The 121,896-nt window shown below is 40.2% G+C and overlaps 2 protein-coding genes across 7 annotated transcripts; one reads left to right on the top strand and one right to left on the bottom strand.

Moving 5' to 3' along the window:
* Nucleotides 1-2,147: 2,147 nt before the first annotated feature.
* On the bottom strand, nucleotides 2,148-57,142 carry cnih2 (cornichon family AMPA receptor auxiliary protein 2). Of its 6 annotated transcripts, none has more exons than XR_007040165.1 (8): nucleotides 56,823-57,142; nucleotides 56,624-56,750; nucleotides 56,438-56,517; nucleotides 16,835-17,992; nucleotides 14,447-14,515; nucleotides 8,424-8,471; nucleotides 5,930-6,255; nucleotides 2,148-2,461 (listed from the first exon to the last, which is right to left on the bottom strand). XR_007040165.1 is itself a non-coding variant. In XM_047378297.1 (6 exons), exons 2-5 carry the CDS (start codon nucleotides 16,913-16,915, stop codon nucleotides 6,118-6,120), a joined length of 336 nt encoding a protein of 111 aa, XP_047234253.1. In that variant the 5' UTR covers nucleotides 16,916-17,396; nucleotides 17,804-18,268; the 3' UTR covers nucleotides 2,148-2,461; nucleotides 5,930-6,117. The 6 variants fall into 6 exon arrangements, 4 of the variants coding, with proteins under 4 accessions (XP_047234253.1, XP_047234254.1, XP_047234252.1 ...); XR_007040163.1 differs by having other exon boundaries at nucleotides 56,438-56,520; XM_047378297.1 differs by lacking the exons at nucleotides 56,438-56,517; nucleotides 56,624-56,750; nucleotides 56,823-57,142 and having other exon boundaries at nucleotides 16,835-17,396; nucleotides 17,804-18,268.
* An 8,985-nt stretch (nucleotides 57,143-66,127) lies between these two features.
* slc8a4a (solute carrier family 8 member 4a) lies at nucleotides 66,128-120,821 on the top strand. The gene is made up of 9 exons (XM_047379861.1): nucleotides 66,128-67,432; nucleotides 67,756-67,831; nucleotides 70,979-72,380; nucleotides 73,518-74,029; nucleotides 94,787-94,893; nucleotides 97,105-97,223; nucleotides 98,259-98,358; nucleotides 113,739-114,011; nucleotides 117,365-120,821. The coding sequence occupies exons 3-9, from the start codon at nucleotides 71,037-71,039 to the stop codon at nucleotides 117,742-117,744; spliced, it is 2,835 nt and encodes a 944-aa protein (XP_047235817.1). The 5' UTR covers nucleotides 66,128-67,432; nucleotides 67,756-67,831; nucleotides 70,979-71,036; the 3' UTR covers nucleotides 117,745-120,821.
* The last annotated feature ends 1,075 nt before the right edge of the window (nucleotides 120,822-121,896 follow it).

Consider the following 121,896-nt stretch of genomic DNA (forward strand, 5'->3'; position numbering starts at 1 on the left):
ATTATGAGCAGCACTGGGATGTCCAACCATCATATCGTTCAGGAAGGAGACAGGTTCTGTATCTTAGAGATAAAAAATGTTTTGGTGCACAATATGCAAATCAACCTCAGAAGAAAATGTTGACTAAGACAGTTATCCACTGTGGACCAAATTTTCTTTGTCGAAATGGGCTAAAAAGCTCCTTAAAGAGGATGAATCCATTTCTCCATAAAACAACAAAAAGGGTCAGATCACAATGTGAAAATGCCATCAGGGACATATACCTTAGCAAGAGAGGTGTGTCCTGTGGTGTGATAAAAATAAAATTAAAATGTTTTGCCATAATGACCATTGTTACATTAGGGCTGGAAAAACGGGGAAGCTTGCAAACCTGACAACATTATCCCAACTGTGAAGTACGGGGATGGCGGCATCCTTGACTAAAGTATTTTAACTGGAAGTTGAAGTATTTTGTTAATACATTCTGGTATTTTCGAGAGACGTTTGTGTTTATTCTGTATACGTTTGCAGAACTTGCTGTTTGAGAACAAAAGCATGATAATGAATCTACTGTAGGCTTATATTATCCACAGTAAAGGTTATCTAGAATGCATGGATGATGTATTTTGATTGTGGTATTTCTGTGTGCTCCATGGTTATATTATTTTTATCATAGTTTTTCTTTATTTAACAGAAACTGTGGCATCATTTAAACAGCGCGTACTGGTCAGTGACACACAGCTGACTTTTACTCATTGCAGTGTCTTCCATAGGCTGCAGTGTACAAGAATTTCACACCCCGTTCACAGCATCTAAGCTTATTTGTTCCTCACACATTTGCCCAGTCAGACCGCTGCATCTGCTGCAGAAACCCTTTGCTGGTTAACACCAAACATCTGTCGCCTCTATGACTGGAGCTGTACTATTGATGACTTCACTACGTTTTTACCCTTCCTCAATAACTGAAGCTTCCTCATTAAGTCATAAAAGTCTCATCTGGCACTCAAGCCTCACTCATTGGTATTATAAACACAGAATAACACACCTTTGATATGTCTCATGAATCATATTACATTGCTATTTTGCTGTTTTTAATTGCTTTTGTACATAAGATCACTACTCTACCTCGGATCGGAAAAAAGATTTAAAACTGCTCACTAAAATAACTATAGTATAGATGCAGATGAGTGAGAGTAAACTTCACTGGAAAGGGGAATAAGGCGCTCTCTGCACACTATGAGTACAACAGAAATTTTTTTCTATATTTCTTTTCTTCAAAAAAATAAACAAAACCAGGTGCCAGATGCTAAAGGGATATTCTGATATTTGGAAGTAAAGTTTTGTAAAGTTATTCTCAGCTCTAAAGATGTGTTTTCACTTTTTGAACAACTTTTGTCTACTACAGGTGAGGAAACTAGTACTGATAACTTTACAGAGCTTAATTTAGAAAAAAAAATCTAAAGTATTCCTTTAAATGCACTAAATATGATTTATTTAAAAATTTGGCACAAGTTTTTTTTTTTTTAATAAACATGTGGCATTATTACTCAAAAGCATGAACCTATGAAGCAATAAATAGATGTTTTTACAGCTACAGACATACCTCTTTTGAAAGCATGTAGACCCTTAAAGTCAATTTTACGATAAGGAACCCAGTTTCACAGCAAAATGTGTACATAGGCGTGAAAACTAATACACTTCATGCCCACTCAGTTGAAAAAGCTTGTTTGCTGTGTTTTTTGTTCATAACTTACAGATTTGCACTGATGTGCACACACAGAGTTGTTGCTAGTGGCCCTTTCATGTTTTCCTGTGAGACTGGGTTCGATTTGTACCTGGATGTTATTTATCTTGTCATATTCACCTTATTTTTTGTCAGAGCTTGACAAACCTAGTAGGTCTGTGGAGCTCATTGGCATCTGCATTTCTTACAGTGCGTGGGCACCAGCTCTCCAGCACAGTTTTAGCCTTTTCATAAAGCAAAATGCACACAATTAGTGTGATTGTTCAACATAACCGGCGTTTAAAATATAATGACTAATACCAAAATGTTCCTGCTTTTAGATTACAGACATTTTCTTTTCCAGCCCCTAAGTGTTTGGAGATTCACAGTGAGTTGAGCGACTGGATCAGTAAGAGCAGCGCGGGGAAATCCAGCCCTTCAGAAATATTTGTAAATGGTGTATTGGGTCAAAGGCATCTCAAACATCCTCTTTTTGTTTCTTTTCAGTCTTTCAGAGCTGTTTTTCTCCAGGCATCTGACTGTGGTTTCTGGGATGAAGGGTTAAAATAGATCTTAAGTAACACCATCACACTCACATTCAGTCAGATCGGTCTTCTTATTTTGCCCAAAAGATGGCCAAAAAAGTCAGCAAACATGAAAAGAAGAAGAGTTTGCCTCCATCTGTTTTGGATATCATAAAGGTCCTTCAAGTTAGATCTTTACATCACTTGTTAGAAGCTCACCAAGGCGTAGACCATACTGTGGAGGGAAATTAGGCAAAGGTTAACACAATGTAAGTAATACAACAAAGCTGACAGGCATGACTGAACTGGTTGCAAAGTTATGGAAAATACAAGTATATTTATGGTGAGGTCGGGGAAGCTGGGGAATTCTGAAAATGTTCCAAATTGTAAACCTTCCATAGGAATTATGGGAATTTATGGGAATGTATGGGAATTAACTAGAATTCTGGGGTAACTTTCGAAAACTGTAATAATAACAATCATAATAATTAAAGCATCCAAACATAAATCATTTCAGTTAAATTAGTTTACATTTGCTGAACAATCAATTCTTTCATTGAACAAAAAACATAACTATTGAGTCCAATATTATTCATGCCCTGATTCCATTCATTCAAAAACTATGTGAAATTAGACGCTGCTTTAAAATAAAATTCCCCACTTTTAGTCCGAATATAATTTGAAAACAAAGTCCTATGATAGCTTTTGTATTTTTCTAACATATTTGAACATTTGGATATCTAAAATCAATTCTAACTAGATAGAATAATTCTAAAAAAAAACAAAAAACAATAAAATCAAAGAAAAGACCTTTTAAAAAGTTGGTAAAACATAATTAAGAATTAAAACTCCCATTTCTGGTGATAAAATGAACCCCACATTTATTCCCACTTTAAATTGCCAAAATAACCATCGGTGTTTCACATCGAGGTCACAAAGCTAAAACATTGTTACTCAACATTATGAAGGAGGTCTGCTTTGTTTAAACCTCAGACATGTAGTTCCTTGAGATCCTGGCTGTTGAAGTGAGAGTAACACTATAGTAAGATCCAAAGAGATGTTCAGAAAATGGTCTTCAGAAAAAAGAGCTGTTGCAGTTTATGAGTCTGGTAGGAAATTTAAAGGGATCTTAAACGAATTTGTAATAAGCCATTCCAATGTTGGAAAATTGGTTTCCAGTTGCCTTGGACAACATACAAAACAGCTACTAGCATGCCCAGGTCTGGTTGTCAAAGCAAGTTCAATCTGTAAGCGGACCACAAGATGCTAAAAGAAATCTCTGCAAATCCTAAAATTTCATCACAGCACCTATACAGGTCCTTCTCAAAAAATTAGCATATTGTGATAAAGTTCATTATTTTCCATAATGTCATGATGAAAATTTAACATTCATATATTTTAGATTCATTGCACACTAACTGAAATATTTCAGGTCTTTTATTGTCTTAATACGGATGATTTTGGCATACAGCTCATGAAAACCCAAAATTCCTATCTCACAAAATTAGCATATCATTAAAAGGGTCTCTAAACGAGCTATGAACCTAATCATCTGAATCAACGAGTTAACTCTAAACACCTGCAAAAGATTCCTGAGGCCTTTAAAACTCCCAGCCTGGTTCATCACTCAAAACCCCAATCATGGGTAAGACTGCCGACCTGACTGCTGTCCAGAAGGCCACTATTGACACCCTCAAGCAAGAGGGTAAGACACAGAAAGACATTTCTGTACGAATAGGCTGTTCCCAGAGTGCTGTATCAAGGCACCTCAGTGGGAAGTCTGTGGGAAGGAAAAAGAGTGGCAGAAAACGCTGCACAACGAGAAGAGGTGACCGGACCCTGAGGAAGATTATGGAGAAGGGCCGATTCCAGACCTTGGGGGACCTGCGGAAGCAGTGGACTGAGTCTGGAGAAGAAACATCCAGAGCCACCGTGCACAGGCGTGTGCAGGAAATGGGCTACAGGTGCCGCATTCCCCAGACCTGGGCTACAGAGAAGCAGCACTGGACTGTTGCTCAGTGGTCCAAAGTACTTTTTTCGGATGAAAGCAAATTCTGCATGTCATTCGGAAATCAAGGTGCCAGAGTCTGGAGGAAGACTGGGGAGAAGGAATTGCCAAAATGCCAGAAGTCCAGTGTCAAGTACCCACAGTCAGTGATGGTCTGGGGTGCCGTGTCAGCTGCTGGTGTTGGTCCACTGTGTTTTATCAAGGGCAGGGTCAATGCAGCTAGCTATCAGGAGATTTTGGAGCACTTCATGCTTCCATCTGCTGAAAAGCTTTATGGAGATGAAGATTTCATTTTTCAGCACGACCTGGCACCTGCTCACAGTGCCAAAACCACTGGTAAATGGTTTACTGACCATGGTATCACTGTGCTCAATTGGCCTGCCAACTCTCCTGACCTGAACCCCATAGAGAATCTGTGGGATATTGTGAAGAGAACGTTGAGAGACTCAAGACCCAACACTCTGGATGAGCTAAAGGCCGCTATCGAAGCATCCTGGGCCTCCATAAGACCTCAGCAGTGCCACAGGCTGATTGCCTCCATGCCACGCCGCATTGAAGCAGTCATTTCTGCCAAAGGATTCCCGACCAAGTATTGAGTGCATAACTGTACATGATTATTTGAAGGTTGACGTTTTTTGTATTAAAAACACTTTTCTTTTATTGGTCGGATAAAATATGCTAATTTTGTGAGATAGGAATTTTGGGTTTTCATGAGCTGTATGCCAAAATCATCCGTATTAAGACAAGAAAAGACCTGAAATATTTCAGTTAGTGTGCAATGAATCTAAAATATATGAATGTTAAATTTTCATCATGACATTATGGAAAATAATGAACTTTATCACAATATGCTAATTTTTTGAGAAGGACCTGTACATCAGACTGTTGCTACTGCTTATATAAAGGTGCTTGTCTATTCAATCAGAAATTGACTTTAAATGTTTAACTTTAATGGGAAGTATGCAAGTAGGAAAACTTTGCTTTTTAAGGAAAACATGAAGGCCAGAATAATGTTTGACAGAGGGAAATTAGACAAGCACCAGGGCTTCTGGGGATGTTGATGGCTCAGTTGGTGGAACGTGTGCACCATGTGCAGAGACTATAGCCCTCAATGCCGTTGTCCTGAGTTTGATTCCTGGTCTTGGGCCATTTGCTACATGTCATCCCCTTCTCTCTCTCCACCCTCCTTGCTGTCTGATTAATGTACAACAAAGGCCACAAGTACCAAATAAATAAAAACAAAATAGGAATGGAAAGTTCTGAACCAAATCAAAGCCCAGATCTTAATCTCATTGAGATGATGTAGGGTGACGTTAACCAGCTGTAAAAGCTAGAAACTGCTTAAACATCTCACAACTCAAAGTGAGGAAAGGGCCAAACTTTCCTCAAACTGATGTCAGAGACTGATAGATGGTTACAGGAAGCTTCTCACTGAAGTTATTTCAGCCAAAGACTGTAACACTAGCCATTAGGGGGTTAGGGTGTCCTAACTTTTTTCTCAGAACACTGATTTCTGTCACTACGTTTTATTTAATGAGTCAAAATAGGTTAATTCCTGTTTTTTCTTTTCCAGAAATAATAAAAAAAGATTTGACACACATATGTAAACATTTCTTTTTTTTTAAAAAGCTGAATATTTTCTACATATCCTCATTTTTTTTTTACGACTGTAAGTAAAGGAAATGACCTACTCACCTGTACAAGTAATAGAAGAAAGAGAGCAAGTAGAAGCCTAGCTTACACCAGGACTCCTTCTGACAGTAGTTGAGAATGTCAGCATTCATCACACTGACGGGATCATACATCACCTCTGACCCGTCAGCTGGTCGATGCAAAAACCTGAAAGAACAGCGGTTTTGGGTCATCGGTTCAACACACAGTGATCAGACATCTGCTGTGGGACCGTACCTCCACAGATGGTAGAAGAGCAGCGGTATATTGAGGCCAAGTGTGACCCACTCTCCAGCACACATGAACATCAAGCAGAAGAGGCCGTGGATGGAGTACTCTGGTACCACCAACTGGTTAGAACAAAGACAGGGACTCTGTTGTATGACTTTCAGCTGATACACAGCAAAAGCTTTGTGGCAACGCCTGCAGTGTTGAATGATATGATAGAACGACATAGTCTAGGCAAGTAAACTCACACTGCGAAGCAAACACCTTCAGGTTGGAGGTGTTAAAGTTACTCATGACAAACTGCTGCTAAAAGTGCAAATATAGATCCAATGGTATGCAGACAGGATTTAATAGGTTTGTAGAAATCCCACAGTTGGTTTTTACACTGATTTAAAAGCTGCTAGTTTCCCTCCACATCAACATTTGGCTGAGGCTAAGTGATTCAAACAACTGCTGTATAATTCCCCAAATCAGCAGTTTTCTCCCATTGTAAACACATATATAAACATATATGGTGGAGCTCAGCACCCTGCAGAGGATAGTGAGGGGACCTGAAAAGCTCAGTGGAGTCTCTCTACCATTAGTACAGCATCTGTTTGAGAACTGCTGCAGTCTTCAGAGACTCCTCCCACCCTGGACTTTATAAACTTCTAATTTCAAGCAAACTGTACCACAACATTCAAGGCTGAACCACCATAATCCTGCAAAGCGTTCTGCCTCAAGATGCCTATATGCAGAACTTCTGAAATTCTATTTACCCTTTGTTGCACTTATATCTCCTTTTTGTTATCTAGTTCATGCAACCCCAGAGAAACGCTGTCTTGTTTTGCCATGTACAGTTTAGTATGTTACAAACATATATTAAAAATTACAGTTGATTTGAAATAAATGAATCAACCGAAATATTGCACAAAGGTGAATTTGTCAAAAATTGGATAAAAAATGTTCAACGCTCCTAGCCACTGTGTTAAAATGAAAATAATTAACAGGCAGCTTTAAAGGAAAAAATAAATGTGTGAAAACTGTCAACCGCTGGCAACTTGGGCTTGCATGAGAGTACACTTCATCATATGCAGGAGAAAAATGAAGGAAAGCCAATGTTTTGGGATTACCAGGCTCAAATGAAGCTGAAAACGTATGCCGTCATGCATGTCGTCTCCTGCAACAGTCAATGTTAATTGAAATTACATTGTCATGCCAGCAATATAAATAAATGCTTCATCTAATTTAGGGGGAGATGGATTGGTTATATGTTAAGCTGCTGCACTGCAGCATAATATAGAAAACTATTCATGCATAAAGCTATCAGTCAGCGTTATAACTGTTGTTTAGAAGCTTCATGTGCAGCGAATTGAGAAGTGAACTATATATTTGTATTTAGCCCCTCTATTTTGTTGCAGGTACAGCTGCATGTCTTTCAGGGTATTTCTCTACCAGCAGTCACACAAAATATGTCTGTCAATTTATCTTTGATGGAAAGCATCTGTGAAAATTTTTTTAACGCTTGCCATAAATTCCCATTTGAATTTAGGTATGGACTTGGACTAGGCCATTCTAACAGATGAAACTGGTTCGATCTAAACCATTCCATTGTAGCTCTGGCACTATGTTTCAGAGACGTTGCCCTCCTAGAAGGTCAACCTCCATCCCAGTGTTTTGCGACTTCTGACAGGTTTTGTGCCCGAAATGCCCTTCATTTAGCTCCACCCATGTTCGCTTTAACTCTGACCAGCTTCCCTGTCCCTGCTGAAACAAAGCATCCCCACAGCATGATTCCGCCACCACCATGTTTAACAAGAGGGATGGAGTGTTCAAGGGTTGTCCTCATATACAATATACAGTATGAGTCAATTTGCATTAGACTTATCACTTAAACTGTAAAAACCCAAATGCTATGCTTACAATCTTTCTCTTGACTTATAGTTCTCATTGTTCTATATTTGATCATCTCCAGATATTTTTTTTTCTTTAAGCCCCTGAATATCCATGTTATGTATTTTCAATGGAGCATTAGGAACCACATGAGCTTTCAGAGAGACCAAGTTTTTTCCCCCTGAAAGCCTAGAAACAAGATAATAAAAGACTTCACAGAAATAAAACCTTTATGGCATCTCCATGGCCGCCTATCTGCAGCGCTCAAATGGTACATCTTGAGGAGAGGAATATATGTGAATCAGCTCTGCGTCATGATCTTCATAATACTTGGAAAGAGACAAATGGTCATGGTTGTCTGAAGACCCTCTGCCTTAGTCATCCACCCACCCAAAGGTGAAAAACAGCTATTACTCACTCTGCGGAGCAGGTTGCAGATCCGTTCGATGTTCAAGATCCTTTCTCTCTGCAAGGAGGATATAAAGAAAAAACTGGTCAATTGTCAGCAAATTACTGGACTTTACTAAAAATAAAAATGGTCACAAAACAAAAACAGTACCTGCTCTTTGTTTGCATTTTTTACATTTAAGATCTTTTTTTTTTTACATTTTAGCCTCTTTAAAGAAATTTGGGGACTAAAACAAATAGGTCTTCATGGCTGTAAATATTATTATTTATAGTAATTGTTCACTAAAACACCATCATTTTACCTCAAACAAAATAAGGTGCCAGATTTTCTACATGGTATTTTTTAAATGGTTCAGAAAAGCCTAGATTGATTGCATCCATCAACCCAAAACACAGCATCTACATAAAATGGACTGTGATGTTATGGTGCAGATGTTTTGACTGGTCCCACTAACAGCTCTCCCGTGAGTAATAACACGAGGCTCAATTACGAGCTCTGATATGAAAGCCGTCCATCTTTTACAGCATTGATTAGCCATCAGACAGCTCCCTGTCATCATCATGTTTTAATTGAATGTACATTGACAAGCCTGTGTGGGGAAATTATATGTTTTGCTCAAGCTTTTTTACTTTTCATCAAGCTTTTCATCGGCTTACTAGAGCAGTGAAACTAAAATACCATTAGTCCAGTAACAGATGGGTCGTCTGTTTGATTTTTTTTTTTTTGTTGAAACAAAATTCCATCAAATAAGAAACGTTGCCATGTTCATCCAAACAAGTCTAAAATTCACTTTTATTTATAAGTCTCCTTTTTTTTAAAGCTTCTGTCTCTGGTTGAAGCCCCTAGATGTCTGCTCCCTTTAGTTACTTTTTTGAAATTGTGGACATAAATGGAGGACTCCCTGCTGACCTGAGAGTAAATTCTGCCCTGAATCTTCAGCCAGCTCTCAACTATTCTGCTTCGGCGTTGTTAGTATAGTCTCTCTGATTCTCTCTTCTTTTTCAAGCTCCATGCCCCACATCCGTTTACGTGCACCAATTTCCGTTCTCATCCTACCAGATAGGTGAAAGAGTTATACTGTATGTTACTTGGTTTGGTATTGGAGTTGTAAACTGTTGTGCTACTCAGTCTTTATAGTCAGTAGCCTCCCTCAGGTGCCCTTATTTGTGTCAGGTCATCCAGGCTCAATGGGACCAGTTCTAATAATGAAACCAAACGGGGCATTTATCAGAGGCGGCAGAAACATTAAACAAAACAGATTAAAAAGAAAAAAGTGGTGAGGAAAATAGATTAAAAATTTTTATTTTTACCTATTGGTTTTGAATAATAAATTACTTTGACGTACTTTAATTTAAATGAAACTGATCAGAATAATCGTTCTGCGGCCAATTAAAAAAAAACAACATGTTGGTCCACCACTAGCGGGGGGAAAACGCGGCGTTATTTCTCGTTGAAGTTATGTTTGTCTCTCGAAGCACAATCTGGTTGCTGTTGTCATGTGAAGTAATGGTACGTTTTCTTTGCACTCTGAAGTTGGATCTTCCCAGTTCCCAGTAGGAAGTACAACAAGAATTCCAAGTAGGAAATTCGGACGTCATCGAGTTGAGTTTCCAAAAGTTAATTAGCTTTGAATTTTTGAAACAAAACCTTTTTTGGAACATTATTGTAAAAAAATATAACAATCAAACTGAAGTGAGAAAGAAGGTAGTTATTTAATTCCTAAACTAAAGAACTGGCTAATAAAGAATGCTAGTTGTGCTAGTTGACAACAGTCTTGTTTTTAAGGGTCACAAGATTATTAGTGTTAGCTGTATGATTTCTACATTTTGAACATAGATAATATAAAAGGGATATTAGCTGAGGTGTGGTGATTAATGAAAGTTGAAAGAATCCATAAATTAAATTCGTTTTTGGTCCACTCAGGCTTGGACCGGCTTTGATTTTGAGACTCCAACAGTAAATATTAGCTAGAAACACAAATCCAAACTGGAAACATGTGTTTCAACACTCCCATGTTGTCTGTATGTAATTTCTCTCTTGCTCTCAAATGTTTACTGACTTTGCCCTATTTGTACACAATCCCGGCTGAGTGAACATGGGTTTCTCTTGGCTTTACTAGCGCTGTGTATTTTTGCAGGCTGTGTCCACGTAATTCCTCCTTTGTTTATCCAGTTTATTTATTTTGGGAGAAACTGGCAGCACTGCATCCTGGCACATCAAGTTTTAGACACCTGACATGTTCAAGTTGTCACTTTACAGTGTGGGGTAATGCCATTCAGTCATGTACCTTTGATTCTCCCTTCATCGAGCTTTCAGCGTTACAAAACGGCTTCCACTTTGTCAGAGACTGTCGTAGCTTTTACAGGTGGTGCTGCTTTTGTGTCCACTTCCTGTGGCTGGCATGCCTCCACACACCCACTGCCTGCTCTCACAGTTTCCTCTCCCACTCCTCATCACTCCCTCACTTTCAGATGAAGGTTCACATGACTGCTAGAACATTAGCTATCTTGTGAAAAAGACGTTCACAGCTGCTCCTCACTTGCTAAGTGAATGATTGCACTTTCTTCTGACTCATGATAATGCTATTAACTTAAGTAATGGCAAGAAATCACTGACACAGCCTTGGAAAAGTATTCACAGCCCCTTCTTCATTTGGTGACAATACAACCATAAAGTTTAATGTATTTTATTAGGATTTCATGCGATACAGCAACGAAAAGTAGCACAAAATTGTTAAGTGGAAGGAAAAATTTCAACAAATCTAAATCCAAAAAGTGTGGTGTGTATTGTTATTCAACATGTTTGAGTCAAGACTTTTACTTTACCAGCTTTGCACAAGTAGAGACATGACATTTTTGCCTGTTTACAAAATAGTTCAGTCTCAGTCTGATTTGATGGAGAACATCAGTTTGCAAATTGTGCCATAGATTCCTAATTAGGTCTGGGCTTTGACTGAGCCATTTTAATGCATACATATCATTTGATCCAAACCAATCCAATGTGCTGGAAGATGAGGTCTTTAGCAGCCACTAATAGGATTGCCCTGGAATCACCTCCATCTAAGGGCGTGCAACGTTTTGTTTTCAATAACATCGAAATTCTAATTTAACAATAAGACAGCTGGTAATATCATGTATTTCCCACAATTTACTAAAGCAGATAAAATAAAAAGTAGGAGACATACTAGTAAGCATGCTTAACTTAAGGTAAAGGTAGTAAGGGGACATTTAGATGTTGTTGAGCTATGTCTGAAGAAACAGAGACAGGCAACATTGTTAACCTGCTTGTTAGCCTGCAGGCTGCTGGAAGATATTGTTGTTGTCTTCTTTAAAGATTGTGGTGAGAATGAGGTTTAGCCCCAAGATGGACGTCCAACCTGCCAACTATGTTGAAAAGCGATTATTGTGAAAGACCTTGGTACAACAAACTAGTTTCACCTTCTCCAAACCAACCACCAGACTAGCCAACAACAGTTTTATAGTTTGAGGTCATCTTACTATCCAGGCAAGCACACAGGCGAAATTACTGCGCATGAATGATGGGCTGGCTTTACAGCCGCTATGAGAAGACCGTGTGGTTTCCATGACGACAGACAGCCGCACTCTGGATTAAAAGCTGCCTTCCTATCATTGTTGTCTGCAGCTATTGTTTGTGCTTTAATCTTTTGATTGGCGATTACAGTGTTCACTTCTCTCAAAAATGGCCACAGAGTTTCATTCAATGTCCTTTCTTTCATTCCTGTTAGCTACATAGCCGCGACTCATCGTTGAAAGTTTAATTTGACAAAACCATCTTTGATAACCTGAAGACGAGTAGATATGCAATGTTTTGAAAGACCCATAAAGTTTGCTGAACATGAACTGAATCAGCTTATATTTGAGCACTTCATTGAGGTCCTGTTTCATTTAATATTGGAATTAATTTTTATTTAAATTTCTGAGTTCAACTATAATGTTTATTTAAAAACGAATGAAAGAAGAATGTCTTTGATTTAGGAAAATATTTTCTATTTTGCTAAAATTATAATACTCTACAGCAACAGAAGTGACTTTTTTGATTAAACAAAAGGACTGTCACAAACCAGCCAACACTTATTCTAACCATTGACGAAGGTAGGTCATTCATCAAAGATCATTTGTTGAAGATTTATGGCAATATCTAAAAAGGTTTTTGTAAATAAACTGTTTTTGTTATTTGGGGACTTACAACTAAATGTTTTTTAAGGAATTGTTTATGTCTTTAACTCTGACCGACTCTGATGAGCTTCATTGTCCCTGCTAAAGAAAATCATCCCCACAGTATGAGGCTGCCACCACCATGTTTCACAGTGGTTATTTAATGTTTAGATAGGGGTCTTTCTGTGTGGTTTGGTTCAATATCTCCATAAAAACTGTCATGTTTGCTGTGTGTTGAGGAGAATCCAAATAGCAACAGGAGATGAATGAAGGAGATTGTAATTAATGACGAAACTGAAAACTTGCAGAACACGAGGGAAACACACAGGAAACACGGAGAAGGCAACAGGAAAATCCAGCAGTGAGAGAAAGAAACCAAGGAGCTTAAATGCAGTGGAGATGTGATTGTGACAAAATTAACATAAAGCAATGCACAAATATGGAGAAACCCTAATGACAACTCTAAAATGATCTAAATACAAACACAAGTGAGAACAAAAGCACAACCAGCTGTGGATCATGATAGAAACTCCAAAAAGGAAAAAGACCAATACAACAGGAAATAAAATGCACATTTTATTTTTTTTGGTTTTAATCAAATCAACTGATTGCACTTTTGATGTTCAACAACAAAAACAATATTGTTGGATTTTAGATTTATATGCACATAAACTCAAAGTAGATGAAAAACATCAGTTTTATATAAGCAAGGCATTGACAGCAGTTCAGCATTAAAATAGGAAGTCTGGTGGATCTGCTTATTGTAAAGGTTCATTTTTCATTGTTCTAAAATCCTAAAATAGAAATACAAATGTGGTTCTTTAATTCAACTGTAAATACATTTTGTATAGTATCTTTATATTAAGTTAGATATTTTCTTCCAAAGGGTTTTATGGCTCTATAGAAATGTATTTACTAGAAGCGAGGGCAAAAATGTCTCTTTGCATTGAAATGGTTCCTAAACTCTGGTTTACGGGTATGCACAGTGCTAATTTTCCACATGCATGTAGGCAAAAACTTAATTCTAGCATCATCTGGCTGGAACACATTCTTCTGCGTGTTTCCTAGTTGGCTGTACTGAATTTTATGTAGGGGTATCAGAGTAGAGGTGGCTAAATACAAATGCAAATTTTTTATGTGTAAAAAAGTGAAAGCTTTAAAAAAAAACATCAGCAAAAATTTGAAAACCAACACTTTTTTACTTCCCATGCACAATAATGTGCTGCTTTGTGCTGATTTAATATAAAATCCTAATAAAATACAAAATGAGGTAAAATTTAGATGGGTTAGAGGACTTTTATAAGGCATTGTTTATGCAGGAAACTCTGCTAATAAATAACAAATTTTTTGTAATTAATCAATTCTTTCCTATTAGAATGTTTATGAATAGATTTGTTCTTGTAACACTGGGTGGAAACGTTTCATTCTGACAGCAATGACAAAGAGGCCTCATTTGAATGGATCTCTTTAACTGATTAGGCCAAGGAGACAACGTCTTTGAACAACGTTGATTGCTTTAATCTGCATACAAATGACTTCTCAAAGATACACTGTCTGCTTACCACTGTGGGAATTGCTTGCAAGCCAAGATTAACAGTGAACTCATAATAGTACAAATATTTATTGTTAAGAAAATTAATGCATTGCTCTCAACTCAGCTCAATTAAATAACTGAAGGGATCCCAAGCACATTTTTCTCAATTAAATGGTGATGTCTAACTAATGATTATAAAGAAATCTGAAGTCATCATTTCTGAACAGAAAGTAAATAAAAGATGTATTCTAAAAGTAGAGATTGCTCTTTGTGCACATGAAGGTTTAATGTTTTTGCAAGAAGGGAAACAATGGGCTTCTTACCGCTCTGGTGGGATTGCTCTGATCAATGGGGTTTTTGAAGTCTGTGCGGAGTTCATCAAACGCAATGATCTGAAAAAAGTAGCAGAATGGTGTGAGAAAATATTCTTTCGACTTTTAAGTTCGATTCTTCCACACTTGTAAGAATTGCCTTGTCTCAGTCAGCAGGCTGATGCTATCGACGGCAGCGCCTCTTAGCATCCCACACAGCTGCGGCCACATTGTTCACATTGTGAGAACACACATGGTGATTTAGGGGTGGATGTGCATATGCAATTAGAGAAAGCATTGATTTTGCTGCCTTGTGAATTTTAGCCCCTGTTATACACAGACATGTCAATGAGACATTGACTGCACAGAAAAATACTTGGAAATCTTACTTTGAAATCTAACGTTTTAGTAATATACATACAGATACATGTGTCAATAATTAAATGCATTAAGATGATCAATGGATCTTGCGCATTTTCAAGCTTAGACTGCAATTTGCATGCATTTACCGTCTATTTGGAGAGATTGTTTGCATTGAAAGACTTTGGTTATTTGTTGCATGCTAAAATCGAATAGAATCATTCAGTCTAGCTAACTGTAAGCACCCATGATGACACTGAATTTGTCTGATTTGGTCGATTTTCAAAAGTAATTCTTAGAGGGAAACGGTCTAATGTGCAGATCGTCAAGTAAGTATGGAAATGACTCGTCAAAATGCAAGAAGAGACAGAAATAATCACTAGAGAAGTGAACATCAACAGTGAGTGATTGCATGAAGAGAAACCACTTGTATGTATAATAGAAAATGTCCTGGTAATTTCCCCGTCTCAGTCCATATGGCACCCCCTCATCTTTCGCACTTAGCTCTCTTGTAAACAGATGCCGTTTCCATGGTGAGTCCCTCGCTGGGCACCATGGTTACTCTTTAAGAGAAACAAAAGTGATTGGTTGTGAGCCCTACATAGTTGGGGTGCTGCACCCGTGGTTGGAGGCAGACAGGGGCGTGGAAGTGGAGTGAGGAGGGATCATATTTCTGGTTTGACAGGGATTTTTAAATCACCACCAGGCCAAGCCGGACGCACACCTCTTGCCACCTATATCACATGCAGACACACAGAGTGACTCACATGTAGTCTCTCCCACTTAGTCAATTGGTACGTTAGTCATTTTGAGTCCTATAGTCCTAATGAGGCATTTCATACTTCACATCACGCCTGCCTCCATGCAGCAAATGTAAAAATAGGTGAGACATCAAAGCTGAGGTGTTTGCAGTGTGTACTTGTGTATCCGCCAAACAAAGTGCTCGGGTCTCCAGAGATGTCTGTATAAATTCCACCCAAAGAAGGGAGGCAGATGCCCAACAATCTGGTGGGTGAGATTCATGATCAGTGTATTTTGGAAAAGGCCTGAGCACTTTGTTTGAGAAGGTGCCTTTTGTCAGGTCTCAGAAATGGCTGACTGAATACAAAATGAAAATGCATGCATCCTCTTCAAAATGTTGTCTTATCCACTGCTAAAAAGCATTAAAATCCAACTGATAACATTCGTGTTCGACAGAAACTGACACATACATAAATAAATTAAATTTAACTTATATATTAGCCTTACCATCCTACTTGTAGGTCTCAATGTCATACACACGTCAGCCTTACACAATAGTTAAAATAAAGACCCAAGTTTGTGTTACTCAATTAAAAAACTGCAACTCAGTCTAAAAGCAAAAACTGTTTTACAACACAAACATTTACTGTTAAAGAATTTTCAAGAACAGCATAGTCACAGTAATGCTCAGAATGTAAGGCAAAATATAACCAATGATGCATGGCATAAACAATAAAAGCAGTCCATCATATCATCAATTATATTAGTCCCTGGTTGTTAGTAAATGTGACAAATATTCATTTTTTACCCACAAGGGGGTTTAAAGAAATCATCAGTGAACTTACTCTGAGGACAGGAAGTAGCACAGAGTGACGCAAAGGAGTCCAATTAGGTGGCTCATTTGCAAACATTTTATAGATAAATAGAATATAGCGAGTGATGCATGAAGCCCATCCAGGAGGGTTATGTTTTGTGATGGTCATAGTTAGTGACTGTCTGGTCATGGTGGTGGGCTGCAGCCCAACTTCTCTGGCACCACCTGCTCCTACAATGAAGTAATCACAATTCAGGACTAACAGGCACATTTATCCATTACATTAACCCTAAATGGCCCGTAGCAAAGTGTGCATATGCAGAAGAAAAGAGAAAAAAACAAGAAGTGTTGTACAACTGTGTGTAGGTGGATGTGTTTGTCTGCCTGTGTGGGATGATATAAGAGTTTACATCCACAGGCCCATCATGTGAATATTTCATTTTCACAACCCATGCAGTGGTTTCAGTGTGCACAGTGCCACTCACCTGCCATATGACAAAGAAGATGAGCCCAGCACACAGTACCAAGGTGAGCATGTAGCAGAAGGCCGCGAAGGTGAACGCCATGGGTGCACCAGCCAGCTTGATGACCAGAGGGAAGGAAGAAAAACTTCCTGCCTGCTCTCTTTGAATCACTTTCAGGCTACTGGTATCTTTCCCTCCCTCTTCTACCTGAGTGGGGCTTACTGTCTGTTTCCACTTCAGGTGCAAGCAGAGTCTATATAGTCCTGGTAGGTCGAGCAATCACTTAAAGTAACAATCAATAGTGAGCTCAAGCTCCGGCTGTGCTGCGTTCACTATTTGTCTCCTTTTGTGTAGCTGACAGCAAGACGGCGGCCGTCTCGCTAGGGTTTGGGAAGCTCTGAGGAAATTTGCTCTCAGCCACAGTTGTCTGTTGTTGGCCCCCGGTGCTTCTCTTTTTCAGTCTCTGACAGGCAAAATATATGTGTCCTCCTCCCCCAAGGAGTTTCTCCTGAGACAAAACCTACACATTTGTCTCTGAAGGTAAAAGTGTCTGATGGACAGCTGACAGCAGAAGCACAGGATTCTTGTCGATATTAAGAGCAGTAAAAAAAAAAAAACAAGATTACTGTCCAGGATGGTTATGGCTTATGGTATTTAAGTAGTCAGGTTTATGGCTTATAGTCTGGTTATTCCAGATCATGTTTAACGACTTTGTAAAGATCCATAGTTGGTGTATAGCTTATTTCGATTATTAAACTGTTGAAGATTAATATTTCTTACCTACAGTTGAACATATTGCTTTACTCACTACTCAGGCTTATTGTGAAAAAGCAGATTACTTGTTGATCCAGTAATTTACCAAAATAAGATTTAGACAGCACATATAAGTTTGGAATTAACACAAAAATTTTAACACTTAAAGGATCAATAAATACACAATCAAAGCATGGATTAATATTTTAACTGACCTTAACATCGAGTAGAGAATACCTGTGTCTGGTAGGAGTCGTGTCTGCCTCTGAACAGTCCACTCTGTCCTTGTTTCTGTCAGTTTGGGTCGGCACCATGTCAGTATTGTTTTCCCTGTATCTACGTCTCAGATGCATTCCTCAGATTTCTCCCCTCAAAAGAGAGCCTTTAAATCAGATCTTCTCCAACGTGCAGGAAAATTTTTCACTTCTGGCAGGAAAAATGAAAAAGTGGGGAAAGATGGGGAGATATTTAATCAGAACCCTGCAGAGAATCTACATGTTCACAGTACGCAGTCATGCTGATTTTGAAAACACTCCTGTTGATAAGTAAGACACCTCCACAGCCCTCAGAAGTCATAACTTATTGATACCAGCCTCTGATTGCCTCTCATCTCCCTGTTCTTTCTACCAAAATCCCTATTTGTCAGACTCCCTTCCAGAGATTCTGAATGTATTTCCTGAGTCTGCCATCTCTGGCTGTCTCTTTCCTCTATTTCTTAGACTGCGAGAGAAAAATTTCAACCATGGCTGGTGTTAAAAAAGTCGACCAATAGCGTTCCTGCGTCCCCCCCCCTCTCCTGTTTTCTCTCTCCTCCCTCTCTCCTCTTCTCTGTCTGTGTCCCTCTCTCTCTTGCATTTCTATATTTCTATAAACCCCTCTTCTCCAGAGGGGGCAGGGCAAACTGGAGATGTCTGCCTCCCTCTTCCTCCTCACCAAAGCCTTCAATCATCCATCATTCCATGAAATGTAAATCTGACTCTGAGAGGTTGTTGCTCTCTGTTACCTGTCATTTCCTGCCTCCACACCATTAGCATTCAGTAAATCGCTCTATTGTACTTTGTCTGGTTTTCATTTTCCCCCCTCGTCTCAGCCTTGTAACGAACTGATTTCAGAAACCACTGGTGCTGTCTAATGCAAAGAGATACCATGTAGTTTTTGACTTAAATGGCACCTATTAATATTGCTCTCTTCATCTGAGCATACACATTTTTTTGAAATGTCAAAGACATGACAAAAATAGTCCACATAGGAAGTTATGGAGCTGGTTCAATTGCCTTTCTTTTGTTTATTAGAACCATGTAACATGGTGGTTGCAGTTGTAAAGCTGTGTTTCTGCTACATATAGGTGGAACCAGATATGTACTAAGATATTTGGAAGATATTTCTCTGGTCAGATGAGACCAAAACTGAACTTTTTTTCTTAAATTCAAAATACTATGTGCGGTAGAAATCTACCACTGCACTTCATCCTGAACACTATTCCTATGGTGAAACATAATGGTGGGAGTATCATGCTGCGGACATTCCTTACAATAGCAGGATGAGGGGACATGTTCAGGTCAAAATCCAAGTTAGAATCTGTGGCAAGACATGTAAATTCACATGCATGCTGTTCACACCTGCTTTCTAAATCTGAATTAAACTGGGCAAAAAACAATGGACAAAACTGGTTCCAGATGTTAAAAGCTAGTGACGAAAAGTGGTTCTATAAAGTATTGACTTAGGGGAGCAAAATACAAGTGCACACCACACTTTTCATCTGTAAAGAATTCAAAACCATGTATGGTTTTACTCCTACTTAACAGTTATTTGCACTATTTGTATTGTTCAGTTACACAAAATCTCAATAAAATACAGTGAGGTTTATGGTTGTAATATTACAAAATACAATAGTTAAAGATGTTAAAGGTTAAGCATCCATCTCACATTAAATAGCTCATAGTCTTGTATTCGTCTTACATGGCACTTTGCTCACAGACAGGATGTTTGTTTGTGGTTTCTGGAGAATATACTTATCAAAGCTTTTCTCACGTGGAACCAGCCAATAGTTTTGATTAGAAGAGTGGATATTCTGTATAATTTTAAGACTATACTTAAACCTTTCCCCTTGATTAAGTTACTGTTTCAGTTGTGTTTCTTTTTCTTTTGGTGGGTATTTCTTTTCAACAGCCTACCCTGAGCCTATTTGCTCAATAGTTCTTAACAAGTTGGAACTCCTTTCCAGTGTCCAACGTGCTTGCTCAGGATCGAAAACTGCACTAAAGTTAATATTATGTGCAATCAGGTGTCCTTCAAGAGACCACCTTTTATTATCAGGCCTTGTATGTTAAATTGCCCTTAGAAGCAGCGGCGCCGGATTCATTTTAGAGGTAGGGGGCCATGGGGGTGTTGCGTCGCACAGACTCAATTTTGTCAAACTACACTGCTCAAAAAAATAAAGGGAACACTTAAACAACACAATATAACTCCAAGTAAATCAAACTTCTGTGAAATCAAACTGTCCACTTAGGAAGCAACACTGATTGACAATTCATTTCACAGCTGTTGTGCAAATGGAATAGACAACAGGAGGAAATCTTTGGCGATTAGCAAGACACACTCAATAAAGGAGTGGTTCTGCAGGTGGGGACCACAGACCACTTCTCAGTACCTATGCTTTCTGGATGATGTTTTGGTCACTTTTGAATGTTGGTGGTGCTTTCACACTGGTGGTAGCATGAGACGGACTCTACAACCCACACAAGTAGCTCAGGTAGTGCAGCTCATCCAGGATGGCACATCAATGCGAGCTGTGGCAAGAAGGTTTGCTGTGTCTGTCAACGTAGTGTCCAGAGCCTGGAGGCGCTACCAGGAGACAGGCCAGTACACCAGGAGACGTGGAGGAGGACGTAGGAGGGCAACAACCCAGCAGCAGGACCGCTACCTCTGCTTTTGTGCAAGGAGGAACAGGAGGAGCACTGCCAGAGCCCTGCAAAATGACCTCCAGCAGGCCACAAATGTGCATGTGTCTGCACAAATGGTTAGAAACTGACTCCATGAGGATGGTATGAGGGCCCGACGTCCACAAATGGGGGTTGTGCTCACAGCCCAACACCGTGCAGGACGCTTGGCATTTGCCAGAGAACACCAGGATTGGCAAATTCGCCACTGGCGCCCTGAGCTCTTCACAGAGGAAAGCAGGTTCACACTGAGCACATGTGACAGACGTGACACAGTCTGGAGACACGGTGGAGAGAGATCTGCTGCCTGCAACATCCTTCAGCATGAGCGGTCCGCAGTGGATCAGTAATGGTGTGGGGTGGCATTTCTTTGGAGGGCCACACAGCCCTTCATGTGCTCGCCAGAGGTAGCCTGACTGCCATTAGGTACCGAGATGAGATCCTCAGACCCCTTGTGAGACCATATGCTGGTGCGATTGGCCCTGGGTTCCTCCTAATGCAGGACAATGCTAGACCTCATGTGGCTGGAGTGTGTCAGCAGTTCCTGCACGATGAAGACATTGAAGCTATGGACTGGCCCGCCCGTTCCCCAGACCTGAATCCGATTGAGCACATCTGGGACATCATGTCTCGCTCCATCCACCAACGTCACGTTGCACCACAGACTGTCCAGGAGTTGGCGGATGCTTTAGTCCAGGTCTGGTAGGAGACCATCCGCCGTCTCATCAGGAGCATGCCCAGGCGTTGTAGGGAGGTCATAAAGGCACATGGAGGCCACACACAATACTGAGCCTCATTTTGACTTGTTTTAAGGACATTACATCAAAGTTGGATTAGCCTGTAGTGTGTTTTTCCACTTTCATTTTGTGTCTGACTCCAAATCCAGGCCTCCATTGGTTAATAAATTTGATTTCCATTGATGATTTTTGTGTGATTTTGTTGTCAGCACATTCAACTTTGTACAGAACAAAGTATTCATTGAGAATATTTCATTCATTCAGATCTAGGATGTGTTATTTGAGTGTTCCCTTTATTTTTTTGAGCAGTGTATAATGTTGGTGCGTACTTAAGGGGCATTTTTAGGGTCTTGTTACATTTGGGGCTAGAGCCCAGAACCCTCCTTCCTCCTGTTCTCTCTTTAAAAGTTGTCCTTTATAGTCTGTTTATGTATTTTGACCTCTATGTTTATTCCTCCTATTACCTGAGAGAATTTAAGTACACCCTTTCATCAAACTTTTTGACAGGTGGGCGGGACTTCCGGTGAGGGCGGGATTCCGGTTGGCGCCATGTGGGGGCCATGTGGGTGCCATGTGGGCATGAGGTCACGTGGTCAAGCAGGTGGTGTGTCCAAGGGGGCGTAACCGTGGATGCTGATTGCTTGTCGTCATTAGGGGCAATACCTTAAATGAGTCAATTAAAACACAGGGGTGTGTTTAAGGGTGTTACGGGGAAGGCCTTAAATGAGCCAATTAAAACACACAGGGGTGTGTTTAAGGGTGTTATTAATAATCTGTATGTTTTTCAGGCGTTAATACATCTAAAAACAAAAAAGACATGCATCCTTTTATATTTTAAAGGTATAATCAACTTAATGTTGACCTATCACATGAAATCCTCATAAATGAACTGTGTAACCTGACAGAATTGTAAGTTCATTTTGCTTTACAGCAGGACCTATTTGTTGAATATATGAGCCAGTCTAAATCAGTTCAAAATAGAAAAGACCTAAAAAGTAAATTAAAAGATTGTGCTTCACTACATCGATGGAACGAGAAAAACCTTCAGCTTCTGCGTCAACATACTGGAAAAGCAGCTGAAAGAGGTAAGACGAATATGAGATTAACAGAAAAAAAAAAAGAACTTCAGTATACTGTTTCCAAGTTACAAATTGACTCTAGCAATGATGTGTTTGTTTTTGAATCATGAGAGACTCCATTTTAGGAAAAAAGGAATGATAATTTTAGTTACCTGTAGCTTTTCTAAAACATTTACTTTTTCATCTTAGAGTAAAAGGTTATTCGGGGGGGGGGGGGGGGGGGGCGGGGGGGGGGGTTACAGTTATACTATATACAACTGTTAGGGGCGATGTCAGGAAGGGGCAGTTACGTCTGTTCCTTAGATAACCATATCACCTTTGAACTCAAGAAAGGGTTTTGGTCTTAAAAACATAGTCTTTGCAGTTGAGATAACACTGTCATGTTCTGGTATAAATACTGTGTGTAAAATGTTGTTCGGGGGCTGTTTCATTGGCTAACCTCAGTGTCAGGGTCTTCAAATGCTGAATGTCTTTGAACCATAACACTTGTTACATTGAAAATACCAGTACTGACAAGAAAAAATGTCGGTAAATATTTCAGGAAACCCGGAAATTGTGGCTTCTACTTCTGATAATTCACAAAAGCACAATGACATCTTTAAACGTAAGTAAGTAAGTATTCATCTTTAAGAAATCATTAAATGCATGTGAATGTTCTCTAATTTTGTTTATATATATTGTTTATATATATATATATTTGTTTCTTTGTCATAGAACCCACCGCTGATGACCTTGATGATTTCATCTTGACACAATCAGATTATGGTAAGTAAATGTTAAATGCAATAAAATATATAGTCAGTCAGTCATTTTCTACCGCTTATTCCATAGTGGGTCGCGGGGGAGCTGGTGCCTATATCCAGCAGTCTATGGGCAAGAGGCAGGGTACACCCTGGACAGGTTGCCAGTCCATTACAGGGCAGCACACAAACAACCATGCAAACTCTCATTCATACACCTAAGGGCAATTTAGAAAGACCAATTAACCTAACAGGCATGTCTTTGGACTGTGGGAGGAAGCTGGAGTACCCAGTGAGAACCCACGCATGCACGGAGAGAACATGCAAACTCCATGCAGAAAGACCCCTGGCCAGGAATCGAACCCAGGACCTTCTTGCTGCAAGGCAACAGTGCTACCACACTAACTGAAATATTTCAGGTCTTTTATTGTCTTAATACGGATGATTTTGGCATACAGCTCATGAAAACCCAAAATTCCTATCTCACAAAATTAGCATATTTCATCCGACCAATAAAAGAAAAGTGTTTTTAATACAAAAAAACGTCAACCTTCAAATAATCATGTACAGTTATGCACTCAATACTTGGTCGGGAATCCTTTTGCAGAAATGACTGCTTCAATGCGGCGTGGCATGGAGGCAATCAGCCTGTGGCACTGAGGTCTTATGGAGGCCCAGGATGCTTCGATAGCGGCCTTTAGCTCATCCAGAGTGTTGGGTCTTGAGTCTCTCAACGTTCTCTTCACAATATCCCACAGATTCTCTATGGGGTTCAGGTCAGGAGAGTTGGCAGGCCAATTGAGCACAGTGATACCATGGTCAGTAAACCATTTACCAGTGGTTTTGGCACTGTGAGCAGGTGCCAGGTCGTGCTGAAAAATGAAATCTTCATCTCCATAAAGCTTTTCAGCAGATGGAAGCATGAAGTGCTCCAAAATCTCCTGATAGCTAGCTGCATTGACCCTGCCCTTGATAAAACACAGTGGACCAACACCAGCAGCTGACACGGCACCCCAGACCATCACTGACTGTGGGTACTTGACATTGGACTTCTGGCATTTTGGCATTTCCTTCTCCCCAGTCTTCCTCCAGACTCTGGCACCTTGATTTCCGAATGACATGCAGAATTTGCTTTCATCCGAAAAAAGTACTTTGGACCACTGAGCAACAGTCCAGTGCTGCTTCTCTGTAGCCCAGGACTGGGGAATGCGGCACCTGTAGCCCATTTCCTGCACACGCCTGTGCACGGTGGCTCTGGATGTTTCTACTCCAGACTCAGTCCACTGGTTCCGCAGGTCCCCCAAGGTCTGGAATCGGCCCTTCTCCACAATCTTCCTCAGGGTCCGGTCACCTCTTCTCATTGTGCAGCGTTTTCTGCCACACTTTTTCCTTCCCACAGACTTCCCACTGAGGTGCCTTGATACAGCACTCTGGGAACAGCCTATTCGTTCAGAAATTTCTTTCTGTGTCTTACCCTCTTGCTTGAAGGTGTCAATAGTGGCCTTCTGGACAGCAGTCAGGTCGGCAGTCTTACCCATGATTGGGGTTTTGAGTGATGAACCAGGCTGGGAGTTTTAAAGGCCTCAGGAATCTTTTGCAGGTGTTTAGAGTTAACTCGTTGATTCAGATGATTAGGTTCATAGCTCGTTTAGAGAGCCTTTTAATGATATGCTAATTTTGTGAGATAGGAATTTTGGGTTTTCATGAGCTGTATGCCAAAATCATCCGTATTAAGACAAAGAAAGACCTGAAATATTTCAGTTAGTGTGCAATGAATCTAAAATATATGAATGTAAAATTTTCATCATGACATTATGGAAAATAATGAACTTTATCACAATATGCTAATTTTTTGAGAAGGACCTGTATATACTGAATTAATTTGAATTCCTTTGTTTGTTTTTTTTTCAGCTTTAATGTGATTATTTCAATATATATATACACATTTTTTTATTTTTTTATTTATTTTTTTGTTCATTCTCCTTACAGAGGTAACGTTAATGGTAGGACAGATTGGCTACAGAAACGGACAGCGCAGGAAGACAGTCTCTACAGCCTCACGGGATCTTCGTAATAAGGCCTCATCGTTAACGCTTCTGGCAGCATGTCAGATTCTGTTAAAGAAGCATTTTGGTGACATCAAGGTGATTTTAAACTGAACTGATCACTGTGATTTGTTTTTTTTTTTTCTGTAGGTTAGTTTTATTTTATTTTGTTTCTTATGTTCATAGAAATGGATAACCGAATCAGACTTGCCCTGGATGAAATAAGAAATTTAGTTAATGAACTTAACGAAATTCCCGTTAATGCAGAAGTAAATAGCGCACCGTCTCCACACAGCATTGAGCAAAATTATCAGAATCCTTCTACGTCACACGCCGCAGATCGGCACGGGGGTCATTTCAATACGGACGTAGCAGTTAGTTCTGATCAAATAATCAGACTTGCCCTGGATGAAATAAGAAATTTAGTTAATGAACTTAACGAAATCCCCGTTAATGCAGAAGTAGCAGATAACATCGTTTTAAATGCATCTCCTGCTAACAGTGAAAATGTAATAAATGAACATCAGCACGGTGACGTTTTAAACGTAATCAATCAGGCTCTTGAAGATTTAAATAGAGCACCGTCTCCACACAGCAGCATTGAGGAAAATTATCCACCTGACACTCATCAGAATCCTTCTACGTCACACGCCGCAGATCAGCACGGGGGTCATTTCAATACGGACGTAGCAGTTAGTTCTGATCAAATAGGACGAAACCCTCCAGCCGTGGTTGAACGTGAACATTTTAATAACCATGAAATAAGGAGACCTTTTACCATACCGCCGCCCTGTCCAAGTAACGTTCCAGATTTAGCAGCATTCTATACAGACATTATGCGTATTATCACTGAATTAGCCGACGCTGCGAGATCGTTAACCAGACGTAACGACGTTGTGCAGCTGGAATTAGTGGGTGAAAATCTCAATCGTCACATCACATTTACTGTTACAGATGATGGAAATATGATCCTGCCTGCTTTCGAAAACTTCCTCGACGATTTAGTACAATCGAATGCAAATATACCTGTAGATAATAACATGGAATTTGTTCTTCAGGTTGTTAATGACCCAGCAGGAGGTTCTAAGCGTAAAGCTGCAGGAACGTTAGACTGTGAACTGTTTAATAAGAAAATGCGTCATTTGTATATTATAAACAATACCGGTAATCAGTTATGTTTTGCAATCAGCCTCGCACACGTCTCTGATCCTGAGCTTACTGATGACCGTGCTGTAGAACTGGGGAGGAGATGGCAGCATCAGGCAGGCCTTGACGAGCAAACAGCAGTTACTTTTAGTGATATTGGTAAATTTGAAACCATTCTGAAGAGAAAAATTGTAGTGTTTCACAGAACCTCGGGCTCTACTGCTCTGTGTAAATTTGAGACCAGTTTCCCTGATCGTTCAAACCCTCTGTTTTTGCTGTTATTTCAAGGTCATTACTATGGGATAAAAAATCTCAAAGGTTTTATGGGGTGCAGATATATTTGTAATTACTGTTACGCCAGCTATGATAATGCAAATACACACCATTGTGAAGGTTATTGTCCAGTGTGTCGAACATATAAATGTATGCAAGAAATTAGCAATCCTGTAAGCTGTGCAGGCTGTCAAAGAATCTGTCGTAATTCCTCATGTTTCAGCAGACACAGGGAACCGCGCATCAGAAATAGTGCTGACAGGCCTATGAGTGACTGTGAGTTGGTAAAACTGTGTAAAGTATGCAAACGGATATACGTTATTCCAATCAGTAAACCGAATAAACCACACGTGTGTAATGTAAAATGCAGTATTTGCGGTGAAAATGTACCTCCCAGCCTAGACATTACATGCAATGATCATAAGTGTTACATTCTGCCTTGCAGTGCAATTAATCAGCTTGATGATAAACTGATTTTTTATGATTTCGAATGCCTCGTCAATGAGAGCGGCATGCATACCCCCTTTCTGGTCTGTGCTAAAACGTTGAAAGGTGATGAATGGTACGCTTATGGACTGAATTGCACCCAAAAATTTCTCCTGCATTTCAGGAGGCCGAAGTACAGAGGCTTCACCTTAATAGCGCACAATGCGCGGGGGTACGATGGTTACCTGATTCTCACAGCAATGCTGCAGTTAGGGATTAAACCTCATATCGTCATGGTAGGAAGTAAACTTCTCTGTTTAACCGACCCTGATTACAGGTTAAAATACATTGATAGCCTGTCCTTCATGTGCATGAAGCTTAGTGCCATGCCGAAAGCGTTAGGCTTTACCGATCAAAGGAAGGGTTTTTTTCCCCACTTATTTTCCTCTGAACAAAGTCTCCAGTATGTGGGGCCTTTTCCTCCTCCATCCTGCTACGCTGTAGAACGCATGAGTCTTCAAGAACAACAGGTGTTTAGCAGCTGGTACAGAGAAGCGAGCAAAGAGGTCTTTGACTTTAAGAAAGAAGCTATTCGTTATTGTAAAAATGACGTTGAAATTCTTTTTCAAGGATGCTTAAAATTCAGAGACGAGTTCTTTAAGGAGACAAATGTGGATCCGTTTAAAAGTATCACAATAGCATCAGCCTGCATGAAGGTTTTTGTAACCAATTTCCTTCCTCCTCAAACCTTAGCCATTCCATCACCTCTGGACTACAGACGTAGCAGTAAAACGTTCTCCAGCGCGTCCATTCAATGGCTCGGCTGGATTGCAGACAGCAGAGCCATATTTATCGAGCATGCATTAAATAGGGGTGAAAAGAAAATCGGCCCATATTCAGTGGATGGGTATGCAGAGATTAACGGTGTCAAAGTTGCGTTTGAATTTTACGGCTGTTTTTTCCACGGCTGTAAAAAGTGTTACATGCCTCATGACAAGTGTCCGTTGAGAGGGGTCGCATTTGAACAGTTTTACGCAGCCACTGTTGAGAGAAGCAAGGTGTTACAAACTGTGTACGGCCTTCGTCTCAAAGTCATATGGGAGCATGAGTGGATTGAAATGAAAAGATCAGACCCAGGGGTGATCAGCTTTCTTAAGAAAGTTAATGCACCCGAACCGCTATCCCCCCGGGATGCTCTGTATGGTGGACGCACCTGTCCTATGAAGTTGAGGTACACAGCGGAACCGGATGAAACTGTACACTATGTGGATTACACATCTCTGTACCCTTATGTAAACGCCAACTGCGTTTTTCCCCTCGGACACCCCACCATCATTTACAAAGATTTTGATGACCCCAGCCGCTACTTCGGTATAATCAAAGCTGTGGTCTACCCACCACGTAACCTGTTGTTCCCTGTTTTACCTTACAGAACATCCCAAGGTAAACTTGTGTTCACTCTCTGCCGCACATGCGCTGAATTAAATAACCAGTCAGGTCCCTGCATGCATAATGATCAAGAAAGAGCTTTGATGGGAGTTTGGGTGAGTGTAGAACTCTGTAAAGCGTTGGAGTGTAGTTATCGTCTTGCTAAAATCACAGAGGTGTGGCATTTTGAAAAGAGAAGTGATACAATTTTTAAAGGTTACATTCATTGCTTTTTAAAGGGTAAGCAGGAGGCTTCAGGCTATCCGTCTGAAGCAGTGGATCAGGAGAGTAAGTCAAAGTATATAAGCGTCTACAAACTGCATCAGGGCATCCAATTAGACACTGAGAAAATCGAGATGAATCCTGCCAAAAGGCAGGTTGCAAAATTGTGTTTAAACAGTTTTTGGGGGAAATTTGCGCAAAGAAGTGATCTGTCTCAGACCACAGTCATCACTAACCCTGAAGACTTTTTCAGCTTCATGTTCTCGAGTAAATACAGGGTTAACTATTTTCATTTTTTCAACCCTGAAATGTGTGTAGTGCAGTGGAATTTCAGTAAACATGTCATATATCCACCAAGTAAGACAAATAATGTGTTTATAGCAGCATTCACCACCGCTTATGCACGTTTAAAACTTCTCAGCAGCATGGAGAAGTTACAGGACAGATTGATTTATATTGACACGGACAGTTTGATTTATGTGACAAAAAGTGGTGAAACTCCTCTGGAATTGGGGAATTATCTGGGTGATCTTACTGACGAGTTAGATGGTGACAGCATTTCGGAGTTTGCATCGACAGGACCCAAGAGTTATGCATACCAGACCAAAAACCGTAAAAATGTAATGATACGTGCTAAAGGCATCACTCAGACGCATGAATGCAGCCAGAGGGTCAATTTTGACAGCATCAAAGGGCTGGTCGAGGGCTACGTACAGGGGTCAAGTGAGGGTGTCATTGAAATCCCTCAGCACACGATCAGGAGGGATAAAAAGAGATTCCGTTTGACAAACGCGACATTTCTTAAAAAGTTTCGACTGGTGTATGATAAGAGACGTCTTTTTTCTGACGGGACAACTCTGCCTTTCGGTTATTAGAGTTGAAGAAGAAATAAAATAAAAAGTCACATGGATTTACAGGAGATTGATTTTGATCCTAGATTTAGAGCCCCTTTCTCATGTATGATAGTTGGACCCAGCGGCTGCGGGAAATCTTTCTTTGTAAAAAGTATTTTACAAAACTGTAATCATGTCATGGATATTGTTCCAGAAAATATTGTATGGATTTACACATCTTTTCAACCCATGTATGCTGAATTGCAGAAGATGAATAAAAATATTACCTTTGTGGAAGGATTGCCTCATTCTTTTGAAGATGAAAACCTGTTTCCTCCTGATCAGAATCATCTGATCATTCTAGACGATGTTATCGCTCAAGCCTTAGATGATGAAAACGTGATGAAGGTCTTTACCCAGTTTCGTCACCATCGTAATATGAGTGTTATGATGTTGACTCAGAATATTTTTCATCAGGGAAAGTTCAGTCGCACTATTAGTTTGAACTGTAATTATATGGTGTTGTTTAAGAACCCGAGAGATAAACTCCAGCTGAATATACTGGCCCGCCAAATGTTTCCATCTCAAAAGGGTCTCTTCTTGGAGAGTTTTGAAGACGCAACGAGAGATGCTCATGGATATTTAATCATCGATTTTACGCCTACCTGCCCAGAACATTTCAGACTGAGAACGGGGATACTTCCTCAGCAGTGGCCTGCTGTGTACGTACCCAGAACAAAGTAAGTCATCATGTCTGCGCGTATAAAAAGGAATTTACCATTATTCAGAGCTTTGTACCAGGCCTGTCCACAGAAACGTAAAGATATTCTCGCACACTGCTCTCCCGACTTTATTCAGGCTCTGTGCGAGATTGCACTGAATATCCTAAAAGGTAACATTAAACTATCACCCTCTCAACACCGACAATTGAAGAAACAAAGAAATATCATCAGATTGTTGGGTGATAAAAGAACCGGGATAAAAACTAAACAGTTGGCTCTCAAAAAGCAACGAGGTGGTTTTATTCTCCCCATCTTAACGGCTCTTGCACCCTTGATCGGTGATCTAGTGGGTGGAATCATCAGGAGATAATGTCTCTCAGAACATCGCAGAAGATGTTTCTCATTTCACCTCATCAATTCAAGCGTCTGACCCAGTCAGACACGTCCATCAGACAGACGGCGGAGGAGAATTTGGATGCTGAAATGAGAGCGATATTAAACGAGCCGGGTTTGACTTCTTATGAAAAAATCAAGAGATACGATGCTCTTCTCCAGAGGTATCTGACTTTACTTAAGCAAGGTGTCAAAGAAGAAAAACAGCGGGTCAGTTTAACGCTGCAGCGTGACACAGAGGTTCCTGAACATGAGCGGTCCCAAGAAAAACAAGGCCCAGGGCAGGACGAGGCCCCTAAGGATCAGGTTCTTACGGAAGTACTGAAAAGTCTTCCTAAACACAATCGTAAAAATGCCGAGTACATTTTGAAGAAACTATCCGAAAGAAGTGAGAGTTGGGCTTCGCGAGGTGAATTTGTATTTAAGGGAAATGTTATAAAAGGGTCCCACATGCTTCCGTTTAAAAAATCTGGAGCATCACAAACCCGAGGATGGTCTGATTTTCTACACACCTTGTCAGAAGTAAACATCCCTATATCTTCAGTCATTAACCCTTATGCTCGTGAAGAATATAGACGTTTCAAAACAGAGGGTACATCGATTGAAAATGGGGATACACCCCCCAGCGTTAAGCAGAGAAGAAAAAGAAGAAGAAGGCAGATAACTCATTCTCCCTACTGGTCGAGATCTGAGCTGGAAGATCCAAAAAATGCTGATGGGAGATCAAAAAGGTCTCTTCGTAAGACGACACTACCACCCCGATGGATTACATTTTCACCATAAACCGTTATAAGAAAATGAAACATGTAGTCTATTTCTTTTATTCAATAAAATATTTATTGATTATATTTTTCAAGTCTAACTTTGTTCTCTACTTCACACACTAACATATGATATCATTACACAAATATTAAATCATAAGAAAAAAAAAAAAAACAAACAATGAAAAAAAAACCAAATAAGACAATTTAAATTCCATAACAATCCATAAATATCTCCAAAGAGCATGTTCAGTGAGTATAAAATGTACAACTTTGATTAACGACACATTTCTGATATTGTTTCACAAAGTTAGATACCATTAAATCATTCTTAATCACATCTCCGGTGTATTTCGACAACACTTGCTGCAGTGATAATCCGCACGCTCTATGACATAGATAAAAAATGCAATGGTGACCGCACACAGTGGACAGAGTGTTTTGAAGCTGATTATTATGATACAATATTTTTGAGGATCTGTCTTCTAAAAATGTTACGATGCTTGACGGGTAGAACTCGAAATCCGGAGAGAATCCATAAGAGTCAAAAAAGCTGGATTGACCATTCTCATCCAATGTCAGAGCTAGCCAGTGTTCTCCAGGCATGTGTGAAGGATGTGTGTTCACAATAAAGTAGGCCGGCCCTGGGAATTTGTCAGCTAGCAGCGGCAGCTGGTCGCACGGCCATACACCACAAAACAAATCTCCCAGCAGATGACGCATCAGGCTCTCAATTTTATGATTATTCATGCCTGATTAGATTAATAATAATCCACCAGCACACGCCTCTTTGAATCAATCTCTAAAATAGAGTCATAACAAGCATAGATGATCAGCGTGGTGGTATGAGGCATCGGGTTTCTGAAGCGCATTTCCAATCTTAAATTTCCACTGGAAACTGGAGATAGAGCATCTGTGTCCTCGCCCGGGTTAAGATTAAATGTGAATAGAGAGTATCCTTGATTAAATTCCTGACGTGTTATACTCAGTGGAAGATCTTTTAGATGTCGTCCTGTAGCCGTAAACAAGTTGTAATACTCTCTCACTGAATGACCTTGGTTAAAATTGGGCTGGAAGGCTTTAGCAGGAATTTGTCTGCCATCCTTACACAAAGCTAAATATTCCATATCAAAATGATTAAAGTCAAACGGATTGAGATTGCGTGTTCCTGTAAAAGCGTCATGATCCAGTAACGCAATCACCACATACTTGGGAAAGACGCCTAAGAAAAGATTCTCTTGGTTGCATACCCTTGAATTTTCAGGGATGGAATATGTTTTTACATTCACACGTGAAATTGGATACAGAGAATTTGCCTTCATTAAAGCTGAAGCGTGCCCCAGTCGTACAGCTGGAGAGACGGTAACTTTTTTGATAAAAAGAGATGCTCCTAATATCCTGAGTTTGAAAGTAGAGTCTCTTGCGGCCATGAGACAAAAGGCATCGTTGGCTCTTGTAAGTTTAATTTTAAGGTCAACAGAGTTTAAAAGAAGTCTCTCGCAGAAAAATATGTCTGCATGCAGGGGGCCTAGGAGATGTACCTCCCTGGAATTTGCCGTAAAGCCTGCTCTGCTGTTGAGACCTTGGTTAGGGCCGTTAGTTGTAACAATAGAGTTCAGAGCACCTGCAGTGTCTTTATAAAAAAGACCAGAGCTAAACTGGGTTTTTAAAGAATCCTCAGAAAAGTTTAACAATGTCTCAATCATGGCTCTATATGGATGTGTAGCGCTGGATTGTGAAATCATTCGATCTCCGAGAGTGACGTCACACTGACTGAAGATGGTGTTTAACGGGTAGTTGATGAGCCCTACAGGTGCATCATCTGGCAGGTTTGTTCCATTCTCGTTAGTAATTTTCACTCTGAGATGCAACAGCGTATCGTTGAGATCCAGATACTTTTCTCCATCTCCCGGAATGAAAAACTCGATCGGGCCTCCATCAGTGATTGCTGATAAAGGCTGGATCTCGGTGTAAATTTTATCTTCGATCGATAGCTGCGTCATCGGGGCAGAAAATAAGTCCAACTCTGCCAGCGTGCACTCTGATGATTTGTAATGCAAAAGAGCCATTATTTAAATATATCAAAACTTGCGGATGACTTCCTTCCTCTTCGTTTGTCAGCTGCGACTGATCTCCTTTTTCGCGTTTGTCGTTGTTTTTTAACCATCCTTAAACGATCACCAGGGGGTCTTGTTCTGGGTCTTTTGGATAAAACCATAATTCCTGAACCTTCTTGACCGTCGATGTGTGTAGAACCACTCATTTTACTCACGGCTCTACCGATGACATCCGAAGCGATATTTGATGCAGCCGTTTTAAGATGGGGTTTTGCAATTGCAAATCCTTTTTTAACCAGAGGGGATACGAAGCGGAATAATTTTGAAAATAATGATCCAATTCCGCGTCCGTACATGACCGGGGCCCCATAAAACCCTGGCAGATTACCGCCTGATTGACTTACATAGTAATTTACAAAGCGATTTGGATCACGTCTCAGACTTAGCTGTGCCATGTTCTCTCTTGCCTGCTTGATGCAGTGTTGAATGACCAGCGTAATATGAATGATAACCAATCAATCTTAGAGGTTATATACATATCTCTGGAATAGTTTATACAAATAAAATTTATCTCAGGCTACGTTGTGATATCACAGGTCTGAAGTGTAGTCTTATGACAGTCTTTCCATAGACGAAATTTACAGGAACGTTTTGGTCCGATTTAATTTCTATATTGATATTTTCAATATGTCTTCTGGAGACTGGAAGGTAGTGGGTGGGGTTAAACGTCTGAGTAATCATATCACTGAATTTGCCTTGTACTTTGACGGTCCGCAGTAAAGGTGCAAAAGTGTCGCCTACTATTTGAGGGCTGACCACGTCGCTGTAACAGTATAGGTGATAGAAACTAGCCTTTATATCCGCCGGAAAAGGAGCCAGTTTTGGTTCAGAAACATGAATCCATTCCCCAGGTTTCACGCCCATCATATAAGCTAGAGTGCTGAAGAAGCGTATTTCATACGGACTGTTTGCTTGAAATGCAAATCTCTTTTGAACTTTGCTGAATTTAATGCGTAAACCCGATTTCAATTTTTTGAAAAACATTTCCATCTCTGTCTCGAGTTGAATAACGCTGTTATAGTAGCCACTTCTGATCCTTTGCGTATTGATCTCCACATCACCAACCTTCCTCCATTCAAAGTAGGCATCATAATCCGGTAAATTATGCCATGTATGAGGATATGAAATCTCGGCTAATGCAACCATCCATTGGCCTTCTAAATCAATATGTTGAGCTAAATTTACACGGAAACTTGAACTGGTATTATTTTTAAACACTTCCATACTAGCATTAGATGGAAGAGTAGCGTAAAAGCCATCATCCTCTACCTGACGGTTCATGATGCTGTGTCAACTGTGAGGTTTAGTGCAAACCTTTTTTATACGTTTCGAAGTTCATCAAACTTGATCCAACTGTTGAATTTCTCAGGCCAGTTTTTCCAGCTTACAAAAACCTGTTTGACTCCCTTGACCGTACGTCGTTTTAATATTTTTTCCACTTGATACATCTTGTCGTTAAATATTTTTACTTTTTGAAGTTCCTCAGCGTAAAAGGAACCCTCGATAGGTTCTCCATCCAAATCTCTGAGTTTGTATACAGGAGGAGAACGGGGTATCCGGTCATACACTGTAAACACTTCATCCGTAAAACTCTGTTCGTATTTTTTGTCAAACACTCCACGGACCTTGGATATTCTGACAAAATCCCCTTGTTTAAACGTTGTCACTGAGTCCTTGCAATATCTGTTGGACTTGACATCATACAGATTCTGAAACACTTGAAAGGCATTTTCTGGGGTCACTTTCATAGGGCTCATTTTAATGCTGGAGTGGTAGTAATTGTTGTAGCTTCTAGCTAGGTTTTGCAGTACATCGACGTACCGCCGGGTATTGTTAGCTGTAAAATATCTCCACATCCCTGTTTTTAATGTGCGGTTAAATCTCTTGACCACTGAAGCTTTTGCTTCACTCGCTGTGGCAAAATGTTCAATACCGTGTTTCTCCATTAAAACCTTAAATTTCTTGTTAAAAAATTATTTACCGGCATCAGTCTGAAGTTTTTTGGGGATCTGACTTTCTGTAAAAACTGATTCAAATGCCTTTACCACCTCAGCGGCTGTTTTCCTCTTCAAAACTCGTACATACGCCCGTTTTGAAAAGATGTCAATGACTGTTAATAAATAATTATAACCATCATTTTCCATGGCCAGAGCTTGCATGTCACAGAGATCAGCCTGGAACTGCCTCAATGGTCTGGTGACAAAAACTCTGTTTCTCGGGAACTTTATTCTTGCAGGTTTATGTAGAGTATAGGTATCTTCTCCTGATAAAAAATCTTTAACTTTTTCAACCGCAACCTTCTTTCCCGTTTCATCTTGCATAACCCTCCTCAGCCTATCTACACCCCCAAAACTTCCCGGATTTGAAGGGCTATAATATACTTTCTTCATCAGCCGTCTTCCTGCCATCTCTGCCTTATGCTCACTCTGCCGATTACTTGTTAAATAATGAGAAAAAACACACAGGAGGGTAGATTTATCCTTTTTTATTTTTTTATTTTTGTATTTAATATTTAAAAAAAAACAACCAAAAAACAAAATCAGATAAAATGCAGATTAATGCAGATGAATTCAAACACTACTAGCTTTTAAACAACACTTTTGGGAAAGGTTACTATGTTCCTACTTTAATTGTATTTAATAGTAAAAAGAAAAAAGAAGAAAAATCATATAATGCAGATTAACTAAAGTACTGGAATACTAAAAAAAAAAAAAAAAAAAAAATGATACAAGTCATCAAACATGTGAGATCAGTTTGTCAGTCCATAGCACTCTGAAACAGAGTTAAGTTGTTTGAGATGTTTCTCATCGACCATGTGATCATAAACGTGCGCTATTGCACTGTGGATGCCTTGTACCGATTTCAGTTAATTTAAAACCGTCTTGGCAATCGTCTTCACTCTGAAGTCATCCGCTTGTATGCGTCGAAGTACCAGAAGATTCTGAATAGCAGGAACGAGTTTGGGGGTTACGAGTCGTCGTACGATGCGTTGAAAGTTGACTTGGTAATAATCCTCCCCCAATACCTCCAGGCAATGGTGTTGACGCTGGCTCGGGTGGTTCGTTATACATCCATAGCAGGTTTCTCTGAGATAGTTCAAAGAGGTTATGTTGAATAAATGAAGTATCGCTGTTTTCACCGTATTGATGAGGGTGGTTGAGAACCAACCGTCAATTTCGTCCTCCTGGTTACTCTCATCCTCTGCTGAAGGCTGAGGGTCCTCCATCAGTTCCAGGGTTTGTGTAGGGGCTTCGGTAGAGGGTGAGTAGCCGGTGGCTACCTCCTCCTCCACGACCACCTTCATGTCTTCAGGCAGGACATTCGCGTCTACAGACTCAGCCATGAATAGCGGTGATGGTGAGCAGAGGTCTGGAGAAAGCGGTAGATATTTCATGTTGTATCCTGTAGGTGATGCAGGACTGAAGTGGTTCTCTGAGAATGAGGATGTTGAGGTGGATGGTGAGAAGAGGTCAGGGGAGGGCGGATGATATGGTCCAATGTTGAAGCTTTCATCGTGCTCAGGAGAGAAGTGGATCTCTGCTCGGTGGTTGTAGAGATCCCTGTATGGTGTCGGTCCACTCATTCTCATGATACGATTCTCAGTGTCTGTGAGCTTGCAGTTATCCCCCCGTATATATATCATAGGAAGGGGGCGTGTCCTCAGAAGAGGGTTCGTTCTAAACGTAAAACAGGAAACGTCAGCGTTTTTTTCACTGACATGACATCGATCCAACTTCGTGACTTGTGGAAAAGGTCGGAAAGACGATGTCCAATTTCACTCATCTTCTCTGCCCAAGCTTCAAACGGCAGAACCAGCATTGTCTTGAATACGCCGCAGTCCTGATTGAAAGCCTCCAACACAAACAGATCTGAGGGACTCGTCCGGTTGTTCCTGCGTCTGCTTGCCCGAAAAGACCAGCGGCCATTTGCTGTGGTTTTTGACCCCCACACTGCGCTAAAGAGAGGTTCTCTCTCAGCTATTTCAACATCGGATGGTATATGAAACATTCTCGCCCGTTTTACAGGTCGAGGAGACAGTTCATTTTCTTCTTCTTCTTCCTCCCTCTCCTGTCTTGAGACTGTTTCAGGGCTATCATTAAGGTGCGGGATTGCAAGCTTTAACACAGCCCAGTCGCTGTGGGTGAGAGTACACAGAGCCAGTGATCCATTAAATACCTCATCTTGATCCAATTGATACAGGCAAAGCTCTCCTATTTCATACATGAAAATATAACCCCAGCTGCCAACCAGGCCATATGGCTCCAAAGACCATTCTTCCTGCAGAGTGTCGAACGGGGGTCTTTGTACCCTGCAGATGTAGTATGTTGATTTCTTAGGAGCATTCAATTCACGGGATGAATACTGGTCACTGGGGTTTCGCACAGAACTGACATACCTCTTGGCCGACCCAAGGTCTGATTTTCAACCATGGTTGTTGAAGTTGATGTTGGATCCTCATCATCGGTAGAGTATGTCATGACAGGAATTCCGATAGGTATCTCCGTTGAGGAAGTATATGATGCAGTTGCTTGTTCATCATCAACAGGTATCTCCGTTGAGGAAGTATATGATGCAGTTGCTTGTTCATCATCATCATCTTGGCACGCGTTGCGTTTCTCCTCCGCTTGACGATAAACTCTCTTAACTCTAGCCATTGTTGAACGGGTGTTCTTTTTTCCAACAAATGCTGCATGTAAAGTGCAGAGTTTTATCTCTGTATTTAAAGTAAACACTAAAGCACGCCCTATTGTTTTCATTGGGTTATTCAAGGTTTAACGATGCTTACAAACACACCCCCTCTATTTTTAATTGGTGCTGATGCCAAACAGTTTCCGATAATACCATATTTGTCTTGTTCTATTTATAACAAACACACCCGTGTTTTAATTGACTCATTTAAGGTATCGCCCCTAATGATGACAACCCATCAGCATCCACGGTTACGCCCCCTTGGACACACCACCTGCTTGACCACGTGACCTCCTGCCCACATGGCACCCACATGGCCCCCACGTGGCGCCAACCGGAAGTCCCGCCCTCACCGGAAGTCCCGCCCACCTGTCAAAAAGTTTGATGAAAGGGTGTACTTAAATTCTCTCTTACCTGCTACCGCGGTCAAGTGAGCCGACTAATGCTCACCAGTATAGGCATTTGTGTCACTTTCAGGAATGTATTTCTCGACACTCATGAGAGGTGACAACACAATATCTTCAGATTATTCTGGTTATACTATAACCAGAATAAATATTTCATAATTTTACTGTAGAGGTTTGGAGAAATAACGGGTCAAAGTACATCATCCAGTAAATGATCATCCAGTATACAACATCTGACACAGTGGTGGTCAGTGGATGACTGGAGGTCCAGGAGGACTGAACACGCTCTTCTCTAGATGAGCATTAGTAGGTACTTTGACCCGTTATTTCTCCAAAACTCTACATTAAAATGATTAAATATAATTTTTTTTACATAAAACATGCATGTGAAAGTTGTAAAAATGTAATTAATATAAATGTTCTGAAGGTTACGTTTCTGTTTTTCTTTTATTTTCTCAACCGTTGCCAGGATCGGAATCCTTTCTGCTCCATTACCGTAATGCACCTTGTATGCGCGAAGCTAATCTTTAAGAGAGAGCTGGTGTCGGCTGGCGTGACCACGTATTTCTGACTGTCGGCTCACTTAACTGCAGTTACCTGCTAAGAGGGGCACACCCCGGTCTCAGTATAAATGATGAGACCGGACAAGCGGTTCCCAAAGAAGACGTTTTTTCTTCAGCCTTTTTTCTTGTGCCTATTCTCATAGAATAGGGTTATGTAACCCCAGATTTGTAAGAGAGAAGCGTAAAGGCTTCGAGTGCGTAAATACACAGTCAGAGTCGCCCTGCGCATATGAACAGGGAGGATACATCAGGGCGGAGGCTGACATGACAAACCTGCTGCTGTGGACAGTGATGACACAGCTTAACAAACTGTAACGGTCCAGAAAAGCAGGAGCAAAACATAACAGAAGGAAAAACATCAGCAGCTGAATCATAATGACGCAGCGCAACAACCTCCTGCGTGCTTCAAGCGGCCAGAGCAGAGGGCATCTGTTCGTTACACGGGAAAACGCGCAGTGCCAGGCCAGCTGTGGTTCTCACTGAGTCCACAGGAGGATCCACAGTTAGGAGTGGACGACTTCCCGCTCAGTCCATGGCCGAAGACGCTGCTTTGTGGTTTTGCTCCAGTTCGGCTGAACCCGCAGCCTCTGGATCGGGTCACAGTTCCTCCTGCAACCCACGGAGGAGCCGCAGGATCAGCGGAAAATAAAACATAATCTTAGATGATGAAATTTGACCTTATATTAAATATTTAGTTTTTCTTGCTGTCGTATTATTGAACAGTATATAACTAATTAAAGCATAATTAAAAGCTTTTAAAACAACTAAGTTTTAACTGAGTTGAAAACAATTAAATATCAGTTTCTATATAAGGTTCATATATTTGTACATCCGACTCTAAAGGCTTCACCAATCATGGACCTCACCGCACGTCACTGAACTGAGATCTAATATAGCCCGGGGAATACCAAATATGTTCATGTTACAAGCTATTATTATATCACAAATATAATATACAAATAATCCCAACAAATTTATTAAGAACAATCATTAGGCCTACATTAATACACGAACCGGTAGAATAATAATAAACAGGGTGTTTCCATTGTAAATTTGACTTGTCAGATATATTTACTTATTAAAATAAAGAAAATTAAAAAATAAAAATAAAACATTGTCTTCCGTTTTATCGTTATGTTGTTGAACAGTTTTTGTTGAACTTCTGCTGACAAAACAACCGTTTTTTCCTTTTTTCATATTAACCAATTGTCTTTAATAAAAGAAAAATAGAAGTTCTTCATTCATTAAAAACGGTTTCGTGTGTTCTGGTGTCTGGAGAGATTATGTGACGGTCGTTCCTGACTGGCTTGCGTTCAGAAAACGAAACAATGACCCTGACAGGCTGTGAGAGGTTCTGATTATTTTTTATTCTATTATTTCAAAGATGTTCACAGGAACAGAGAAGGTCGTTGCTGTTCTTTTCATCTCCACATAGTGACCTGCCATCGGTGCGCACTGCACAGTGCTGTTGCAAATGGCAGCTGCTTCTGGATCACGCATGGATGACAGACTAATAATGAACGCAGCTATTTGCAGTTTTAGTGAGATACTGTAATGGAAATTCTTGCAGTAAGCATTCCAAAGTGTATGACCTTTGGGTTACCTCACTCCTCTGTGCATCTGTGTTAGGGGAGGAAGCTGTAAAAGCCATTATCAGACGTTTAATGGTTAAAACCCACAGTTAGGATGATGTGTTGGGAAGGACAGATGGGTTCCTAGATAACTTTGTCACCTCTGAACCCGAGAAGGGTCTGGGGTCATAAAACACAGACTCTTTGAAGTTGAGATAACACTGTCATGTTCTGGTATAAATAATGTGTGTAAATGTTGATCAGGGCTCTGTTTCACTGACTAACCTCAGTGACAGGGTCTTCAAACGCTGAATGCCTTTGAATAAAACTTATAAAGACAAAGTCCGGATTTTCTCTTGTTATGAGTCAACTTCTATCCACTTTGATAAGAAAATTCCACAACAAATTTAGTGTCACGAACAGGATCTAAGACACGGCCTGGCCAGCCTGCGACGTTGTCCTCAGTCCACCTCCATTTTACGGAGGGGAGTCCTATAGTGCCCGCCTGCGGCTTCTGGCCGATTGGATCCGAACTATTTGTCTACAAATATATCTGGGTGAGAAGTTGCTCTGTATGATATAATGTATATTATTATTTTCATTACACATTAACCATCATCTCCTAACTAATTAATTATGTTCCAGAGTTGCGAGAGGGAGGACATCAGCCGAGGGCCAGGTCACCCTGTTAAGGAATGACAGGGAGGTTCTTATTGGTAACAATAAGATAAAGCAAAACACAGGGTTTTGCAGGTGGTTTTTAGCAATTTTCTACACCTCATAAAGGAGAAAAGCCAGACGGCAGATGTGCCGCTGAACGGGTAAAAAGGAAAAAAAATGGTTCCGGAACCTTGAGGCATCAGGGGTGCCTCCTTCAGACTCTGATTTATAAAATAATGAAAGGAAAAAGTGGGGATGATTGTGTTAAATGTGCTTTAATTTGGAAGATAAGTTTGGTTTTTCACAGCGTGGAAGTTTGAGTGTAAATAAGTAAAAAAAAAAAAAGGTTAAAACTTTCCTGAAGGAAGTTTTGTTTGTCTTAAATATTGCAATCAGTCGGAAAAGAAGGTAAAAGTGAAAAGGGACATTAGAGATGCAAAAAGAAAGTTGTTTTAGAAAGGAGTATAGTTCATGTTGTGGAAGGAAGTGACAGGCAGGGGGACAACTGACTGACTGACTGATAATATTTCTTTGTGCAAAATCTGAACCTATACTAAACTTTTTCTTCTGCCTCTCTCACACACAAATACACACATATATGGGATTTGAGTTCAACATCTGCGTTTTTGAGTCTGGATTTTAGAAACCTGTCAGAATAAAGTAACATGGGGTTCCAAAAGTTTTAGCACTCATGGGAAAAAGGGTAGCTCAGACCTCCAGTGAGGACTTAGTGACAATGCGAGAGATATGTTGTACTTTGTTTATATAAATGGTGCATAGCTCCCTAAGACCACATTATGAAAACCTCTCTGAAATTATGGTGTTGATTCTTTTGTGAAATTTTATATCTCCACAGATTGGAGACCATTTTTGAAATTCTTTTTGGGTTTTCTGAAACTATGAAATGTGGACCTGTAATCAGACCTTCCTCAAACATCATGTCACATTTTTGATATTCAGAATATTTAGCTGATGGTCACTGCTAGTATACCAGGTGAAGTCAGAAGATCAATTCTTTTGATTTTGTTGGATGTTTTGATGAAGTTCATGTAGTTAAGCACTTAGGTTTGAGAATGGGACTTTGAATTGAAAATTAGCCAAGTGTTGTGAAGGTCCTGTTCTCACTTATATGAGATTGAGACAAAGGACACAGGCAAATCTCAGTCCTTTTGAAGTGCTGTGTGGCAGGTCTCCTAATTTGGACATGGGGATATTGCCAAGATCATTTTCTTCCACATCTTTGTGTGAAGATAGGATGTTGTTTTACTGTCAAAACCTGTCCACTGTGTTTTCTCAATTTTCACAGATGGTGAAGGCTGCATTACCAGAAACAGCCACTTCCACCCTCCAGTCCTTTATTCCTGGCAACTGGATTCTGGTCAGAGAATTTAGGAGAAAACACAGGAAGTCCAGGGCTGGAATGGCCCATTTCAGATCCTACTAGATACCCAGGAAAGCTGCAGGAAAGCTCTAGCTCCTCCAGCTTCATCTGGCTTCCAGGACACAAGTCATCTTCCAACTGGATCATCCACGGCCTGAAAGGTGTGAGGACAGCGGACCACCACAAGACAAAGACCTGTAAGCTGATCACTGGCGAGTGATTGAAGAACACTATTTTTACAAGGGCACAATCCCTTGAGCAGTGCAACGTTATTTCAGAATCTACTTAAGGCCATCGCATTGTCTGAAAGTTAGAAATCATAAGGTCATTTGCCTCACTGCACACACACCACAGTGAGAGACACATAGGAAACATACAGTGAAGACCTCTACACATTTGCACATAACCTTTCTCTGGATGATGGACTGGTGACGTCTGCAACAGAGAGACAGTCAAACATGCGCCATGATGCTTATTCTCCTTAACGTCTTAACATTTGGTGGCTACTAGGGGCTCCTTTGCCTGGACAGCAAGGATCAGCCAAATTCTTTTCTCCCACTTTGACAGCGAGACTGACTCTGAGGAGGAAATCTCGGATGCTTTTATCTAACTTTTATGTTTATTGCTTGTTATCTATCATTATGGTATTATTACAAATTTGAATGTGTTCATTTCCACTGTTGTTTAGTTGGACTATGGAAGCCTAACTTCCAGCAGGTTAGAGTTCCTGTTTCTAAATATATTTCTAAAGGAGCTTCCTACGACCGCCCACCTGTACCAGACTAATAACAGGGCAGCTTGAAGCCACTCAGGAGAGACAGCAGGATTTTTTTGTTTTTTAAGTTTGTTTATAATTTGTTTTCTTTGAAAAAAAACTGTTTGCTTTCAGTACCAGAAGAAAGGACATTCCACTTCAAGGTCACGATGCAGCTATATGGAAGGTGGTTTGTTCTGATGCCAATGATTGGTATTGCAAGTCTTTTTATAACTCTTGTGTTCATTTGGGAAAAGGTACAGCAAAGATAATGTAAGGCTAATCTGAGGAATTATGCTAATAATACTCATCAGCGGATTCAAAGAGAGATTCATCACTTTCCTGACTACTATGATCATGCTGATAATGTCTGGTGGCAACGGATGCATCAAACTGTGAGGAAGATTAGAAATGACACTTGCTATGTTTGTTGTTGGATTCCACGTGTTTTATTAATGATCAACCATTTTTAGTACCTGTTCCTATTGATACTACTTTCTTTCCAGATAGGCAACATAACCAGCTGGTGGAGGTTATTTTTCCTTGAGTGAGGAATTATATTGTTAGGGAAAGCAGAAATGTTAGTAGATTTTCTAGTGAGACTGATTTAACATGTGCTTCTACGGGAACTCTTTATAGAATTCGGGGTAATAGAAATCCGATTACAGGTCCAGATATTTGTATTACACAGGAGGAAAGTACACCTTATTTCCTTGGGAAGACAGTAGGTTGCGAAGCTATTATATCTGTTTTATGTGCTTTAATCAACAGACATAAATTTGAGTCATGTCCTATCAGAACTGATCCTTATACTATTTCAGGATCTTTGGTCCCAGATCCCTTTGTGTTAACTCTTAATCTTACTGCTTTATCTGAGGAAGGTTTCACTGTTCTGACTACGGAACAGCAGGTTATTAGAACGATGGGTTTGCAAATAGAATGGCTCCGTGGACCCCCCTATTCCGGCGCCACTGCTTAGAAGTGAGTGAGTGAGTGTGTACATAGTAGCTTGTTCTGTGTTGCCTTGCGATGGACTGGCAACCCTTCCAGGGTTTACTCCTGGGTGGACGGCTGTACTGAATGGATTTGGATTAGATAGATCTAATTTTTTTCTTGTCTAATAGATTGACATACTTCATGTTGTAAATTGTTCGTATCGTAGTAAAACTGATTTGAACATACTCTTTTTCATGTATGTGTGCCCAATATGGACTAAGGGCTTCTTGTGTGGGACCCATTTGGGTTTAATGTTACTTTAAATTGTCTCTCGTTGGCCAATAACTGGCAAGCAAACAAGCAATTCAAACCTACTTTAAGTCATTCTTCAATTCTTTCGGTAACATGTGAAGTTCCTGTCATTTTAAATATTTTACATTTATATTCAAAGTAAATAAGAGTGTTCCGCGATATCCAAGTTTAACTTCTCTACAAAAAATAGAAAATGAAAAATCAGCAGCAGCAGCTCTTTTGAAATTTAAAATTGAAAAAGCGCTGCATTGTGCAGAAAATAATTTCAGTTAGCCGAGAGCAGGGTGAGTGATGAGTATTTTCAAATGTGTATGAAACATCATTCAGAAAAAAAATAACCTGATTTTTTAAGCAGCTGAAAATTCTAGCTATTGGTATTATAGCAATTACGTTGTTTCCCAAAAGCATAGGATCAACTTGTGTTTTGCATTCCTCATAAAAAACACTAAATGATACATACAGAAATGGGTTCGATATGAAAAATAAATACTTAATGTTGTGTATGTATTCAGGCTCTCGTTGACAGTAAACTTGGTCCAAACAACAGAGCTGTGTTATAAAAGCCTCAAGTAGTAAAAACAGTTCACTGAGAAGGTGATTCAGTATAACAAAAGCTATTAGTTGTTGCCCGTCAACAGTTCTGAAATGCCTCGACAATATGGAAATTCAGCAAAAGAAATAAGAAAAACATTGGTTGATGTTTGTACGATAACTCTTAGAAACTGGTAGAAATGAATTGGATTTATATCCAGTAAAGCTTAAGGCAAAAAATCTATTATAAGCTGGAAAAAGAAATCCAGGTTACAGCAGGATAAATTGGACAAAGTGATCAGACTGCATTTTTAGTGAGGTCCAAAGCCAGTGAAACAAATGATGACAAAGCAAAGACAAGCAAATTTACACTGTCATTTATGGTATGGAGATAAGATCAGAAACTGGAGAAGGAAAAATTAAATTACATCAAACAAAAAGAGCACAAGCTGACGTTTGGATATTTTTCCCATTTCAACAAAAAGGACGTTTGATGATAGAGATAGCTTTTTCAGGATAATTCGATTAAATTCAGTTTTATTTATAAAGCGCCAATTCATGGCCCATCTCACAAAATGTATCCCAAAAATTCTTTATTTTTTTCTTGATGGCTTTATAGAAGTACATAAATCCATTTTTTGTGGAGAATTTAAGGTTGTTACTTTATTTATTGATTATTTTTGTCTGATTTCAATTCAGGGCAGTTTTTGCCCAGTTCCAACTCTCAAGGAATTCATTTTAAGTCTCCAGACTGCAGTGTGCAGAGAGAAATCATCAAAACAGAATTAAACTTTTATCACCCTACAAACATTTTCAGTGACCACCATCATTTTGGATGTCAACGTGATTACAGAAAGTTAAAATGAGTAATACAGACATCATGGATCGGTAAAATTAGAAACATCTTATGCAAAAAAAAAACAAAAAAAAAAACATGGTTTAACCATTCAGTAAATAATAAGGTTGATTGTATCACGAGCTGTATGATGGATGGGGGATGATGCATGTTGAGGAGATTAATCAGAGGAAGCAAAGCAAAGCCAGGATTCAGCGGTTTCCACCATTTGGTAGCCATCACTGATTAAGGTTTAGCCTGCAGTCTGTTCGATATGTGTCAAGATGTAATGTTTACTGTGTAGTTTACTTTCATAGTTGTGTTTCCCCTTAAGCTACTTGAGTTATCAAGCAAGCAACCCTAAATTAAATATCTGATGTGTTGTAATTATACACTCTGCTGTCAGTATTCAGTAAGTAATTTAATGGTGAACAGCTCAAAGAGGGGTGTCCCTTATATTAGTAGCAGTTAAATGCCACTGGTGTTAAAAGCTGCCAAATTGGCCTCAGCCAGAGTTTTGGCAACATCTAGGACCACTGGCCCATAACGCATAAAGAAATATGTTTTTTCTGGGCCACAATCCACAGCAGCTAGTCCAAGATTGCTAGTCTTCTGGCCTTCAGAGAGAATATTTTATTTAAAGAGGTTTATGTTTCGTTGCGCCTACTTTATCTGATCAGCAGTCTGTTGATATCACCTCAATTGTAGGTGTAACTATAATAAATTTTAAATGCAATTCACAAGTGTTTACCGACTTATTTTGAGATGTTTTCACAAATGGCTGACTATAAGGTAATCAGTGCTTTCTGATGTTTATTTACAACATTTAATAAGCAATTTAGTTGCAATATGTTTGGAAATATAACAGGTGGGACCCTATCAAACTCATCTGTAAATGTTTGTGCTTAAAAAATTTGCCATTTAAAAGCCGTTTAATTCATATTTAGAATCATACTCACACCGACAGCATTCTCGTTACTGACGCTAGGCCTCCCCCTAGTGGCTGTAAGAAGACACCACAGCTCCCTTCATATTTTGCCATTTATCACTCTAAGAAGACATCACAAATGCTTGCCTAAAACACAATTTTGTAATCCAGGTATGGCTTTTCTCTTTTGATTTTACACAAAGGATGTGACAGAGGAGAGAGACAAGCAGGGCAACAGCAATACTGTAAATGTATTTGCTTATGGTTCACAAATTTTATAATGATGTGGCTGATTTTCACCCATTTTGTTTGCTAAATAAAACTGTGAAACATCTATGTCGTAATTGTCGGCAAAGCACTACATAAGGCCTGGCAATATAACCATATGCCATATTCTCAATAGGATTTAGACCTTGACTGGGTCGCTCTTATGCATGAAAATGCTCTGATCTAAACTATTCCTCTGCAGCTGTGCTTGTATGTTTAGGGTTGTTGTCCTCCTCGAAGGAGAACCATCTCTTAGCACCCTCTGTGTCCCTGCTGAAGAAAAGCTACCCTAAAGCATGATGCTGCTACCACGTTTCACCATGGGAATGGCGTTTTCAGGGTGATATGCAGTTTTTATTTTCCACCATACATAGCATTTGCATAAAAATCAAAGCTTCCATTTTGGTCTTATCTGAACAGAGCATCTTCTTCCATATGTTTGCAGTGCCCCTTACATGGCTTGTGGTAAACTGCAAACGGGACTTCATATGGTTTTCTTTCTGCCATTCTTCCATAATGGTCAGATTTGTGCTAATGACAAATTATCCTACATGATCTGCAAACCTCTGCAGCTTCAGAGGTATAAACACTTGTCATGAGGTAAAAAAGTAGTTATGTCTGCATTCCTGTAAAAATTATAAATATAAAACTTGTCATTACAATGTAATGTGTACACTGGAAAATTAAAGGAGATTAACAGTTGTAATTATCAAACTTGTTTCATTCACAAGATTAATCAGTCCACCTGTTCAGATTTAAAATTGTCCACAAGATGGCAACATATTAGAGGCAGAGGCAGCAACAGATGGTCAGATTGGCTGTTCTAACAAATGACATGTTAGAATAAATACTCTAACACAATATCTATTTTGAAGATCCAGTATACAGGTGTGTATTTTGTCACTAATATACACGGATAGTAAAAACACCACCAGGTGATGAAGTATCAGTTTCCACAGGATTCAACTAAATACAACACTGAAGCAAACATTGGTATTGAAAGTGATCATCTTCAGAATGGAAAATGACACAAATATGTTTAAATTCCTGTTTGTGTTTGTTCCGTCTGTATGGTTTCAGTGCACATTTCCACTTTACAAAATTCTGTTTAAGTTGTATTCCCCAAAATATTTAATCAGACTTACCTGTGTAGTGGCAGACTACGTTACTTTACTTTGTCATCTGAAAGAGAGCGGTTTTTCAGGTAATGTTTTTTGTTTCTGATTTCATCCCTATGGGGTTGCCTGTATCAATGGTAATCATATAGGCTGTACTGCAGGTGCGTACATGGTGGATCTAACTGGTAATATGGGCTCATTATTGTGTGCCTGCTAGTTGATCGTTTTTAGCAGAAGCTCTGGATGATGCAGCAGTTCTTGAAAGTCCTCTTAATGGAACACATCAACTAGACCAAAAGGTTTTAACAGGAACTTTGCTCCAAATGAACCCTGAAGGTCTTTAGTAATTTGATATGTCCATTGCACTCAGCTCTGATCCTCTTTTTTAATCCCTTCCATGTGTTTTATTGTCATACTGCTCACATGTTTTGCTGCAGCCGTAAAGAATACAAGGAAACACATTTGAATTAGGAATTTGATTAAAAACATGTAAATAAAGAGAAAAAAAATATGAGAAAAGAAAATGAAAAGAAAAAACTTGAGAACTGATCAGTAACTTTAACCTTACTGTATGTGAAGTCAGAGAAATGTCTACTTGGTTGTTTTTGAAAGAGCAAATTTAATAGTGATTAAATAATGATTTACAACAAAAGCAAACAGACAGAAAGACTGACCATGGCATGTTGTTCCTTGTAGCTTTAACAGCTTTAAACATTTAACTGCAGTATGGATGAATTTGGCATCTTATCTATTATTGTCTGAGTCATTTATTCCTGAAACACCAAAGAGCTTTAGGCTATTATCAATAAGTTATTAGAGCATCTGTTTCAATGATGCTGCCAGGAAATAAGCTTTTGTTTAACGGGATGCTGTAAAACTTCACAAGCCCGCCTCTATTACTATAACTGTATTGTAAACTATTGTAAACTAACATTCATGTGAACTTGTGTAAAAGCAATGAATTAACCACCTGATGCTCACAGATGATGCTGCAATGCTTCATTGCTATAAACCCTAAATCAATTTTACCTAATCTTCCCATTTTACTCAGGTCTTATTACAGATGTTATGTGTACAGCTGCCTGAAGTCTTATACAACACATTGGTGACAAAACCACCTTTTTTGGGCTGAACAGCTGAGATCCAATCCCAATGACCATCTTACTGGTATGAGACAACACAAACTATCATACCAGCATGCCACTGCAACAATACCTTTACTGAGAGCTAAAACAAGAGTTATAGATTAATCAAAAATAGTTCAGCATCACAATAGTCATGAGCATGTCTTTGACAACCATGGATACATGGTAGTAGCAACAATTGCCGTGGCAACAAAAACAAACCTTTTTTTAGTTGCTTTTTACATCTCTAACCAGAAATCAGGTGTCTTCCCCATGTTTTTGCTCTCTTTGAATAATTGCTGACCATTCTGGAGATCATCTGTGTTTTCATTGACTATAGGTGCTGTATTAAGTCATTTCTCATATTATTGTTGAAGTAAAACATTTGCTCCTCATTTGTGAATGCGCTCACTGTTCATTTCTAAAAATAAATGTGAAATAAATATGAGCGTAGTGTGAAAGCTGTGAAATATTGCAGGAGAGAGACCGTCCCACACTCGTAGCTACTAGAGAAATCATTTTGAAAGTCAGGGAATTCAGATTACAGCTGCTGGAACGTCTAAAATATCATGGATTTTGAAAATTTGTGAACCATTATCATCCTCCCCTCTAAGGAAACATGCTCCAAGTTTCAACTTCTGATGATTTTAATAAGCAAATTCTAATTCAAGCACTTGGAAAATACTGGTAGTAAGGACACCCAAATTTGCTGTTTTTTATTTTTTATTGTTAAGAAGGAGGGTGAACCATAAGTACAATGTGTACTGAGGTTTGCACTGCTGTACCCTTGAGATGCACAGGCAGAATCACATGATACAAACAAGTTTTAAATAACCTGTTATCAGACAGATCTTTCATCAACAGCTCCGAGGCCTTCAGGCATCAGCCAGGTCACAACACAGTATTCATGCTGGTTGACTTCTGTGACCTGTCCATTGGTATTTGGTCTTCATGATCCAGTTTGTACACTTATTTTTTCTAAAAAGCCTCAGAGACATTCACAGAACAGCTGCATTTATGCTACAATTAAATTAAAGACAGGTGAACTCTATCTTATAAGGGTGAAGGCTAATGATTGCACCAGATTTTATATATGGCTATCAGAGTACAGGAAAAAAACACTGAAAACAATGTTTATGGACAAGAGGTGCAATCTCTGCAGAAAATCTAGCCAAGAAGTAAATGTACTTGGAGATCTTCATTATTCACAATCTTCCAGCTACTCACACTTTTAAGCTTTAAATTTAAACGAAGCAGTCTGATCAGACAAATCTGCCATAATACTAACAATATCGTGTTAGTGTGTCGTTTTTATTTTAAATAACCTAAATGACTGCTACCATTTTAGGTCTTATCTAAGTTTGCGTCATTGCTAAATGTGAGTCACCCATCTCTGGGCACCTATTGCTGGCCATTTCTTATAACACCTCCTCAACATAAAGTAAGAGATGTATTTAGTCTTAACCGTATATCTAACCAGTGGCATTACATCTGATCAACCTGCAGCAAATAGCTTATTGAATGTGTCGTAGGGCGTTCTGTTAAAGTGAAAGTGCCCTTCACTTCATGATATTTTAATTGGCCGATTAAAAGATTATCTGGCAACCATGTGGTAAAAATAACTGCAGGAACTCAGAGACAGAATCACTTTAAACAATTGGTGTTAGACTGCTTTAGATGGTTTAGGATCTGCCATACTTGAGTTAAATGAGTTGAATTTCTTATGTTTACAGCAAACAAAACTGTATGGACACCGATTCATTGAACTGATTGTGAAGACCAAACGCAAAGTGACAATGTACACCTTTACTTATAAAACAAACTGTTCAAGTTAAACCATTAAAACTGGTGAAAGAATTTGCATACATATTAATGGGTAGATTTTAATCCATATTTGAGTGGAAACTATGTGCAGCTAAAAGACACTTGAATACATTGGTTATATTAAACATTTTCTAAAAATCTACTTCCTCAACAAAATTATATAAATTAACTTTTAAGATAATTTGCTTTAAATTAATTAGATAAATCCCTCAAATGAATTAGTATGTTCTGTATTGTTTTATAAAACTTTATATGCTGCAACAATATATTTTGAAGGTACACCATTTTATTAATTAAATGGATGTACTTAAGTTCTGGACAATCACCAAACTATTATATGGTTTGCCTACCAGGATAAAAAGAAATAAAAGACTGTTTGTAATTGAGGCATAAAATGTTACTAAAATAATCAAACTTTTTAAATTTTCTGTTCTAACAAGTTATGTCAACCTTTTTAATGGGAAGAAACTTGTGCCATCAGAAACGGAATTTGAATTGCTCAGACTTAATCTGTATTTGCGCAATTTGAAATTAAATGCATTGGTTTGAAAATTTATTTCACTAAACTGAATTTAATGGTTTGAAACTGAATTCATTTGAATTTAAAATGTATTTCCTTGTATTACCAATTCAGTTTGCCTACTTTCACTTTCAGGTCTGAATTCAGTTTTTTGTGTCACACATCCGGGTCCTTGAGGATATCCACAGATTAATCAAACACAGATTCGTCAATTTACATTTCACAGCAGGTTAAACTTCCTTTACGGCATTTTGAGCTGAAGCACCGCAGCGTACATGGCGGATGTCAATCACCAAGTCAAATGAGCATCTATAAGAAGCGTCATGTAAACAAATGATGGTCAAACAGCAACACTTATGCTACCTGTAGCTATTAGCTAAACATGCCAGATTAGCATAGTGTGCCGCCGGTGTTACATCGGTCTGCGTTTCCCCTGCCCTTACCTCAGCGTAATTTAGGTTGCCTAGCAACCGTGTTAGCGTGACGCACAGAGCTTTGAAGCCGAACAAATTGAGCCTGAAGGTTAATAACGCTGTCTCTACTATAAATAACTACATGGTTTTAATTGACCCTTTTACATATTGCTGATCCCTTATACCATTTTGTTTAAAATGTTCTTGTTTTATGATCTTGTTCATTATTCAGCCGATTAAAATGTTCAAAATAATTTGTGTTCATAGACATAAAAATCTAGTACTGTACATAAAATACATGACATGACAAACACCATTTGTTTAATTTATTTGTAAGGCTTTTAACTACAGAAACACTAACATTAACTTTAGGAACAAAGTTTAAATAAGTTTCTTTGTAGAGCAAATAAAGGAAAATTGTTATACGTTGTATATTATAAATAAACCAAACATTAATGTTGGATATCTGACTGAATTATATCTGTTTAACTTCAACCCATTGGTGAGATCCAGCGGGAATTTGAAGACATTGCTCCCAGAGTCAGCTGGTTTCTCGGGGTTTAGCACACCTCAACCACCCAGTCAGCTGACAAGGCAAGTCAGCTGCTAGAGCAGTGGACATCTCCGAACACGTCGAAGAACTTCTGCAATTAATCGAGCAGATATTTTAGGTTTACACAGCTACGTTCTTGTCTAAAAACCATTGTAAAAGTTCATTTTGTCTCAGAATGCGGAATATATCCGGCCTTTGCTACTTCCGCTTGAACAATCTACTTCGACCTGCAATGAATCATGGGATAGGGTGGGAAATGGAGGATACATCAGACTCCAGCCTTCAAATCTGGGGAAATCGGCTGCATTTGAAGTTGGATAGCCTTCGTTGCCTCACCATGACGTAATTAGCCTACAAATGAGACTTTCAAAGGATGCAGTCCCTGAATTTGGACACAGCAATAGTGAATGACATCCATGAATCAGCAAATCTGTGTTTGATTAATCTGTAGCTTCAAAGACCCGGATGTGTGACAAAAAAAAAAAAAAAAACAATTTTGAAACTGAAAGTGAACATGATCCAGCTGAATTTTCAATACAAAGCAAAGCGATATTCAAAGCAAACAAATTCAGTTTCAAACCATTAAATTCAGTTTCAGTTTAGTGAAATTCATTTTCAAACCAATGCATTTAGTCTGAACAATTCAAATTCAGTTTTTGATGGCACAAGTTTCTTCCCATACCTTTTATTCTACCTTTAAGCAAGCGAGTTTAACTTTAGCATTTGCTCTGTTGCTAAACTAACTAAAGCTGGATACAAATTTAATTTCTTGCTCCAACACAAAGTTTCTCAACCACAAGCCTCGAGATAGATTTTTATTTTTACTAAGTGGATATACAGGTCTTTCTCAAAATATTAGCATATTGTGATAAAGTTCATTATTTTCCATAATGTCATGATGAAAATTTAACATTCATATATTTTAGATTCATTGGACACTAACTGAAATATTTCAGGTCTTTTATTGTCTTAATACGGATGATTTTGGCATACAGCTCATGAAAACCCAAAATTCCTATCTCACAAAATTAGCATATCATTAAAAGGGTCTCTAAACGAGCTATGAACCTAATCATCTGAATCAACGAGTTAACTCTAAACACCTGCAAAAGATTCCTGAGGCCTTTAAAACTCCCAGCCTGGTTCATCACTCAAAACCCCAATCATGGGTAAGACTGCCGACCTGACTGCTGTCCAGAAGGCCACTATTGACACCCTCAAGCAAGAGGGTAAGACACAGAAAGAAATTTCTGAACGAATAGGCTGTTCCCAGAGTGCTGTATCAAGGCACCTCAGTGGGAAGTCTGTGGGAAGGAAAAAGTGTGGCAGAAAATGCTGCACAACGAGAAGAGGTGACCGGACCCTGAGGAAGATTATGGAGAAGGGCCAATTCCAGACCTTGGGGGACCTGCGGAAGCAGTGGACTGAGTCTGGAGTAGAAACATCCAGAGCCACCGTGCACAGGCGTGTGCAGGAAATGGGCTACAGGTGCCGCATTCCCCAGGTCAAGCCACTTTTGAACCAGAAACAGCAGCAGAAGCGCCTGACCTGGGCTACAGAGAAGCAGCACTGGACTGTTGCTCAGTGGTCCAAAGTACTTTTTTCGGATGAAAGCAAATTCTGCATGTCATTCGGAAATCAAGGTGCCAGAGTCTGGAGGAATACTGGGGAGAAGGAAATGCCAAAATACCAGAAGTCCAGTGTCAAGTACCCACAGTCAGTGATGGTCTGGGGTGCCGTGTCAGCTGCTGGTGTTGGTCCACTGTGTTTTATCAAGGGCAGGATCAATGCAGCTAGCTAGCAGGAGATTTTGGAGCACTTCATGCTTCCATCTGCTGAAAAGCTTTATGGAGATGAAGATTTCATTTTTCAGCACGACCTGGCACCTGCTCACAGTGCCAGAACCACTGGTAAATGGTTTACTGACCATGGTATCACTGTGCTCAATTGGCCTGCCAACTCTCCTGACCTGAACCCCATAGAGAATCTGTGGGATATTGTGAAGAGAACGTTGAGAGACTCAAGACCCAACATTCTGGATGAGCTAAAGGCCGCTATCGAAGCATCCTGGGCCTCCATAAGACCTCAGCAGTGCCACAGGCTGATTGCCTCCATGCCACGCCGCATTGAAGCAGTCATTTCTGCAAAATGATTCCCGACCAAGTATTGAGTGCATAACTGTACATGATTATTTGAAGGTTGACGTTTTTTGTATTAAAAACACTTATTTTATTGGTCGGATGAAATATGCTAATTTTGTGAGATAGGAATTTTGGGTTTTCATGAGCTGTATGCCAAAATCATCCGTATTAAGACAATAAAAGACCTGAAATATTTCAGTTAGTGTGCAATGAATCTAAAATATATGAATGTTAAATTTTCATCATGACATTATGGAAAATAATGGAATTTATCACAATATGCTAATATTTTGAGAAGGACCTGCATTCATTCATAATAAAGCCTACAAATGCTGTATTAGGAATGTTCTTCACTCCTCACATCAGAATAATGGGTGACTGAACCAAAATCTTTAGTCAGAGTTAAACTACCTAGTTTAAAAATAAAAAACTTGACATGCCAACTTGTTAGATTACCAAACCATTTAATCATGGTAGGCAAACCTAAACAACAGTTAATGTTCTTAGGATTTTAGTTATAGAAGATTACATTAACCACACTTATTAGCTACTTTAATAGGTACAACTTGTTTGTACCGAGAGGGACCATTTTCTACATTTAGGACTTCAATCTTCAAGGCATAGATTCCACAAGGTGTCAACATTCAGAGTGTGGACACCAGAATTAGAGATTTTGGTCCCTATTGACATGATGGCATCACACAATTGCTGCACATTAATGATACAAATCTGTTCCTGCACATCCCAAAGGTTTTCTGTTGGATTAAAATCTGCAGTTCAGGAAACTAGTTTAGGATGATTAAAGTTTTGTGACATGTCACAACCTGCTGGAGGTGGCGTTCAGAAGATGGATTCACTGACCATAAAGACATGGTCTGAAACAATACTCTGTGCTGTGGAATGGTTAGGGCTGCAACTTTTAGATGACATTGTTATTGTCCAGTTTGGGTGAATTTTAGCCTCTGTTTTCTATTCTTAGCCAACAAGTATGATACCTGGAGTGGTCATTTGCTGCTGTAATCCATCTGCTCTGTTTGAAGTCGGCACTAGTATTCCACCTACAATGCTTGTCATGAACTAAACATCTGCAATGTAAAACCAGCCCACACCTTCTCCTAATGTCAGCCAGGCATTTTGTCCACACATCTGTAGTTCACTAGAAATTGTCTTTTGACTGTTCTTTGTAAACAGAAGAGATGGCTGTGGGTGAAAACCTCAGATCAGTTTTTTCTGATCTATTTAGAAGAATCTGTCAAACATCAGTAACCATTTAAGTTTAAAGTTAGTTAAATCCCTTTAATTGTGAGGATCTAGGTTTGAGTTTGACCTGTGTTCTGGTAAACGCCATGCTCATTAGTGTTCATCACCCTACTCAGTTCTCCTGCATTCCTGGTCACCAGGTTTATTCTCAGGAAGTGACTGCTGGATCAGCCGATGTCAGGCCAAATAGCTGGGTGCAGGATGGTAGTGTGGAATTTCTCACCTTTTTTCCACAGGGTGAGACAGGCAGGAGCAGCCATACAGCTGTTGCTCATCAAGGAGCAATCAAGAAAAGCTCTTAACCTGCTGGAAACCAGTATCAGATTGTTTGCTCACTTAAAGTGGTAAACAGAACAACAAGACCAGCTTAATAGTTGACATGTTTTACCTTAAGTATTCTGATTCTTACCTTGGCGGTGCTGCTCCTTCCTCAAAGTTATTGCTCTAAGGACACTTGCCTGGTTTCTCAGTCTTCGTCCCATCCTTTATCCAGTGGATGTATGTATCACTTGAAGCCTTCTCTCATTTCCCTAGACCTACAAGCACAAGGAAAGGGCTCAGAAACAGCTGCTGCCCAAGGCTCTGCTTGTCCACCCTCCAATACCAACCTCCTGGAAGGAACTCCTTGCAGCTTAATTCAGTCTGCCAAAACTCAGTCTCCGTGGCTTACTTCTCATGGAACATTTTCTACTCCCAAGAAAGCATCATCTCAACCCACCATTCACTTGCCTCCATAACTCACGCTCGCCTTTTCTTCAGTGCTTCAACACGCTGTGGCCCCCAGCTGATCGAGCAGCTGTCACTTCCTGAGGATAAACTTGTTCAAACTTTCATTCTGTCTCCATGCTTGTTGCCTCCACTAGTATCCTAGTCCCACAGAACATGACAGAAGCATGGATTCAGGTAACAAACAGAATGAACCAGTGGCAAACAACAAAAACCAGAAGGTTTTAATACTGAGGGACGTGTAGTATAAACCAATGAACTGAGAGAGGAACTAATCAGGAGGGATATGGGACAGCTGGTGACCAGGGATGCAGGAGAACTGAGGAGTGACTAATTAACACAAATGAGCAGGGAGGTGACCAGAACATGAGTACCCAAAACTCAAAAAACTGACAAAGATCCTAGCATTAATACCCTTTCTTCCTGATTCTGAGGCTGTGAAATAAAACAAGAAACTTTATAGAAATAAAAGCAAAAGTTTAATTTATTAACTTTGAAGGAGAACAGTCCTTTTAATGTGCAGAATAAGCCCTTTCCCACTAGTCTCTATTCAGCATGGTTTGATACGGCTCTACTCGCTTTTTAGGCTTTTTTATTAGTAATGGTTATGTTACTATTTTTAGTACCTGGTTTGATGTGGTTCAAATCGTGCTGATCAGAAGACTGTCACAGCATATTTTAATAACTAATATCTTCATCTGTTGTACATGACCACTATAGGTGGTTAGCATTAGGTACAATTAGCTTATCCTCACACACATTTAAGCTCGTATCCTACAGTTTGATAGCGCTCCATGGCTTCCCTCTTTCTCCTGTACTGATCCAGAGTTCTTTGTCTTGCCACCCGAAGCCTTCGGATTTCACTGAGTATGACAACAGCCACACAAACACAACAGCCATAGACTGAGCAGCAGTCTATGGCTGTTAAGCCGACTCGAGACGGGTCGAGTATATTAGGTACTAATAGAAAAAGTCCATTGCATTCCAGTCAGGGCTTGTTGGGACATTATTCCAAACCCCACCTCATTTTTCAAGGAATTAGCCTCTGCCTGTGCTTCACCTGCTAAAACAGTTCAGCATGCATGGTGTAAAAGATCTATTAACTCTGCTGTGTGTTAGAGCTGAACTTCAGTGATGGATTCTCACATTTTTTAAGGCGCCTGAGGAGATTTTAAACAAGCTAAATAATGTAGTGGGGATGTTTTTTAATGCCTTCTTCCAAAAGGCAATAAAAAAAGATTTGCATCAGTTTACTCTGAGCAACACCTTCTCCTCACCAAAGCTAAAGGCACATACATTATCTGCTCCCACCTACAAGTGGATAAAAAACAGCTACAGTGAAACTGTTAAGTATTTCAAAAGCACATTTAGCTAAGATGATAAGAGAAAGGTAGACCAAGAGGTTTTTAATTTCCCTTTATCATTCTAAGAGTGTGTATATGCAGATATTCAGCTGACTGTTTGCAGTCACCTGCTCTTCTAAACAGTGTGACTATGTTCAGAGACACATCACTACAGGTGACAGTACAAACCTTTCCTTCAGTATCAGCACACGGTTTGAAACTGACTCTTCTCTGCAGGAACACATCTCTCTGCTGAGCTGCTCCTCCTCATTCCTCCGGCACCCTCTGTCCTCCAGCTCTCAGTCTAATCTCTTTTATTTTCCTCCAAGGTTTGACACAATTATCCCTTCAAGCCTGCCCCTCATAATCATAACAGGCAATCATGCACCTATAAAACTAAATGAACACTGTCTAAATGACGGCAATATTGCTTGCACCACTGGCACCGCAGATTTAAAGATGTAGACCTGAATATTTCTGAGTGGGAACAAGTGGGTGGTTAAACATACTTGAATATTCAGGGATATTTATCATAAAACTTTGCCAAAATATGATAACCTTTTTACACCAAAGAGCCATATATAACCAGTTTGACGCATTACTCGTAGACATGTTAACATTCTGACATTAGGAATCAGTATAACATGACTGATGACTGTAATAAATGCAATATATATGCACATAATTTCATTAGGTAAGGCCATTAAGGTTGGATTTTTTGTTTCATGGCTCCAAATTTTAAAGTGTTTTAAAATGTTTGTTGTTGAGCATCTGTATTTATTTTGTCATCCCCTTGCTTAGTTTAGCACCAGCTTTATTTTCACTTAATTTTCTATAAATTCTTTGGCATTCCTAAAAGAAATACCCTATTCTCTTCATTCTTTAGGTGTAGTTTAATCTCATGCATTGTTACTTTTATTTCTTTAAACAAGATATATTACTGCCCTATATCACATATGGACACAATTTCCATATGAAACATTGGTCAAATTATCACCAAATACCATATATTGCCAGATAATGAACTCTTCTCAAGCATTTTCTCATCCTTGTTCTTCCCAGATGGATTTAGAGAGAGGAGTAACTATGCCATGTGCTTACATCTTTGTTTTTTGTAGGGTTTGTCTCTGTTCTGTTAACTAGTATACCTTTGTGCTAGTATGGAAACATCACACTTAATAATTCCTGAAGTACATTTTAGCGTAAGAGGTAAGATGTTTTATCTAATCTAAGGGCACAAAACACATCTGACTAATAAAAACAATACTCTACTGATAGACTTGTGGACAAGGATAGTCACAGATGCTAAATGTTGACAAGCCCGACTTTGCATATTCTTCAAATTCTGAAAAATTACAAATCGGAGCAAATTACTTGCCATTCCCAAAGACCAGCACTGTTCACTATGTAATTCCGGTGAGGAGACAGCTAGAAAGACTGAACCAGAGTAAGGCTACATGTCAGCCATAGAGTCCTGAAGGCCTGTGCAGAGCAGCACTGTGGGATTCTGCAGCACCTCTTCAACCTTAGCCTGGCCCAGAAGAAGGTTCCAGTGTTGTGGAAGACCTCCTGTCTTGTTCCAGTACCAAAGAAAACTCACCCATCAGTCCTCAATGACTATAGACCTGATGCCCTGACATCTCACATCATGAAGGTCCTAGAGAGACTCCTGTTGGAGGACCCCCTTCAGCTGACTTATCTCTGTGGAGTTGGAGTTGAAGATGCCATCATACACCTGCTTCAACAAACCCACAGTCATCTGGAGAAAGCCATCAGCACTGTGAGGTTCGTGTTCTTTGATTTCTCCAGTGCATTTAAAACAATTCAACCTGATTTGCTTTTTCAGAAACTCCAGAAGACTCAGGTGGAGGCCTCAACAATCTCCTGGATCAAAGACTACATGACAAACAGACCACAGTTTGTGAGACTGAAGGGTTGTGTGTCTAACCAGGTAGTCAGCAGCACAGGAGCACCACAGGGGACTGTACTCTCACCATTCCTTTTCACTCTGTACACCTCAGACTTCCAGTACAAGACAGACTCCTGTCATCTGCAGAAATACTCGGAGGATTCTGCAGTCGTGGGGTGGATCAGAGAAGGACAAGAAGCTGAGTACAGGAAGGTGGTGGACCGCTTTGTGGCATGGTGTGGAAACAATCATCTCATTTTGAACGTCACTAAAACAAAGGAGATGATTGTAGATTTTTAGAGAAACAGGAATAAGTCAAAAACTATTTCTATCTTGGGAGAAGAAGTGGAGGTGGTGGAGGAGTATAAATACATTACCGGTCAAAAACGTTCTTATTTAATGGTTTTCTTTATGTTTATGACCATTTACATTGTACGTAGATTCTCAATGAAGGCATCAAAACAGTGAATGAACTCATATGTATGTAGCAAACCAAAAATGATAAAATAACTTTAAATATGTTAAATATGTTATATTTGAGAATCTATATTTTAGAATCCCTTTTCTGTAATGACTGAAATAACAACCTTTGGCCGTCTCTCAATGAATGTCTAGGAAGTTCTTTCAAGATCATTTCAGGTGACCACCTCATGAAGCTCATCGAGAGAATGCCAAGAGATTAAAGCAGTCATCAAAGCAAAGGGTGGCTATTTTGTAAAAATCTAAAATGTAAAAATGTTTAGAGTTATTTCACACTTTTTGTTTACTATATAATTCCATGTGTGTTCATTAACAGGTTTGTTGTCTCTGGTGAGAATCTACAATTTAAATAGTCGTGAAAATAAAGAGACCCATTAAGTGAGAAAGGAGTTATAAAACCTTTGACCGGTAGTGTACCTCGGGGTTAACCTGGACAACAGGCTGGAGTGGAGATGCAACTGTAAAGCTGTCTACAAGAAGGGACAGAGCAGACTGTACTTCTTGAGGAAGCTAGGACCTTTGGTATTTCCAACAAGATGCTGCATATCTTCTATAAGTCTGTTGTGGAGAGTCTGATCTCTTCTGCCATCATCTGCTGGGGAAGCAGCATCAGAGCCAGGGACTTAAAAAACCTCAACAAGCTGATAAAGAAGGCTGGTTCTGTTCTGGGGACTCCTCTAGAAGCTCTGGAGATCATTGTACAAAAAAGGATGCTTCATCAAATGGAGAACATTATAGAGAACCCTGAGCATCCTCTTCATGAGTCTGTCCTACAACAACAGAGTGTCTTCAGTCAGAGGCTTCTTCAGATCTGCTGTAAGACAGACCACTACAGGAGATCCTTCCTGCCCACAGCCATCAGCATCTAGAACGGCTTATTAAAGAAACATGCATAATATGAGCTACAACAACACTTATTCCATTGATGAATAAAGTATTTTTGAATTGAATTGAATTAAATTCAGATTGTGTGGGGGAAAATACCATCTGCTGAAACGAGGTGGTAATTGGAATAATTCCTGTGTTCAATTAAATTGTCTAAATTGTAATTAAAATAATGTGGCTATTTTTTTTTAAACAGAACACAAATCGTATATGAAGCATTCCAACAGATGCTTCATATGCAAATAATAAGCAGAAATCAGAAGAAGATATGTATTTTTATCATAACTGAAAGGCATTAATAGACCTCTATTGTACTGAGCAGCTGTGATTAGGGATTGTGGTCAGATTTGCTGGGAAGGGGGATCATAGGGTGAGGTGGCGGGGTTCCAGAAGAGCCATCAGATGAGCCTCAAATCCATATAAAACCATAATACCTATTTATTCAGTAAGATTAAAAGGATGTAATTGTGTGTCCTTCTTTTAAGTGATCATACATGCACACATAGTGCAGTGTATTTGTATAGACTAAATGTATGCGTTTAGTAATCTGATGCATATTTAGCCTCAATGTTTTGGGTTTTGTTTTTGGTTTTTTCTGAGTAAATCAGTTCAAGGCATATGTCATTACACTATCTATAATAATATGTGCCATTGCTTTAGACACTTCATTGTAACGTGGTCCTCATTACGCCAGGATCCGGGGTTCTCAGTTTAATGAAACATTTGTAAAGTAAAACATTTTCTCTGTTGCTGCAATACCTTCTACACATGCTCTATTTTGTTAGCATCATGTCATAATTACCTAAATCATATTATGACTTAGGCAATTATGACATGAGGCTGATGCTTCTGGAGGCACAATCTCATCAATGGTGAATGGAAAGACCCCTGCACAGACAGGATTGCTGAAACAATATAATAGAAAGCCAGCAGGTCACTGCATGTACTGGGATGTACCAGTTCCATTGTAATTCCTCTGTTACATGAAGCCTCAAAAGACTCAACAGTTCACTGTTGTTTTATTTCTCTGTGTTTGAATTTCACACAAGCTAATGTTTAGGCCCACTGTTTATGTCTACTATTCTCTTTTGATACAGTCATATTCAATTAATTAGAATATGTGTTTCGATGAGGCTCGTTTGTCAGATCAAAACAACCTTTTGAAAATAAAAACAGGTAGTAAACATATCTTTTATCATTTATGTATTAAAAATATTTTTTATTGGTCTAATGTAATATGTGGATACACAAAATTGATTCATTTTAACCATTAGGCCAATAGTTTTTAAAACATTTCCTGAACCAACTTACTGATAAAAAACATGCTTGTTCAGTGTGTACTTTTTATTTCAATTTACTGTTCCTCTTCTTCCACTCATTTATAGTGTGTGCTTGAATATACAATTAGTACCCTATAGGCATCCACTAAGTGTAGGATAAGTCCTCAATCCAACAAACCAAGTTAGTCAATATTCATTGATGGAGCTACCTTAACATGGTGGAGGGGTTTGAGTGCTCAAATGATCCTAGAGGCTATGTTGTCTGGGGCCTAAATGCCCCTGGTAGAGTCTCCCATGGCAAACAGGCTCTAGGTGATGGGTCAGACAAAGAGTGGTTCAAGAATCCCTCATGAGGACCAAAACATCGAGGCACGTGACGTCGCCCGGTACGGCGGAGCCGGGGCCCCACCCTGGAGCCAGGCCTGGGGTCGGGACTCGTTGGAGAGCGCCTGGTGGCCGGGTTGCTCCTCGCGGGACCCGGCCGGGCCAAGCCCGAATGAGAGACGCGAGGCCGTCCCCCAATGGGCCCACCACCTGCAGGGGGAACCGTGAGGGACCGGTGCAAAGAGGATTGGGTGGCAGACGAAGGTGGAGACCTCAGCGGCCCGATCCCCGGATGCTTAGGCTGGCTCTAGGGACGTGGAATGTCACCTCGCTGGGGGGGAAGGAGCCTGAGCTTGTGCGGGAGGTCGAGAGATATCGACTAGAAATAGTCGGGCTCGCCTCCACGCACAGCGTGGGCTCTGGAACCCATCTCCTTGAGAGGGGTTGGACTCTCTTCTACTCTGGAGTGGCCCATGGGGAGAGGCAGCGGGCTGGTGTGGGTTTGCTTGTTGCCCCCCAACTCAGGCGTCTCGTGTTGGGGTTTACCCCAGTGGATGAGAGGGTCGTATCCCTGCGCCTTCGGGTTGGGGAGAGGTCTCTGACTATCATTTCAGCCTACGGGCCGAGTGGTAGTGCAGAGTACCCGGCCTTCTTGGCGTCCCTATCGGTGGTGCTGGACAGTGCCCCTCCCGGGGACTCCATTATTCTGCTGGGGGACTTCAACGCCCACGTGGGGAACGACAGTGACACCTGGAGAGGCGTGATCGGGAGGAATGGCCTCCCCAATCTGAATCCGAGTGGTGTTTTGTTATTGGACTTCTGTGCTAGTCACGGATTGTCCATATCGAACACCATGTTCAAACATAAGGGTGTCCATCAGTGCACTTGGCACCAGGACAACCTAGGCAGGAGGTCGATGATCGACTTTGTTGTCGTATCATCAGACCTTCGGCCGCATGTTTTGGACACTCAGGTGAAGAGAGGGGCTGAGCTGTCCACTGATCACCACCTGGTGGTGAGTTGGATCCGCTGGAGGAGGAGAAAGCCGGACAGACTTGGCAGGCCCAAGCGCATAGTGAGGGTCTGCTGGGAACGCCTGGCGGAGCCCTCGGCCAGGGATGTATTCAACTCCCACCTCCGGGAGAGCTTCGACCAGATCCCGGGGGATGTTGGAGACATAGAGTCCGAGTGGACCATGTTCTCCGCATCTATTGTCGATGCTGCTGCGGCCGTAAGGTCTGCGGTGCCTGTCGCGGCGGCAATCCCAGAACCCGGTGGTGGAAACCGGCAGTAAGGGATGCTGTCAAGCTGAAGAAGGAGTCCTATCGGCTGTGGTTGGCTTGTGAGACTCCTGAGGCGGCTGACGGGTACCAAGAGGCCAAGCGTGCTGCGGCCCGGGCTGTGGCAGAGTCAAAAACTCTGGCCTGGGAGGAGTTCGGTGAGGCCATGGAGAAGGACTACCTGTTGGCCTCGAAGCGATTCTGGCAAACCGTCCGGCGCCTCAGGAGGGGGAAGCAGTGCTTCGCTAACACTGTTTATAGTGGGGGTGGGAGACTGCTGACCTCGACTGAGGACATTATCGGGCGGTGGAAGGAGTACTTCGAGGATCTCCTCAATCCTGCCATCACGCATTCCGTGGTGGAAACAGAGACTGGGGACTCGGGGGTTGGACTCTTTCATCACCCAGGCTGAAGTGACCGAGGTGGTTAAAAAGCTCCGTGGTGGCAAGGCTTCGGGGGTGGATGAGATCCGCCCTGAGTTTGCCCAACCGGTTCACATGTGTTTTGTGGACCTGGAGAAGGTATTCGATTGTGTCCCTCGTGATGCCCTGTGGGGGTGCTCCAGGAGTATGAATCGGGGGCCCTTTATTAGGGGCCATCCGGTCCCTGTACGAGCGGAGCAGGAGTTTGGTCCGCATTGCCGGCACTAAGTCGGACCTGTTCCCGGTGCATGTGGGATTCCGGCAGGGTTGCCCTTTGTCACGGTCCTGTTCATAACTTTTATGGACAGGATTTCTAGACGCAGCCAAGGGCTGGAGGGGGTCTGGTTTGGGGACCAGTGGATTTCGTCTCTTCTTTTTGCAGATGACGTGGTCCTGCTGGCCCCCTTTAGCCAAGACCTACAGCATGCGCTGTGGCGGTTTGCAGCCGAGTGTGAAGCGGCTGGGATTAGGATCAGCTCCTCCAAGTCCGAGGCCATGGTACTCGACCGGAAAAGGGTGGCTTGTCCTCTTCAGGTTGGAGGGGAGTTCCTGCCTCAAGTGGAGGAGTTTAAGTATCTCGAGGTCTTGTTCACGAGTGAGGGAAGAATGGAGCGGGAGATCGACAGACGGATCAGTGTGACTGCCACAGTAATGGGGGCGCTGTGCCGGTCCATTGTGGTGAAGAGAGAGCTGAGCCGAAAAGCAAAGCTCTCAATTTACCGGTCGGTCTACGTTCCTACCCTCACCTATGGCCATGAACTTTGGGTCATGACTGAAAGAACGAGATCCCGGATACAAGCGGCTGAAATGAGCTTCCTCTGTAGGGTGGCCGGGCACTCCCCTAGAGATAGGGTGAGGAGCTCGGCCATCCGGGAGGGGCTTGGAGTAGAGCCGCTGCTCCTCCACATCGAGAGGAGCCAGTTGAGGTGGCTCGGGCATCTATACCGGATGCCTCCTGGACGCCTTCCTCGGGAGGTGTTCCAGGCACGTCCCACCGGGAGGAGGCCCAGGGGATGGCCCAGGACATGCTGGAGGGACTATGTCTCTCGGCTGGCCTGGGAACGCCTCGGGCTCCCCCTGGAGGAGCTGGAGGAGGTGTCTGGAGAGAGGGACGTCTGGGCGTCTCTGCTGAGTCTGCTGCCCCCACGACCCGGTCCCGGATAAGCGGAAGACGACGAGTACAAGTACGAGGAGCTAATGGTGTTTAGGTTCCAGAGAAAACATTAATTTCATAAAAACTGTAAAGTGCTGAATTTAATTTTAATAGTTAGCAGCTGCATGACATTTGCTTGTGTACACCTCCAGATACTTAAATACGTTAGACTGACTTTTCAATAGACGAGCCTGATCAATTTCTAAAACAATAATTTAATTTAAAGCAGCCATTCTGCTACATTTATTTTACACAATCCTCCATCAGGAAACTAAATTTAGTTTCCTTTTTCTTCTACACCTTATTGCATCTGTTTGCACAACTGGTCAGTTTTTGTATTTTCTGTGAAGACATTGAGTTTGATCATTTGGCCACGTGTCTTTCTGAGGATGAGATTGAGACTTTGTGTTTTCTCTGTGCTACATATAACCTTCCAGGCTAAAACACCACAGCAGACACCCAGGCATCAACATCTGGGGGCTCAAAAGAAGAACTGAGCCACTTCCCAGTCTTCCCCACCAGGTTACCTGGTCTACGGCTATGATGAGTGCAATTGTGTGGTTTGTTTAGAGTCAAATGTCCATTCATTCATCCCGGACTCCTGATGCGCAATCAGGACGACCAACCGTGCGTGTAGCGCCGCTTGTGAACGTCTCCTCCCCTGTTTCTGCAGTGTTACTGTTTTCGCTCCTCCGCTCGTCGCTTCTTGTGCCAATCCGGCCCACGCCGCAAGATGAAGACGAGCCTTCGATTTGCATAGCACCAAAACTCCTTCTTTCCTGTCTGCCACCATCCCTCCGCTTGATGTCCATCTTGTCCTGCTCCGTGCTGTTTGCGTCCTCTCGATTCTTCACCATCCATTCACGCCTACTCTCATGTGCGGTCCTTGGTTATTCTTTGCGTTATCCAGCTCAGACAGAGGCGCGAAGGAATTTTTCCCAATCAAATTGTTTCTGGATTTCAACTGAAAAAAAAATCGTATTTTTCCCCTAAACTGACGAATCTCCTGATTTTTTATTTAAGCAGTGCAAATAAGGATAGAGCTAGAAATTTATTTATTATTTTTACGCATCAACAACCGCACGCAGTCTGGAGAGAAGAATCCGGAATTTGTGGATTTAGGTATTGAAATAAAACATTCAGCTTTGGGAACGGTGTTGCAGTGATGATTCAAAAAGCAAATCACTAAGAGGAAGTGATCGGACTGCCTTAAGTTTGCTGATGTAGGGTAACTGTCAGGAGAACATCGAGGAAACTGAGTGGGGAGCGACGCGTCATTTCCAAGATACCAGCGCAACAAGCCAGGACCATTACACCAGCCCGCTGCGTGGATGACACACAGGCTGTCTTCCAGCGCTGGGGTGGTGCAGGGTGGCCACGGTGCGACCAGGATCCAGCTGAGCTTCTGGGCTTTCTGTGAGTATCTGTGCCACAGCTGTGCGCAACGATCGGACCTCTCTGCTTGGCTTCTCATGGGATAATCACTTTATGTCTGCGTCTCTAATCGAGCGGTTTCAGATCTCCTTTGTAACTTGGCATTTCTAATCGACTTTAATGCGCAACTTTGGTTTTTATTCGTGTTTTTCTTTTCCCAGCCGTTCAATCTGCAGGCAGGCATTTATTTATTTATTTAAATAAGCTCATTAAAACTCTGTAACATCGAACGCTCTCCTGGAGAAATGGGTATTGTACAACACTCCCTACAATTGATTAATTACAGATAAATTGTGTTTCCACAGAGCAACATGAGGGAGAAGTTCACCTCCTGAGGCTACAACTTCTACACTGGGCTGACTCACTAACAACTGGTTTCAGGTGAGCAATGTAGTAATAACATGCAATTTAATACAAAAAATAAAGGACATCTTCGCATCCATCCATTGCTTTCACTATCAATGCCTTTAATAAACAATGAATGCATTTGAATGTAAACCCAACCTGCATTTCATTTTTCCCTGGACTTTGTGTGCTGTCCAGGAATTCCTATACAGATGCCAAAAATTGTGTTAGCACCTCTAGCAATAAATTCATCATTTATTCCAATGGTGTAGTGTTATACAGGAGACTTCAGATAAATCCAGCCTTTCATTGAAGGACATTAAATTACTGTGGGAAAAGTCACATGTTAATCCATAACTGTTTGTTATATGTACATATTAAATCCACAGTGGTACAGTTGTTGGTAATCTTACTGTCAATACTTGGTCCAAACACCTTCTGAATTAATGTCCTTCTAAAAGACAGAACAATGACATATTTTCAGTTTTCTGTTACAGTCCACCAGTTTTTTTTTATTATTATTGTATTTAAAACAATCAATGATGCCATGTAGCCAAGATTTTCAAGGTATCTGGAAGAGAAACAAGCCCACAGCATCATAGATCCTCTACTGTACTTAGAAGTGGGTGTGAAGTGCTCTTCCACATATTCTTCAATTGCTTCACTCCAAACCCATGTGGAGTGTCTGTTGCTAAAAAAGCTTTATCTAAGTTTCATCTGACTGAAGCACACAGTTCCAGTTAAAGGCTCAGTAGAGCAAACTCCAACTAAGGGACGCTGGTAGACACAAAACTTTACAGGGACACAAGATCTGAATCCAAAGTTCAGAATCAAATTTTTGCTGAGAATAATTGCCTGGGCTAGTATTCCAAACACATAAAAAACTGAGATAACATGAAAATACAAAAAAAAAACAAGTTACCAGCTATCCTAATGAATTTATGGTCTCAACTACAGGCTTGAAGTATTTTGTACTACAACATGATCTTTTTGTAAACCATATCTTATTTACTGGTGAGATAGACATTTTGGCTTCTGAGTTTGGACATGCACATGTAACATTTTTTCTTCTGCTATGGTGCATTTTTGAAAAATAGGGGGTTTCACAATGCAGTCCCATCTACCCAAACATTACTAGAATAGTATGCTAGAATTTAAAATGATGACTGATACAAAGACGACAACAAGATGCTCTTTGCTGTAGTTCTTTAACAGGGCTTTCCATCAGTTGTAGAATACACTTGGGTCAAAACAAAGAATTTATTTGAAAACTTTTTACATATCTCTGCCAGGGGTGCCAACAAATTTATCCGCACCTGTAGGTGTTTTATCTTATTTGTCACAGCTTCTTTGCTTTCCTCCTTTTTGCTACTTGACTTTCCGTTCCCTGAATAGCAGAGATGACATTTAATAGAGCGCTCAAATCTTACTGTGACTGTATGCACACACGTACACAAACGGACTCAAAACAAGAGCATGCAGGCATCAAAATGACTCATTATGTGCAAGTGTTTATTTGCTGACCTTTGAACCTCTGCTTGGCAGACAGAAAAATGTTAGAGGATTAAATCTTCACTGTTTAACTTGGGTTGTGTTCATTTTTTGTTCGTTTTATTGTTTTAAAAGCTGAAATGAATATTGTTCTTTATGAAATCTCAAAGGTGCATCCCGCTGGGCCCAGCAAACTGATAAATGCTTTTAATCAAGAAGTAAACGATAAAACCCCTCAGTGCAGAGTTCTTTGGTTTCCACTGATAATTGGTATTCTTCCATAGAATCAATGAAATGCAAGGAGGGTTAAATATTTCATTCCTTGAAGTTGGGTTGATTTAAAAAATCCAATGAAACAATAGAAGAACCCTAATTATCAGTTCCCACTGGAGGTTTTGGTGAGGAATCCATTGCAGAACACTGTAGAAACACACAGATTCTCTCTGCTGTAGTCAAAAGAAGTGTTTTATTTGAGCATCACTACCAGTTGGAAAGCTTGCTTTTGCCAAAGAAGCGTCACCCACTCACACATTTGTGCAGGCTTGTGTGCCAAATAAAAGGGATTGCTTTTTATTTTATACATCTGCAGCTGATTTCAGTGAGTGGAGGAATTTTAATGGTTCTACTTGCTTACTGCTGTCCATGGTGCTGAACCCACTGGCGTTTGACTCACTGCAATAGGCATACAGGTGTTGTCACTGTGTTGCACGGAGATGCAGAAATGCAGTCCATTTGTTATTTCCCTTATGACATGCAGGCAAAAAATTACAGCTTCATTTGTGCATCTGTGGTTTTCTGTTCCCCCGTGAAATTAAATCTCAAAGGGGAAATGTGCTCTCCTGTTAGGTTGGTCAGAGTGCAGGATGCAGATGCTCCTCTGCTGCATGCCAATGAGAGCATGTCCTGTATATAAAGCAAAATGAATCTCCACTGCTGTTGATAGGAAACCTATTTTAGGATGGAGATGGTCTTAAATTTTTTATTAGGAGGCACCAGGTTAAATTAATTGACTTTTCTTTGGCTGTTTCTCACTGCTCATGCCACTGGAGATGTTATTTCCCTGGATAGCATTGATGCTGTAGCCTGAATTGTTCACTCAAAACCGTTAAAAGACGGCTGCTAAGAAAGCCACTGTAGGATTATTTTAAGGTCTCCCTATTTATACGTTATGTAAAGCACAAAACTAGAGGTGTTTACTACGCCTTAGCATTTTGCAGTCCTTTCCATACAGTTTTCATGAGCTACGGGGATTGTTTTTCTTTTAAATAATAATGTATAAGAGCTTACCAAGGGACCAAACCTCTTTTCTTATTTTTTCTTAATACCAAGAAGGATTATTTCTGGATCCTCATCAAACTATGGAGTATGCAGTGGACTTAGTCACTTTTCCCCTCGATACTACAGGTGCAGAGCGTAACATTTGCAGTTTCTCTGCACGCAATAGACACATTAAATGTGTAGGAGTGTAACTGGATTGTTCAATACCAATGAGTCAACCATAAGTAGCCGCAAATGTTTCTGGCTCACTGAGCTTGGACTGAACAAACTGTTGGATCCCACATGATTTTCATATAAAAGAGCATGACCGGGACTGCTTTTTTTTTTTTTGGTATGAAAGTAAGTATGAAAGTTTTTATAAGGTCCTGTGTCTGGAACACTCCTTAAAGTCTTTTTTTTTCTGTTCTCTTGCAGGGGTACCTTCTGTGAACCTTCAAATGTGACATAGTTTATTCTTCAGCATTAGAAGATCATGACTTCAGACAAATGTGCCATGAGTTTACCACGACCCATCACCCAGTGGATATTTGTCTCTTTTTTGCTGGTTCTTCTGCCTGGAGTCACTCATTTCTCCCACGGCAGCTCTAGCCATGAAGACACCAGTGACGCCCCGAAAAACTGCTCCAGCGAGGACAACTGTTCAGATGGCGTGGTGCTGCCCATGTGGAACCCCCAGAACCCTGCGGTGGGGGACAAGGTGGCTCGCGCCATTGTTTACTTTGCGGCTCTTATATACATGTTCCTGGGTATGTCCATTATCGCGGATCGTTTCATGTCTTCTATCGAGGTCATCACCTCTCAGGAAAAAGAGATCACCATCAAAAAGCCAAATGGTGAAACGACAACAACCACAGTGCGCATCTGGAATGAAACGGTATCTAACCTGACCTTGATGGCTCTGGGTTCCTCAGCACCAGAGATCCTGCTCTCTGTCATCGAAGTACTTGGCCACAACTTTGAAGCCGGATCTCTGGGGCCCAGCACTATCGTGGGCAGTGCCGCATTCAACATGTTCATTATTATCGCCATCTGTGTCTACGTGGTGCCAGAAAACGAGACTCGTAAGATAAAGCATCTGAGGGTGTTCTTTGTCACTGCCGCCTGGAGCGTGTTCGCCTACATCTGGCTGTACCTCATCCTATCTGTGTTCTCCCCCGGAGAGGTGGAGGTTTGGGAGGCAGTCCTCACCTTCCTGTTCTTCCCTCTCTGCGTGCTACAAGCCTGGATCGCAGACCGCCGCCTGCTCTTCTACAAGTACGTCCACAAGCGTTACCGCACCGACAAGACCCGTGGCATCATCATTGAATCTGAAGGGGATGCCATGTTCACTAAAATGGACCTGGAGATGGACGGACAGGGTGCAAACTCCCACCCTCACAACAAGGAGGCTCTGGATGGGATGCTAGAGGGGGTGGAAGAAGGTGGAGGAATGAGCGCTGAGCAAGACCAAGAGGAGGAGGCCCGTCGGGAGATGGCGCGCACCTTGAAAGACTTAAAACAGAGGCATCCAGACAAAGACATGGAGCAGCTGATTGAGATGGCCAACTACCAAGTGCTGGTCCAGCAGCAGAAGAGCCGGGCTTTCTATCGCATTCAAGCCACACGCATGATGATTGGAGCCGGGAACATACTGAAAAAGCATGCTGCTGACCAGGCCAGGAAGGTGGTGAGCTGTCATGAGGCCAGCGGGCAGGAAGAAGATCCCAACACCATCTACCTGCAGTTCGACCCCTCTCACTACCAGTGCTTTGAAAACTGTGGTTCCCTGAAACTGACGGTGAGCCGCCATGGAGGAGAGTCTGGCTGCACAGTTAAGGTAAGAGCTAAAACCCAGTTATATTGAACGTTGCACATGTTTGTCATTTTACAACCACACATTTTACGTGTTAGACCAACACTGTACACCAACATTTACCATTTAAGTGTATAATGCATTTGTATGCCTGCCTGTAATCTGATACCCATGAATAAAATCCAGTGCAACCAGTTGCAATCAGAAGTCTACTAATTTGTAAATTGAGACCACCAGTGTGCAGTGTAATCTCACTATAAATCCAGCTGTTCTTTGAAGGTAATCAAGGTTTGTTAGAGAACATTACTGAACAATCAGCATCATGAAGACAAATGAACACAGTAGACTGGTCAGAGAGAAAGTTGTGGAAGGCTTAAAGCAGAACTGGGTTACAGAAAAATTTTTAAATCTCACCAAGGTCTGTTCAATTCATCATCTTAAAAATGAAAAGAGCATTACTCTACAAACTGCTACCAAGACATTTCCTTGCACCCAAGCTAATAGGCTGTGAAGAAGAGCTTTAATCAAAGAAGTAGCCAAGAGACCCATGGTTGCTCAAGAGGAGCTGCAGAGATCCACAGCTCAAGATGATAGACGTTGTCCACAGAGCAGCTGTTAGTCATGCATTCCACAAATCTTGCCTTTATAGAAGCTTGGCAAGAAAAAGCCGCTGATAAAATAACACTTACATGATAAAACATGATAAAAAAGGTGATGTCATTATTATGTTGTCAGGTTCCTTTCTTTAGCCAATTGAGAATCTGTGACAAGCCTTGAAAAGTTGCTGCTCACAGAAGTAATATTATTAGAGGTAGTATTGGTAATTAGGGTACTCAGGAAGGCTGGAGACACGGGCAGACCACACTTTTTAGATATTTATTTCTAAAAATAAAACCAGTAATTATTTTCCTTCTGCTTCAAATTTATACACTACTTCATGTTGGGATGTTTAAAATTCTAATGAAAACTTTGTATCATGACAAAAGGGTAAAAGTGTGAATGATGTTGCAAGGCACTGTAAAAATGAAACTTTTCTAAATCCTCAGTGTGAATTACATGGCCATCATAACTGCTTAACCCATTAAATATTAATAATTCAGCATTTTGCTAAAGCTCTGCTCACTAAATATTTAATGAAGTTTCTTCACCCGCGGCATACAGGTGGACTACCGGACTGAGGATGCGACGGCCACTGCAGGCTCAGACTATGAGTTTGCTGAGGGCACGTTGGTGTTTAAGCCTGGCGAGACCACTAAAGACTTTACAGTTGGAGTCATAGATGATGACATCTTTGAAGAGGACGAGCACTTCTACGTTCGCCTCAGTAACCCCCGTATTGTCCACCGGGCCGAGGTCTCCGTCCTGGAGCCCATCACCTCCAGCAACAGCACGGTCGGCATCTCTTCACGCGTTCCTCCAAAGGCAGCTCTGGGGAACACTCCCATCGCCACAGTCACCATATACGACGACGACCACGCTGGCATTTTCACGTTTGAGAACAACTCCTCCAGAGTGAGCGAGAGCGTTGGCAACATGCAGGTAAAGGTGCACAGGACGTCCGGGGCCAGGGGGAAGGTGGCCGTGCCTTACCACACCGTTGAGGGCACCGCCAAGGCTGGGGAGGACTATGATGAGGTTTCCGGCAAGCTGGAGTTTCAAAATGATGAGACCATGTGAGCACAATTCCTCTATTTTTTTATACTGTTGCTCCACATCGATTGATTAAACATCACAGCCCACACATTGGTTATGCTAAACAGCCCTGCCAGATTATTGTACATGGCCTATTCTGGTATCGGATGCAGGGCCTATTTTTATGAGTCACAGATAACTTCGCTTGGAGAAATGTAGATCTTTCAGGGAGGAAGAGGTGGGCGGATAAGAGGATATAATTGTGTCGCAGATAATGACACATTGTAGCAGATGTAAAAGAAGAAGAAGATTTAGAAGCACAGAAACAGCACTCTGGTGAATGAAGAGAGAATTAAAAATGCAGCCTGTTGGGATTTACGCTGAGCGTCTGATGTTTTATTGTGATCCTGTACTGTAGACTCCCCTGCAGAAAACAAAGGAAGAGCATGTGAGCGACAGAGTAGCGAGGATGAAAATCAGCAAAAGTGACTCACACAGGAAGGGAGAAAGGGATAGAGGGCTGAGGAAGCTTCACAAGCAGGTGTGTGAGATGAAGCCTGTGATTTTTCCAACAACAGGATTCAAGGTGGCAGATTAAAAGGATTATAGAGAAGGAGCTGAGAGTGTGATGTTCTCCTGCTTTGTGTGTCTGGGTTGGCCTACTGATACAGTTGTAACCAAAGAGTTTCATACACTATATAAAAACACACATGGTCTGTTTTTCCTCACTGACATTATACCAAACCAAACTTTTGCTGTTGTAGGTCAGTATCATGTATATAACAGTACCATGTATATTTGACAAAGGCCAAAATGAGACCATTTATTTTAGCTTTCTTCAGATTCATAGGTTTACATACATCTCCTTTGTATTTGGTAGATTTGCTTTTGAAACTGTATGAATCTGTTCAAATGTTTTGGGGACCTTCCACAAGATTCCCACTGTAGTCTGCTACAGTGGGAATCTTTTGGCCCATTCCTCCTGATAGAACTGGTGTAACTGAGGCAGGTTTGTTGTTCGCCTTGCTCACACACTTTTTTAGATATGCTCACAAATTTCCCCTTAGAAAATCAGAGCTGTGTAATGGCCACTCCTGAACACAGACTTTGACATCCTTGATTTACTTTAAAATATAAAAAAATGACATTGTATGCTGCGGGAAATTATCCATTTGGAAGACCCATTTGTGCCCAAGCTTTATCTATGTGCCTGTTGTCTTCAGAATGTCTTCAGAAATGAACATTTTTCTCTATGTGCATTTGCAAACTGTAATGTTTTTCTGTTAGTTTTCAACTAATGGCTTCCTCCTTGCTGAGTGGCAGTTAAGGACATGTTACAGGACTCGTTCCATTGTGGATAATAACCAGCTGCAACCAGAGTGTCATAAGATCTTTTGTTCTGGGGTTGATTCACAAACATGCAAACTGTCTCCTTCCTAAGCGATATGATGTTTATTCTGGCATATAATCATTGAATAAATGTGGCACCCTTTTTTCCTTTCCTTTAATATTTTGCTGATGGCACACAAGACATCAAAGTGTTTCAGGTGTTGCCTCAAATTACTCCCACAGTTGTGCCTCCATTTAGCACAGATGTTGGGAATTAACCTATTCTTAGGTTGCAAAGCCATGACATCATCGTCTGAAAATTGTTTCAGGCTTCTTAGCATCTTCATACATGCTACCTTCTGACCCTTCCCTATTTCACCTCTTCATCTTCACTCTATAGATCTCCCATACCTCCCCCAGTTGGACTATGTATTTTAATAACTGGTGGACATTTCTACAAAGTGATAAAATACTGTACATGGCCCTAAGCAAGATGTAAACAAGACTTTTTACACGTCTTTACCAGGGGCGCAAACAAATGGCGTATAGTCATGTACAGGGGTTGGACAATGAAACTGAAACACCTGGTTTTAGACCACAATAATTTATTAGTATGGTAGGGCCTCCTTTAGCGGCCAATACAGCGTCAATTCGTCTTGGGAATGACATATACAAGTCCTGCACAGTGGTCAGAGGGATTTTAAGCCATTCTTCTTGCAGGATAGTGGCCAGGTCACTACGTGATACTGGTGGAAGAAAACGTTTCCTGACTCGCTCCTCCAAAACACCCCAAAGTGGCTCAATAATATTTAGATCTGGTGACTGTGCAGGCCATGGGAGATGTTCAACTTCACTTTCATGTTCATCAAACCAATCTTTCACCAGTCTTGCTGTGTGTATTGGTTCATTGTCATCCCGATACACGGCACCGCCTTCAGGATATAATGTTTGAACCATTGGATGCACATGGTCCTCAAGAATGGTTCGGTAGTCCTTGGCAGTGACGCGCCCATCTAGTACAAGTATTGGACCAAGGGAATGCCATGATATGGCAGCCCAAAACATCACTGATCCATTCCCATGCTTCACTCTGGGCATGCAACAGTCTGGGTGGTACACTTCTTTGGGGCTTCTCCACACCGTAACTCTCCCGGATGTGGGGAAAACAGTAAAGGTGGACTCATCAGAGAACAATACATGTTTCACATTGTCCACAGTCTAAGATTTGCGCTCCTTGCACCATTGAAACTGACGTTTGGCATTGGCATGAGTGACCAAAGGTTTGGCTATAGCAGCCCGGCTGTGTATATTGACCCTGTGGAGCTCCCGACGGACAGTTCTGGTGGAAACAGGAGAGCTGAGGTGCACATTTAATTCTGCCGTGATTTGGGCAGCCGTGGTTTTATGTTTTTTGGATACAATCCGGGTTAGCACCCAAACATCCCTTTCAGACAGCTTCCTCTTGCGTCCACAGTTAATCCTGTTGGATGTGGTTCGTCCTTCTTGGTGGTATGCTGACATTATCCTGGATACCGTGGCTCTTGATACATCACAAAGACTTGCTGTCTTGGTCACAGAGGCGCCAGCAAGACGTGCACCAACAATTTGTCCTCTTTTGAACTCTGGTATGTCACCCATAATGTTGTGTGCATTTCAATATTTTGAGCAAAACTATGCTCATACCCTGCTAATTGAACCTTCACACTCTGCTCTTACTGGTGCAATGTGCAATCAATGAAGACTGGCTACCAGGCTGGTCCAATTTAGCCATGAAAACTCCCACACTAAAATGACAGGAGTTTCAGTTTCATTGTCCAACCCCTGTAGTTTTGTGGGTCCCGGTACAAAATACACACAGCATATTCCTAAATCTTGTTTGAGGTTAATCTTGGTGCATATGAATTTCAGGATTTGAGGAAAGTGAAAAAAATCTTTCATTATTTCTAGATTTAGCACATAGAAATCATTTTGGTAATACAAACTGACCAAAAGCAGAAAATCTAATGTGATTTAATGTCACACAGTGAGGAAAAAAAAAGGTAATATTTTTTTTACATACGGTGTGTGTTAATATCTAGTTTTAAATGTACCTACATGTGTGCAGTGTTTGCTTTATGACTGCAGAAACAAAGGGCTCTCTCTGGTTATTTTTTCAAACATGTCAAGCTCATCATAGAACGAGTTACAGCTTACTGGAGAACAAAACAAAAGAATAGAACGCGTCTGCGCAAGGAGAGTTTCAGGGGCCGTGTGTAGGTGGATTGTGTGGGCCGGCTCGAGTGGGAGGGAAGCCAGGTGAATACATGGTGTCAGAGAGAATGCAAAGCTCACCTAATTCTCTACTTTGCCTCGCAGTGGAGGTGAGATATGAACAGATCGCTCTGTATGTTTGGCTGTATGCTTGTACCTTTTCATTTGCTTGCAATTTACGCTTTGCTCTGGGTTTGCAATCAAGGGCGTACTTGTGTGCTCAAGCCACTTTAAACCTCAAACACCAAGCAAAATACCACTCCAAAGGCAAATTAAAAGGAACTTCTTTAGCATCCAAAGCAATTAGTGAGGCTGACGAGGGGTCGAGAGAGTCCCAAAAGTTCTGAGCACACACTGTATACAGCTACAGAGGCAGCAGATAATGAATCAGGAGTGTATAGCAGTGGAAGATTAGAGCCAGGCAGCTTGTATCTGCAATCAAACAGGAAGCTGAGCTGTGGATAAAATCCTCAGCCGCCGAACCAAAATCGTCAGGCAACAGCGGGCCCACAGAGACACAAGCGTCTGCCTAATTTATTTAGGAGTCATGCTTCTTTCAGCAGTGGGAAAGATGACTGAGAGCGAGATTCAGCAAGGAAGGACACTTGGCTCATGAGAAGAATACAAGTTGCAGATGTAAGGGGAATTACCACAGCTGTGCTCAGCTTTTCTTGCGCACCTTAGATTAAAATGCAAGCGAGGACGTGAAGAGGAGCATAGAGGCGAATGTACTTTGATCATATGAGAAAATCTTTTATTAAGATCCCCAATCTTAAGAGGCAGGTCTAGTAAAGCCCCCAAATTTACACAGAATCAATTTTCAAATCCGATTTCTATGAAAACCTTCATCTCTGTGCGCCACCTGAGGCTGTTTATCACCTATTGATGCTGAACATTAAGGTGCAAGCTTGTGATTAGGTAAGACCTAAAGTCAAAGTCCAGATGGTGTTTGTTATTTACTAGAGTGAAAACTAACAAGGAATTGACAAAGACGCTAAAATAGGGTATAGTGGCAGGATTTAGTAATTTCCTTTTAGGAAGGAAGAATTCACACGCTTTAAACTTTTCAACATTTTGTCACGTTTCAACCACAAATTTCAGATTACTTTATCTGGATTTTATGTGATGGACCAACACAAAGTAGTTCACCGGTCTGAAGTGGAAGGAAAATTATGCATGTTTATTAAAATTCTGCAAAGCAGGTTGTGGTTTTCTTTTTAGCTCCCGTTACTCAGATACCCCTAAATAAAATGTCCTGTGTGTAATATAATCTCAGTATAAATCCAGCTGTTCTGTGAAGGCCTCAGTTGTTTGTTAGAGAACATTAGTGAAGAAACAGCATCATGAAGACCAAGGGACACAGCAGAAATGCCAGGGAGGAAGCTGTGGAGAAGTTTAAAGCCGGGCTAAGTTATAAAACAACGTTGAGCACTGCTCGGTCTAGCAGCATGAAAAAAGTTTATGGCACAACTACAAACCTAACAAGTCTTGACTGTCCACCTAAACGGCTCAATTAGAGAAGCATTCAAGAGGGCCTTGTTAACTCTGGATGAGCTGCAAAAATCCACAGCTCAGATAGGGTAATCTGTTCACTTTTAGTTGAGGAATTCACAAGCCTGGCCTTAGGAGGAAGAGTGGCAAAAAGACAACTATTATTGAAAGAAAATCATATGCAATTTCATTTGTCATTTCTCACAAGCTGTATAGGGAACACAGCTAACATCTATAAAAAAGTCTTCTGGCCAAGTGAGACAAAATTAAACCTTGCATGGCAAAAAACCATCACTCCACATTAACCTAAAAACACCATCCCCTTGGTGAAACATGGTGGTGGCATTGTCATGCTGAGTAGATGATTTTCTTCAGCATGGACAGGGAAAGTGGTTAGAGATAATAGTGTTAGGATTATAAATCTGTAAATATTACTTAATATTTAATATTAATATTTTAATATTTTATCAAATAATATTTTGGTCTGTTAAGGGTTGTCGTGTGAATACCAGCCCAGTAAGGTGATGGTATCAGGACAAAATAGAAAGGTGTGAGACGAACTCTGACAATATTGAACAGCAAAAACTCTGCACAAACGGAATGAATTCACACAATTTCTTAAAATACAAGAATTTATTAACAAAAATAAATCAACTCAAAGTCAAACATGTTTCAATCAACAAACTCTTTAATATGCTAAAACAATCCAACTAAACTACCAAGCAGAATTAAAGAATAACGAAGACTAACTGGTTATGTACAATATAAACAAGTTGATTAAAGATGATTGAAAACCATGACCGAAAGAGTGATGCAACATTACCATGCAATGTTTATGTTTGAGAACCAAGGATTATTTTGAAGAATCTGGAAATGAAGTTAAGTTAGTCTTGGAACCAACTTAGACAACCATTCACAATGAAAGATCAGATAAAATATTATTTTAATAAAATAATGTTTTAAGAATGATCTGCTGAATAAAACCAACCTTCTGTATGACTAATTCTCAACAGTGGCTCATTAGCTGCCTTTATTTATTAACATAATATTTAAAGAAATATTATTAAGGGAATATTTTGGAAAGGGGCCAAATCTTTCTGGAGAAATGGGGCTTAATGGCGTTTACTTAGTTATCAGATTTTGTAAAATGATGTTAGGGATACATTATTTACTGGATTGAAAACTAACTTTTCTGGGTAAATATTATTTGGCAGCAAGCACATGTCCTTAGCTGTTAGCAGTTGAAGCTAACAAAGGAGCCTGATAGCTTAGCACCAGAATCAAACACACACCTTTAAAAATACCATCAATAAGAGGGTTAAAATGCATAAGCGCGGATGGCGCATTATGATCAATCTTCTGTTTAAAATCACCCTTCAAGTAAAGTTTGTCTTAACTTTAAAAACATACAAACAAAGAACACAAAACCAAACTTCATAAAATGGAAAACGTTTAGATCATTTAAATCTAAATCACTTCTATATTATTCTGCCCAAACACTTAACCTCATGAACTGTGGTGAGGAACGTTGTCCAGGGCGGCAAAGTTTGAAGAAACATCCACAGTCTTTAAACGGTTAGCTACAGCTAACCTCCTTAGCTGTGGGGAGTGGCGGCTGTTCTGTTGGCCGGCCAAACTGCACGTTACCGTAACCACGGTGATACGGCTCCTGTTGTCCTTCTCTCAGGCAGGGAAACCTGCTTCACTCGGCTTGTAGAGACAGTGTCTCTACTGGGGACTTCTCTGGGACAGTTTGCTTCTGCAGGCCTCAGAGAGAAAGTAAGCAATGCTTATACCTTAATTTACCCCTTTTTATGAATGAATACCGGATTCTTTCAACAGTAATTCATCAGTACTTAACTTGTGTATATGATCGATGATCGTATGATCCAGTTCAAGAGTTTATGTCTGTTTGCCAGCAAAGAGACATTAGTGTGCTGCCTCTCCGATCCTAGTCCCGCATAGAGGAACAGTGGAAGAGATCGGACCATTGGAAAGGGGGTGCTTTTATGCAGCCAGTGGCATCATGGGAAGTCCGCTGCTACAGTTTGCTTGGCTCTGCCGGAAGTAGGTTAATGCAATTTATTTTGAAAGTTCCAGGAAAGTCTGTACTAGCCTTTCACGTTGTAACCATGGCTGTGAGTCCCAACATCCCCCCTTTTAGTTCCGAAGAATGAGATGAAGTCCACAGTCTTTGGGGCTAACAATCAGTCCTCAGCCATGTGAAAAGAGTCACTTGGGTCCTTTAGGGAGGCAGAGTTCAACAGTTCATTTTTGGTTCAGAGGTTAGTTTTTGGACAGGAGTGAGGCAGGCTTGGGCAGAGACTAACGCTAATTCTTTACAGGGTTGATTCTGGACTGCAACTGCTTGCCATGTCTTTTAGGAACACCATTACCTCAGTTATAACACCTGCAGATCATCTCAAACTCCTCCTTTGTGATGGCATCTTTGGAGTGGCTCCACTCTTTACCACCAACCTTACAGTTCGATGTTGCACTGTGAAAAGGTGTTTGTCTGCTAACTGGCTGCTTGTCTTTTGGCTGACGCCAGTTACCACCCCCCTGGTTCTGTTGCATCACTTGGGGAGTTACTTTGCTCTTCTTCTTAGGTCTGTTCTCTGTTTGAATGTTTAACACTCTACCTTTGCCTTTTCCTGCTCTGTCTGAGCGGACACGCGTTTCCCACACAAGCTGAGCATATCTACGAGTCTCCTGCATGGAGAGATTCTCTGTTCTGCAATGCATGGTCACTTCATACTGCACGCTAACGTGGAGGTTGTCAAGAAACAACGACTTAAAAGTATGGTCTTCTGACCTGGAGCATAACATCCCTGAAAATAAGCTGTCTTTAAATGGTGGAAATATTCTCTGGGAGGTTCATACTGTTTTTGCAAAACTGTCAAAGCATTAATAGTGGCAACGGCTTCATCTCTGTAAACATAGTACTCTTCTCTAAGAGCCTGGCAGAGAGCTGGATAACTGTCACTAATTTCTGGAGGAAGAGTTTTTATGAACACATGAACACTCTTAACTGTTGTTTTCCAAATACGTCCCAGCTTTTCATGATCAGAAGGAAAACGCAAGTCAAAAAGACAACGTTCAACCACAAGCAGGTAAGCATCAATATTTGACTCCTGGCTACCTGGATCAAAAACTTCTATGTCCTTAGCAAGGGATTCAAGCTGCTTAAAACGGACCCCATGCTCCCAAGGTGGACCACGTCCATCTGAGAAGTGACGTTGGTTAGGTTCATGAAATGTTGGAAGAAAACAAGTTTTCTCATGATTTAAATGAGAGCTTTCTAATGAATGGACTCGTGCAAGTGGTGGTGGGTCAGGTTGGATTGAATCACCTGAGAGCCATGTGCGTCCCTCCTGGTCCCTAGGGGTCGACACAGAGTCAGAAGGGAGAGGGGTGCCAATCAGGCCAGAAGGGTGCTCCTCCCACCGAATTGGACCACTTGTGCAGGCTGAGTCCGGCACTTGGTCATCTTGGTGGTTGTTCACTGCAATGGGATTTGGCAGGACACCACTGGAGACCATCTGACTTCCAACGCTTTTGTTAAGGGCTGTGGAAGTAAATTGAACACTTTGACTAAATTTAGGAAGGGGAGACTCTAACATAGGTGCTGAAAGCCTGATGTCTGAGTCTGCCCCCTGCTGTGGCTGCTGTGAGTGAAAATGCAAATCTGGCACCTGAAATGTAGGGGTCTGTTTCTGCTTTTGAGATGAAGTTTTCTTGAGCTCATCTGCCTTCAGGTCCACTAACTTTGCTTCAGCTTTCTCCATCCTCTCCTCAGCTTTTGAGAGTTCAAGCTTTGCAGCATTCTCCCTTTGAAGAGCCATCTGGTGGTCAGTCTGTAACTGAAGAATCTTTTAGCTTCCAGTTGTGATTTCTGCTGATACAACAAAGTAAGCTGACAAAGAACATCTGAAATCAGAGCCTCTCTAGTCGGATACTTAATGAAGTTTACCAACTCCTGAATCCTCTCATCACATGTGGCAAGGTCAAACTGATTTAAAGCATCCCGCTCATCTGGAGGCAAACGGATGAGATCAGCAACAACTTTCTGCATCTCCACGTCTGCTGAATTCATAATGGAGTGTGATTCCATCATTCTGGCAGACACAAAACAACATCAAAGTTATCAGAATATTGCTAAGAGCAACAACATCTAACGGATGTATGTCCAGCTTTATATGTATATTTGACTATACATATATTGGAAACATTTGTATGAGTGTAAAATGGGCACAGAAGTTGATCATTCAAACTGTGACTTATGACAACACTGTGCTTTAAGTGTTACAATGCTACTCCTTTCTCTAAGGACATTTTGTGATTTTAGTGTTTCCTTTCTTGGGAGGAACTAATGATTAGACACTACTCTTAACCTTTAAGGGAATTTTGTTTAAAATGCAAAGGAAAAAGAAAATTGCCACACCTCCTGAGGGTAATAATTGCAATTTGACTTTTGGTTCACCCCCCTTTATGGCAGGGTGGATTATATTAAATTTGTGATTTAATCTGGCAAAAAATCCTGTTCTTTCAAAACATAAAACAAACTATAAAGTTCCTGAATGGATACATGTATCAAAATTAGATGAGATTCTAAAATTAACTGCAAAGTTAATTCAGTTTCAGATTGTGGTCTTACACAAAACACAGCCTCTGGATACAGATGTGCAGCAACTGTCTGGACAGTGAGGTTAACTTAAGTTAAACCAAGTTTCAAGTCGGGCTGCACAGTGGTGCAGTTGATAGCACTGTTGCCTTGCAGCAAGAAGGTCCTAGGTTCAATTCCCATCCAGGGGTCTTTCTGCATGGAGTTTGCATGTTCTCCCCGTGCATGCGTGGGTTCTCACCAGGTACTCTGGCTTCCTCCCACAGTCCAAAGACATGTCTGTTAGGTTAATTGGTCTCTCTAAATTGCCCTTAGGTGTATGAATGAGTGTGTGTACATGGTTGTTTGTGTGTTGCCCTGCAATGGACTGGCGACCTGTCCAGGGTGTACCCTGCCTCTTGCCCATAGACTGCTGGAGATAGGCACCAGCTTCCCCATGACCCACTATGGAATAAGCAGTAGAAAATGACTGACAAGTTTCAAGTCATTGCTTACACAGAAGAAACCAGACCGAGTCCGAACATCTAAAATTTGCCTATGTTGCAGAGTTGATTGTTACTAGCACGGAGATACTGGAGTTATTAATTTTGACGAAAGTCTAAAATTGTGAACTCCTGTAATGTCACGAGTTATACTGTTCTCTTAAATATAATCAGTGACATCTGATGTTAGCACTCTGATGTTTTGAGTCCTATTGTGACCAGTGACAGCTGGTTTTAAGCTAATCACTTGGTACATCAATAATGTGCAGTTGTCATGGTTTATTCATTTGCATTTATGCAAGCTGTTCATGATAATGCCCACCCAGGGACGCCATAATGTTAGGATTATGAATGTAAATATTATCTGTAAATATTATTTAATATTTAATATTAATATTTTAATATTTTGTTAAATAATATTTCGGTCTGTTAAGGGTTGTCCTGTGAATACCAGCCCAGTAAGGCGATGGTATTAGGACAAAATAGAAAGGTGTGAGACGAGCTCTGACATTATTGAACAGCAAAAACTCTGCACACACATGGAATGAATTCACACAATTTCTTAAAATACAAGAATTTATTAACAAACATAAGTCAACTCAAAGTCAAACATATTTCAATCAACAAACTCTTTACCATGCTAAAACAATCCAACTCAACTACCAAGCAGAATTAAAGAATAATGAAGACTAATGGGCTATGTACAATATAAACAAGTTGATTGAAGATGATTGAAAACCATGACCAAACAAGTGATGCAACATTACCATACTTTGTTTATGTTTGAGAAGCAAGGATTATCTTGAAGAATCTGGAAATGAAGTTAAGTTAGTCTTGGAACTAACTTAGGCAATAATCAGCATACCTTTAGACAACCATTCACAATGCAAGATCAGGTAAAATATTATTTTAATAAAATAATGTTTTAAGAATGATCTGCTGAATAAAACCAACCTTCTGTATGACTAATTCTCAACAGTGCCTTTATTTATTAACATAATATTTAAAGAAATATTATTAAGGGAATATATATATAAAACATAATGCATTGTTTTTGTCATTTAAATACATGGTTTGGTCTGTCCTGTTGGAAAAAAGCAGCAGAAATCCTTGTCACTAGAATTTTAGATGCATTTGCATTTAATTTTTCTCCTTAATTGTCTAGTTCTAGGTGTTTCGCTACGGACAGAGAGTTGCACTTTCTCTGCAGTGAATGTGAATCTGTGGTGCTTGCTGCTCTGCGGGCTGCCAAAGTTCATGTTTCAAACAGAGCCAGCTTTTCCTACCCAATATTTCCCTGAGAATTCAGGACAAAGAGCTGACACTCTGCAGCAGGCCTCCATAGCCCTTCCCCTCTATATGTGTGTTAGTTACAGTGTCTCAGGCTTCTGCTTGTTCCTGTCTGTGCACATATCAATGTTTGAGCACACAAAGGAGAAAAACAGGAGGAAGCCAAGTTTTTAGGCTTTTGACCGTGAGCCAGAAGCAATGGCTTAAAATCGCTGCATGCAGTTGAATTAAATTTGCAGTCTAAATATGCCCCTGCAGTAAATAGATTATAGTGTACAGACAGAAACCTCTGAACTGAAATAAACAGGCTGAAATGGAAAACCATTTCGATTCTGTGTTTGTGGATTACGGGAAGATCTGCATAGGATCTTTGATGCTTGCGTGCAGCATAAGCTTGCATCTGGTTTTATTTGCCACCCCAGAATCTGTAGACATACACTCTAGTCAGGGTTGAAGTGGGTACTCGGAGCAATTACATAAGCAAAGATGAAAGAGTTGTGGTGGTTCTACTCCTTTAAAGGGTGAATCTACACCCCGATAGTCTTTCTTGCTCACATCCAATGTAGTAATGATCAATAACCCTGTAAACCTTCTGAAGCACACAGATACGATAGAAGCGGTGCGGTAAAGGTTGACTAACAGGTTCACAGCAGCTGCTTACAGGTCACAACTCATGTTTCTTCCAGTCTCATTAAAGGTGGAGGAAAGCTCTGCTTCATTTAAGCAACACTAATGTGAGGCAACCATTCTTATAGTTTGTGCACATGGCAATCTAATTTTAACTCTCCAGGTGATTACTCTGCACCTTTTAGCTTTGCGACACAGCATTGCACAGAAATGATTCATGATTAATCCATACTGAAATACTGTATGAACTATGATCTATTCAGCACATTTGTGTGTGCTGCTAACATTCATGGTCCTCTGACATCTCTTATCATCACCTGAAGGAGAAACGTTTGTTGTTTTTGTTTTGATGAGGATTATCAGCAATAAAGATGTTCATGATCCAGAAGATCCTCCTTTAAGAGTTTGCAGCTTTTCTTACTGTCAGCACAAGGTTGACAGTGACTGTGAGGGGCAGTACTCTCATTCATCTCTCCCTCAGAATGACCTGTATTCACCACAGTGATAACTTCCTTTCTAATCTTCCTTTAACATCTTGGCAAAAAAAAATTCCAATTAGGTTAGGACCAGAACAATAATTGAAATGTATTTATTTGTCCTTTGTGCCTACATTTAAGATGTAGTCAGTCATTTTCTGTACCGCTTATTCCAAAGTGGGTCGCAGAGTTTAGATGCTGTGTTTGTTCCAATAATTGGTCTACCTTTAAACAACCATTCACAATGCAAGATCAGATATAAACATTATGCATCACCAACCTTCTGGATGACCAATTCTCAACAGTGTTTAATTAGCTGCCTTTATTTATTAAAATAATATTGAAGGAAATATTTTTTTGAATAAGAACCAAACCTTTTTGGAAAAATTGGTCCTAATGGTGTTTAATTAGTTATCACGTTTAGTAAAATAATATTTAGGGAAATATTATTTCCTTGATTGGAAACTAACAAACTTTCTGGATAAATGATCTTCAGCTGACTCATAAAGTTTTTCTTTAAACAGACAAAAACGTAACTGCAAAACTGTCTCTGCACCACTAGTGCCAATACTGGGATCATGTTACTGCACATAGGGAGTTTTACAGAACACCTAGGCTCAAAGTGGGAGTGTTAGGTCAATCCTATGCTGTGTATGTAGTATAATATTAACAACCTTAAGGCCCAGATCTGACAAGTATGCAGCCCTGTACAATGCACAAACCTACAATGTTTAAGACTTGTGTCTCCAATGAGGAGCAAAAACAGCCCTGGACCCAAAGAGCAGAGCCTGTAACAGATAGGACAGAATAATTCACGTGGTTTTAGTCCTACTAAAATGTACATAAAAAAGATACATAGCTTGGACTAGTTCATTAAACATCTAATAATAATAATGTTACAATAAAATAGAAAATATTCTAAGAGCTGGCTTTAGGTAATGTTTTTTGATTAAACTACTATCCTGGGCAACACAACGTCTGGGCATATTTCAAAAAGAAAAAAACAACAAAAGTACTTATAGCATTTTAGTAGATACTCCTCACCTTGCAGCAGAAAATAATGTGCATTCACCTTATTTAATGACTGTTTTTTGACATTCAGCTTATAATGCGATAAAACGTAAAAAAAGATATACTTTTAAAATACTTCCTGATCCAAACTTATGCATTGATGTAAATGTTTCATATTCTTAATTTATTTATTTAAGATGAAAAAATGTATGGGACTGCGCTTTTAAGTAGCTCAACCAGGCCAATGAAGTAGACCTAAGGTACATTCATTCAGAGATTCCTCTAGCAATCACAAAAAAAACCTCCCTACCTTGCCTACAACCAAAACTCAGTTAATATATTTTGTTTACAAATCTTGAAGATAATGCAATATTGTTGATTAAGAACGTCCACAATCACCTGTTCAAAAGACATTTGTTGGAGATTTAAAAAAAAAAGAAAATCAATGATGCCACTGCGGCTAAGTGAGAAGACCGTTTGTCTTGCAATCTGAGGGTTGTGGGTTCAATTCCAGCTTCCTCCTGCCATGTGTCAATGTGCCCCTGGGCAAGGCATTTAACCTCAGATTGCCTACCGATCTGCATATCGTGTATGAATGTGTGCATCTGGGTGAATGAGGCTCTAGTATAAAAAGCTTTGAGTGGTCAGTATGACTGGAAAGGCGCTATATATATATATATATCTATTTACCATTGACTAATGGCATGAGTGTCACAACTCTAAGATGCAATATAGAAGGTAGATATTCATCACTGCTACAGAATTTTAAAAAGTATTATTTATTTAGAGCAGTGACTTGATAATAATACTTATTCTAATGCTACTCAGTGCAGACTCTCTTTATTTACTTACCTGCACATAGAATGCTTGGAGAACCTCCAACTGAAAGACGTTCCAACTGTTTTCTCATTTATTCGGCTACCATTTATTTGACCACTTTGGGGGAACTCATAAGGTATATTCCCAGCTGCTAAGTTGGTCCTTAAATATCAAGAAAAACAAACAAACAAAAAAAGACAAGTCACAACAACAACAAAAAAAAAAACATATCCCCAAAAGATGCAGTTAAACACAATAAGTTCTACCCTCAAAGATGAGACAGGACTTCATGTGTCACAAAATGTGTGTCATGTTTAGACCCATGTAACATGTTGTTTTCAACATGCAGTCTTGCATGGCATTACAGGAAACAGCTTAACAGAAGCTTTAGTGTGATTTTTCCTTGGGATGTCCTTGATCGGGTTGGGTGTTTTAAACAAGGCTTAAGCAATGAAGTGTTAGGGTTCACCATTAGGAATGTTTCACTTGTATTTTTAATAACTTCACCGTATTTTTCCCATACTGGACAGTATGTTATTCTTAGTTTTTGTTTTTTAATATATTTCTTTTACCTTTGTGTGTATCTGCATACTTCCATTTGCCTTACACTTTGCTACTGGTGCACCTGAATTTCCCCACTGTGGGACAATAAAAGATACTTCTATTTTATTCTAAAGTCTTCACTCCTGATTAACATATATAATATTTGAAAAACATCGTAATTATTAGTGGATTGATTCAGGTCAACCCTGTTGGGTACTGACTCAACAAACTAAAGAAACGGTAACATGAAGCTAAGAGATTTTATTGTTTTCTTTAATTCTCATGTTCAATGACTGTGCTTACATACAGCTTCACAGCAGAAGAGAGGGAATGCCACTATAGACTAGCAATTATATCAATCACGTACTGCTCAAATGTGATTAAACAAGTAGCACTGATGAATATTACAAGGTCAGAGTCCGCATCAAAAGTCTTTTCAGTCTTAGTCATTTTATACTCACTTTCTATTCATGCATATTATTTATATTTATTTATAATCACACCTATTATGTTCTTCTAGCGTCTCTGAGGTAGGGACAAATTCAGAAAAAGTGTAGAGATCAAGTACACATCATTAATGTGGATGAATGTACACACAGGTACTTCAAACAAATGCTGGTGTTAGAGTAAATAGTGTAGAGTTTTACTCACCATTGCTTCCCTGTTTTACCTTGTTAAATATCGGAGTTACGCAGGGACTGGTGCCCAAAATCTGGCTGCAAACTGACAGCGAGATGACAGGCTGAACACAAAGACATAAAATGACTGATCCTCAGACCTGTGGGCTGTTCTCAAACTTGACTGTATGTCTTTGGACTGGAGGTGAATGCGAAGCACCTTTCCAAAACTACTTCAGCATGGGTAAGAGACAGAAAAAATGCTAAGTACCATTTTAATGATCCCCATTTCATTCCTCTTTGCTGTAGAAGTACCAGTTTCAGGCTCTGCATCTGAGTGACGGTCTCAGCTACAGAGCAGTAATACCCGAGGGGCCAAAGCTGATTCTTTCTTTTCTTCTGTTAGTCCATTGAAATAATTTAAAAATAAGGCATGCCATTTTTTTCTAACTTACATTATCAGACTCAATGTGAAAAACTTTAGGCGGTTTTATTATTACTTCTAAATGTAGAAAGAGTCTGTAGTGTACGGCAGAGATCAGTCCTCCGAGCACAGACAGAATAGTTTATATATGTGACTGATAAAGCAGCGCAGGACTATGCTACAGATTTCTCAGAAACTATCCCATGTTATAATTGACAAGGCGCATTGAAATGTCATACTTTAAGTGAGAGCTATGATGTCTTGATCAAAATCAGCAGTTCTTGTAACTGCGGCTAAACAGATTGATGAAATAGTTCCTCACACAAAAAACAAAACACTCACATCACAAATTAAAGATGTAAGATACAGGGTTTTCATCAACATACTGAACATTTTTACTCATTAAAATCCCATAAAAAGAGAAAAAAAAGATAAGTTTTTAACAAGTAATGTTAAAACAAATAAACAATGTTTTTAAGGGTATTATTATTTAACGGAAATAGTGTTGTTGTCAGAAAGTGACTTTTGGAGTAGGACCCAAATGCAGATAGACAGGCAGCAGTAGCTCAGTGAATAAAAATGGTTTAAAAATTAACACACAAAAAAAAACTCACAGCAGGCAGGAAGTTGCAGATGCAGGCATGAACATGGGCAGGCATGGCATGAGCTAACAGTCGAGGACGTAGACAGGCTTGGCTTGGCTTGGGAAACAGTATACTCCAGCATAGAGTAAACATAACAGAAGGGTACATACAGAGGATGGCACAGGTGAAAACAATGAGACTGATTGGCATGGAGCAGGTGGACCGAATGATGCTGATTATGGAGACTGAAAGCAAAAAAATGACTAAAGCTGAACAAAGATACTGGTAATATTTTAACAAAGAATACTAAGAATAAAGTATAAAGAACACAAAGATAAACTTAGAAGCTTAATACAAAGCATGAAAAACACCAAACAAAATATAATCACAGAAAAATAAGCCATTGCAAAACCTTTTAAAACATAACCCAAAATACTACAAACCATGACATTTGTTAAACATTTATTGAACATTTTTACTTTTTTATTATTTCTGTTTTAATAGCATCATTCCACAAAACTTATTGCACTAACAATATCATAAAGTCAGAATCCCACATGAGGCCCAATGTGTTAGGACAGAAAATAGAAAGCCATATGCTGTGAAAACAGGAAATGTACAACAGAGAGATAAAAACAAATGGTCAGAAAATGGAAATGGATGAGGAGACATCCATTCAGAGCATCCCCTATGGGAACATATATTTTCCAGATGAAGATTTGAAAAGTGAGCTTCTCTCCAACCTTACCAATAACATAGATAATACCATACTTTAATTTAAACATAAACTGTATTAAATAATATGTTTATAAATCAATATATAGGAATTGAGAAACATTATCTGAAGCTTATAAGGATAGGATGAAATGGAATCTGTATGATTCGACTGAATTGACTTTGCAAAGTGCCTTGTAACTGTCGGGGTGTGACATTTTGGACGTTGTTTGTGGTTTTGTGTTTAGTTACTTTTCGTCTAGATGTTTATATTTTGGATTTTAGACAGTTTGTTTATTTTCTTTTACTCCCTGTTAGTTTTGTTCTCTCTACCGCTTCCTTGTGTTTGTTGTTTTCTCTCCTCTCGTTCTTAGTTTCTTAGTGGTTGCTTTCTTATGACTTTGTATGGTATTATTATTATTATTATTATTATTATAGTTCTTTGTCTTCCCTGGATTCTCTTGTTTAATTTCTCATTTAGTATCTCTGTGTTTATTTATGTTAGGTATTTGTTCTCTTTCCTAAGTTTAGTTCCTCAGTTTAGTTTCTATAGTTCCTGCCTCCTTTATTGGTTAGCTTTAGTTATTGTTTACCTTTGGTTTGCACATATTCTAGTTCTCTGTCTCCTTTCCAGTTACTTCAGTCAGTGTTGGTTTAGGTTTTGTTTATTTTACGATCAAGGTTTTCATTATGGGTTCTGTTGTTAATTATTAGGTTGTGGTGTTTTCTTCTATTTCCTATAGTTCTCAGTTTACTTTCGTTAATGACTATTTTAGGTTCCTATGTTTCTTTTAGTTACCTATCTATGTCCATAGCTTTGTTTAGTTCTGTTTCCCTGAGTTTTGTTATGCAGTGCTTACTTATAGTTTTGTTTTCACAGTCTAGTTCCTCTCTCGTTCCCTTTGTTTTCTAGTTTGGTCACCTTAGCAACTATTCATACTCCCTCAGTTCTCGGCAGCCTGGATCACACCTGTTTACCATCTCCTCTGATTTTCCTACCTCTCAGTCTCATTGGTTCATACCTCACTTCCCTCTGTTTATTAGCTTGCTGGTTTTCATTGTTCTTCGCTGGTTCCTCCTGTTCACTACCCTTGATTAAGTTCTGTGTTAACCATGTTCCTGCAGAGTCGACTTTGTAAGTTTTTGGATTTCGACTTATGTTTGAACCTACAGTGTTTTTGCCTTGTTTATTTGGAAAGACCTTTGGAATAAAAACTGAAGCTTCTCTAAAACATGCTGCTGCCCAACTCTTGTCTGCGCATTGGTCCACTAAAACCTCAGAATGTGACAGTGACGGCATGTGTTGTGAACTGGCACAATATAAATAAATTAAATGGAAATTGAAACTGAATAAAATTTATAAAATCAGGTTATGCATATGGAGTTCCAATCTGGCAGCCAAAGCTTTGGTGGACGAATAGAATAGAATAGAATAGAATAGAATAGAATAGAATAGAATAGAATAGAATAGAATAGAATAGAATAGTCTTTATTGTCATTGTACTGGGGGGTACAATGAAACTGACGGGATTTGGGATTGTTGACATTTGATTTGAGGTTTGTTGAGTTTCTGCAAATCTTTGGGAAATGTACACTGTGGCATGTTGACAAGATTATTCTCAACTATCAAAAACACCTACACTCTTCTTCTTGCTAAATGTAATAAATCAATATTTAACCTGCCAATAATTTTTCAAATGAGTCAGTTATTTTGATCTAGCACAACTCTCACTGGGAATGTCTGTTCTCAGAACTGGTGTGTGTGGTTTACTGCACTTTCTTAAGTCTGCAAACCTGTCAATTTCATCCAAGACTGAAGTCTTGTTGGATAAGCCTTTGCATAATCAGATAAATCCCCACAGTAAATTAAAATAACTCATGTAACTTGAACTTTGGCTGCTTTGACTTGCTCTAATTAAAGATTTATTACATTTATATTAAAGCTGAATTGGATTACTCTTCACAGCATTCACCACAACATGCTGAATGCTGGGATTGATTGCCTCCTTACCTACTTTCTTATTAATTCTGCAAATAAAGCTTTGAACTTTAATCCTGAGATGGTGACTTGATTCTTATGGAGGAAAAAAATATGAAGATATATTTATAAGAAGGTGACATTATAGCAAATACACCCTGTGCTGTTGGGCAGAACACTGTAAATTCTATGTCCTTCATCCCAATATACAGACACATTAAACAAAGCATGGACACATCAAAAGCCCCACTGACCTCCACAGTCACCAGATCTCAGCCCAATAGAGTGCCACTGGCTTGTGGTGGAAAATAGGATTCATGCCATGGATGTGCAGCCAATAAATCAGAAGCAACTGCGTGATGGTGTCATGTTAATGTGGACAAATATCTCTGAGGAATTTTTCAGAGACCTGAATAAGTGTATGTGGCAAAGAATTAACACAGGAATGCAAAAGAGGATCCGACCCGGTAAAAATAAGGTGAACCCCAATAAAATGGCCGGTGATGGTAAATCATAAACTGGCTTTTGATGGTCTTTAATTTGTAAGTTTTAAATTTCTTATGAGAAACTAGAAAACGGAAACATCCCCATCAGTTTAATCTGTTCATGTTAGTGGGCTACACTCCGCCTTATAAACATAGCATCTACCAAGTGAACCATCGCATCTTATTTTAAGAGCCAAACAGGAAGCTTCAAAGCAAACTACCCCTGTACAGAAACTCTTCTTTTTTTCTCTTTGTGAGGTTTCGAGGCTTTGCAGCTATTCACTTTGCTCCCACTGGTATGACTCTCCCTGACATTAAACAGCGAATGACGTGACCGTTGGTGTTTAAAATAAAAATCTTGTGTTCTGCGAGCGAACGCTCTCCCTGTGCGTTGTCAGACCCTGAGTGTATGTGTGTAGACAGAAATAGACAGCCACCCACATATCATTAGGGAGATGTAGGGAGAGAGAGGGAGAGAGACGGACTGTGACAGTGTAGGAGAGTGAAGCGGGCTGAAGAAAAATATGGTGGTCACAGCTTGACACCTCAGGTTTTGTGCTGCATTTAGATGTAAGAAATGCATAATCTGGGTAAGGTTTAGGAGTTTGCTTTCACCTGCTTGGTTTTCCTGGCAAGTAGCTCTTAATTTCCACAGAGAATTTACCTGATCATCTGAATTAGGATTTGAAGTGTGTGGGAGGGGTGTGGGCTATTTCGCAACACTTGTGCTTTAATGGACTTAATGATGTAGAAGGAATCCGCCCTCTTGTGGAGTGCAGGAAAAATGTCATGTTTTGCTTGGCATTACAGGATATTTTGTGGAGCTCTTCAGCATCCATCCTCTTACCTAACAGTTTAATGATTCATTGTGTAGGCTAAAACATTAGTTTTCACTGAATCTCTGTAATAAATCATGGAGGTCATCAAGTGCTTGTGCACTATTTTTAAAAGAATTTCATGACACTGACAGTTATTAGTTTTTCAAGGAGCTAATTAGTCAGTCTAAAACTAATCAGTTCGTTATTTTATTTATTTATTTTCCGTCTATCTCCAGGAAGCTGCTGAATGTCAAGATCATCGATGATGAGGAATACGAGAAGAACAAGACGTTCACGATTGTGTTGGAGGAACCCATCCTGTTGGAGGTGGGACAGAGACACGGTGAGTTGAGAAGTGTTTTTGGCAGCAGCAGAGGGCTGGTCTGCAACATTTGCATTAGCTTCTCTTCATCTTTTATTTAAATACTTATGTGTTAAAATTTATCTTTTGACATAAGTTCTTCTTAAATATGGGCTAATCCTTATTTACAGAGCCTCGCAAAAGTATTTATACCACTTGAATCTCTTCACATGATGTCATGTTGCAGCCATGAACTTCAATGAATTTTATTTGGACTTTTGTAACAAACCAGCACAAAGTAGTTCATAATTGTGTAGTAAAAGAACAATAAAACATAGTTATTAAAAATATGTACACATAAAAATCTGAAAAGTGTGACAATGAACTGTAGAAACACGGTTTTTCAAAACAACGCTGCAAGTCTCTTGGGGTTGGTCTTTACCAGCTTTGCAACTTTCAAGTCTTGTTACAGATTTTCATTTGTGTTTAGATTTGGACTTTGACTTGACCATTCAAACATAGGAATATAGTTTGGTCTAAACCATACCAATGTAGCACTGACAGTTTCTTTAGGGTGACCCTCGTAGGTCTTTTACAGCATCTCACAGACTTTCTTCCTGAATTGCCTTGTATTTAACTCCATCTATTCTCACATCACACTCTGTCCCTGCTGAAAAAAGCAGCCCCTACACCATGATACTGCCGTCTCCATGTTTGATGGTAGAGATGGTGAATTTAGGTGATTTGATGCATTAGCTCTTTGCCAAACATAACATTTTGCATGTAGGCCAAAAAGTAAAATTTGGATCTCATATAACCAGGGCACCTTCTTCCACATATTTGCTGTGTAACGTAAATTATTTGTGGCAACCTGTGAACCGGAGTTCTTATTGTTTGCTTTCAACAATGGCTTTCTTATTGCCACTCCTCCATAAAGAACAGGTTCTGGAAGTGATCGACAAATAGTTATCCTGCCCACAGATTCTCCCACCTGAGCCGTGGATCTCTGCAGTTCTTCCAGAGTTCCCATGGGCTTCTTGGGTGCATCTCTGATTTAATGTTCTCTTTTGCCACTTGATAGTTTAGGTGGACATGTCTTGGTAAGTTTGCAATTGTGACATATGACAACTTTGTGCCTGACCTGTTTCCTGTGTTCTTTGGTCTTCATAATGCTGTTTGATTACTAACCTCTGAGACTTTCACAGAACAGCTGGAATTAGGCAACTGGCTGCATTGTTTTTTTTTTTAGCGCTTTAGAATAAAAGGGGGCTGAACACAAATATGTTAAATTATGCTGGGGTTTTGAAGGACCAACGTATGAACAGGAGCATGGGAATAGAACAGTCTTTTAATAATCAAACCAGTAGACTTACAAATGGCAGGACATGGAACGCAGGCAGGTATAAATGGCTGGAGCAGGTAATAAACAGGGAAGTTGAGGTAAAGGACATGGAGCAAGTAGCCAGGAGGAACCAGTGATGAACAATGAAAAACAGAGGCTATAAAACAGAAGTAAGCTGGAGAATGGACAAATGAACAATGGGAGCTAATCAGGAGAAAAGCTGGAGCAGCTGGTGAGGGAAAGAATGCAGGACAACTAAAGGAGGGAGGCTAATTAACACAGATGGGCAGGGAGTTCAGGGGAACAACAGAACATCTAAGCACAATAATGAACCTAAATTACAATGTACAAAAGAACATCACAGCAACTGAAGAACATAACCAACAGGAAGGAAATCTTACAAAACATTAATGTACACAATTACAAGAAACAGCAAAAAGAGAACATCGACAGGAGAACAAGCAAACCAAAACTCCTAAAACAAGGAGATCATGTCAAAATACACACCTTTTAGATTTTTGTTTGATATGTGGTTTAAAAAAAAAAAATGAAAATTACATAATTTTCCATCCACTTGGTGTGTCACACAAAATTCTAATAAAATACTTGGAAGTGTGTGGTTGCAATCTCACAAGATGTGAAGCAGGTGTGAATATTTGTGCAAGGCACTGCATGTCTGTAGTGTTTTTTCTGGTCTGGAATTTTTTAAGTACAATGAATACCACTAACAACATTTTTTGTTGGTGTTGAAAAAACTGCATTGAGTTTAACATACAAGAAACGGACTCAGATTGTTTTATTGGTGAAAAACTGGGGTTGTTTCTAATGCAGCTCTGCGTGGTAAGAGTGACAGTTATTGTCATAGTATAATGTAGGAAATTCTACATTTCTGCATCTGTTACTCTGTTCAGGGGACACAAATGATAATAAAACAGCAGTGGGGCCAGAGGACGTGTCAAAGATGGGCTGCCCTATTCTAGGAGAACACACTAAGCTGGAGGTGGTCATTGAGGAATCCTATGAATTCAAGGTAACTCAAAGGAAGCCATTTTAAACCACTTTACTCCCCAAAAATGATTTCACTATTTATATTTTGTACTGACCAATAAACACCAGTCCTGACAGCATTTAGACACTATTTTTAAGAGACTTTCATTCATCTGAAAACACAAACTTCTAAGAATTAATCAACAGACACAGTTGGAGGTCATAAACAACACAAAAGTCTCAAAGCCTCTGCACGCTATCACAGTTTTCATCAAGTTACAGTATTTTCTCTTTGACAGCAAGAATAAATATTTAAACTCGCCCAAGGATCTGTGATGAATTATGAAGCATGTTCTTGTTGCTAACTAATTCCTCTTCCTGCAGACTTATTCATATACATTTTCATTCAGCTTCAATGCTTAAACAAGTAAATTCAGATCTGTAAACACAAAGCAGCACTTTTAATGGAATAAATGAATTTGATGCAGAAATGTAAAGATGGGATAAAAAAAAGATTACATTTAGATGAAAACCAAATGCAAGGAAGATAATGTGTGATCACACCATAAAGGAAGGTGTCTGTTTAGTAGGCAATCTATATCTGCAACCTCTGGTTTGCCCTCCACTCTTCTAATCCAGTCTGAGACCCCCTGGTTATATCACCATGACATTAGCCTTATTATTACTAACGTTACACCCACAGGACACAGTGTGTTTACAGGTTTGTATTGCAGAGTAAACTGATGCTTTGGTGAAAACTGGCTGTTGTGCTCCATTAAGACTATTTATGAGCATTTAAGCTCCAACATGATACAGCATTGAGACTCTCAGCTCCACTCCCTGGTTCTATTTCCCGCGGGCCATCTTCATACTGGCATAAAGCCCAGCCCAACCCAAACCTCCCTCCAAATCTAGTTTTGTAACTCACTGTGCACCACAGTGGGATGAGAGATGCCAGTAATTGTACCCTCAGTCACCTCATCTTTATCCCTTGAGTCACTTATTGCTAAGCTTCCACTGATAATGTGTGTCTCATACCTGTCAATGCTGCTGTCTCTGTCTCCGTGGGCATCTCCAGAGCACAGTGGACAAGTTGATCAAGAAGACCAACCTGGCGCTGGTGGTGGGGAGCAGCAGCTGGAGGGAGCAGTTTGTCAGCGCTGTTACTGTCAGTGCAGGTGAGCCGCAGAGTCCTGAAACCTAACATCTGTTCCTCCCAGTGAGAGCCGATCTGTACATGGCTAAACGTGCAATCTGGATCAGGCCCACTAGCTGCCTGTTTTCTTTGTTTTCTGTGACATTTCTTCATTAAAATCCCAAATGTTTCAGTTTAATGTTTTAACACCCTTTGGCGATTGCCTGTTTATTTGCCACACCTGTTTGAAGCAGATAGCTGATTAAAAATGCATTATGTGGTGAATTCCTTAAAAGGCCCACCATAAAAGCTGCACAGGCCAACATTGCCTGGACAATTTATGTGACTCCAAGTACTGTGCTGTTTTAAAAGCCATTTGTATAGCTTTGTGAATCTTTTAGATTTTCTCACACCAAAACACCCAGAAAGCAAGTCTAGTTTTTATTTTCTTTGTTTCAGCATAATGTCAGCATCATTTGCACCCAGATAGGCAAATTCACAAAACTGTTTACTGTAAGCATGCTCACTGTGTGCAGACCTATGGAAATTAGCAGCAACTTTTCCAACTGTAAAATTTGATTTCTACATTGTATTACCGTGCATTGGTTTCATAAATCAAAGAGATCTAACCAGTAATAACATTGTTATAAGCAAGCATCCCTGCAGTGTTGTTTAGCAGCCTATAAATGTCATGAGAAAAATCAACAAGTTAGGGAGCAAACCCAGTGGGCTGAAATTCCAACATAGTATTCTTATTAAAACAAACAATATCAAAAAAGCTATTTTGAATTGACAAAACGATCAAAACTAGCAAGTTATAAACACCTGCACCCCTACAAGCAGGGCTTGACTAGGGCAAAAAGACAGCCCACCATGATTGGTTGGGTGCAATCCCTACAAACAATGCTCCTAACCCCTTATAAATTACTGTCACAAATTCACCTCAAATAACCATGCATGTACAGGTCCTTCTCAAAAAATTAGCATATTGTGATAAAGTTCATTATTTTCTACAATGTAATGATGAAAATTTAACATTCATATATTTTAGATTCATTGCACACTAACTGAAATATTTCAGGTCTTTTATTGTCTTAATATGGATGATTTTGGCATACAGCTCATGAAAACCCAAAATTCCTATCTCACAAAATTGGCATATCATTAAAAGGGTCTCTAAACGAGCTATGAACCTAATCATCTGAATCAACGAGTTAACTCTAAACACCTGCAAAAGATTCCTGAGGCCTTTAAAACTCCCAGCCTGTTTCATCACTCAAAACCCCAATCATGGGTAAGACTGCCGACCTGACTGCTGTCCAGAAGGCCACTATTGACACCCTCAAGCAAGAAGGTAAGACACAGAAAGACATTTCTGAACGAATAGGCTGTTCCCAGTGTGCTGTATCAAGGTACCTCAGTGGGAAGTCTGTGGGAAGGAAAAAGTGTGGCAGAAAACGCTGCACAACGAGAAGAGGTGACCAGACCCTGAGGAAGATTGTGGAGAAGGGCCGATTCCAGACCTTGGGGGACCTGCGGAAGCCGTGGACTGAGTCTGGAGTAGAAACATCCAGAGCCACCGTGCACAGGCGTGTGCAGGAAATGGGCTACAGGTGCCGCATTCCCCAGTCCTGGGCTACAGAGAAGCAGCACTGGACTGTTGCTCAGTGGTCCAAAGTACTTTTTTCGGATGAAAGCAAATTCTGCATGTCATTCGGAAATCAAGGTGCCAGAGTCTGGAGGAAGACTGGGGAGAAGGAAATGCCAAAATGCCAGACGTCCAGTGTCAAGTACCCACAGTCAGTGATGGTCTGGGGTGCCGTGTCAGCTGCTGGTGTTGGTCCACTGTGTTTTATCAAGGGCAGGGTCAATGCAGCTAGCTATCAGGAGATTTTGGAGCACTTCATGCTTCCATCTGCTGAAAAGCTTTATGGAGATGAAGATTTCATTTTTCAGCACGACCTGGCACCTGCTCACAGTGCCAAAAGTAAATGGTTTATTGACCATGGTATCACTGTGCTCAATTGGCCTGCCAACTCTCCTGACCTGAACCCCATAGAGAATCTGTGGGATATTGTGAAGAGAACGTTGAGAGACTCAAGACCCAACACTCTGGATGAGCTAAAGGCCGCTATCGAAGCATCCTGGGCCTCCATAAGACCTCAGTGCCACAAGCTGATTGCCTCCATGCCACGCCGCATTGAAGCAGTCATTTCTGCAAAAGGATTCCCGACCAAGTATTGAGTGCATAACTGTACATGATTATTTGAAGGTTGACGTTTTTTTGTATTAAAAACACTTTTCTTTTATTGGTCGGATGAAATATGCTAATTTTGTGAGATAGGAATTTTGGGTTTTCATGAGCTGTATGCCAAAATCATCCGTATTAAGACAATAAAAGACCTGAAATATTTCAGTTAGTGTGCAATGAATCTAAAATATATCAATGTTAAATTTTCATCATGACATTATGGAAAATAATGAACTTTATCACAATATGCTAATTTTTTTAGAAGGACCTGTATACCACTATTGCTTTTTGATGCACAGTGGCAATTTTTGCTGGGCAAGCAGCTCCCACTGCACCCCAGCTAAGAGATAAAAATGCTCTCCATTATGTTTAATCAGCTGCTAGTGTGCCTCCCCTTCCTAATGTGACCCATGCTGCCCAGACAGTTCAAAAGCCCGACTATTGATCCATATTCATAACATTACAAGATCCCATAGAAAGCACTTTATTTCTAGTGGTCCAGTCTATGTTCAGTTACACCTAATTTTGCAAATTTGCTGTCTGTCAAGCAAATAGAAACATCATTTGTTTTTAAATAACGGTAAATAAATTTAGGTTGTAAAGAGTTAAATATGTGTGTGTACTTTGTTATTACTAGTGCAACAATAAATCCATGTGAGAGATTCTCTGGATTCTCTGGATGAAGCGACAGAACCACATTCACTCTCGACTGGCCAGAGAGAGTCTAGTAGAAAATAGTCAAAACAAATGAACAAACTTAACAGTCAGGGTATAGTTAGCTTTCATCACTGGTACTGTATAGTTCTGGTACATTTACAGCATTCTTACATTATTCAAAAATGATGTGACTCAGCATACAACAACAAAGCATTCTGACAGAGACAGGACGAGATATATAGATTAGGGTTATAGATCAATTTTACATTAAATTGGTAACATTTATTGAAAACAATTGAATTATCGTTACATTGTAAACTCATTAGGAAATTAAATTATGCCATTAAACATAATTCTTGCAAAAGGGGAGACATACTGTATATTGTAATAACAATTCAATGCAATCTCTTTATGTTCATATTATTTACCCAGAGTTCATCAGTGTTAATTTGGCAACAGTTTACATTCCACATTTAGCTATTGCCGACACTGCATGTGATGCAATCAGCTCAGTTGTTGCTAAGCTACAGACACAAAACCCCAATTCGTTTGTGGCAGTTTCTGGTGATTTTAACCATGCTTCACTCTCTGCTACACTTCCAACGTTTCAACAGTTTGTCAGCTGCTCTACCAGAGAAAATAAAACGTTGGATTTTTTTATGCTAATGTCAAGGACTCATACATCTCTACAGCAAGACCTCCTCTAGGTAAATCAGATCACAATCTTGTTTTTCTCTGCTCGAAATATAAGCCCCTTGTTCAGAGGCAACCTGTAATAAAGAAGACAGTGAGAAAATGGTCACAGGAAGATGAAGAAGCTCTGCAAGGTTGCTTTGAGGCTACAGACTGGGACGCACTGTGCCAGCCACATGGAGAAGACATAAATGCCATGAATGAGTGTGTCACCGACTATATAAACTTCTGTGTGGATAACACCATCCCCACAATGGCAAATCTGCTCCTAAAATAGCTCAAACGAGCCATTATCACCTCTCTATGCTGGCGCAGTTTGCTCAAATTAAACTGAATTAGAATGCAGGTATATAGCAAAAAGCCTACTGATATTAATCTATATGTATGTAATTAAGTAGCACATTTCTTTGCATTCTGAAAGATCAGAGCTGTTTGCATCTGAGAGCAATCTACACTGTGAATCCATTGCATAAATATTGAAGTATATGTGTGCAAAGCAATTGCAAAAAAAATGTCAGAGACGGCACTGTTTTGTGAAATTTTCCCATGTTGGGGGCATCCATTTTGGTCGCACATTTTGACATGCGTGGTTCAACAGACGTCGCAGCTCTGGCGTCACTGGGAGTATAAACCGGCTGAGATGGAGAGTTTCGGGGCCATTTCCCACCTGTCTCAAAGGACAGCGCAACGGAGGCGCATATCTGGAGAGACAAGCTCGCAGGCGAACTTTTGCTCCACAAGGCCATTCCCGGAAGAGCTTGAAAGCTGGAAATCTGTCTGATACGAGAAGATCAGGAGATTTATTTACCGATCGAAGACCGCGCCGACACCCGGCGCAGGTGAAAACCCACAGAGGTTCTATGTCCAAGGAGATGAGTTTTCCTCCTTGTGTAATGCAGTCGACTAACGATTAATTTTTTCCCCTCCTGGACGGATGAGAAATTACCGTCTTTTTTCTTTAATTTGATCACAGACACGTGGTCCACCTCCTCTCCTTTTCTTCAGACCTGATCCATCCTCAACCGGTGGAGAGAAGAAATCAACCTCAAAGTAATTTCGTCCATGCATTTAGAGGTCTGGGCAGGATGAGGCAGTTAAGGTTATGTAGAATCACCAGTAGTTAATCTAAGGTATTAACTTGTTGCATGCAATACTGATTGAATTATGTTATGCTGAGCTGTGTTTTGATTTAGTGCGCAAGCGCTGCTGAATCGTGCGTGGGTAATGTTTTGTTCGGCTGATCCCAAATCAGCCAGGAGTTAGAAGTTGGACTTTTAAAAGTTTTTAATTCAAAGCAACTGCGGTCTGGGCCTCGCCTGACCACTCTTTGTTCCAGTTTTATTGCTGGAGATTTTCCACTGAGTTCCCGCCTCAGAGTTTATGACCCTTTGTCAAGATTTGGGGCATTCAGCTGGTTGTGGCTAAAGGGGCGTGACCCCAGCGTTTTATCAGCTGATCGCTGCAATCGAGACATCAACACGACAGGAGGATTTCTTTCCATTTAACCCAAATTAAACATTTTGTCCATAAAACTGCTGGTTTGATCTTCATAGACACTAAATGCGCATATATATTTTTCTTTTATTATCATTGTTAGGTAGTCATTTTTATTCCCTTTGTGTAGAATAGTGCTTGTTAGTTAGGTGAAGGATTTTGGACCAGAATAATGGTATATCAGGATTATTTGGCTTCAATAAATCTTCATATATATAATTAAGACAAGCGTTTGTGTTTATTTTATGCAAGAGTGATTTATCTGTCAAAACAAGGTCGAAGTTTCCCCGCCTTCAGTGAAGTGCTTGAATAAACAGTGACAGTTGGTGGTTTTGGGTAATAATTTGTAATTATTAAAGAGCTTTGAGTCCATAATCACAACACTAGAGGATATTTCTGATTTCTATTCGTAAGTAATGATTTTTGGTAAAGAAATACATTTTTTTTAAATTATCAGAATCAGAATCAGAATCAGCTTTATTGCCAAGTTCGTACATACAAACAAGGAATTTGACTCCGGTACACTTTGCTCTTTTGTTCTGTTTTTGCATTACAGAATATACAAATTTACAATTTACAATGTACAATATACACATATCTAACAAAAAAGGTGCATTTGCAACATCTGTATGCTGTTGTTTTGTACTCTATTGAATGTTCATCAGAGAAACAGCCTGGGGGAAGAAACTGTCTCTGTGGCGGCTGGTTTTAGTGAACAGTGCTCTGTAGCGGCAGCCTGAAGGTAAAACTCTAAGCAGTTTATGTGCAGGATGTGTGGGGTCTGCAGAGATTTTAGCAGCTCTTTTCCTGACCCTAGACCTGTATAAGTCCTGGATGGAGGGAAGGTCAGCCCTGATTATTCTCTCTGCAGTCCTGATTATTCGTTGCAGTCAGGACCTGTCCTGTTTTGTGGATGAGCCAAACCACACTGAGATGGATGAAGACAGGACAGACTGAATGATGGCAGTGTAGAAGATGACCAACAGCTCCTGTGGAAGGTTGAACTTCTTGAGTTGCCTCAGGAAGTACAGTCTCTGCTGGGCCTTCCTTTGAACAGTGTCTATGTGTGAAGATCATCTCAGGTTCCTAAGAACCTGAAGTGGTCCATGGCCGATACAGTGTTGTTGAGGATGGTGAGGGGGGTGTATGGGGGTGGTGTTCTCCGAAAGTCCACCACCATTTCCACAGTCTTGAGTGGATTCAGTTCAAGGTAGTTCTGACTGCACCAGTGTACCAGCCGAGCCACCTGCTGTCTGTATGCAGACTCATCACCATCCTGGATCAGTCCAATGACAGTGGTGTAGTCTGCAAACTTAAGGAGTTTCACGGACGAGTCCGATGAGGTGCAGTCATTTGTGTACAGGGAGAAGAGAAGTGGGGATAGAACACACCCCTGGGGGGCACCAGTACTTATTGATCTGGATCGGGAGAAGATGTTCCCCAGTCTCACCTGCTGCTGTCGGTCCGTCAGGAAGCTGTTGATCCACTGACAGGTGGAGGCTGGGACGTTGAGCTGGGTGAGCTTCTGGTGGAGGATGTCTGGTATGATGGTGTTGAAGGCTGAGCTGAAGTCTACAAACAGGATCCTGGCGTACGTCCCTGGGTGGTCGAGGTGTTGCAGGATGAAGTGTAGACATAAGTTAACAGCACCATCTGCCAACCTGTTTGCTCGGTAAGCAAACTGCAGGGGGTCCAGCAGGGGGCCTGTGATGTCTTTCAAGTGCTTCAACACCAGCCGCTCAAAGGACTTCATGATCACAGACGTCAGGGCTACAGACCTATAGTCATTTAATCCTACGATGGTGGGTTTCTTGGGAACCGGGATGATGGTGGATCGTTTGAGGCAGGAGGGGACCTCACCTTTCTCCAGTGACTTGTTGAAGATCCTTGTGAAGATTGGAGTGAGTTGATTTGCACAGGCTTTCAGGCATGATGGGGAGACGTTATCAGGTCCTCCAGCTTTCTTTGTTTTCATGCGCTGAAAGAGCCTGTTTACATCTTCCTCGGAGATCTTTAGTGCAGGCAGAGGATCTGACGGTGGGGGGTTGGTTGCTTTATGGGAGGAATTCGTTCCTGAATGGGATGTAGAGGGGATGATTTGAGGTGTGAATGGCTTCTTGTCATGTCTGCAGTAGAAGCCATTCAGACGGTTGGCCAGGCGAGGACTCTGTTCAGGATGGGTGGGGGGGCTCCTATAGGCAGTCAGGTTTCTCAGACTGGTCCATACAGCTGAAGTGTCACCAGTAGAAAGGCTGTTCTTGAGCTTCTCATTGTACAGGTCCTTCTCAAAATATTAGCATATTGTGATAAAGTTCATTATTTTCCATAAAGTCATGATGGAAATTTAACATTCATATATTTTAGATTCATTGCACACTAACTGAAATATTTCAGGACTTTTATTGTCTTAATATGGATGATTTTGGCATACAGCTCATGAAAACCCAAAATTCCTATCTCACAAAATTAGCATATTTCATCCGACCAATAAAAGAAAAGTGTTTTTAATACAAAAAACGTCAACCTTCAAATAATCATGTACAGTTATGCACTCAATACTTGGTCGGGAATCCTTTTGCAGAAATGACTGCTTCAATGCGGCGTGGCATGGAGGCAATCAGCTTGTGGCACTGCTGAGGTCTTATGGAGGCCCAGGATGCTTCGATAGCGGCCTTTAGCTCATCCAGAGTGTTGGGTCTTGAGTCTCTCAACGTTCTCTTCACAATATCCCACAGATTCTCTATGGGGTTCAGGTCAGGAGAGTTGGCAGGCCAATTGAGCACAGTGATACCATGGTCAGTAAACCATTTACTTTTGGCACTGTGAGCAGGTGCCAGGTCGTGCTGAAAAATGAAATCTTCATCTCCATAAAGCTTTTCAGCAGATGGAAGCATGAAGTGCTCCAGAATCTCCTGATAGCTAGGTGCATTGACACGGCCCTTGATAAAACACAGTGGACCAACACCAGCAGCTGACACGGCAACCCAGACCATCACTGACTGTGGGTACTTGACACTGGACTTCTGGCATTTTGGCATTTCCTTCTCCCCAGTCTTCCTCCAGACTCTGGCACCTTGATTTCCGAATGACATGCAGAATTTGCTTTCATCCGAAAAAAGTACTTTGGACCACTGAGAAACAGTCCAGTGCTGCTTCTCTGTAGCCCAGGTCATGCACTTCTGCCACTGTTTCTGGTTCAAAAGTGGCTTGACCTGGGGAATGCGGCACCTGTAGCCCATTTCCTGCACACGCCTGTGCACGGTGGCTCTGGATGTTTCTACTCCAGACTCAGTCCACTGCTTCCGCAGGTCCCCCAAGGTCTGGAATCGGCCCTTCTCCACAATCTTCCTCAGGGTCCGGTCACCTCTTCTCGTTGTGCAGCATTTTCTGCCACACTTTTTCCTTTCCACAGACTTCCCACTGAGGTGCCTTGATACAGCACTCTGGGAACAGCCTATTCGTTCAGAAATTTCTTTCTCTGTCTTACCCTCTTGCTTGAGGGTGTCAATAGTGGCCCTCTGGACAGCAGTCAGGTCGGCAGTCTTACCCATGATTGGGGTTTTGAGTGATGAACCAGGCTGGGAGTTTTAAAGGCCTCAGGAATCTTTTGCAGGTGTTTAGAGTTAACTCGTTGATTCAGATGATTAGGTTCATAGCTCGTTTAGAGACCCTTTTAATGATATGCTAATTTTGTGAGATAGGAATTTTGGGTTTTCATGAGCTGTATGCCAAAATCATCCGTATTAAGACAATAAAAGACCTGAAATATTTCAGTTAGTGTGCAATGAATCTAAAATATATGAATGTTAAATTTTCATCATTACATTATGGAAAATAATGAACTTTATCACAATATGCTAATTTTTTGAGAAGGACCTGTAGTTTCTCTTAGTTGCTTTGATCTCCTTTGTTAGTTTGTTCCTGGCCTGCCTGTACCGCGCCCAATCTCCACTGCTGTGAGCTTCTTCCTTTTCCCTGCTCAGGTTCCTGAGGTGTGGAGTAAACCATGGCTTGTTATTCCCAAAGGTACAGAAGGTCTTGGTCTGCACACACATGTCCTCACAGAAACTGATGTATGATGTCACCACATCAGTTAGTTGGTTTAAGTCAGTGGCTGAGGTTTCGAAAACAGTCCAGTCTGTGCATTCAAAGCAGGCCTGTAGCATCTGCTTTGATTCCTCAGTCCACTTCTTAACAGTGTGAACCTTGGGTTTGGAAGCTCTTAGTCTCTGTCTGTAGGTTGGAATGAGGTGGATTAGATAATGATCCGAAAAACCCAGAGCAGCACTGGTAACAGCATGATATGAGTCCTTTAAAGCTGTGTAACAATGGTCCAGTGTGTTTTTGTCTCTGGTGGGACACTTAATATGCTGTCTGTATTTGGGGAGTTCATTTGAGAGGTTTGCTCTGTTAAAATCTCCCAGTATTATGATGAAAGAGTCCGTGTATTTTTTCTCCACGTCTGTAATCAGCTCAGCGAGATGTTTTTCAGCGGCAGAAGTGCAGCCATGCGGTGGAAAATATGAGCCGATTATTATAAACGAGGAAAACTCTCTCGGTGAATAAAACGGTTTACAGATTATGGAAAATGACTCCAGATCCGGGCTACATGTTTTTCCCAGCACTTTTACGTCTCTGCACCAACCTTCATTTACATAAAAGCAGATTCCGCCTCCGTTGTATGTGTGTTGCCCTGCGATGGACTGGCGACCTGTCCAGGGTGTACCCTGCCTCTCGCCCATAGACTGCTGGAGATAGGCACCAGCTTCCCCGCGACCCACTATGGAATAAGCGGTAGAAAATGACTGACTGACAGATTCCGCCTCCTCGCCTCTTCCCTGATAGCTCCGCGCTGCGATCCGCTCTGGGCAGCTGGAAGTCCGGCATCAGCAGTGCGCGGTCCGGGATGTTTTCACTCAGCCATGTCTCGGTGAAGCAGAGAACCGCTGATCTGCGGAGGTCTGTGTTTTTACCGGTGAGGAGAAGCAGCTCGTCCATCTTGTTGTTTAGAGAGCGGACATTTGCCAGGTGGATTGAAGGCAGTGGTGTGCGAAGTCTTCTTTTGCGGAGCATTACCAGCGCGCCAGCACGCTTTCCCCTCCGACGCTTCCGGCGCAGAATCCCGTATAGTGCCGCAGCTCCGCTTGCCAGGAGCTCAGTCAACCTCGGATCGATGAAAGATGGTGAAAAATTCCCAAGAGAGGACTCTCTGATGTTGAGAAGTTCCTCTCTACTGAATGAGACCACAGGATTGTGGCCCGACACCACAGAACTGTGGCTCGAAAAACATAAAAACACACAAAATACAAAAACAAAGAGAGAGCGAAGCTCCGAGGCTGCCATCGTCGGCACCATCTTGTTGCTAATCATTAATCATAATCCTTACACCCAGAACATATAAATGAATAGAAAGTACACCTTCAGTAATTTTTTTGATCTTATTGGTACCTTCATGATTATATTTATGTATTTAAATAACAATTGGAGCAGTCAGCTTGTTGTAGTTTGCCAAGGAGAGAGAACCAAATACCTGGCAACAGGGAAACCTTCTCTACCTCAATTGTCTGCAAAAAGGATATTTTTACCATCATGCTGCTTTGTACCGGTTTGCAAATGATAAAAAAAATAACTAGGCCTAACAAAATTACTTTTCCTCTGTACCTGCAGCTATTTTAAAGTAGAGTTTTTCTATAGGAAATGTTCTCTGGTGTTGGGCTGACTCATAGTGTTTTGATTCATAATAGTCACTGGGAACAGGATGATCTGAATCCAATTTAAAAATCCTAGGTTTTAGGGTGTTCCAGTTCTCAAAAACGATTTTTCACAATGGGCTTTCACATAGCAGATCAACAAATGGGTCTTCACTCCTGCAGTAGATTACTACAAGACTCTTCCATGTATGTTGATACTCACAGTAACATTTTAGTTTACTTTCTAAACAATGTTCCCAGATCTATCCTGGAGTGCTGTCGTAACATTTCTGTCATAACTGTCAAAAGATGAGTCATTTTCTGTTCTCTGCTATTCAGTTACCTGCCATCTTTCAGTCAATTTCAGACATTCTGTCTGTATAAAAAAATTAATTACTTAAAAGGTGGACAGATAAGGGTCCATGTAATTTTATGATAATACTGTAATTTTATTTAAACATGATTAGGCTGATATAATCTATCACGGATTTTTCTGTCAGACACCTCTGGGTTTGACAAAGATATCAGCTGGGAGGTATGAATTTTTCAATATTTAAAGCCAACTTCTGCACTAAATTAGTTTAGTAGCATCAGTAAATAATTAGCTGTTTAAGCTTTGCAGAGCTTTTGATCAAAAGGGTGACTGAGTAGTTTTATAGGGATGGAACTATACATGCAACTACCTAGATGATACAATAGGTAGACAGTACAAGATGAGACTAGATTCTCTTGATACAAGCCTTGATTATACCTCTATAGATTTTATTATAAAAATAAAATAAAGGTTGCATATATCACCAAGTGTTTTAAATAATATCCATTGAGTCTAGAATTATCCAGTCCAGGTTTGATCAGGTTATCGGCCAATTTATGTTTCAGACAATTCATTATTGAGTTTAGACCCAATAGGAACCTCTGAAGCAGTTATTAAACATAAGTTCAATTCAGTATTCTTGTTAATGCCAGTTCACATCAAACATGTCCAGTTACAACCTAATCATCTCAGACAGATGGAAATTTAATTGAACTACTGACGTTTCAGCAATCCATCTTCCTATGCAAGCATGTGGCAACTTCCAACTACCAACACTCACCAAAGCTCAACTAATAGCTCTGTTATATGAGCCACAGTTAAATTTGTATATTTCACTCACCACACCACACCCAGGCCTAGATACTGACAAACCTGCAGAATTAAGAAATATATAAGTATAACCTATCTGACAACAGGAAGTAGGCTAAAAGATTAACAGAACCTCACTGAATACCCTAATCTACTAATCAAAAGAAATTCAACAGATCAGGAAACTGTTACAAAATCATTTCTAAGCCTTTGAGACTCCAGCAAGCTACAGTGAGAGCCATAAATCACAAAAGGAGGAAACATGAAAGGGTGCCCAGGAGTGGCTGGTTTACAAACATTACTTCTAGAAACCATCAGCAACTCAACTCAACTCAACAAGATAGACTGGGCAATAAATGGTGACCAAACTGCCCATCTCACATTTGCCAAAAAACATGTTGATGGTGCATCATAACATTTTGTAAAATATCTTCTGGACTAATGACACCAACTTTAGGCTATAAAGATGACAGTGGTTTAATGGTCTGGTGTTTCTTTGCAGTTTCAGGACCTGGATGACTTGCTATAATTGATGGAACCATAACTCCTGCCCAACAATCCTGAAGGAGAATGTCTAGCCATCAGTTTGTGACCTTTAGCTCAAACTCCACCTCTGAAGAGCTCAAAACACATATTTTGAAGTGGCGTAGTTAAAGTCTAGATTAAATTCAATAGAGCTGCTGTGGAGTGAATTTAAACATGTTTAACATTTCTCCAATGTGCCTGAAATAAAACCGTTATGCTAAGAAGTGTAGGTGAAAATTTGTCCACATTACTCCTCAAAAGCTTGGTGCCAGTTATTCCAAATGCTTGATGTCAGTTGTTGCCATCAAGGTTGACACCACCAGTTACCAGTTTTATGGGGCAATTACGTTTTCAGACATAGATGTTGGGATTATTAATCTGAGATTATATAGAGAATATTTTAATATTTTATCAAATAATATTTCGGTCTGTTAAGGGTTGTCCTGTGAATACCAGCCCAGTAAGGCGATGGTATTAGGACAAAATAGAAAGGTGTGAGACGAGCTCTGACATTATTGAACAGCAAAACTCTGCCCATATATGGAATGAATTCACACAATTTCTTAAAATACAAGAATAAAAATAAGTCAACTCAAAGTCAAATCATATTTCAATCAACAAACTCTTTAATATGCTAAAACAATCCAACTAAACTACCAAGCAGAATTAAAGAATAAGGAAGACTAATGGGCTATGTACAATATAAACAAGTTGATTAAAGATGATTGAAAACCATGACCAAAAGAGTGATGCAACATTACCATGCAATGTTATTTACGTTTGAGAACCAAGGATTATCTTGAAGAATCTGGAAATTAAGTTAGTCTTGGAACCAACTTGTTCAATAATCAGCAAACGTTTAGACAACCAATCACAATGCAAGATCAGATAAATTATTTTAATAAAATAATGTTTTAAATAATGATCTGCTGAATAAAACCAACCTTCTGGATGACCATTTCTCAACGGCGTCTAATTAGCTGCCTTTATTTATTAAAATAATATTTAAAGAAATATTAAGGGAATATTTTGGAAAGAGCCAAATCTTTCTGGAGAAATGGGGCTTAATGGTGTTTACCTAGTTATCAAATTTAGTAAAATGATGTCAGGGACACATTTACTGGATTGAAAACTAAAGCTTTCCGGGTAAATATTATTTGGCAGCAAGCACGTGTCCTTAGCTGTTAGCAGTTAAGCTAACAAAGAAGGCTAATAGCTTAGCGCCAGAGTCAAACACACACCTTTAAAAATACCGTTAATAAAAGGGTTAAAATGCATAAGCGCGGACGGCGCGTTATGATCAATCTTCTGTTTAAAATCACCCTTTAATAAAGTTTGTCTTAACTTTAAAAACACACAAAGAACACAACCTGAGCACATGTGCTGCAGATAGTCTGCTAGCACCAAGATAGCTGAGTTCAACACAAACAAAACAAAACTTCATAAAATGAAAAACGTTTAGATCATTTCAACCTAAATCACTTCTATGTTTTTCTGCCCAAACACTTAACCTCATGAATTGTGGTGAGGAACGTTGAAGAGAGCTCTGTGAACAAAGGGTTAGCTACAGCTAACCTCCTTAGCTGTGGGGAGTGGCGGCTGTTCTGTCGGCCGGTCTGTGAACAAATGGTTAGCTTCTAGCTAACCTCCGTAGCTGTGGATGAAAGACGGCCCATTCTGTCCGCTAACTGCACTGTACGTTACCGTAACCACGGTGATGCGGTCTCTGCTGTCTTCCTTCCAGACTGGGAGACCGCTCCGCTCCGCTTCGTAGAGACCGCTTCTCTGTAGGGAACTTCTATGGGACAGTTTGCTTCTGCAGGCCTCAGAGAGAGAAAGTCAAGCCAGGCGTGTACCTTAATTCCCGTTTTTATGAATGAATACTGGGTACACAAACAGTTATTCACTCATACTTAACTTGTGCATATGATCGATGATCGTATGACATCCTTGGATCCAGTTGAAGAGTTTATGTCTTTTTGCCAGCAAAGAGACATCAGCGTTCTTGTCTCCACTATCCGGTCCCTTTCGAAGGCCGTGTGGAAGAGGGCGGATGTAGCAACAGCTGTGCTTTTATTTGGGCAGTGGCATCACAGGAAGTCCGCAGTTATCCCGTTTCCTGGCTGTGCCAGAGGAAAGTTAATGTACTTTATTTTGAAAAGTTCCAGAAGAATTCGTACCGGAGTTTTAATGTTGAAATCCATGGCTGGGTCCCAACAGAGAATAACAACTACATAGCTTTTTGCAGGACAGACTTTGTGCTAATGAGAATATATAATATTGTGGTGTTTTAATATCTCCTAATACAAGCCCAGGTTATAGTTTTATAATATTATTATTTTAAGTACCATAATTTCATAGAATGCCTGACCATAATTTGGCTCTTGACATCTGTAAAACATCTACCTAAGAACAAAAAAAAAGGGGGGTTGTCGCTGTCTCTTTCCAACGAGGTAAAAATACCTTGGCCACTGACGTTGTAACTGTAATTAAAGTGAACATTTACTTGTTTTGTTCTCAGGGATACACTTGTTTTAAAATGGATAGTGACTAACAACATACAGAGGCTGCTTGCTTGTGTGAACAGTGAATTGGTATAATTGTCGCAGCTGAAGTCACTGTATTGGTAACCTCCTGGAGCGTAATGATGACACATTAGTCAAGTCAGGTCTGAATCCTATTTAGTTCGACAATGACATCTTGATAACATTAATTGGTGCAGAAAGACCGTTTATGCTGTGCAGGTTCATTGGGCATGTTAAAATCCACAAATTACAACAGAAGAAAGAAGTAAATTAATCACCACACATTTATTTAGCATGGCGAGACACGGCAGCTGCTACTTTGTACAGAAATGAGTAATAAATGTAAAATTTCTCAGTTTCTTTCTGCTATCTATTTACAAATAAAATATAATAATAATAATTTGTTAAATAAAATTATGGAAAAAATTATTTATCATTTGCTTTTCATACATCTGTCTTTACTAGGTGACGATGATGAAGAGGAGAGTGGGGAAGAACGACTGCCTTCCTGCTTTGATTACATCATGCACTTCCTGACAGTTTTCTGGAAAGTTCTCTTTGCTTTTGTCCCTCCAACCGAATACTGGAACGGCTGGGCCTGCTTCTTTGTCTCCATTTCGCTTATCGGTGTTCTGACAGCTGTGACGGGTGACTTGGCCTCGCACTTTGGATGCACCGTTGGTCTGAAAGACTCGGTCACCGCTGTGGTGTTTGTTGCCCTTGGCACCTCCGTTCCAGGTGGGTGTCTGTCCTGAAAATCGTCTCACACCGTAGACCTGCTCTGTATTCTCTTTTTAGCCTGTGGCATAAAAAAGCAGCTGCTTGGGGAGACTTATGTAACCTCTCCTACTCCTGAGCTGTCAGAGGAATTATCACTTAAGCTCTCGATTAGCACCTCAACAAGCTGTAAACAAAGGAAAACACATTTCCACTATTACGAACAGCTTGTATTCCCATCTCACCATTGACCCAAATCTTTTTGTCTGTTTGAGGCACCACAAGAATGTGTAAATTGGGCTGTGACAGGTTTGATTGTAGAGTTTGATGAGTGCAGAATAAAAACTTGGAAAATGGAAAAAAAATCAGGGAAAGTTTTGAGTTATTCTGAACAAAGTTGATAGCTTTGCTCAGGGACCCACAATATGCTTGTTTAACATTTGCTCTTGTATACATAACTGGATTGCCATATGTTAATCCAATTCCATAATTGACAAGTGTAAACCTAAAATTAACCATAATTTTATATATTTATTTGTACTCTATTTGGTTGAATTTGAATGACATTACCTTATGAAAACAAGCCTACTCAGGAAGCATATCCTCTTGTAAAACTAAAGCTGTACTTCACTATTTTCAAAACGAAAAACAGCCCATAATTACAAATGGCAGCAGTTCAAACCAATGTAAACCTCATTTGCAGTAAAATTTACTCACCTATTCATTATCTACAATTTGTTTAATGAAATTTGTCACAATGTTGTCATCAAACAAATAGCAGCAATCAGATGCTTTGTCCTTTTTCTGTTAAGGTCCAAGTATTATTTAAACCTTTTAAAATACCACATTTATGTGTGTTTTTGCTAACCTTACATGAGCAAATTGCCCTGTAACAAGACAACTCTTCGATAAACCTACAAACATGAACCACAATTATGTGTAATGGTGCATCCACTTAACTTCTGGAATATTGATCTGGCCAGTTAAGTAGTAGAGGGTGTTGGTAATTAGTGTCAGCTGTTTTGGTGTTAATGAAATTAACAACAGGTGCACTACAGGGGCAACAATGAAACAATGCTAAAGACAGGAATGGTTTGCATGTGAAGGCCACAGACATTTTTTCCCTCCTCATGTTTTTAACTGCTTTTCGGTAGTTTTGCATTTGACCAGGGTCAGTGTCTGTATTGGTAGCATGAGGTGATGCCTGGACCCTACAGCTGTGGCATAGGCAGCCCAACTCCACCAGAATTGCACATCAATACATGCTATTGCCATTGCCATCGCCAATTCAATTCAATTTATTAATATAACCGGTGGGTTACCGATTCGAACCCCCCGCTCTGTCCGTCTCAGTCGTTGTGTCCTTGGGCAAAACACTTCACCCGCCCTGTCTGCTGATTGTGGTCATAGGGTCTGGTGAAGCCAATTTTATGGCAGCCCACCCTCTGTCAGTCTGCTCCAGGGCAGCTGTGGCTACAATGTAGCTTACCACTGTCAGTGTGTGCATGTGTGTATAAATGGGTGGATGACTGATTGTAGTGTAAAGTGCTCTGGAGTCCTTGGACTTGATAAAGTGCTATACAAGTGCTGACCATTTACCATTTATTCTCAAATATAGGCACAGTCTTAGCTGGAAATGTCTAAACTTTGTAATTTACCATTTTCAAGTGGTTATATTGCTATATAATTTCTCCAGGCATTGTTTTGCTTAAAATTCTTTATTTATTGTAATTCTATACTTTCCACAATTTTTAAGTTTAAGAACAACATACAAAAGAATTGAGAAATTACAAAAAGATTTCTTGTTTACTGCTGACCAAAAAAATATTTTTCTTGATTGAAGTGTACCTTAATGTACCAAACAGTGACTTTGTGTACCCTGACTATCTCCAGCAGTCTTTGGGCGAGAGGCAGGTTACACCCTAGACAGTCCATAAGGGCAACACAGAGACCTTTTCTAGCCTGTAGTCTCTTTGTGGTTTGACAAGAAGAATAAACGTTTCAGAGGTCTCAAGTGTGAAATTATTCAGTTCAGCTTTGATCAGTCAAAGCTCTTTACATTTTGAACTAGAGATGACCAAAAGGATCAAATCCATTCAGAACTGTAAAATAACTCTTTAGTTTAGCAGTGACAGAAGCTTCACAGCAGAAACTTCAGCATCATTACATAAAAGTTAGCCAGTCGCGCTATTCTTACCATGCCTACAAATTGCTCACATTTTGCCAGTTACTTTATCAGTGTTTCTTTTTTCTAAATGCTGTCAAATAGACATTGTAAAAGTTGTGTAGGTTTCTTTAATGCTTTTGTAACAACGTGTTGTGGGTCAGCTCAGTTTGATCTCTTTATCAGTTGGCGTCATCATCACAACAGGAGCAAATGAAGAACTACATCCAAAAATAAGAGTCTTAAGCGTACCTTAATGCATTCCAAATGTAACTGTAGCTGAAAAGTTTGACCTTTTTGGATTTTTTAGAAGTCTAAGTAACATTTTGCAGTAAATATTCTATCTGTGTTCATATTCAACCATAGGCTTTTAAAAACTAACATTCTTTCACACTCTACTTTGGGGTTAGGGTCACAGTTGCTCTTCTTATTAGGCGGGCACAAATTGGTCTGCTGGTGGACAGTTATAAAAATGGTGATGTACACAACTGGCTTACAGACAGTGCATCCACTTCTTTCATGAGATTGTGTTCATGAAGAAAGAAAGTGTGGGTATACCCCAGGTGTCAGAGATATATCAAGTTTGGGGACACTTCAAGCCCCTATTCATTATCGGTCTGTTTGTAACTCACAATGAGTCTTCCAGATCAATTTCCTGCCGTGAAAGAGTCTTCAACATTTACCAAAAATTGTAGTGAGTATAATTTACTGTTCTACTGGAGTCCCTATTTATAGCCTGTTAACTGATCATCAAAGGATAAAACAAACAATGTGAAAAAAGGAAGAAAAAATACAGTTCCTTGATTTCATGCTGATGCAATTTTAGCGGCTCTAATATATTGAACCACCTTATACCTGTAGGGAGAAGGGTCACTGCAAATCAAGACTGAGTTGCTGTGAGTAATTACTGTTATCCCACAATGAACGATTTCTATCCTGGTGATAAAAGTCTCTCCAAGAATGACAATGCTCACATCAATAGGCCACCAGAGTTCACAGACAGCTTTGATAAGTGTGATTAGAAGAACGAATGCTGGAAAGAAATGAAGCTGTTCCAGTTGTACAAGGTGACTCAAAGACTTACTTCATTGGCATTTCCTGTGATTCGTCATCAGCTGGTAATTTAGCTTTAAACATATTTATTTAAGCTAAGTGTTTGTACCCAGTTTTTTCCCACTAACTTGAACAAATTAACGTTTCTGTTTTTTAGATACATTTGCGAGTAAAGTTGCCGCTATTCAGGACCAATATGCAGACGCCTCCATTGGCAACGTGACAGGTAGCAATGCTGTGAACGTGTTCCTGGGCATCGGGGTGGCGTGGACCATCGCCGCTGTTTACTGGAACACTAAAGGTCAGACATTCAAGGTAAACCCGGGCTCCCTGGCCTTCTCCGTCACCCTCTTCACCATCATGGCGCTGGTGTGTGTGGTCGTGCTACTCTACCGCAGGCGCCACAGTGTTTCAGGCGGTGAGCTCGGGGGCCCTCGGACAGCCAAGCTCCTGACCTTCTTCATGTTCCTCTCCCTCTGGTTCATCTACATCCTGCTGGCCTCCTTAGAGGCATACTGCCATGTGCCTGGGTTCTAAACACAAGGCAAAAGTACAGACATGACTCCTCTTCTTGTTTTTACAGTTTACAGTTTTCTCACTGTTTCTGTCTATTTTCACAAAATTTCTACCTATTTGTATCATCGGTTATTATTGATACAGCACAAAATCTAGATGAGGATGTGTTTAGGGACTTTGGAACTCTGTTACCACTGACGATGCTGTGAAAGCTAGCGTTAGCCACTGAAACTTAACACCTTTTCCTACTCTAAAATACTTTATTTCATAAGACATTTACAGTGCCGTGAATATGTTTTTACCCACTTACAGATTTCTTCTGTTTTTTTACTCTTTTGCGTTATGTGAAAAAATAAATGTCATCTAAACCTAATAACTGTGTTAACCATCCTTGGCGGCAACAATTACCATTAAGATTTTGCAATGCCAAGAAGTCTTTTACATTGCTTTGGAAGAATTTTGGCCCACTCTCCCTTGCAAGATTATCGGCTGTTAACATCTAAAGTCATGCCACATACTCTCAATCAGATTTAAGCCCAGGCTTTAACTAAGACATTCCAAAACCTTCCTTTTACTTTTTAAGCCATTCAGAGGTGTACTTCCTAGTCTATTTTGGATCATTCTCCTCCATAACTTCGGGATTTTCTGAAAGAGAGCAGGCGCTTTTATTTTGTTCTGCAGTGGTTTGACTTTTGAACTCCAAGATGGATACCATCTTTGCCCAGTCTCTCTCTGCTGCAAAAATAATGCAACTTTGACCCCGATGTCACAGCAGTCACTTAAGATTAAAATCATTGAATCTTACACTAAGCTATGCAGATGGTTTTCTTACCTGCAATATGTGCAAAAGCAAAAGTGAAACTTAAGGCATTACCTGCTGTCTGATTTGTGTGGTCAAGTATTATTTGACCACTTAGCGGCCATAATAGAGCATTGACATTTCTTTTCTAGATGGTCAATTGGAAATTATATTAAAAACACCCAAAAAAATCAAAACAAGAGGGGAACATCACAGAAAAGTAACATTGCCAGTCATAATGCTGCAGGACGCTGTGACGCTACTCACAGCCATCAGCATCTACAACAGCTCTTTGAAGAAACCTGCATAATATAATCTACAAAAACATTTAATTTCTCTTTATTATTAATAAAGTGTTTTTTAATTGAGTTCACCACAGCAATCTCTAGTGTGCACAGACATTTTACATTGGAAGAGCATCAAAAGAATCACACAAACTCAAAAGACATTACAGGATTTGATTGTCCAAAAAACAAACATCCGGTTACTTACGTTTAGACCCACATTTTAAAACGCCAGAATATATAACAAGACAGGAAACAGTGTTACTAAAGCTTTAGTGGTAAATCATAAGCACTGACCTTCACTAAGGCAATTGAAATCTGTAGTGTTTTAGGCACTGTTCTGGGTTCTTTTGTGACCCTTTGGATGAGTTGCTGATGCACTCTTGGAGTAATTTTGGTTGCCTGGCCACTACTGGGAGGGTTGACCTTTGTTCCATGTTCTCCAGTATTGGAAAATAGCTCTCTCCCTGTGGTTTGCCAGAGTCCCTAAGCGCAAGACTCCCAATGGCTCTGTTAGCTTTTCCAGACTGATAGATGACTTTCTTTCTCATCTGTTCTTGAAATTCTTTAGACTGGGGCATAATGTGTTGTGTTTTTTTTATCTTTTAGCCTATATCATGTTGTTGTGTGGTTTTTAAATTCTACAGGTCTGACAGTAATTAGGTGTGGCTAGAGAAATTAAGTAAAAACTATGATTTATTTATTAGTAACAAGGAAAGGAAATACGTTTGTGTTTTTTTAAAGGGCAGGCTGGTTTGGATACCTTTATTCCTTTAATAAATAAAACCCATCATTTAAAAACTGCTTTATTTTTTTAATGTGGTTATATTTGTAAGAAATTGAAATTTGTTTGATCTGAAAAATTGTGTAAAAAAACAAAAAAGAAGAAATCTCTGAGGTGGAAAATACTTTTTCACTGTATATAATCATCAACCTGAGCTTCAGTTTCACCAACCTGCTTATTTGCTTGACATTTACAGCTTTTAGCATTATGTTTTCTCTCTCTGTAACTTACTGATTAAGTTTGTTTTAATCTTGACACAGACATTGGAGATTCCTTGACGGGAGCTAAAGGATGAAAAATAAAAGGTGGTGCATGGGATGACATTATATAGTGCTTTGATGTAATAAAAATGACTGAGATGGACAAAACATACTTATGTAATCAATATAAACATTAACAATTCATTGTATATCATGTAAAGGATGTACATTGTGCGTGGGAGTTTTGTGAAAGACTGTGTGTTTACTTTTGCACGTACTCAGATTCACAGTTATTGGTAATCTATTTTAAAGTGCTGTATGTAATATTTTGACATGACTGTTGAAGTGTTGGTATTTTTCCGTACATGTGAACCACAGTTGTATCATATTCTCTTCACTGCCTGGTGCCCTTTCCTCACATAGCCTTCTGCATAAGTTTCAGAGAGCCATGTTTTAAAGAAATTACTTTTTTTTACAACAAACGTGAAGCTGGAGCAAAATGCTTGCTTTTAGATAGATTTATGAAGTTTAAATATGTGTGTGTGTGTGTGTGTGTGTGTGTGTGTGCGTGTGTGTGTGTGTGTGTGTGTGTGTGCAGGTTAGCCCTTCTCCAGGATAATTTAATTTAAAGAACAGACTTCACAGATAGTACATGGTTGTTATTCACATAAAGAAAAACAAGAAAAGTGATAGTTTATGTACAGATTTGAACAGCGCTTCTTTTAACCTTTGTCCTTCTCAGTGTGAGAAGCAATTTTCATAGCACAATTACCAAAAAGGTTCATTTGACCTGAAAAATGTGTTAAAAAGAGGACGTGTGTACAATATTACTTGAGAGTGTTGCAATGTTACACAGCTATTGATGCTGATTTTTTTTAATAATTATTTATGTAACCTAGAGTCTGTATAGCCATATTTATTGTTACTGTATTACTGTAGAGCTATTTATATGATCTATTTTACTTTTATTTAAATGCACGTTTAATGTATAAAAGGTGGAAATAAATGTTGAAGATTTATGGTCCCATAAAGTTTCTTGTTTTATATGCCTTTTTCTATGGTAAACAGAGAAGATTCAGTGTTTATTACTTTTGTATGTTTTACTTTTATTTGTGTTTCTTCATGCTAGTGTAGCAAACAATAAACCTAGCCACAGTAAACCAACATATTCCCTCACAATCCCACTTAGATATTAGATATAACTTTTTAAAAATAATTTTTATGATTGTGTGATTGCTACATACACTATTGCCAAAAGTATTTGGTTCACACCACCAAATCAATGAATTTCAATGTTACAATCACTTCCATGGCTGCAGGTGCATAAAGTCTGGTGTGAGAAACTTGTTTGGCCTGCACAGAGTCCTGTTCTCAACCTTTTTCAACACCTTTGGGATAAATTAGAGCAGATGCTGCAATTCTGGTTTTCTCATCTAACTATGAACACACTCCTAAACCTTGTGGAAGATGTTTACAGAATAGTTAAAGTTGCGATTGCAATGTCGGGTCCATCAAAACATTGGACCTCATAGATTAAGAATAGAATGTCATCAAAGTTCATGCACATAAAAGTAGACAGATACATGTGGCAATCTGGTGTATATCATTAAAACAAGTGATTTTCACCCACTCTTCTACACTAACTTTCTTAAGGTCTTGAAGGTTCTGGAGGTCCCTTTTCTGCCCTCTGATCTTCAGTTCTTCCTATAGATTTCAGTTGAATACAGGTGACTGTCATTCTAGCTGTTTCACTTTATTTCTCTGGGACCAATTAAGAGTTTCCTTGACTGTGTGTTTGGGACAATTGTCTAGCTTGGAAATCTCCACTCATTTCACCTTCAGATTCCTTTTGAGAAAGTTTCAGCACATTTCCACATTCATTCTTCCTTCAATAAAATGAAGTCTGCCAGTACCATATACTGTAAGACAGTCCACACCACAATGTTCCCACTTGCAAATTCAATTTTTTTCATGGTGTTTTGGGGTGATGCGCAGAACCATTCTTCCTCCAAACATGGTTTGCGCAATCACATCAAAAGAGGTCAGCCTTTGTGTCATACGTCTACACTATATTCTTCCAGACTTTCATTGGCTTGTCCAAATCTT

The sequence above is a fragment of the Girardinichthys multiradiatus genome, chromosome 11 (assembly GCF_021462225.1).
Source record: "Girardinichthys multiradiatus isolate DD_20200921_A chromosome 11, DD_fGirMul_XY1, whole genome shotgun sequence".
In the NCBI taxonomy this organism is placed as follows: domain Eukaryota; kingdom Metazoa; phylum Chordata; class Actinopteri; order Cyprinodontiformes; family Goodeidae; genus Girardinichthys; species Girardinichthys multiradiatus.

What these genes read in the sequence shown, in the direction of transcription:
- cnih2 (XM_047378295.1), bottom strand. Translation starts at nt 16,620, where the DNA reads ATGTGCCTGTTAGTCCTGAATTGTGATTACTTCATTGTAGGAGCAGGT. An exon ending in TGCTACTTCCTGTCCTCAGA is followed by an intron (nt 14,516 to 16,380) that starts GTAAGTTCACTG and finishes TACTTTTTTCAG; the next exon opens with ATCATTGCGTTTGATGAACT. An exon ending in AGAGCAATCCCACCAGAGCG is followed by an intron (nt 8,472 to 14,446) that starts GTAAGAAGCCCA and finishes TCCTCCTTGCAG; the next exon opens with AGAGAAAGGATCTTGAACAT.
- slc8a4a (XM_047379861.1), top strand. Translation starts at nt 71,037, where the DNA reads ATGACTTCAGACAAATGTGCCATGAGTTTACCACGACCCATCACCCAG. An exon ending in AGTCTGGCTGCACAGTTAAG is followed by an intron (nt 72,381 to 73,517) that starts GTAAGAGCTAAA and finishes CGCGGCATACAG; the next exon opens with GTGGACTACCGGACTGAGGA. An exon ending in CCTTGGCACCTCCGTTCCAG is followed by an intron (nt 114,012 to 117,364) that starts GTGGGTGTCTGT and finishes TCTGTTTTTTAG; the next exon opens with ATACATTTGCGAGTAAAGTT.